The 111,738-nt window shown below is 44.3% G+C and overlaps 4 protein-coding genes across 6 annotated transcripts; 1 reads left to right on the top strand and 3 right to left on the bottom strand.

Annotated features, from left to right (window-relative positions):
* Positions 1–50,448: 50,448 nt before the first annotated feature.
* Positions 50,449–70,396, bottom strand: slc39a4 (solute carrier family 39 member 4). The gene is made up of 12 exons (XM_045222384.1): positions 70,090–70,396; positions 68,292–68,603; positions 67,678–67,882; positions 66,965–67,248; positions 61,053–61,224; positions 59,634–59,806; positions 58,231–58,398; positions 57,737–57,832; positions 57,123–57,177; positions 54,452–54,604; positions 51,309–51,496; positions 50,449–51,033 (listed from the first exon to the last, which is right to left on the bottom strand). Exons 1-12 carry the CDS (start codon positions 70,297–70,299, stop codon positions 50,905–50,907), a joined length of 2,145 nt encoding a protein of 714 aa, XP_045078319.1. The 5' UTR covers positions 70,300–70,396; the 3' UTR covers positions 50,449–50,904.
* Positions 70,397–76,909: 6,513 nt separating this feature from the next.
* Positions 76,910–95,589, bottom strand: recql4 (RecQ helicase-like 4). 2 transcript variants are annotated; one of them, XM_041883539.2, is made up of 25 exons: positions 95,509–95,589; positions 94,930–95,055; positions 94,795–94,828; positions 94,418–94,518; positions 94,070–94,228; positions 92,622–93,850; positions 92,313–92,412; positions 91,895–92,081; positions 91,173–91,295; positions 89,581–89,745; positions 89,295–89,387; positions 88,983–89,119; positions 88,783–88,866; positions 88,173–88,361; positions 87,414–87,596; positions 85,582–85,780; positions 85,186–85,463; positions 84,930–85,067; positions 82,277–82,640; positions 81,889–82,018; positions 81,320–81,486; positions 80,864–81,026; positions 80,368–80,536; positions 77,902–78,010; positions 76,910–77,088 (listed from the first exon to the last, which is right to left on the bottom strand). In XM_041883539.2, exons 2-25 carry the CDS (start codon positions 95,011–95,013, stop codon positions 76,967–76,969), a joined length of 4,707 nt encoding a protein of 1,568 aa, XP_041739473.2. In that variant the 5' UTR covers positions 95,014–95,055; positions 95,509–95,589; the 3' UTR covers positions 76,910–76,966. The 2 variants fall into 2 exon arrangements, with proteins under 2 accessions (XP_041739473.2, XP_041739474.2); XM_041883540.2 differs by having other exon boundaries at positions 95,427–95,512.
* Positions 95,590–95,682: 93 nt separating this feature from the next.
* Positions 95,683–100,673, top strand: hgh1 (HGH1 homolog (S. cerevisiae)). Of its 2 annotated transcripts, none has more exons than XM_041883537.1 (7): positions 95,683–95,740; positions 96,162–96,812; positions 97,136–97,236; positions 97,419–97,517; positions 98,360–98,451; positions 98,632–98,754; positions 100,267–100,673. In XM_041883537.1, the coding sequence occupies exons 2-7, from the start codon at positions 96,271–96,273 to the stop codon at positions 100,450–100,452; spliced, it is 1,143 nt and encodes a 380-aa protein (XP_041739471.1). In that variant the 5' UTR covers positions 95,683–95,740; positions 96,162–96,270; the 3' UTR covers positions 100,453–100,673. The 2 variants fall into 2 exon arrangements, with proteins under 2 accessions (XP_041739471.1, XP_041739472.1); XM_041883538.2 differs by lacking the exon at positions 95,683–95,740 and adding an exon at positions 95,774–95,798.
* A 44-nt stretch (positions 100,674–100,717) lies between these two features.
* LOC121571826 (testis-specific serine/threonine-protein kinase 5-like) lies at positions 100,718–109,868 on the bottom strand. Its single transcript, XM_041883536.2, has 7 exons — positions 109,509–109,868; positions 108,612–108,814; positions 104,946–105,001; positions 104,694–104,826; positions 104,129–104,244; positions 103,473–103,652; positions 100,718–101,202 (listed from the first exon to the last, which is right to left on the bottom strand). Exons 1-7 carry the CDS (start codon positions 109,713–109,715, stop codon positions 100,796–100,798), a joined length of 1,302 nt encoding a protein of 433 aa, XP_041739470.1. The 5' UTR covers positions 109,716–109,868; the 3' UTR covers positions 100,718–100,795.
* Between the last annotated feature and the right edge of the window lie 1,870 nt (positions 109,869–111,738).

The raw sequence follows: 111,738 nt of genomic DNA, 5'->3' as shown, positions 1-111,738 counted from the left end.
ACCACAGCACCCCAGCGCACTAGTCCGAGGAAGCCCATATGTTGTGGGTGAGTGTGTGTGAAAAGAGGTCCTCAGAAGGATAGTGGGGACATTTCGCCAGTCCCCACAAGGGAAAAAATGCTTTTAGGTTTAGGGATTAGGTTTAGGGTTAGGGTTAGAATTAGGGTTAGAATTAGGGTTAGAATTAGGTTTAAGGTTAGGGTTAGGTAAAATAGGATTTTGAATGGGAATCAATTGTTTGGTCCCCACAAGGATAGTAAAACGAACGTGTGTGTGTGTGTGTGTGTAGCTAGTCTATAATATATTCCGAGAGCCCAGTGGAAGAGCCCTTCTCTTAACACTCCACAGGTTCTCTTTGTTCCTCTCGACAGTGATGAATACCCCTCCAGCCTCCACCCTCCCCCTCCCCCACCGCCCTTCCCCAAATACAGGCCCGTGCTGGGGGAAAGTCTTTGTTCGCTCTGCCCCATTATGTCGTGCGGCACCATTCCACCGATCTCCATTAACATCCACCATGTGCATATTGATGACGGTGGCTCCATTGTTGAAGGAGAAAATGAAAACATTAACATTCAGATAGGCCAAATAAATGTGAAGAACCAGAATATTCTTTCATACTGTAATAATCATTTCTAATTCTTTGTTGGGGCTATGTAAAAGAAGAACAACATTATTTATTGGATGACTGTCAACAATGGAGCCTATTGAATATTTAAAAGAATATATAATTATCATCTCTATCGTAATAATTTACTGTGGGTATCTGGATACGGCATCTTTGTGTCCCAAATGACACTCTATTTCCTATGTAGTGCACTACTTCTGAACAGAGCCTGCACCCTATTCCCTATGTAGTGCCCTACTTTTGACCAGGGCTGGTAGGGAATAATGTGCTATATAGGTAAAAGGTTACCATTTGGGACTCAATCTATGACATGGAATCCAAATGCTCTAATGCTTTCTGATCACATGCTTGTAACCTATTATGTCAGTAGCAACTTCAGTGCTCCTCTCTTCTCAGCACTGCAGGGTAGGACACCAGGTAAACTATTGCTTCAGCTCGGACACCATAAGCTTGATTATTATATGCCCAAATTCTCTGAAATAATTACTCCTCCCAAAAAAAATATTCTTGAGTAATTGGAGAAATGCCACGACATGACAGCAATACAATAGGAAAGAGAGTGGGCATCAACAATTACTGCTGGCTAAATCACATCTGTAGTTTAAGTTTATATTATAGACCTGCTGTTCATTTTGGCAAGGTGATAAACATAACACTATATACTTCCAATATCCACACGTTTTCAAACTCACATTATTCCGTGTTGCCCATAGAGATGTACTTGAGAGTTCATCTCATGTCTTTGAAAGTCCTCTATTCAACTTCATGGTGTTGCCTCATTCAAACTGTGGGGTCTGTTGAGGTGAGAATCATTCCCCAGCACGAGCCAGCAGTACAGTCTCTCCCAGCAGTAGACCCTCTGTCCCATGGAGAGAGACCCCTAGGGAGATGGAGACCCAGGGAGACCCAGGCACCCCAGGCATCTGTGTCTCTCTATCCCCAGTGCAGTGGGAGTGGCCTAGGGGGCCCTGTTCCGGCTGAAGCAATGGATCTGGGACAGCAACACAGCAGGAGCATGGAGGCAGACAGAACAGAGTAAAGGAGTTACGGTGCCAGGGAGCCAGAAGCCTCCAGCTGGCACCCTGCAGCCCCCCAGCCTCCCCAGTCCCTAGGCCTTTCCTGGGGGGTCATGTGGCCTAGCAGCAGGGCACATGGGGAAAAGGGAGAAGGCCAGCAGGGGAATGTACAGAGACAGGGCCGATACCTCAGTCCCTGTAGTTCAGTCCCTTTTGGCCCCTCGTTGGGTTTGGTTTCGTGGAATTCTCCCATGTGTCCTGGGGGGCCCTTGCTGGGGGAACATCGCTGACATGGTCATGGCCACATGAGGACACAACCGGAGCTCCTGGGGGAGATAAGGGAGAGAGAGGGAGAGTGGGAGAGAAGGAGAGGGGGAGAGAAGGAGAGGGAGAGAAGGGGCGAGAAGGAGAGGGAGAGGGAGAGGGAGAAGGAGAGTGGGGGAGAGAAGGAGAGGGGGAGAGATAGGGAGAGAGAGAGAGAGAGAGAGAGAGAGAGAGAGAGAGAGAGAGAGAGAGAGAGAGAGAGAGAGCGAGAGAGAGTACACCTATAGCTCATCTCTTGGCAGTAGTACTGTAGACTACTTTATCACTGACCTCAACCCAGAGTCCCTCTGAGCATTCACAGTCAGCCCACTGACACCCCTATCAGACCACAGCAAAATCACAGTCTACTTGAACAGAGCAATACTCAATCGTGAGGCATCAAAGCCAAAGGAACTGAATAATATTAAGAAATGCTATAGATGGAAGGAAAGTAGTGTTGAAACCTACCAAAAAACAATTAGGCAACAACAAATTCAATCCATTCTAGACAACTTCCTGGACAAAACGTTCCACTGTAATAGTGAAGGTGTAAACTTGGCAGTAGAAAACCTAAAAATTTGACCTCTCAGCTTCCCTATCAAATCTAAAAATTTCTAACAGAAAACCAAAGAAAAGTAACAACAGTGATAAATGGTTTGATGAAGAATGCAAAAACCTAAGAAAGAAATTGAGAAACCTATCCAACCAAAAACATAGAGACCCAGAAAACCTGAGCCTACGCCTTCACTATGGTGAATCACTAAAACAATACAGAAAAAGAAGGAACAGCATGTCAGAAATCAGCTCAATGTAATTGAAGAATCCATAGACTCTAACCCCTTCTGGGAAAATTGGAAAACACAAAACAAACAACAACACGAAGAGCTATCTATCCAAAACGGAGATGTATGGGTAAACCACTTCTCCAATTTTTTTGGCCCTATAACAGAGAACAAACAGCAAAAAAATATACATGATCAAATGCAAATCTTAGAATCAACTATTAAAGACTACCAGAACCCACTGGATTTCCAATTACATTGAATGAACTACAGGACAAAATACAAACCCTCCAACCCAAAAAGGCCTGTGGTGTTGATGGTATCCTCAATGAAATGATAAAATATACAGACCACAAATTTAAATTAGCTATACTTAAACTCTTTAACATCATCCTTAGCTCTGGCATCTTCCCCAATATTTGGAACCAAGGACTGATCACCCCAATCCACAAGAGGGGAGACAAATTTGACCCCAATAACTACCGTGGGATATGCGTCAACAGCAACCTTGGGAAAATCCTCTGCATTATCATTAACAGCAGACTAGTTCATTTCCTCAGTGAAAACAATGTACTGAGCAAATGTCAAATTGGCTTTTTGCCAAATTACCGTACGACAGACCACGTATTCACCCTGCACACCCTAATTGACAAACAAACAAACCAAAACAAAGGCAAAGTCTTCTCATGCTTTGTTGATTTCAAAAAAGTTTTTGACTCAATTTGGCATGAGGGTCTGCTATACAAATTGATGGAAAGTGGGGTTGGGGGAAAAACATATAACATTATAAAATCCATGTACACAAACAACAAGTGTGCGGTTAAAATTGGCAAAAAACACACACATTTCTTTCCACAGGGCCGTGGGGTGAGACAGGGTTGCAGTTTAAGCCCCACCCTCTTCAACATATATATCAACGAATTGGCGAGGGCACTAGAACAGTCTGCAGCACCCGGCCTCACCCTACTAGAATCTGAAGTCAAATGTCTACTGTTTGCTGATGATCTGGTGCTTCTGTCACCAACCAAGGAGGGCCTACAGCAGCACCTAGATATTCTGCACAGATTCTGTCAGACCTGGGCCCTGACAGTAAATCTCAGTAAGACAAAAATAATGGTGTTCCAAAAAAGGTCCAGTTGCCAGGACCACAAATACAAATTCCATCTAGACACCGTTGCCCTAGAGCACACAAAAAACTATACATACCTCGGCCTAAACATCAGCGCCACAGGTAACTTCCACAAAGCTGTGAACGATCTGAGAGACAAGGCAAGAAGGGCCCTCTATGCCATCAAAAGGAACATAAAATTTGACATACCAATTAGGATCTGGTTAAAAATACTTGAATCAGTTATAGAACCCATTGCCCTTTATGGTTGTGAGGTCTGGGGTCCGCTCACCAACCAAGAATTCACAAAATGGGACAAACACCAAATTGAGACTCTGCATGCAGAATTCTGCAAAAACATCCTCAGTGTACAACGTAAAACACCAAATAATGCATGCAGAGCAGAATTAGGCCAATACCCGCTAATTATCAAAATCCAGAAAAGAGCCGTTAAATTCTATAACCACTTAAAAGGAAGCGATTCCCAAACCTTCCATAACAAAGCCATCACCTACAGAGAGATGAACTTGGAGAAGAGTCCCCTAAGTAAGCTGGTCCTGGGGCTCTGTTCACAAACACAAACAGACCCCACAGAGCCCCAGGACAACAACTGTTACGGTCCGGCACTGTTGGTCCTGTTCCTGCTGGTTTTCCTTTCCCTTTTTCCCTGTGTGTGTTGTTTGTGTCTGTCTCCCCCTGCTGTGCAGTCCAGTCAGAGGATCTAGGTCAGGGGGCGTGGCCATTCTCTCACAAGATCAGTTACATCCAGCTGCAGCTTATTGTCAACAATCAACCAGCAGTTATCTACCCGGGCTGGACACCTCTCCAGCGCCAGTTCGTTCCTACACTACCTGTGGTAACTTGGCCCCGTACAGAAATCTCAGTTTAGTTGTACTCTCTCAGTATTATAGTTGTTTCTGCCACGTTTGTAACCTGTCTCTCCTTCGATTAGATCTCGTCTGTTCCTGCTGCCTGCCTGCCTGCCATTCCCACGCCGCAACCTGCTCTGTTGTCTGATATCCTCGTCATCCAGCCCTCAGGACTACTGGCTCTCCACCCTACTCAGCTCCTACCCCGGCCTGAAGCTACTCCACCCTGTACTGCTTCTCTCTACCATAACACGCTGAATAAACTACATCATAATTCACCCTCTTTGTCCGCGTGTCCGTCTCTGCACCTGAGTCCCCCACCCAAGCCTAATAGAACGAACTGGCCAAACATGGACTCAGCAGAGATGCCACATGAAACAACGGGTGATGGCATACAACGCGCCCTCCATTCACAGGGAATGCTATTGGGACAACACGACCAACTCATCCGGACTCTATTGGATAACAACCAGCAGTTGTTGGATCAAGTATCTCATCTCTCCTCTCAGGTAGCTAACCTGGTAACACTCACTACCCTTCCTCCCTCTGTTTCTCCTCCGCCTGTTCCTCCTACAGTGGCTCCAGGTTCGGCTTCCGCTCCTGCCCTTCGGGAACCCCCTACAACCTCACCCGAACCTTTCACCGGGGACCTGAACAAATGCCGTGGTTTCCTGCTTCAGTGCCGCTTGGTGTTCCAACAGAAGCCCCTGTCTTTCTCCACGGAATCCTCAAAGGTACATTACGCACTGGGGTTAATGAGGGGCAAAGCCTTGATTTGGGCAGAAGCGGCTTGTTCTACTCAGCAGATTGCCAGCCTGTCGTTTGACGATTTTTCCTCTCAATTGAAAGTTGTGTTTGATCACCCGACCATGCCGGGACCGCCACAAAGAGACTATTGAAGCTACGACAGGGCACGGGTAGCGTGGCTGAATACGCCATTGACTTTTGGACCTTGGCAGCCGATTCCAAGTGGAATGACGAAGCTCTTCAGGGAGCGTTTGTTAACGGTCTAAGTGACCCGATTAAGAATGAACTAGCTGTTCGTGATGAGCCTGCTAACCTTCATGTTCTCGTTTCCCTTGCTACACGAATAGACAACAGGCTACGGGAGAGGAGACAGGAGAGGGGGCGGTCGGGTCCACACCACAGGCGGCCCCCTCGCTTTCGGTAGCCCGAGCTACACCACCACTCGGACACCGCCCACACACCTCAGCGGATCCCTCCACGGAACTAGACGAGCCCATGCAGCTGGGCCGTGCTCGTCTGTCCCCTGCCGAAAAGGGAACGGCGCATGCGGGCTGGTGAGTGCATGTACTGTGGGGACCGCACTCATTTCCTGGTTAACTGTCCGGTTCGCCCAAAAGACCAAGCTCGCAGGTAAAAGTGGGCGTACTTGCGAGTGCTACACCTGACTCAATGCCCACAGCACCCCGTCTAGTTATCCCAGCTACAGTCCAGTTCAGGAATCTATCTCTCCCACTAGCTGCTCTAATCGACTCTGGTGCTGAGGATAGTTTCCTTGACGTCAACCTGGTCACTCAGGCTGAGATCCCTGTTAAGCCCCTGCCTAAGCCTATAACAGTAACCGCTATTGACGGCCATCAGTTTGCCAACATCACCCACCAAACTGTCCCCGTTTCTCTCATGCTGTCCGGCAATCACAAAGAAACCATCCAGTTTAAAGTAGTCTCCTCCTCGGCCTCCCCCCTTATCCTCGGTTTCCCTTGGCTTAGCCTTCACAACCCCCATATTGACTGGCAAAACCACAAGATACACAGTTGGAGCACTCACTGCCATTCTGTTTGCCTTGGTCGGCTATTCCGCCCTCGGTCGGCTCCCCTGCTTCCCCTGTCAAAACCCCCAGACCTCTCTTCAGTCCCTGAGGAGTACCTGGACCTGGCCGAGGTATTCAGTAAGTCCAAGGCACTTTCATTACCACCTCATAGGCCATACGATTGCGCTATTGAGTTACTGCCTGGAGCCCCTTTGCCGTCCAGTCGGCTTTTCAATCTGTCCCGTCCTGAGAGAGAAGCTATGGAAACCTACATAGGCGACTCCCTAACCTCTGGCATCATTCGTCCCTCATCTTCCGCTGTTGGAGCTGGGTTCTTTTTTTGTAGAGAAGAAGGACAAAACATTACGCCCCCTGCATTGACTACAGAGGACTAAATAACATCACAGTCAGAAATACATACCCCCTGCCTCTCATCAACTCAGCATTTGAACCCCTTCATGGTGCCACTGTGTTTACCAAACTCGACCTACGTAACGCTTACCACCTCGTTAGGATCAGGCGGGAGATGAATGGAAGACTGGGTTCAATACCCCCTCTCGGACACTTTGAATACCTAGTCATGCCATTCGGTCTCACTAACGCCCCAGCAGTGTTTCAGGCCATGGTTAACGATGTGTTGAGGGATTTTCTACACCGTTTTGTGTTTGTCTATTTGGATGACATTCTAATATTCTCTAAGTCACAGGATGAACACGTCTCCCACGTCCGTCTGGTTCTCCAACGCCTCATGGAAAACAAACTGTATGAAAGCAGAAAAATGTGAGTTCCACCGGCAGTCCGTCCCCTTTTTGGGCTTTATTATCGAGCGGGGACAAGTGTCACCAGACCCTGACAAGATCAGAGCGGTTGTGGAGTGGCCCACACCCACGTCTCGGAAGCAGCTGGCAACGCTTCCTGGGCTTCGCCAACTTCTACCGCCGCTTCATCAGGGGTTTCAGCCGAGTGGTTGCCCCCTGACCAAGCTCACCTCCCCTAAGGTGCCATTCCTGTGGACGCCTGAGGCCGAGTCAGCCGTGAGTACATTGAAGGAACTGTTCACCACCTCACCTGTTCTTATTCATCCAGACACTAGTTTGCAGTTTATTGTGGAAGTGGACGCCTCTGATTCGGGGGTGGGGGCTGTCCTGTCACAACGTTCCCCCACGGACCAGAAGCTCCATCCTGTGGCCTTTTTCTCCAGGAGATTGACCCCTGCTGAGAAGAACTACGACGTGGGTAACCGGGAGTTGCTTGCTGTCAAGTTGGCGTTGGAGGAGTGGAGGCACTGGCTAGACGGAGCAGAGCAACCCTTCATAGTCTGGACAGACCACAAGAACCTGGCTTACATCCAGTCGTCCAAGAGGCTGAACTCCCGTCAGGCCAGATGGGCTCTGTTCTTCAGCAGGTTCAAGTTTATTTTAACATATCGTCCTGGCACACGTAATGTCAAGCCTGATGCTCTCTCTCGCCAGTTTACAGACAATGAAGACTCCAGCAATCCTGAATCTGTTCTGCCCGCTTCCTGTTTGGTGGCGGCGGTTCACTGGGAAATCGAGTCCCTCGTCCGATCGGCACAAGAGTTGGAACCTGGACCGGCCGATGGCCCCCCGACCTTCTCTATGTTCCCGCGAGCCGTGCGGCCGCAAGTGCTCAACTGGATCCACACCTCACGCTTCTCCTGCCACCCTGGTATGAACCGTACACTGTCGCTACTGAAGAGGCACTTTTGGTGGCCATCCGCCGAGGCTGACGTCCGGGAGTACGTGGCGGCCTGTTCCATCTGTGCCCAAAATAAGGCTTCCCACAGGGCTCCTTCGGGCCTGCTGCGGCCTCTCCCAGTCCCGAGTCGTCCTTGGTCTCACGTGGGCTTGGACTTCGTCACTGGACTTCCTATGTCTGAGGGTAATGACACCATACTCACCATCGTGGACAGATTCTCTAAATCTGCCCATTTTGTTGCATTACCAAAATTACCATCTGCCAGTGAGACAGCCGACCTCTTTGTCCTACATGTATTCCGTCCCCATGGAATACCTGTGGACATAGTGTCCGATAGAGGCCCACAGTTCATTTCTCGGGTATGGAAGGAGTTTTGTTCGGCTCTGGGTGCCACTGTCAGTCTCTCATCAGGTTTCCATCCCCAGTCCAATGGCCAGACTGAGAGGACCAATCAGGACCTGGAGGCTGCTCTACGCTGTGTGACATCCCAGAACCCGTCCACCTGGGCCAAACATCTCCCGTGGGTCGAATATGCCCACAATTCCCTCACCTCATCTGCCACCGGCCTCTCACCATTTGAGGCGGCTTTGGGGTACCAACCGCCATTGTTCCCGTCTCAGGAAAGGGAGTTAGCCGTCCCGTCAGTTCAGGATAACCTTCGTCGCTGCCGCAAGGTGTGGGTGGACACCCGTGAGGCTCTTCTACGGACAGCAGAGCGTAACAAGAGGGTGGCGGACAGGCACAGGGTAGTCGCTCCCCAGTTCCAGCCTGGTCAGCGAGTCTGGCTCTCCTCCAGCAACATCCCCCTGCGCACTGACTCCCGTAAGCTGTCGCCCCGGTATTTGGGTCCTTTCGAGATCGACTCCATCATCAACCCTTCGGCTGTTCGGTTGAAGCTTCCCCCAGGCCATGAGAGTCCATCCTACATTTCACGTGTCCCAGCTGAAGCTGGTCTCCTCCAGCTCTTTGTGTCCGCCTGTGGATCCCCCTCCGCCACCGCGTATTATTGACGACCATCCAGCCTACACGGTGCGGAGACTGCTGGACGTCCGGAGGCGTGGTAGAGGGTTTCAGTACCTGGTGGACTGGGAGGGATACGGTCCCGAGGAGAGGTCCTGGATTCCCCGACGATTTATACTGGATCCGCAGCTGGTGGCTGACTTCCATAGGGACCACCCTGACAAGCCGGGTGGGTAAGCGCCGGGTGGCGCCCGTTGAGGGGGGGGTACTGTTACGGTCCGGCACTGTTGGTCCTGTTCCTGCTGGTTTTCCTTTCCCTTTTTCCCTGTGTGTGTTGTTTGTGTCTGTCTCCCCCTGCTGTGCAGTCCAGTCAGAGGATCTAGGTCAGGGGGCGTGGCCATTCTCTCACAAGATCAGTTACATCCAGCTGCAGCTTATTGTCAACAATCAACCAGCAGTTATCTACCCGGGCTGGACACCTCTCCAGCGCCAGTTCGTTCCTACACTACCTGTGGTAACTTGGCCCCGTACAGAAATCTCAGTTTAGTTGTACTCTCTCAGTATTATAGTTGTTTCTGCCACGTTTGTAACCTGTCTCTCCTTCGATTAGATCTCGTCTGTTCCTGCTGCCTGCCTGCCTGCCATTCCCACGCCGCAACCTGCTCTGTTGTCTGATATCCTCGTCATCCAGCCCTCAGGACTACTGGCTCTCCACCCTACTCAGCTCCTACCCCGGCCTGAAGCTACTCCACCCTGTACTGCTTCTCTCTACCATAACACGCTGAATAAACTACATCATAATTCACCCTCTTTGTCCGCGTGTCCGTCTCTGCACCTGAGTCCCCCACCCAAGCCTAATAACAACAACAACAACAACACAATTAGACCCAACCAAATCATGAGAAAACAAAAATATAATTACTTGACACATTGGAATGAATTTACCAAACAACAGAGCAAACTGGAATGCTATTTGGCCCTAAACAGAGAGTACACAGTGGCAGAATACCTGACCACTGTGGTTGACCCAAAATTAAGGAAAGCTTTGACTATGTACAGACTCAGTGAGCATGGCCTTGCTATTGGGAAAGGCCGTCGTAGGCAGACCTGGCTCTCAAGAGAAGACAGGCTATGTGCACACTACCCACAAAATGAGGTGTAAACTGAGCTGCACTTCCTAACCTCCTGCCAAATGTATGATCATATTAGAAACACATATTTCCCTCAGATTACAGCGATCCACAAAGAATTTGAAAACAAACCCAATTTTGATAAACTCCCTTATCTACTGGGTGAAAAACCACAGTGTGCCATCACAGCTGCAAGATTTGTGACCTGTTGCCACAAGAAAAGGGCAACCAGTGAAGAACAAACACCATTGTAAATACAACCCATATTTATGTTTATTTATTTTCCCATATGTACTTTAATTATTTGCACATTGTTACAACACTGCATATATACATACAGTAGGGAAAAAAAGTATTTAGTCAGCCACCAATTGTGCAAGTTCTCCCACTTAAAAAGATGAGAGAGGCCTGTAATTTTCATCATAGGTACACGTCAACTATGACAGACAAATTGAGGAAAAAAAATCCAGAAAATCACATTGTAGGATTTTTTATGAATTTATTTGCAAATTATGGTGGAAAATAAGTATTTGGTCACCTACAAACAAGCAAGATTTCTGGCTCTCACAGACCTGTAACTTCTTCTTTAAGAGCCTCCTCTGTCCTCCGCTCATTACCTGTATTAATGGCACCTGTTTGAACTTGTTATCAGTATAAAAGACACCTGTCACAACCTCAAACAGTCACACTCCAAACAATTGTAGACCTGCACCAGGCTGGGAAGACTGAATCTGCAATAGGTAAGCAGCTTGGTTTGAAGAAATCAACTGTGGGAGCAATTATTAGGAAATGGAAGACATACAAGACCACTGATAATCTCCCTCGATCTGGGGCTCCACGCAAGATCTCACCCCTTGGGGTCAAAATGATCACAAGAACGGTGAGCAAAAATCCCAGAACCACACGGGGGGACCTAGTGAATGACCTGCAGAGAGCTGGGACCAAAGTAACAAAGCCTACTATCAGTAACACACTACGCCGCCAGGGACTCAAATCCTGCAGTGCCAGACGTGTCCCCCTGCTTAAGCCAGTACATGTCCAGGCCCGTCTGAAGTTTGCTAGAGTGCATTTGGATGATCCAGAAGAGGATTGGGAGAATGTCATATGGTCAGATGAAACCAAAATATAACTTTTTGGTAAAAACTCAACTCGGTCGTGTTTGGAGGACAAAGAATGCTGAGTTGCATCCAAAGAACACCATACCTACTGTGAAGCATGGGGGTGGAAACATCATGCTTTGGGGCTGTTTTTCTGCAAAGGGACCAGGACGACTGATCCGTGTAAAGGAAAGAATGAATGGGGCCATGTATCGTGAGATTTTGAGTGAAAACCTCCTTCCATCAGCAAGGGCATTGAAGATGAAACGTGGCTGGATCTTTCAGCATGACAATGATCCCAAACACACCGCCCGGGCAACGAAGGAGTGGCTTCGTAAGAAGCATTTCAAGGTCCTGGAGTGGCCTAGCCAGTCTCCAGATCTCAACCCCATAGAAAATCTTTGGAGGGAGTTGAAAGTCCGTGTTGCCCAGCGACAGCCCCAAAACATCACTGCTCTAGAGGAGATCTGCATGGAGGAATGGGCTAAAATACCAGCAACAGTGTGTGAAAACCTTGTGAAGACTTACAGAAAACGTTTGACCTGTGTCATTGCCAAGTGGTCTAAGGCACTGCATCGCAGTGCTAACTGTGCCACTAGAGATCCTGGTTCGAATCCAGGCTCTGTCGCAGCCGGCCGCGACCGGGAGACTCATGGGCGGCGAAACAATTGGCCCAGCGTCGTCCAGGGTAGGGGAGGGAATGGTCGGCAGGGATGTAGTTCAGTTGATAGAGCATGGCGTTTGCAACGCCAGGGTTGTGGGTTCGATTCCCACGGGGGGCCAGTATAAAAAAATATGTGTTCACTAACTGTAAGTCGCTCTGGATAAGAGCGTCTGCTAAATGACGTAAATGTAAATGTAAAGGGTATATAACAAAGTATTGAGAAACTTTTGTTATTGACCAAATACTTATTTTCCACCATAATTTGCAAATAAATTCATAAAAAATCCTGGATTTTTTTCCCTCATTTTGTCTGTCATAGTTGACGTGTACCTATGATGAAAATTACAGGCCTCTCTCATCTTTTTAAGTGGGAGAACTTGCACAATTGGTGGCTGACTAAATACTTTTTTCCCCACTGTAATATGACATGTGAAATGTCTTTATTCTTTTGGAACTTCTGAGTGTAATGTTTACTGTTAATATGTATTGTTTATTTCACTTTTATTTACTATCTACTTCACTTGCTTTGGCAATGTTGACATACATTTCCCATGCCAATAAAGCCCTTAAATTGAATTGAAATTGAAATTGAATTGAGAAAGAAAGAGGGGCAGGGGTCTATCTAGTGATAACCAGTATTTTAAGGTTTCATGCATAGGTGGAATGGGGTTGTTGGAATACTATCACTTGTATACGTATATGTTGAATAGCTTCACGAGTTTGGAAAACATTTCCACTAATTTAAATGAATTAACCAACAATACAGTGGGTGTGAAAATAATTAGAATATTTATGAGGGATTTGTTGTTTGTCTTTGACAGACAGAGGAACTACAAGACAAACACACCCCCCCAAGTACATCATCACCACAGACAGGACTCTGAGGCGTTGTTCTAACCACTCTCAGGTGTATACTGGAAACACAATTCAGCTCTCCTCACTGTTGATGACAGAAGTGTTGAAACTTGTAGCAGTGCTCCTCAGGGAGCTGACAGGTCCCAATGACAGCGTGAACACACACACACTTACACACACACAGTCACACATTCTTGCACACACACACACACACACACACACACACACACACACACACACACACACACACACACACACACACACAGTGTTCTCTCATGTCACAGGGGGGCCATTTCATACACCTCACATATACACATTTCCCTGTTATTCTAAAACGTGGCTATCCCCCAATGTGACAGAGTACATTTGCATTTTCATCTCTGTGGCTCAAAGGTTCAACAGGGCTCTCTTCATAGCACCAACTTTGCTAAGAAAACAAGGTTTTGTATTTACTCTGACTTTATTTAACAGGGACAATAGACATTGGCTGCATTTACACAGACAATCCAATTCTGGTCTTTTGCCCAATTACTGGCAAAAGAGCTGATCTGATTTGTCAAAAGACACATTTGTGGAAAAATATCAGAATTAGGCTGCCGGTTTCCGGGTGGGGAGAGAAGATGCAGGCGGTGGATGGGGACTGAAAGGGGGTATGGGTCGGGGTTATCTTTGTATGCATTTATTTGATTGTTTTTGTACCTGTAACCCCCCGCTGAAAAATAAATAGAAAAGTTGGTCACAAAAAAAAAGAATTAGGCTGCCTGTGTTAACGCAACCATTGATCCACATTTCTGTAATGTGCCAGATTTTGCCAGACGGCTCATTTTCTACATAGAGTATTTAACTTTCCCTGAAATTAAAGAGAATAGAAATAAAGCAGCCAGGTCGTTCAAGATTGACGTCAAAATTTGAATTATATTCATGTCCTGAGGACGTCGGGAAATGCCTTCCAAACCTGCCACTAGGGGCAACAGTGAGCGCTATTACCATCAAGTAGCCTTGGGTTTTGCTAGGCTATTGTGGATGGGGGTGGTCCATGATTATGGATCAGACGGTTGCGTATTTGATCCCAGTCGTGGATGTAATGTATCGACTTGACACAGACTCACGGGAATCATTGACCTGTACTTTATTCCTGGTCTCCAAACCCATCCAACTGCATCCCCAAGCATAGCCTCCCTTCGTTCCTCACGTGCCCCATAGTCCCTGCTGGTATTGCACCACTAGGTGTCACTAATACACTACATCCCTCCTCTTCTTAGATGTTTGACTAACCATTATGATACATCTCCAAACAGCAGACCTATGCATTATAACGTAACTAAATATGATCTAGTACTCAAAATAAAGTATCTCTCGTATACAGTATTTTTAATATTTTCCAACAACAACATACTGTAATGTTTACTTTTGCTTTCTTTAAACTACCAACCATCACACTGGTTACATTGCTGGAACTCTTTAAACTACCAACCATAACACAGGTTACATTGCTCGAACTCTTTTGTTGACAATGTTTATTTAACAAGAATTCTTGTCTGAACTTTTCTGTGATGGCTAGGGGTAGACTACCCGGCAAGATGTCTATCTAACATAGTCCTTCAGATGCACAGCCTGTTGTCTTAGTCTTCGGGGTCGAGGATGTAGTTGAATGGCCTCATCATGTGCAGGCCCTTGTCTAGGCAGTGTGTCAGGCTCTGCCCAGTCAGTGTCTCTGTCACTTGTAGTCCATTTTGTTTCACAAAATAAACATGTAGCATTGCCCTCTTGCTTTTCCTTTCCAGGACAACAGCGTTCCCCTTCCTGTCCATGACAGTGTATGGCTCTGGTTCGAAGGTAGTTGAAAACTTGTTCTGCTTTGGTTGCTATAGCAGAACCATGTCACCTTGCTGGATTGTGCTTTCAGTTGCTCCCCTAGATCTGTCGGCGTTCTGTTGGCCCTTCTCCTTGCTTTCAGCATCAGCAAGCCAAACAGCGTTGTCATGTGGTTCAGCTCCTGGCTGCATGTCAGCTGACAGCTCTGGCAGTTTGGTTGTAATTTGGCGGTTGAACAACAGTTCAGCTGGACTGCGGTCTGTGACTGAGTGTGGCGTACTCCTGTAGACCATGAGAAACGTCTGGAGTTCTGTGCGCCCCATCCTTCCCTTCTGATTGGGCAGTGGATTGCTTTGACGACATTCCTGTTCTGATTGGGCAGTGCATTGCTTTTGACGAGTGTCCTGTTCTGTCTTTCAACTTCGCCATTGGCCTGAGGCCAGTATGGAGTGATGCGGCGGTGTCGGATCCCGTTTTCCTCCACGTATGCTCGGAAATCACTTACGGTGAGAGAAGCGCCATTATCCGTCACAATAGACTCAGGATACCCATTGACTGCGAACGTCTCCCTCAGGCTTGTGATGATATTGGCGGTGGTAATGCGGTTTAGGATACTCACATCAACCCATCTGGAGCAGTAGTCTGTTGTTACGAGGAGGTGTTCTCCTGTTGGAAACGGCCCACACATGTCAATGGCTAGGATCTGCCATGGTTTAGCTGGTAGCTCTATTCTGACTGTGGGCACCTGCTTTGGTGGTGTGCCATTGACTTGACACGCTGGACAGGACTTCACTAGCAGTTACTAATGTTTGGCCACCACACTTTTGTATGTTGTGTTTTGTTTTTACTATCCCCTTATTCCGTTCGTGTGCTAACATCAAAGTCTGTTTCTGACCTGCTTGTGGCATGATAATGTGGTTGCCTCGTAGAACTATCTGTCCAACAATAGAGAGTTCTTCTTGAACACGTCGGTATGTCACATGTGCTCCAGTCACCCTGTCTGATGCTTGTTCATAGAGCAGCTAGAACTGGGTCCTTTGCTGACATTTCTTCCAGCTCTCGTGGGGTGAATGCACATGGCACTGCGTGTTTGGCTATGTAGAAGATGTGGTCGTCCCCGTAGTGTGGAGATGCCGGAGGGTTCAGAGTCAACCGTGACAGTGAGTCGGCTACCTTCTGAGGCCCAGGCTTGTACACAACCTTGAATCTGTAAGGCTGCATTCTCAGAATCCTCTCTCTCGATCCTCGTTGGTGGTTTCGATTTTGGAGAATAAATTGTCTCTAATGGCTTGTGGTCAGTTAACATTACCATTAAGTCTTTGCCATAGAGAAACACATGAAACTTCTTGCACGCCCAGACTTTGGCGAGTGCCTCTCTTTCAGTCTGAGAATAGCGTCGCTCTACATCTGTAAGAGCACAGCTAGCATAGTACACTGGCCTGTGGGAACCATCTTTCTGCTTCTGACTCAAGATAGCCCCTAGCCCCACTGGACTAGCATCCACAATCACATGTGTCTCTGAATCTTGATTGAAGTAGGCTGTGTTGTGTGAACTGGCCAGTGCGTTCTTCAGCGCGTTGAATGATGATCTCCCCATGTCCATTTGAATGATGCTTTTGTGAGTCTTCACAGCGATTCGGATGTGATTGCCAGATTAGGGATAAATCTGCCACAGTAGTTCACTAGTCCTATGAAATTCCTTACTTCAGCAGCATTTGTCGGTCTGCATGTGTTCTGCACCACTTCCATCTTTGACTGTGCTGCTCCGATGCCGTTCTTCGAGAGAACGTGGCCCATGAACTCCATCTCCGTCAGTCGGAATTCACATTTGTCACTGTTGAGGGTGAGCCCCCTCTCCAGCAGTCGTCTCAGGACTTGGTGTAGTCGTTTGTTGTGTTCTTGTGTGTTCTTCCCAAACACAATGATATCATCTGAGATGTTGTGGACCCCCTCGATGCCTTGTAGGACTTGACGGATGATGTGCTGAAACAAAGGAGATACAGATCCTGTGGGAGTCACATGTGGTCAGGGAACGAGACTCAGGTTTCAGTTCGATCTGATGATATCCCCACTTTAGGTCCAGTTTTGAGAAGACCACGGCTCCCGACATGTCCTCCAGGATCTCGTTGATGGTGATGGTGATGGTGGGGATGGGATGTTGCTCCCGCACAACAGCTTCATTTGCTATACGTATGTCAACACATACTCTGATGTCACCGGTTTTCTTGTGTACTACAACTAATGGTGACACCCATGGAGTAGGTCCATTCACTTTCTCAATAACATCCATGTCCTCTAGCTCGTTCGTCTTCTCTTCAACTATCTTCCTGACACTGAATGGTATTCTGCGTACTGGCTGTGCAACAGGTGTGACAGTCCCATCTACATGAATTCCAAACTGGAAGTCTTTCAGTTTCCCCAGCACTGTGAAACAGTCTTTGTATTCCTCCTGCACTGCAGCTTTGAATGTCTTTGTGTCATCATCTTGGACTGAGTTTATGTGTGCCATTGGTCCTATGTGCAAAATGCCAATAGCAACTACTGATTTATTTCCCAGTACAGATGTCTGTGCATTGTTCATGACTAGAATGTCTGCAGTGACTGACTCAGAACAAACAACTGCTGTAATGTCTGCAGTGACTGACTCAGAACTAACAACTGCTGTAATGTCTGCAGTGAACAGGCCCTCAACTGCTAATGGTTGTGTTGAACCGTATGGGTAAAGTCTCTTTGATGTTGGTTTCAATTGCACATTGCATTTGGTCTGCAAATGCCTGAATGTTGCTATGCCCACAATATTACAGCTAGCCCCAGAGTCAATGAACATGTTAACTGGCTGGCCATTGACTAATAACTGTATTTCAGCATCATCAGTACTGCTGGTTAAGTGTGAACACATGTTCATCATTGTCATTGTCTGTTCTATCATTTTGTATAGCAGGTGTGTTTGTGACTTGATTTACATTCAGTTTTGTCTTTGTCCTGCACATTTTGGAGAAATGTCCATCTTTGCCACATTTGTTGCATTGTTTACCTTGTGTGATGGAACATGCCCGTCCAGTATGGCCCTCCTGACCACATCTGAAGCATTTGACAGCTTGGTCATCATTAGATGGCTTGCCCTTGTTGGATGAAGAAAATCTTGTTTTATTTTTTCAATTTTGTTCCATTCCCATCTGGGTTGTTCTTGTTCACTTTTCCCCTGTTGAATTGCATTGACTTTCATTCTTTCCATTCTGTCCACCTGCTGGTCAACAGCCTCCATTGCGCTTGTTATATCCATTAGAGTGGTGAGACGGAGGTCCCTCTCGCGCAGAAGCCACTTGCGCAACACATTTGAGTGACACTTGTCAATCACTTAGTCCCTTATGAAATCGTCTTTGAAATCTCCATATTCACATGTAGCAGCCAACTGTTTCAGTCTGCTCACAAACGTGTCCACTGATTCCCCTTGCGCTTGTTCAGCTTGCCTAAACAAATGTCTCTCATAGGGAATATTTTTTTGTGGAGTGAAGTACTCGTTTAGCTTTGTTAGCTCGGTCTCTTAGTCCTTGTCTTCCCCCGTGTCATCTAATGGGATGAATATATCACACATCCGAACCTTCCAAATGCATTAAAAGAGCTTGTTTTCGTGCTGCTCTTTGACTCCTGAAGCAGTGATGAAGAGTTTGAAACTATTAATCAATTTTGCCATCGCAAACCAAAACTGTCTGGGTCAGAATGCATATCAAACGGCGGAAGAGAAGGTAAGGTCAGTGCCATTGTTCTAAGCTTATTTTGCTAGCTAGCACACTTGTTTGCTGGTTAGCTGTGTTAACTGCACGGCTAAGCTAGGTTTTCGTAAAAAGTCCCTTTACAAATTCACTTTTCCTGCACTCACCGAGCTTCTTGAGTGGATAAGGTTTATTTTTATTTCGGCAGTTGTAATGTATCGACTTGACTCAGACTCACGGGAATCATTGACCTGTACTTTGTTCCTGGTCTCCAAACCCATCCAACTGCATACCCAAGCATAGCCTCCCTCCGTTCCTCACATGCCTCATAGTCCCTGCTGGTATTGCACCACTAGGTGTCACTAATACACTACAGTGGACACTAGTTTTTTATTTGGGGTTTTAACCCTATCCCAAACCTTAACCCTTACTTTAACCATTCGGGCTGAGTGCCTAAACTTAACCCTTAACTTCTAAATGTGACGTTTGGAGAAATGGAATGATACAGAGCAGCAGCAGTAACAAAAACACTTCGAAATTTGACGTTTGGAGCAACCTTTAAATGTGATGTTTAGAGAACGTGGATGAACGTCTAATTCTGAAGTGAGACCGTGAGAGCATGTTGCTACCACTACATAGAGTAAAGAGCTCTCTGAGAGCACAAGAATAGTTCTGAGATAATTATGAAACAAATTAACACACACATTAAATAGGTTTCACATCTCCTTTGTTACATTTCACTTTGGAGTATCAGTTCAAGGCTGGTCCTCAATGTGGCGACAGAGGAGGCCCTGTTCCCATTACAGGAAGACAATTAACAATTTAGGACATCCAAAACTCTTGAAAATACACTCTACCCCACTCTACCCCTCCAACCCCTCTTAGCCTACTCTTCTCTTTCATTGCAGCAAACAAGAAATCATATCAGTCACAAAACACACTGTGTCTTTATATATCATAAACATTGCATTGCGGCGTGGCACGGATGCGAGGTGCCACTCATTACTGTAATTTGTTGTGGCAGTCACAAAGGGCTCCTTGTGATTCAGCTGGAATCTTCAAAGCCACAAAGAATTGTATAAAGAGCTCAGAGACACAGAGCGCTGCGCAACGAGAAAACCCCTCTTGAACCTGGTGACTCCCGCGAAGCCATGCACAGCTTCTGATGTACACATTTGTTTAATTGAACAAGCAGCATGAACAAAGACAAGATCAATTGTTGATTTTAATAAGACATTGTTCATGGGTCTCCTCGTATTTAATTTAATGGCGGAGGAGGGAGTGTAAAAGAGAAATGTGATAATTCCGTATTGCGCCATTACACCCGGCCCTCCTGGGCTCAAACTAATTGGCACAGGATTAGAGTTGGAGAATCAGAAGACCTTGAGCGCTTCTTCTCCCTCTCTCTCTCTCTCTCTCTCTCTCTCTCTCTCTCTCTCTCTCTCTCTCTCTCTCTCTCTCTCTCTCTCTCTCTCTCTCTCTCTCTACTTGTGTTGTAGCCCACCACCAATGACCAGCTAAGAGTGACAAACAGACCATTTGTCTAATTTGGCTATTTCCACCACATGCTCACTTATAATTCTTTATAATAAGTGGCTTCTGTTGTGACTCATAGGCCAATGCACTCTTTAAATAGTCCATCTATTCTACAAAAGTAATTGTTTTACAAAGTATTAATATGCTCTTGGAATGAAACGATATGATTACTCTTCTACAATGTAGGCTACCCAGTGTTTCAGGTATGGACATTTCACAGCATGACAGAGAGATGTTAATTTCCGTTGTGACAGAGAGATAATGTAGACTTTATGAAGGATCAGATGTTAACATTTTTCAAATATCACTGTCCTAATGTGGAAGGCTTACAGACCAGACACTGAAAGGTTTGTTCTGTTTCTGCTTGACACATTTGAATACATCCAATTAAATCTCTCAAGCCAGTGTTCAGAGATGTTTCATCCTTTTATATAAAGTGTGTGTGTGCATGTGCGTGTGTGCGTGTGTTCGTGTCCGGAAGCGAGCATGCGTTCGTGTGTTTCTGTGTGTGTCTGTGTGCCTGTGCGTGCCTGCATGTGTTGAAGATGAAGATGCATGCATGTGTGTCTGTGTTGAAGATAGTCATCTCATATTCACAGCTTTGGTGAACTCGATAGGCTTCGGAGACTTGAAGGGTTACACTCCACTCGATAGGCTTCGAAGACTTGGAGGGTAACACTCCAATTTATTTAGTAGCCCATCAAAAAGCATCTATAAAACTGAGCACAGATGGAGCACTTCAATCATAATTCAATAAATCATTGTGACCCTGGTCGAAAGCAGAGTCATATTTGTAATGATAGGTAGGCTATGCTACGCAAGTCATTGACACATAAACAACATGTATGCACTGTGTGGCTGGTTTTCACACATCACAGAGAAGACTAGCGACAACCATGTTAAACAGACAGGTGTCCAAATGGCTTTTTGACAGTTTTGGAACGTTTCTTCATAGAATGAAATCAATCTTCTTGGTGCAAATACTGTATTCAAGAGAACTGGGTAACGTTTTATTTGGATAGTCCCCTACGGATGGTTTATAGATCATCTAACTCTAACTAACCTTAAGGTTCAAACAACCCTAACCCTAGGCCTATCCCTAACCCCAGGCAAGCTCTTGCATGTTAACAGAGTTGCATTTGATAGTTTGTTGTTAGTCTGAGTACCTATAGTCCATCTATAGGGGACTAAGAACTGTACATAACTGCCCACATACATACCAAGATAGAGAAGTATTTCTGAATGACCCACTGTTAGTCAGCTATGCACTCAACACACACACGCACCATAAAGACACGTCCTATATTGCAATCACTGCAAATTCTCAAAACAGCTGTTCACAGAGGGTCGGACTTAAATTAAGTATGAAGAAATATGTTTTTAATTATGTGACCACCTGGGGCTCCATGGACCTTACAAGCTCTACTTGAAACAGATGCAGCCATTTTCCCTAATTACCTTGGACAAATTGAGATGGTGTGTTCTCACATCACTGCGTCAAGAACTTGTAATCCAGTGTTGTCAAAAAATATTGTTGTTTAACATTTATCATCTCTGGAGTCATAACTATTCATTATTACATTTGAGTCATTTAGCAGATGCTCTTATACTGAGCAACTAGGGTTAAGTGCCTTGCTCAAAGGCACATTGACAGATTTTCAGGGGATTCTAACCAGCAACCTTTCGGTTACTGGCCCAACGCTCTTAACCGCTAGGCTACCTGCCACCTTCATTATGTACAGTATGAAACAGATATTACACCTGTATATACAACGGTCCACAATTGCACCACGTACTGTACACTGATTGGTGAGTAGAGGTAGAGAGGTAGAGAATGAGAGAGAGAAAGAGAGAGAGAGAGACAGACAGACAGAGAGAGAAAGAAAGAAAGAGTGAAAGGGGAGAGAGAGAGAGAGAGTGAGAGAGAGAGAGAATGAGAGAGAGAACAAGAGGAAGAGAGAAAGGGGGAGAGAGAGAGAAAGAGAGAGAGAGAGAGAGAGAGATAAGTGAAGTAGAGAGAAGAGCTGCCTTGCTTTAAGAGTGGTCTGCTCCTCTCCCATTCATCATTCGCTGACAGACAGGAGTTCATCAGAAGTGCCCAAAGGATTGGGAAGGATCTGACATTCCTCTTTCCTTGATGCTGGGCGACGTTGTTTATCACCTTCTTTAAGGTTCTGGAAAGGGATGAGAGATACTGTACAAACACTGTAATCACTTAATTCACACCCACTATAGATCAGACAACATCTCAATGTGTCTGTCTGTGCATATGTTCCAAATCCCAATGGGCCCTGGTCAAACCTAGTACACTATGAAGGGAATAGGGTGCCATTTGGGACGCAGTAAATGTGCATGTCTATTTTCCACTTTCACCTATACTTTCCAATCAGTGGAGGATGCTGAGGGGAGGACGGTTCATAATAATGTCTGGAACCGAGCAAATGGAATGGCTATGTTGTTGATACCTTACCACTGATTCTGCTCCAGCCATTACCACAAGCCGTCCTCCCAAATTAAGGTGCCACCAACCTCCTGTGCTTCCAATAACCCAGAAGGCATGCATCAATGGCCCAGGTGTTCATCTGTGTAGCAGGGTGCAATAATGCCCACACCCACCACAGACAAACACGCGCGCACACACACACTGGCCAGTAACAGTACTGTATGCAAATCAGAGGCCTTCTTTCAATTCAGGAAAATAAATGTCCACAGCAACAGTCGACTTCTCCGTGACTCCGTCAAACGAGCTAATGATTATTAATTCAGGGTTTTAATCTCTTCCACATTGAAATTTCAAGACTGTTTGCTGTTGGTCCAAATACTGATGGGATTTTAAAACAGCATTAGCAAAATAATAACCCTGTGTCATGGGTCGATTCATTCTGTTTTTACATATTAGACCAACCAAGTGAGAAATTGGGTGAGAAACATTTTCAAAATGTGTTGCCACTGTTCTGCATTGATAATGAAGTCGAGCGTTAATCCATCGATTCGCTTGGCGGTCCAACTCCGAGGTTAAGATGCAGAAAAACACCATGTGACTGACAGAGGAAAGGTCATGTGCTTTTTCACACACACACACACACACACACACACACACACACACACACACACACACACACACACACACACACACACACACACACACACACACACACACACACACACACACACACACACACACACACACAAGTAATCTGAGTCAGGAGTCCCAATTACTCCATATACCTGTATAGTATATGTACAATACATTCCATTGTAATCAGCTACATGTATTCCCAACTCTATGCCATCTATGTAAATTATAGTGTTGAGAGTGCATTATGGCCATAAGTGCCAATGATAATGGCTGGTGGTTGGCTATACATAGTAAAACATAAGTTGCGGACCACATCGCCGTTTTTCCTATTTTGTTGCATACAACCCCCCGCCCCCCCCTCCTCTCTCTCTGTGGATGACTTCGTCAACCACTTTGAAAAGAAGGTTGACGACATTCGATCCTCGTTTGTTAAGTCTAATGACACTGCTGGTCCTACTCACACTGCCCTACCCTATGCTTTGACTTCTTTCTCCCCTCTCTCTCCAGATAAAATCCTGCGACTTGTGACTGCAGGCCGCCCAACAACCTGCCCGCTTGACCCCATCCCCTCCTCTCTTCTCCAGACCATCTCCGGTGACCTTCTCCCCTACCTCACCTCGCTGATCAACTCATCCTTGACCGCTGGCCATGTCCCTTCCGTCTTCAAGAGAGCGAGAGTTGCTCCCCTTCTCAAAAAACCAACACTTCGATCCCACTGATGTCAACAACTACAGACCAGTATCCCTTCTTTCTTTTCTTTCCAAAACTATTGAGCGTGCCGTCTTTAGCCAACTCTCTTGCTATCTCTCTCAGAATGACCTTCTTGATCCAAACCAGTCAGGTTTCAGGACTGGTCATTCAACTGAGACTGCTCTTCTCTGTGTCACGGAGGCTCTCCGCACTGCTAAAGCTAACTCTCTCTCCTCTGCTCTTGTCCTTCTAGACCTGTCTGCTGCCTTTGATACTGTGAACCATCAGATCCTCCTCTCCACCCTCTCCGAGCTGGGCATCTCCGGCGCGGCTCACTCCTGGATTGCGTCCTACCTGACCGGTCGCTCCTACCAAGTGGCGTGGCGAGAAGCTGTCTCCGCACCACGTGCTCTCACCACTGGTGTCCCCCAGGGCTCAGTTCTAGGCCCTCTCCTTTTCTCCCCTATACACCAAGTCACTTGGCTCTGTCATATCCTCACATGGCCTCTCCTATCATTGCTACGCTGACGATACACAACTAATCTTCTCCTTTCCCCCTTCTGATAACCAGGTGGCGAATCGCATCTCTGCATGTCTGGCAGACATATCAGTATGGATGACGGATCACCACCTCAAGCTGAACCCTGGCAAGACGGAGCTGCTCTTCCTCCCGGGGAAGGACTGCCCGTTCCATGATCTCGCCATCACGGTTGACAACTCCGCTGTGTCCTCCTCCCAGAGTGCGAAGAGCCTAGGCGTGACCCTGGACAACACCCTGTCGTTCTCCGCCAACATCAAGGCGGTGACCCGCTCCTGCAGGTTCATGCTCTACAACATTCGGAGAGTACGACCCTGCCTTACACAGGAAGCGGCACAGGTCCTAATCCAGGCACTTGTCATCTCCCGTCTGGACTACTGCAACTCGCTGTTGGCTGGCCTCCCTGCCTGTGCCATTAAACCCCTACAACTCATCCAGAATGCCGCAGCCCGTCTGGTGTTCAACCTTCCCAAGTTCTCTCACGTCACCCCCTCCTCCGCACACTCCACTGGCTTCCAGTTGAAGCTCGCATCCGCTACAAGACCATGGTGCTTGCCTATGGAGCAGTGAGGGGAACGGCACCTCTGTACCTTCGGGCTCTGATCAGTCCCTACACCCAAACGAGGGCATTGCGTTCATCCACCTCTGGCCTGCTGGCTCCCCTTCCTCTGCGGAAGCATAGTTCCCGCTCAGCCCAGTCAAAACTGTTCGCTGCTCTGGCACCCCAATGGTGGAACAAGCTCCCTCACGACGCCAGGACAGCGGAGTCACTCACCACCTTCCGGAGGCATTTGAAACCCCACCTCTTTAAGGAATACCTGGGATAGGATAAAGTAATCCTTCTACCCCCCCCCCCCCCCACACACACAAAATAGTACAAATTGGTGAAGTGAAATGAAAAAAGAAATCTAAAAAAGAAATTACGGAAAAGTGGTGCGTGCATATGTATTCACCCCCTTTGCTATGAAGCCCCTAAATAAGATCTGGTGCAACCAATTACCTTCAGAAGTCACATAATTAGTTAAATAAAGTCCACCTGTGTGCAATCTAAGTGCCACATGATCTTAGTATATATAGACCTGTTCTGAAAGGCCCCAGAGTCTGCAACACCGCTAAGCAGTGGTCCTCTGTAGCTCAGCTGGTAGAGCACGGCGCTTGTAACGCCAAGCTGGTGGGTTCGATCCCCGGGACCACCCATAACAAAACATTTATGCACGCATGACTGTAAGTCGCTTTGGATAAAAGCGTCTGCTAAATGGCTTTTTATTATAAGCAAGGGGCACCACCAAGCAAGTGGCACCATGAAGACCAAGGAGCTCTCCAAACAGGTCAGGGACAAAGTTGTGGAGAAGTACAGATCAGGGTTGGGTTATAAAAAAATATCCGAAACTTTGTACATCCCACGGAGCACCATTAAATCCATTATAAAAAATGGAAAGAATATGGCACCACAACAAACCTGCCAAGAGAGGACCGCCCACCAAAACTCACAGCCAAGGCAAGGAGGGCATTAATCAGAGAGGCAACAAAGAGACCAAAGATAACCCTGAAGGAGCTGCAAAGCTCCACAGCGGAGATTGGAGTATCTATCCATAGAACCACTTTAAGCCGTACACTCCACAGAGCTGGGCTTTACAGAAGAGTGGCCAGAAAAAAACCATTGCTTAAAGAAAAAAATAAGCAAACACGTTTCGTGTTCGCCAAAAGGCATGTGGGAGACTCCCCAAACATATGGAAGAAGGTACTCTGGTCAGATGAGACTAAAAGTTAGCTTTTTGGCCATCAAGGAAAACTCTATGTCTGGCGCAAACCCAACACCTCTCATCACCCCGAGAACACCATCCCCACATTGAAGCATGGTGGTGGCAGCATCATGCTGTGGGGATGTTTATCATCAGCAGGGACTGGGAAACTGGTCAGAATTGAAGGAATGATGGATGGTGCTAATACAGGGAAATTCTTGAGGGAAACCTGTTTCAGTCTTCCAGAGATTTGAGACTGGGACGGAGGTTCACCTTCCAGCAGGACAATGACCCTAAGCATACTGCTAAAGCAACACTTGAGTGGTTTAAGGGGAAACATTTAAATGTCTTAGAATGGCCTAGTCAAAGCCCAGACATTTTTACAATTGAGAATCTGTGGTATGACTTAAAGATTGCTGTACACCAGCGGAACCCATCCAACTTGAAGGAGCTGGAGCAGTTTTGCCTTGAAGAATGGGCAAAAATCCCAGTGGCTAGATGTGCCAAGCTTATAGAGACATACCCCAAGAGACTTGCAGCTGTAATTGCTAAAAAAAAGGTGGCTCTACAAAGTATTGACTTTGGGGGGGTGAATAGTTATGCATGCTCAAGTTTTCAGTTTTTTTTGTCTTATTTCTTGTTTGTTTCACAATAAAAAATATTTTGCATCTTCAAAGTGGTAGGCATGTTGTGTAAATCAAATGATACAACCCCCCCCAAAATCTATTTTAATTGCAGGTTGTAAGGCAACAAAATAGGCAAAATGCCAAGGGGGGTGAATACTTTCGCAAGCCACTGTATACCCTATTCCCTACATAGTGGGAATAGTGCACTATGGGCCCTGGTCAAAAGTAGTGCACTATGTAGGTATTAGGGTGTTATTTTGGACACAGCCAGTGTGGTTGTCCTCTCTGTGGAGGATAAAGCCCCAGTATGTCAGCCACAGTCACGGTACATCAACAGTGTGACGTAATAGTCGTGTGTGTGTGTGGTGTGTATCTGACAGCCGATGATGGATGAGCGTTGGTTTCCAGGGCTTCAGAATGTCCAGCTTTCTGAAGACCAACTGGGAAATAGGGTTGGAATGCCATGCTCAGGCTTAACAGCTGACTGTGAGTGTGTTTTACACTTTAAGATACTCTTTCTCTCTCTCTCTTTCTCTCTTTCTCTCTCGCCCTCTTTCTCTCTCGCTCTCTTTCTCTCTCTCTCTCTCTCTCTCTCTCTCTCTCTCTCTCTCTCTCTCTCTCTCTCTCTCTCTCTCTCACTCACTCACACACACACGCACTACACGTTACCACCGTCTGAAGGACCAGTACGATTCTGTCAGAATGCAGAGAGACAAAAATACATGAAAAGCTCAAGAGCAATAAAATAAATCACCACCAACCGTAACATGAACTTAAATTTCACGCCTCAACTGGGGAAACGGGGCTTTAAATCATAAAATCATTTCATCTGTGGAGGGGCCTCTGAAAACCATGCAGCACTGCTGAGACTGAGACAAACACTTCCTATTGTCTATCCTAGTCCTATCCTCCAGGCAGAACCACAGTCTCTCCAAGGATCCAGCCGATTAACTGTTATTTCTGCCCTGCAAACAAACACTGCTACAGTATACAGTATGTACATGTCTGTCTGTCTCTCTCTGTGTGTGTGTGTGTGTGTGTGTGTGTGTGTGTGTGTGTGTGTGTGTGTGTGTGTGTGTGTGTGTGTGTGTGTGTGTGTGTGTGTGTGTGTGTGTGTGTGTGTGTGTGTGTGTGTGTGAGTGCGTGCGTGCGTGCGTGCGTGCGTGCGTGCGTGCGTGTGAGTGCACGTGTGTCTTGGATACCATACCGCCACCGATCCCTTCCTTAATCTAAAGAACCCTGTTCGTTTCCCCATTATTCTTATAACAGTAACGACTCAATTAGGCTTATTGTTAACTCAAGTAATTATTTCCCTCCAGTCAGGGGAAACCCGCTGGTTCTAGAAAGTGTCTGATATAATAGATAGTTCTGTTTTAAGCAGAGAAGGAACATGGGAGTAAATACCATCTGTTTGGCTGGCTTCCTTCTCCTGATTTAAATCCCTGCTCTTCTATCTTTTCTATATCATATCGTAGGGTAAGATAGCATAGCCTAGCACATACAGGAGAAGAGAGCAAGCTGTGACCCAAATAGCAAACTCAATAATCTCCTGAAACAGATTCAGGAAGTGGAGGAAGAGAAACTTCACTCAATAAAATACTACAGGGATTGTTGTTGCCGAGGAGGCTGCGGCAACTACCAGCCAGCACAACAACAAAACACACAAGAAAGAAGAAGGAGAAGACAAAAGTGAAAGAAATCACCCAAGAATATGAACAGATACAAGTGTGGTATGGGAATTACTGTACAGATGTAGGATCTTAATTTGAACCAGTTTGCTTGCTACAGCAGGAAAATTATCCCGCAGCAACAGGAAATGTGAATTATTATTTGGATTATAATTAATGGACATTTTTGTAGGGGTTGATATAAATCTGAAATTTCAAAATTGAAATTACAAATTTCAGAAGACTTTTTAAACATCAAATATACTACAAGGTTTACATTTCTTGCATTTCAGGAACGTTCTCCTGCAACAAGGTGATCAAATTAAGATCCTACATCTGTAGTTAAACACTGGTGGTCTAAGCCACAGAGGATACTCTCTGTAAAACGGGTCCTTTCTCTGACCCCAGCATATCCAGTTTCACTCCTCAATAGAAACGCAGAAGTTTGATTTGAGACTGAACTGAGAAACGAAACTCTGGAGAATATTTTGGTGTTAAGATAAACCACACAGACACAGACACAGACACACACATACACACAGACGCCGGGAATACACACAGACGCCAGGAATGCACACACGCACAGATAAGGACTATGCATCTATGCATGGGATGACAACTGTATCTCATCAAACTTTTGTGCATCAACAACACCCCCTATAAATCACATGAATATGACAAGAGGTAGTGGAGGAGCCTCGGAAAGACCTTAAACTTCCCACACCACAACCCAAACAGAGTGTCAGACTCTACACTCTCAGAAAAAAATGAGCTATCTAGAACCTAATAGGGTTCTTCGGCTGTCCCCATAGGATAACCCTTTGAAGAACCCTTTTTGGTTCCAGGTAGAACCCTATTGGGTTCCATGTAGAACCATTTCCTCCGGGGGGGTTCTAAATGGAACCAGAAAGAGTTCTACCTGGAACCAAAAAGGGTTAACCTATGGGGACAGCCGAAGAACCCTTTTGGAACCCTTTTTTCTAAGAGTGTACCATGACACATAAACCTCCCACACACCACAACCCAGCCAGAGCGTCAGACTCTACCACTACACATAACACTTGAAGAGTTAGATAATGAAGTTAATGGGAATACTCCAATGAGGCCAAACACATCTGCTGGGCCTAAGGAGGTCCTGCTGGCTGATGTGTGTTGTGTGTATTGGTGCATGCTTTCCTACATGCTTGCCTGCGTGTGTGTGTGTGTGTGTGTGTGTGTGTGTGTGTGTGTGTGTGTGTGTGTGTGTGTGTGTGTGTGTGTGTGTGTGTGTGTGTGTGTGTGTGTGTGTGTGTGTGTGTGTGTGTGTGTGTGTGTGTGTGTGTGTGTGTGTGTGTGTGTGTGTGTGTGTGTAAGGGTGCATGCTTGCCTGCGTGTGTGTGTGTGTGTACTCCTCCATGCAGGTACCCGAGGCAGACACACACACACAGACGCTAATTGCAGTAATGACCGCAGCACAGACGCCAATTAAAAGATAGGAGCTGGATGGTGGTATGAAGAAGGAAGCCGAGTGCACTGTTAAGGCGTGACAGCACACGCTGGCATCCACTAACAAAGACATCATCTCAACAGGAAAAAAAGGAAAATAGGAGTACATATTTCCACAAGCTTACCATATGGCACTGGTGTAATTATACAGGGTTTCTTCTTCTCCTCTCCAACGAAGGAAAGAAGCCAGTGGATGTGTGAGCATGGCCCTGAAAACTAAAGTATTTTATAGAGCAGAATTATTACTGTTTACCACTTATGGTTTTGATTGCATATCTAATACCTTAACGGCACATGTAATATCTCCAACTATAAACACATTCAAAGACATAGACCACCTCTTCAGATACACATTAATGGTTATGTTATTACACCTTAAGGAATATGTTATTAAACATGAATGGTTATGTTATTACGCCTTAATTAATAGGTTATTAAACATTAATGGTAATTTTATTACACCTTAATAAATATGTTATTAAACATGAATGGTTATGTTATTACACCTTCATTAATATATTATTAAACATGAATGGTTATGTTACTACGCCTTAATAAAAATGTTATTAAACATGAATGTTTATCTTATTACGCCTTAATATGTTATTAAACATTAATGTTTATGTTATTACACCTTAATGAATATGTTAATAAACATTAATGGTTATGTTAATACACCTTAATTAATATGTTATTAAACATTAATGGTTATGTTATTACACCTTCATTAATATGTTATTAAACATGAATGTTTATGTTATTACGCCTTAATGAATATGTTATTAAACATTAATATTCTATTATTTTACTGCTTCTATCCCAGACAACACAGGTCGTATCTCTGGCCCTTCACCTCCATGTGATGAAGCTGCTTCACACTGTGTCTCTACAAAGAAAGCATGCACAGCATTCTTCACTCTGTCATTTAGCTCCAATAACCAAGGGCATTCCTCGTTGGAAGCCAAGTTCACCTTGGATGAAAACAAAAGCAGTTTTCCAAATTGACTTTTCCGGATGAACCAAGGGACAATTACTCTGGATGAACATGTACCCAGTCATCTGTGGAATCTGACGCAAGCTCAACCGCTCACCACACTGAACTGCCCTGTCCCTAAGGAGCACGGGTTTTAGACTTGCCCCACCGCCACCGGAAAACTATTTGAGGACACTCACGATTAAGTGGTTCAAGTAGCGTTTAATTACATATAGGAATGAGGGCTGATTTCTTGTTAATCAAAGCTCTATGAACGGCCAGTGAATCCCAATTAACGTCCAATACATATTTAAGAGATAAGGAGCTGGCTGCAAAACACCCTCACGTTTCCTTCCCCCTCTCTTTTTCCCCTCCTATGTAATATTTATGAAGCGGTGCATATTACCTATCATAACAGGTTTAATTAGCTCTCTGACCTAGCCCTGATGCTTGTAGGACAAAATGGCACCTACTGCTCCAGCACTCCACTCAACGCCTCTGAAGAGCTCTAGCAGTCACTTTGACCTCTCATTGTATTCAACACAGAGGCGGTGCTCACCTTCTTTGAACAACGGAAGTGAAATTTAGACCTTGATTAGTATTTTTTTGTTGTTGACACATTAGGAAATACTATTTCCTTTAAACAGGCAGTGAAGTAAATTTCAAACACAGATTCAACCACAAAGACCAGGGAGGTTTTCCAATGCCTCGCAAAGAAGGGCACCTATTGGTAGATGGGGGGAAAAAAGAAGCAAACATTGAATATCCTTTTGAGCATGGTGAAGTTATTAATTACACTTTGGATGGTGTATCAATACACCCAGTCACTACAAAGATACAGGCGTCCTTCGTAACTCAGTTGCCGGAGAGTGAGGAAACCGCTCAGGGATTTCACCATGAGACTAGTGGTGACTTTAAAACAGTTACAGAGTTTAATGGCTGTGATAGAAGAAAACTGAGGATTGATCAACAACATTGTAGTTACTCCACAATACTAACCTCTTCTGACAGAATGAAAAGATGGAAGCCTATACAGAATAAACATATTCCAAAACATGCATCCTGTTTACAACAAGGAACTAAAGTAATTCTGCCAAAAATGTGGCAAAGCAATTAACTTTTTGTCCTGAATACAAAGTGTTATGTTTGGGGCATATCCAATAAAACACATTACTGAGTATCACTCTCCATATTTCAAGCATAGTGGTGGCTGCATCATGTTATGGGTATGCCTGTAATTATTAAGGACAGGGGAGTTTTTCAGGATAAAAAAAAGGAATGGAGCTAAGCACAGGCAAAATCTTAGAGGAAAACCTGGTTGTCTGCTTTCCACCAGACACTGGAAGATGAATTCACCTTTCAGCAGAACAATAACCTAAAACACAAGGCCAAATCAAGACTGGACTTTCTTACCAAGAAGACAGTGAATGTTCCTGAGTGGCCGAGTTACAGTTTTGCTTTAATTCTACTTGAAGATCTATGGCAAGACTTGCAAATGGTTGTCTAGCAATGATCGACAACCAATTTGACAGAGCTTGAAGAATTTTGAAAATAATAATGGGCAAATATTGTACAATCCAGGGGTGCAAAGCTCTTAGAGACTTATCCAGAAAGACTCACAGCTGTAATCCCTCCCAAAGGTGATTCTAACATGTACTGACTAGGGTGTGAATACTTATGTAAAGTATACATTTGTTAACATTTCTAAAAACATGTTTTCACTTTGTCATTATGGGGTATTGTGTGTAGATTGGTGAGAAAACAACAACAATTTCATCCATTTTGAATTCAGGCTGTAACACAACAACATGTGGAATAAGTCAAGGGGTATGACTACTTTCTGAAGGCACTGTATATTACATTTTACTGCATTGTTAGGAGCTAGTAACATAAGCATTTCGCTGCACCCGCAAAATAACTGTGTATGCAACCAATAAACTTCGATTTGCTGGATTTGATATAGATACACAGAGATACATCACTGAAGAGCACATATATAATTAGTGGAAGATATCCAATGCAATTGTGGTGATCCTTCACATGACAACGGACCTCATGGGAGCTTCCTGTTTAGCATACAAGGCCAGGGGACAAACAGCTTGGCAGGGCGATGGTCTACCCACACACATCACATCAACCCTCCATCTCCACCCCTCCACTCATATACTGCTCCACCTTTCCAACCTTCCATCCCTCCTCCCACCAACCCTCCATCGCTCCATCCACCCCTCCATCTCTCATCTCATCAGCCCATGTCCATCATCTCCCATCTGCCTGATAAGGCTGGCCACATGTGATCATTAAGGGGAGGTAAGGGACAGCTGAGGTGGTTAGGTGTCAGAACAGTGTTGTTGGGTGAGTGACAGGCAGAGAGGGAACTAGGCGTGGCCCTCTAAACCGTTGGTCACTAAGCTGTGGCCGGGGGGCGAAGGTCTCACGGTGGTTATATCAGTAACATTATCTGTGTTAGGAAGAGAGAGAGAGGCAGAACGAGAAAGAGAGAGGGAGAGGGAGGTGAGAGAGTGAGGGAGAAAGATAGAGAGCGAGAAAGAGGGGAGAGAGAGACGTATTAGAGTGTCACGCCCTGGCTCTGGGGACTCTTATATGTTGAGCCAGGGTGTTAGTTTCTATGTTTAGTGTTCTATGTTCATGTTCTAGTTCATGTGTTTCTATGTTGGCCGGGGTGGTTCCCAATCAGAGGCAGCTGTGGCTTGTTGTCTCTGATTGGGAACCATACTTAGGCAGCCTGTTTTGCACTTGTCATTTGTGGGATCTTGTTCCGGAGAGGTTTGTGTTTTGTTAACCTTAGGACTTCACGTATCGTTTTGTTGTTTTGTTATTGTTGAAAAGTACTCATTAAAAGATGTACGCATAGAGGGAAAGAGAGAATGATTACAGAGGAGTGAAAAGGTGTTTGATAGAGGAAGATGAAGGGAGAGGGAGGTTGATGTTCCTCCCAGCTGGTGAGGACAGTCCATGCCCCCCCCATTCAGCCCCCTCCATCCTGCCATAACTCACTCACAACCACCTCTCCCCTCTGTTCTGACATGTGAGACAGAGCTGCTGTTAATTATCTTAATAACTCTTTACAGCTTTTCTAGGCTTATCGGCCCTCTCTCTCCTTCAAACAAACACACACAGCGGCCTTAGCAGCCAACAGCTGAGCCGGCTCCCAAATAACAAAGAGAAGTGGAGAACTTCGTTGGGGGGGGCTACAGGAGGATCTGATCTAAGAAATGTTTCCTCTCCTCCCCTCCTCTCTTCCCTCTCTTCTCCCTAGTACCCATCTTTAGGAAGTGTGTTGAGAGCGGTCTTCAGAGATTACCAGTGTTTTTTATTTATTTCCGGAGGTAGCAACTTCATGTGAAAGCACAGCGAGCGGCCCAGCTTCAATCAGCCCAACCAGCGCTTGGAGACAAGGACCCTGCTTTTCTACTTGGCCATGCTCTTGAAAAATAGAAAGAGGAAAAACACTTTTTAAACGGCTAAATGGATTAGCCGTCACACGTTATTTTCGTAATGGAAACATCAGCAGAGGAAATATAACGTAGTAAGAACTGAGTACATGAAGGGCCGTCCAGTGCAGATACATCCAGGGTGGCAGTATCATCTGAGCATTCTCCCAGTTGGATAAAGGATCTGCCACTAATACCACCAATGTGACGTTTTCCTTAACCATACCCACTTTGAAATCTGAGGACACCAAAACACACTTTTAATCTGGCCGGTCTTAAGCGTCCATGTATTTCAAATGGGAAATGGGCTTTGGTTGGTATGTTATTGTTATTGTGTGTGTGTGTGTGTGTGTGTGTGTGTGTGTGTGTCTGTGTCTGTGTCTGTGTGTGTGTGTGTGTGTGTGTGTGTGTGTGTGTGTGTGTGTGTGTGTGTGTGTGTGTGTGTGTGTGTGTGTGTGTGTGTGTGTGTGTGTGTGTGTGTGTGTGTGTGTGTGTGTGTGTGTGTGTGGACGTGTGTGGACGTGTGTGGACATGTTTAACTATACTTGTGGGACAAGAAGCCCCCACAAGAATAATAAACAAACAAAAATGTGACCACCTGGGGACATTTTGTTGGTCCCCACAAGGTCAAATGTTATTTCTAGGGTTAGGTTTACGGGTTAAGGTTAGGGTTAGGGTACAGGTGAGAGTACAGGTTAGTGTTAGGGTTAGATTTAGGGAAAATTGGATTTTGAAGGGACTGAATTGTGTGTACCCACAAGGTTAGTTGTACATGGCTGTGTGTGTGTGTGGTGAGGAACTTGATTAATCTCTGTTGAATGGGCTACAGGTTAATCTGAAAGCTGACGAAACACAGAGCGACTGGAGAAAGGGAGAGGGGGAGAGAGGGATGGAGGGAAAGATGGAGGGAGGGAGTGATTGAGGGAAAGCAGGTCAGTGGGCAGCCAGGACAGTGTGGGGGTAGGGGCAGCTTTGGGGGGGTCGCGGCAGAGTGTAGTGTGTATGTTTTTGTGCATGCATGTGTGTGTGGTTTAGTCTCAGCTCAGGGATTAGGAATGAGGAAGGGGGCAGATGTCCAGGGTCCCACGGCGCGCCCCAGGGGAAACCAAACGAAGGAACACTGCAGCTGCCCTCCACTGTATCACTCTAACATCTTATACTGAGCTAAAAACTTTGGAATGAGAGGAAAGGATATATTTCATAAAATGTCTTACCTCCACTTTGAAGATCATGTTCAACAATGGCTAATTTAACCACAGAGTGTCCAGAGTGTGCAACAGCTTAACCTGTAACCACTGGCACTGCAACAGTGCTCTTCCCATCCACTCTGTACACTCTGTGGAGGCTGTTGGCAGAATGATCCAGAGGGGACTATACTTTGCATACTGTAGACTACCACCATCCATATCACAACGAGGCTATGTGAATCACTGCATAATAAACACTGTAAACTTTTGAAGCAAGCCCACCAAATCAACTTCTCAGACCATCATTTACTACCAAACCTACAAGGTCCTTGACTGTTGACAAAGTCAATGGAGAATACTGTTGCGTGGCTGCCAGTGTTAGTGATCAGAGCGCGGTCGACACAGCCTTAAGGAGTAAACAGCTTTGGCGCTGTTCAGGCCCACTGTTCACCAGGCAGGGCATTAATCTTCTTGTGTTAGCATCATCAGCCTCAGCAACACACACACAGTCTCTACCCAGCATCACACTACACACACACACGCACACAGACAAGCACACACACACACCGTCTCTACCCAGAATCACAGCACTATCTCTCACCGCCACATATTCATCATCCACTCAACTGATGAGGACCACAATACCTGCTCCAACTATAAAACGTATCATCGTAACGCCACCGGGCATAAATCTTGTGCTAAGGAGACAGGCTACAGTGAGGAATGGGGAGCCAATGTGTTTTGGCTGTATGGGGATTAGATTGATGATTTAGATATGCTTATACTTCCCGGCAGCGTGGTTTATAATATAATACAATGTTGTGGAACAGGGAGCAGATACATGGGTTTTGAAGTTCGTTCAAGTGAGAAATAAATTGGATGGAGAGTGTTGGTTTTGCTTAGCTAGGCAAGCATGAAGCGTCACATCTAAGAGAAGTCCAACTCAGTCTACTTTACACATCCCCCACAACTGGGATACTGTCATTACTAGACTCTGGTTTTACTTGATCATCAAAGAACCAAACTTTGAGGTCATTTAGCATCAGACAGAGGTAAGCTAATTGGCCAATTCAGAGTGACAGGACAGGGGGCGAGCAAGGCCCTGAGACAAGTCTCCCAAACCTAACTGCCAATCACAGATTGACACATGGTAATCTCAGAATGTGAGACTGTGAGAGAGTAAATACCCCTCATCCAGACTCTTGCCCCGGGGCCGTCCTGCTTTCCCATAGCTGTCACTAGGCCTCAGAGCTGGGCACACGCACACACGCAGGCAAACACACACACACACAGGCACAAGCACGCACACAGACATACACAACACGCATGCACACACACAGAGCAAGATAGTTTCTCTCCCCCATCCCCCAGGCAGTACTGATAATCCTAGCTGGATTAGTGAAATTATTGGGGAGCTGCTGTGGAGGAAGTTTTCTGACCCAGGAGATTCATTTGAGTGTGTGACTAGTCGTTTAACAGCTAAAATGACTCAGACTGACTCCTAATGGCCAGCCACCACCTGCCTGCTTGTCCCAAATTCCCCACTACTTCCTTCTCCTATTTAACTCACTCCCGTTTCTTCTCTCTGTCTCTCCCTCTCTCTCAAATCAAAAATCTAATGTTATTGGTCGCGTACACATATTCAGCAGATGTTATCGCAGATGTAGCGATGGCACACATACACAATTCATGTTTCAATTGTCTCAAGACTTAAAAATCCTTCTTTAACCTGTCTCCTCTCCTTCATCTACACTGATTGAAGTGGATTTAACAAGTGTCATCAATAAGGGACCATAGCTTTCACCTGGATTCACCTGGTCAGTCTATGTCATGGAAAGAGCAGGTGTCCTTAATGTTTTGTAAACTCAGTGTAAATATATATGTATATGATGGTGTGTATAGACAATTTGGGCAGTATATGAATAGACAAGGTGTGTACAGCAGTAGTTATATAGGATGGGCTTTGACTAGAATACAGTATATACGTATGTTAAATGACTAAAATGTAAAATGTAAATGTAATACGTATGAAGTGGATAAAACAGTATGTAAACATTATTCAAGTGACCAGTGTTCAATGACTATAGGGCAACAGTCTCTAAGGTGCAGGGTTGAGTACCGGGAGGTAGCCGGTTAGCAACAGTGACTAAAGTTCAGGGTAGGGTACTGGGCATACGCCGGTTAGTGGTGAGTCTGGTGACTGTTTAACAGTCTGATGGCCAGGACATAGAAGCTGTTTTTCAGTCTCTCGGTCCCAGCTTTGATGGACCTGTACTGTCTCCGCCTTCTAGATGGTAGCGGGGTGAACAGGCCGTGGCTCGGGTAGCGGAGGTCCTTAATGATCTTCTTGGCCTTTCTGTGACACCGGGTGCTGTAGTTGTCCTGGAGGGCGGGCAGTGTGCCCCCAGTGATGCATTGGGCTGACCACACCACCCTCTGGAGAGCCCTGCGGTTGCGGACGTTGCAGTTGTCATACCAGGCGGTGATACAGCCCGACAGGATGCTCTCAATGGTGCATCTGTAGAAGTTTGTGAGGGTCTTAGGGGCCAAGCCGAATTTCATCAGCCTCCTGAGGTTGAAGAGGCGCTGTTGCACCTTCTTCACAACACTGTCTGTGTGGATGTACCATTTCAGGTTGTCAGTGATATGCACGCCAAGGAAGTTGAAGCTTTTCACGCTCTCCAATGCAGCCCTGTGGATGTGGATGGGGGCGTGCGCCCTCTACTGTCCATGATCAGCTCCTTCGTTTTGTTGACGTTGAGGGAGAGGTAATTTTCCTGGCACCACTCCGCCAGGGCCCTCACCTCCTCCCTGTAGGCTGTCTCGTCGCTGTTGGTAATCAGGCCTACAACTGTTGTGTCATATGCAAACTTAATGATTGAGTTGGAGACATGCGTGGCAGTCATGGGTAAACAGGGAGCACAGGAGGGGGCTGAGCACACACCCTTGTGGGGCCCCCATGTTGAAGGTCAGCGTAGCGGAGGAGTTGTTGCCTACCCTCACCACACGGGGACGGTCTGAAAGGAAGTCCTTGACCCAGTTGCACAGTGTGGGGTTCAGACCCAGGGCCCCGTGTTTAGTGATGAGCTTCGAGGGTACTATGGTATTGAAGGCTGAGCTGTAGTTAATGAACAGCACTCTTACATAGGTATTCCTCTTGTCAAGATGGGATAGGGCAGTGTGCAGTGCGATGGCGATTGCGTCATCCGTGGATCTGTTGGGGCGGTATACAAATTGTAGTGGGTCTAGGGTGTCGGGTAAGGTGGAGGTGATATGATCCTTAACTAGCCTCTCAAAGCACTTCATGATGACAGAAGTGAGTGCTACGGGGCGATAGTCATTTAGTTCAGTTACCTTCGCGTCCTTGGGTTCCTTTTGCGCGAATGCACGGTTTTTGGTTTGGATACATTCTAATCGTCACAGTGGGAACAACATCCCCTATGCACTTCCTGATAAACTCAGTCACCGAGTCAGTGTATACGTCAATGTTATTCTCAGAGGCAACCCGGTACATATCCCAGTCCACGTAATCAAAACAATCTTGAAGCATAGATTCCAATTAGTCAGACAATGTTGAACAGTCCTTACCACGGGAACTTCCTGTTTAAGTTTCTGTCTATAGGAAGGGAGGAGCAGAATGGAGGCGTGATCTGATTTGAAAAAGGGAGGGCAGGGGAGGGCCTTGAAGCCCTCCCGGAAGGGGGAGTAGCAATGGTCAAGAGTTCTCAATGAGCGAGTAGTGCAGGCGATGTGTTGATAAAACTTTGGTAGCGTTTTCTTCAGATTTGCTTTATTAAAGTCCCCAGCTACAATAAATGCGGCCTCAGCATATACGGTTTCCAGTTTGCACAAAGTCCAGAGCCTTCGCGGTGTCGGCTTGAGGGGGATTATACACGGCTGGGTGTCACGCCATGACCTTTAATGCCTGTTGTTTCTCGTTGGTTTGGTCAGGGTGTGAATATCGATGTGTATATCTATGTGAACGTTGACATTCTAGTTTATCTAGTTCTATGTTGGCCGGGTGTGGTTCCCAATCAGAGGCAGCTGTCGATCGTTGTCTCTGATTGGGGATCATACTTAGGCAGCCATGTTGCCTACCTATGTGGTGGGATCTTGTTTCTGTGTGTTTGGCTTGTTTGATGTTAGCCTTTAGAACTTCACGTTACGTTGCTTTTGTTGTTTTGTTCGGTGTTTATTCAATAAACGAACATGTACGCATACCATGCTGCACCTTGGTCCAATCCTGTACTCAACGAACGTGACAGAAGATCCCACCACCAACGGACCAAGCAGCGTGCCCAGGAGGAGCAAACACCCTGGACACAGTGTGGTCTTGGGAGGAGATATTTGCTGGTAAAGGACCCTGGGCGAAGGTAGAAGCCCAGGTAGGAGAGGATCAACGGCGACGCCAACAGTGCCGACCGCTAAGGAAGCCCGAGAGGCAACACCAATAATTTGTTTGGGGGGGGGGCACACAGGGTGGTTGGCTAAGCAGCAGGAGGCTCGGAGAGACCTGCAGATTAGCACTCTGATAGAAGAGGCAAGCACCTTACGGGGGCTGATAGCGAAGATAGAGCAGGAGAGCTCCCTTCAAGAGGAGGCGCTGCAGGAGGCCCGTAGGGAGAAGGAGTCAATGGTTGCATGGAGAGAGGAGCTGGCCAGGCAACAAGAGAAGCTGAGAGAGGAATTAACCCTCCAGCAGCAGAGAGCTCAGTCGTTAGAGCTGAGGTTAGTAGAGCCAGCTACCCGCACTCACTGTAAGGAGCGTGTGTTCATTGTGGAACCAGGTTATGCGGAGATACGCACTGTGTTGCCAGTGCACCTTCACAGCCCAGTGCATCCTGTGCCAGCGCCCCGCACGTGCCATGCGAAAGTGGGCATCCAGCCAGGACGGGTTGTGCCAGCTTTACGCTCCAGACCTCCAGTGCGCCTCCACGGTCCAGTAGATCCTGCGCCAGTCCTACGCACTGTGTCGCCAGTGCGCATTCACAGCCCAGTGCGCCCTGTGCCAGCGCCCCGCACGTGCCGTGCGAAAGTGGGCATCCAGCCAGGACGGGTTGTGCCAGCTTTACACTCCAGACCTCCAGTGCGCCTCCACGGTCCAGTATATCCTGCTCCGGTTCTACGCACTGTGTCACCAGTGCGCCTCCCTAGCCCGGTACGGCCCGTACCTGCTCCCCGCACCAAACTAGTGGTGCGTGTATCCAGTCCTGTACGGCCCGTGCCTGCTCCTCGCACCAAACCAGTGGTGCGTGTCGCCAGACCGGTACGCCCCGTACCTGCTCCCCGCACCAAACCAGTGGTGCGTGTATCCAGTCCAGTACAGCCCGTACCTGTTCCCCGCACCAAACCAGTGGTGCGTGTATCGAGTCCGGTACGGCCCGTACATGCTCCCCGCACCAAACCAGTGGTGCGTGTATCCAGTCCGGTACGGCCCGTACCTGCTCCCCGCACCAAACCAGTGGTGCGTGTATCCAGCCCGGTACGCCCCGTATCTGCTCCGCGCACCAAACCAGTGGTGCGTATATCCAGTCCAGTACGGCCCGTACCTGCTCCCCGCACTAAACCAGTGGTGCGTGTCGCCAGCCCAGTACGCCCTGTACCTGCTCCCTGCACCAAACCAGTGGTGCGTGTCGCCAGCCCGGTACGCCCCGTGTCTGCTCCTCGCACCAAACCAGTGGTGCGTGTCTCCAGTCCGGCGCGGCCCATGCCTGCTCCTCGCACCAGACCAGTGGTGCGTGTCCCCAGCCCGGTACGGCTGGTGCCAGAGAAGTCCGCTCCACCGGTGCCTAGTCCAGCTCTGGTCAGCTGCTCCACTCCAGTGCCAGAGCAGTCCGCTCCACCGGTGCCCAGTCCAGCTCTGGTCAGCTGCTCCAGTCCAGAGCCAGAGCAGTCCGCTCCACCGGGGTCAAGTTCAGCTCCGGTCAGCGGCTCCAGTCCAGAGCCTGAGCAGTCCGCTCCACAAGGATCCAGTTCAGCTCCAGTCAGCGGCTCCTCTCCAGTGCCAGAGCAGTCCGCTCTACCAGTGCCTAGTCCATCCCCGGTCAGCAGCTCCAGTCCAGAGTCAGAGCAGTCCGCTCCACCAGGGTCCAGTTCAGCTCCGGTCAGCGGCTCCACTCCAGAACCAGACGTCAACCCCTCTCCAGGGTCGGGGCCTCCCACACCAGGGTCCAGACAGGTCTTGGTGCATCGCGGGGAGATTGCCGGTCCAGGCCCAGACGTCAGCCTCTCTCTAGGGTCGGGGCCTCCCACACCAGGGTCCAGACAGGGCTTGGTGCATCGTGGGAGGACTGAGAGGGGAAGCATCGCGCCGAGGTCCAGACCAGACCAGGGGTGCAACGGGGAGGCAGTAAGGGAGAGGACGTCACGCCCGGAGCCGGAGCCACCACCGAGGCTAGATGCCCACCCGGATCCACCCCTGTTAAGTTAGGTTTTCCGTCCGGAGTCCGCACCTTTGGGGGGGGGTACTGTCACTCCCTGACCTTTAATGCCTGTTGTTTCTCGTTGGTTTGGTCAGGGTGTGAATATCGATGTGTATATCTATGTGAATGTTGAAATTCTAGTTTATCTAGTTCTATGTTGGCCAGGTGTGGTTCCCAATCAGAGGCAGCTGTCGATCGTTGTCTCTGATTGGGGATCATACTTAGGCAGCCATGTTGCCTTCCTATGTGGTGGGATCTTGTTTCTGTGTGTTTGGCTTGTTTGATGTTAGCCTTTAGAACTTCACGTTACGTTGCTTTTGTTGTTTTGTTCAGTGTTTATTCAATAAACGAACATGTACGCATACCACGCTGCACCTTGGTCCAATCCTGAACTCAACGAACGTGACACTGTGACGATGACCAAAGAGAATTCTCTCGGGAGGTAATGCGATCGGCCTTTGATAGTGAGGTTTTCCAAATCGGTAGAACAAAAGAACTTGAGTTCCTGTACGTTACCACAACCACACCATGAGTAGTTAATGATGAAGCACACACCTCCGCCTTTCTTTTCCCAGAGATTTCTTTCTTCCTGTCTGTGCAATGTACGGAGAACCCCACTGGCTGTATGGACAGGGACAGTATATCCGGAGAGAGCCATGATTCCGTGAAACAGAGTACAGTGCATTCGGAAAGTATTCAGTCACCTTCCCTTTTTCCATATTTTGTTACGTTTCAGCCTTATTCTAAAATGGATTAAATAAAATATTTTCCTCATCAATCTAATCAAATCAAATCAAATCAAATCAAATTTTATTGGTCACATGCGCCGAATACAACAGGTGCAGACATTACAGTGAAATGCTTACTTACAGCCCTTAACCAACAGTGCATTTATTTTAAACAAAAAAGTAAGAATAAAACAACAACAAAAAAGTGTTGAGAAAAAAAGAGCAGAAGTAAAAATAAAGTGACAGTAGGGAGGCTATATATACAATAGAATAAAGTGACAGTAGGGAGGCTATATATACAGGGGGGTACCGTTGCATAGTCAATGTGCGGGGGCACCGGCTAGTTGAGGTAGTTGAGGTAATATGTACATGTGGGTAGAGTTAAAGTGACTATGCATAAATACTTAACAGAGTAGCAGCAGCGTAAAAAGTATGGGGTGGGGGGGCAGTGCAAATAGTCCGGGTAGCCATGATTAGCTGTTCTACACACAATACCCGATAATGACAAAGCGAAAACAGGTTTTTAGAACGTTTTGCAAATGTATTAAAATAAAAAACCCATAATGACAAAAAAACAACAGAAATACCTTATTTACATAAGTATTCGGACCCTTCGCTATGAGACTCAATATTGAGCTCAGGTGCATCCTGTTTCCATTTATCATCCTTGAGATGTTTCTACAACTGATTGGACATGATTTGGAAAGGCAAACACCTGTCTATATAAGGTCCCACAGTTGACAGTGCATGTCAGAGCAAAAATCAAGCCATGAGGTCGAAGGAATTGTCCGTAGAGCTCTGAGACAGGAATTGTGTCGAGGCACAGATCTGGGGAAGGGTACCAAAAAATGTCTGCAGCATCGAAGGTCTCCAAGAACACAGTTGCTTCCATCATTCTTAAATGGAAGACGTTTGGAACCACCAAGACTTTCCTAGAGCTGGCCGTCCGGCCAAACTGAGCAATCGGGGGAGAAGGGCCTTGGTCAGGGAGGTGACCAAGAACCCAATGGTCACTATGACAGAGCTCCAGAGTCCCTCCCTCCCTCCCTCCCTCCCTCCCTCTCACAAGGTGCTCCGCTCAAGCCTTAAAAAGATAAAGAAACAAACAAGAGTGCAACGTTGACAAAGAGCCTCTGACACTCACACAGAAAACTACTGGGCAGGAGCAGTGTGAAAGCTGCAGTAGTACAGTTACTGCAGGGCTCTTCTCAATCTCAAATATCCTTGAGAGGCTGAAAAACTAAACGCTACACACAGGGAGCATTTAGCTGGAGAAACTAAACAAGCTGCAGGAGGCTGGACCAGGCAGGGGGCTGTGGAGTGAAGCCTCTTTCTCTGGGTTGATTTGGCCATCCAGAGAGGACAGATAGGCTTTGTCTCAAATGGCATTCTATTCCCTTTATAGTGTTCTACTTTTGACCAGAGCCCCGTAAGAACCTGATCAAAAATAGTGCACTATATAGGGAATAGGGTGCCATTTGGGATATAACCATAGATCAGTGGTGTCCTCCTATCAGGGTCAGTGTTACTGGGGCTGGGTCTCTTTCCCTTGATGGATGGTCTTTTGTGGAGAGCTAACCTTTAATTGGCTAGTGAAGTGGTGAGGCGAATAGGAGGGTCTGTCTGTCTGTCTGTTGGTCGGTCTGTCGGTCTGTCGGTCTGTCTGTCTGTCGGTCTTTGTGAAGCTAATGACTCTTTGGTCTCAGCCACACACTCCCCTTGAATAGGGAGTGGAGCCCCACTCCCCTGAGAACACGGCTATCTGTTTCTTCATTTAACGCTTCATTTGTGATTGCTGTCACAGTAATGGTGTGTGTGTGCGTGTGCGTGTGCGTGTGTGTGTGTGTGTGTGTGTGTGTGTGTGTGTGTGTGTGTGTGTGTGTGTGTGTGTGCATGCACGCACATGACAGCATATGTGCTTGTTTGTCAGTGAATGGGTAAGAAAGAATGAAAAAGGAGTGAAACTGAGACACTGAAGGATTTATGTGTGTGTGTGTATGTGCATGCTCCTGCCTGTGACTGTGCCTGTGTGCATTGGGGAGGGGTGTTAGGCAGGGGATGGTGTTAATATCCTCAGTGTGTGTTGTCTACCCAGACACAAAAGGTGTCCCCATGTGGCAGCAGCAGGAGCAGCCCTCACCAGCCCTCCTCAGCCCACTATAGGGTCCCACAGGGCACCTAATGGGAATATCATTAACCACACAGACAGCTAGAGCTGAATGGGAATGAGGGGAGAACAGGCCATGGATTAGATTAGAAAGTCATTTATGTCACTCTCTTATTTCAACAGTGAATGACACTAGTGTTACATGTCAACACATGTCAAACACATGAAATGTAACAATTTTATGATGATTACAAAACGATAGGGATCTTGCAAAGGCAATCACCATGTACCTCACCAAGGTACAGTGCAAATAAAAAATATAAAAAAGACAAGTACAAAAAAAAACAGTTTTCGAGCAACAGAATGTAGAGCAACATAAATTAGCTCTTTACCTGTTGACATGAAAGACATCAAAACATCACAACATTCAAGACCTTAAGTTCTGCTAAAAGTATGAATAACAAAACATTAGCATAATGTATAAATAGATTCTTCACATGATAGTTCAGCTCTTTCTCTCTGTATCTGAGGAACCACATGGCATGTCATACCTTTTGTCCCATGCCAACCATATTCCTCTGTATCTGGCACCTAAAACAAAGTTATTGGATCTTTAACGCTTTTCCTACAACAAACAATGACACATGCATTCTATCCTGCAGAGCTAAGCATGCCTCTGTGTCTATGAATAAATTAATCGGTGCTTTCTAAAGAAGACTGGCAGGCTTACCACAATGGTTCTTTAACATGTCTAAGATTACGCTGCCATCCTATTGGCTCACACAGAATCTTTACCCCCGCAGGAGGACGATAAGTAACCAATCAGATTCCTGATAGGTTCCATGGCTATGTCTCAAATGGCACCCTGTTCCCTATATAGTGCACTATTTTTGAGCAGAGTCATATGGGCCATTTGGGATACAGACTGTGTTGACAATCTAGCTCGGGGCTTCTGTGATTCTGAAGGTTCTCCATGCAGTTTAGCACCACAATAGCAGGCATGATGAGGTATCTCCAGTTTGATTCTGAATGGGTACATTGTCTAGTTCTAGCTATTTGTAGTTGTAAAGATGACAATTGCATCAACCTTGTTTTCTACAGTATTGTCACATCATTGTCATATTATGATGCTGGTTTCATAAGGTTGGACATTGAGAATATTTGACAGGGAGGAGTTTATGAATAGCCTGACAGGTTGAAATGCTCTGCAGTATTTCTTTGCCTGTGTCATCAGCAGTTGCAAAACAGGCAAATTATAAATGTTCTAACAAACTGTTCAATTAATGTTACTGTTAAGCTGTGACTGTAGTGAACTGACAAGGAAGGCATAATTATTTCAAAAAAAAATAAACTTCACTGAAAACAACTTTCACTCCGTGAAAATATTAGAAAATGTGAAGGACATCAATTTACCTCACTATTTACAAGACTATATTCTGAGAATCACAGTTGACATCTGTGAAAGCTTGGAATTATTAAGGTTCTATCTGCATTTTTGTCCAAATTCAGTTATTGACATAGGCTTGTTCTGTAAAATGTTCTCTACCAACATAAAAAATTGCTCACACCATTCAAGCCAATGAGGAGGTTTTGTACTTTAAAGACAATTATCTTAGAATCATCTTTTTGCAGATAGAACCTTATAATTCTAAGGCCATGCGACTTATCTATCATTGCTGTGGAAATAAGACATCCTAAGGTGATATACAGTATCTCTCCTCTAATGTGGCCATGTGTCTGGGGTGAATTTCAAGGCAACAGGAAATAAATAATACTATGAGGCTCAGAGCTCCCTCCAGTGGTCCATTTGAACACATAAGCTACTTATACACTACTTTATAATTTTTCCTCAATTTTGGCAAAAAATGCCTAAATTGACTATAAACTTAAAATTGAATGTGTATCATCAACTCACCACAAACCTGTTTCAAGTTTTCCCCTTCCTTTTTCAAACAAAACAGAACAGAAACTAAGAGAAAACTAAGAGAAAACAGGACAGAAACTAAGAGAAAACAGGACAGATACTAAGAGACAACAGGACAGAAACTAGGAGACAATAGGACAGAAACTAAGAGACAACAGGACATAAACTAAGAGACAACAGGACAGAAACTAAGAGACAATAGGACAGAAACTAAGAGACAACAGGACAGAAACTAAGAGACAACAGGACAGAAACTAAGAGACAACAGGACAGAAACTAAGAGAAAACAGGACAGATACTAAGAGACAACAGGACAGAAACTAAGAGACAATAGGACAGAAACTAAGAGACAATAGGACAGAAACTAAGAGACAACAGGACAGAAACTAAGAGACAACAGGACAGAAACTAAGAGACAATAGGACAGAAACTAAGAGACAACAGGACAGAAACTAAGAGACAATAGGACAGAAACTAAGAGACAACAGGACAGAAACTAAGAGACAATAGGACAGAAACTAAGAGACAACAGGACAGAAACTAAGAGACAACAGGACAGAAACTAAGAGACAATAGGACAGAAACTAAGAGACAACAGGACAGATACTAAGAGACAACAGGACAGAAACTAAGAGACAATAGGACAGAAACTAAGAGACAATAGGACAGAAACTAAGAGACAACAGGACAGAAACTAAGAGACAACAGGACAGAAACTAAGAGACAATAGGACCGAAACTAAGAGACAACAGGACAGAAACTAAGAGACAATAGGACAGAAACTAAGAGACAACAGGACAGAAACTAAGAGACAATAGGACAGAAACTAAGAGACAATAGGACAGAAACTAAGAGACAACAGGACAGAAACTAAGAGACAACAGGACAGAAACTAAGAGACAACAGGACAGAAACTAAGAGACAATAAGACAGAAACTAAGAGACAACAGGACAGAAACTAAGAGACAATAGGATAGAAACTAAGAGACAACAGGACAGAAACTAAGAGACAAGAGAAAAGAAACTAAGAGATAGTCTAACCATAATAAGGGTTGATTGTTGTAGTTTATGATGCAGGGATATATCTCTTTAGGCCGTTGGTATATATATGGTGGTGCTTTTTATTAACTCAACAATTGTTTTTTATTTGACACAACAATACAGATGTGCTTTTAAACCTATAATCTTATCTGTAGCTCTGGCGTGCATAGAGGTGATTCAAATATTTATCACAAGGCCAGTAATTATCTGTCTTATACCCTCAACTCCCTTGGACCTATGGTCACACATGCGTTTACTGTTATGTATGTGGGTCCACGCCCCTGCTCCAACTGCTTGTCATACTGTATGGATCCTCAACTCCATGTGTGCATCCCAAATAGCACTCTATTCCCTATATAGTGCACTACTTTTGACCCAGACTCTGGTTAAAAGTATTGCACGATGTAAGGAATAGGGTGCTATTTGGGATCCACACCAATGCTTTGATTTATGGCCACTCCACTCCTCTGCTCTGACTGTTTCTATGGCCATTTTATCAAATGCAATTCAAGTAGTCTCTGCTGATTTACTTTATTGTACTATAATGTGCCTGTATACCATAAATACAAGAATATGCTCAGTTTGATAAAAAAACATAATATTTCGTAAAGTGCATGATACTTGCTATGGTAACCAGAACCCCTCTTTATAACCCCCCTCTTGGAAAGGTCTGTGCTAGCCGGGTTCCTTGGGACGTCTCTACCCCATTGAAGTTGAAATGTAAAATGGTTAAGGTTAGGGTTAGGTAAGGGTTTTGGTTATGGCTAGGGTAAGGGTAGGGGTTAATCAGATAAACTACATCAACATGCCGACTGGAGATCCACTTGCATGACTTCCTCAGGCTATGGATCGATCCATGGTTTTAAGTTGTGGTCTTTGGAGTGTGGACTCTGAACAGTGACACTGTTGATGTCACTAATCATGACAGATAACCAAGTAGCTAGAGGAGGCTACTCCTGTATCCATTCACAGGGTGGTATACTAGACAGAATGAAGAAATACTGCAGCCGAAAAGAAATGCAAAGTATAAGGGAGTGATAAGAAGATACAGAAACAACATGTATCAAAATGTACAATTATTATTTTCTTACCCTGAAGTTCTTTGGTTTGTGGGATTGGTGGAACGTTGGTAAAAATACACATATCAACAAGGTTTAAGAAGACAAAATCTTAACATGTCACATTCTCACATTCATACACACTGTGTGCACTTGCATCGACTTCACACTTCATAAGATCACATATTCGAATAGCATCTACCTACTTTATTATACAGTGCACACTGCCAACTACAGTGCCGTCAGAAAGTATTCATACACTTTGACTTATTCCATGTGTTGTTGTGTTACAGCCTGAATTCGAAATGGATTGCATTTATTTGTCTCACCCATCTACACACAATACCCCATAACAACAAAGTGAAAACATGTTTTTAGAAATGTTTGTACATTTTTTGAAAATTAAATACAAAAATATCTCATTTATATAAGTGTTCACACCCCTGAGTCAATACATGTTAGAATCACCTTTAGCCGCGATTACAGCTGTGAGTCTTTCTGGGTAAGTCTCTAAGAGCTTTACACACCTGGATTGTACAATATTTGCACATTCTTCTTTTTTAAATTCTTCCAGCTCTGTCAAGTTGGTTGTTGATCATTGCTAGACAACCATTTTCAAGCCGATTTAAGTCAAAACTGTAACTAGGCCACTCAGGAACATTTAATGTGATCTTGGTAAGCAACTCCAGTGTATATTTGGCCTTGTGTGTTAGGTTATTGTCTGGCTGAAAGGTGAATTTGTCTCCCAGTGTCTGTTGGAAAGCAGACTGAACCAGGTTTTCTTCTGGGATTTTGCCTGTGCATAGCTCTATTCAGTTTATTTTTATCCTAAAAAAAAACTCCCTTGTCCTTGCCGATGACAAGCATACCTATAGCATGATGCAGCCACCACCATGCTTCAAAATATGAAGAGTGGTACTCAGTGATTTGTTTTGTTGGATTTGCCCCAAACATAACGCTTTGTATTCAGGACATAAAGTTCATTTCTTTGCCACATTTTTTGCAGTTTTACTTTAGTGCCTTATTGCAAACAGGATGCATGTTTTGGAATATTTGTATTCTGTACAGGCTTCCTTATTTTCAGTCTCTCGTTTAGGATAGTATTGTAGAGTAACTAGAATGTTGTTGATCCATCAGTCTCCTATCACAGCCATTAAACTGTAACTGTTTTAAAAGTCACCATTGGCCTCATGGTGAAATCCCTGAGCGGTTTCCTTCCTCTCCGGCAACTGAGTTAGGAAGGACACCTGTATCTTTGTAGTGACTAGGTGTATTGACACACCATCCAAAGTGTAATTAATAACTTCACCATGCTCAAAGGGATAGTCAACGTCTGCTTTTTTTTTACCCATCTACCAATAGGTGCCCTTCTTTGCGAGGCATTGGAAAACCTCCCTGGTCTTTGTGGTTGAATCTGTGTTTGAAATTCACTGCTCGACTGAGGGACCTTACAGATAATTGTATGTGTGGGGTACAGAGATGAGGTAGTCATTCAAAAATCATGTTAAACACTATTGTTGCACACAGAGTGAGTCCATGCAACTAATTATGTGACTTGTTAAGAACATTTTTACTCCTAAACTTATTTAGGCTTGCCATAACAAAGGGGTTCAATACTTATTGACTCAAGACATTTCAGCTTTTCATTTTTTATTAATTTGTAAACATTTAAAAAAACCTAATTTCACTTTGACATGATGGGGTATTGTGTGTAGGCCAGTGACACAAAATCTCAATTTAATACATTTTAAATGCAGGCTGTAACTCAACAAAATGTGGAAAAAGTCAGGGGGTGTGAATACCTTCTGAAGGCACTGTATATGTGGTTAATACAAAAGGTGTGGCAATTAGAGAGGAAGTAGCCTGAGGACCTGTGAGTCCCATTATAAATATAGGTCATATAAATTACAGTTTGAACTAATCACATACAGATGATATCCCTTCAAATAGTAACATTAGCACCAATGGCAGGATGTGTCCATACAAAACACCAACAGATTACACTTCTATGTGTTAAATGCATAAGACACACCAGAACTAGCCTATATACTCATATTTAACATATAGGAAAGTAATTTTAGGAAACGTTGTATCATATAGAAATACCAAGCGTGTTACAGATAAAGTAAATATCTCAAAACAGGTCAATTATAGCATAGGCTGCATAGTGTCGTTTTTAACTGTATTGTACTGTACAGTGTTAGGACTAGGAGGCTCTAGAAGACAATTTTATCCTCATACAGGGAGAGGAGCAGCAGGATGCCCCAGCCAGACAGCAGTCCTACGTTCTGCAGCAGGAACATGAGCCAGGGCCTACGGTTGTCTGCATGGACCATGGTGGGGAGCTGGGGGAGGAGGAACAAGACAATCAAATGCATTTAACTCATTGTCCAAATATATCATATTTATAGAGGAAGTTAGGCATTGATGAAAGGAATAGGAGCAACCGTGTTATAACTAGGGGTCAGAGTTATTCCTGGTCAGGTCACATGGCCAGGAGACGCTCAAGGCCCAAGTCAAAGCAATTTAAGTATTTGTGCGACATACTCTCATTTGAAATGAATCCCCAAGAAGCTATTCCTCACAGCCTGTTTGAGAATGGTAAAACTAGTATACTAACCATATCAGCCAGACCCACGTACAGGAAGAGACCGGAGGTGATGGCAGCGATCCACTGCTTGGTGGCCAGGTCAGTAGAGATGGTGAGGGCGATGTAGAGTCCGATGAAGGATGTGAGGGCACTGCCCACGTTCAGCATCAAGGCCTTCTTCACTGACACCCCGCTGTGCAGCAGGATAGCGAAGTCACCTGGGAGATGGAGAGAGGAGAGGTTTAAAGGGATGATGCCGGTGATCAAATGTGGGTCTTAGGTTGATGCCATTGGAAGGATTGTGTGAATAAGAAATCTGGAAACAGAGCGAAGTGGCTAAACTGTATATCTGCTATTAATCTACCTTTCATCTACCATTGCTATTAATCTATTCTAATACTTTATTGTTTGAAATGAAAAATATTATTCTGAAATCAAACAAATCTAACAGCATATATATATATATATATATACACATACACACACAGTGCCTTCTGAAAGTATTCAGACATCTTGACTTTTTCCACATTTAGTTACGTTACAGCCTTATTCTAAAATTGATTAAATTGTTTTTTCCCCCCTCATCAATCTACACACAATAACCCATAATGACAAAGCAAAAACAGGTTTTATAAATGTTTGCTAATTTATAAAAAATTTAAAACATAACATTTACATAACCCTTTACTCAGTACTTTGTTGAAGCACCTTTGGCAGCATCGAGTCTACTTGGGTGTGACGCTACAAGTTTGGCACACCTGTATTTGGGAAGTTTCTCCCATTCTTCTCTGCAGATCCTCTCAAGCTCTCTCAGGTTGGATGGGGAGCGTTGCTGCACATCTCTCCAGAGATTCAAGTCCGGGCTCTGGCTGGGCCACTCAAGGACATTCAGAGACTTGTCCCGAAGACACTCCAGCGTTGTCTTGGCTGTGTGCTTAGGGTCAGTGTCCTGTTGGAAGGTGAACCTTCACCCCAGTCTGAGGTCCTGAGCGCTCTGGAGCAGCTTTTGCAATCTTGGTTTAATCAGATCAAAGAATCCTGTTTCTCATGGTCTGAGAGTCTTTAGGTGCCTTTTGGCAAACTCCAAGCGGGCTGTCATGTGCCTTTTACTGAGTAGTGGCTTCTGTCTGGCCACTCTACCATAAAGGTCTGATTGGTGGAGTGCTGCAGAGATGGTTGTCCTTCTGGAAGTTTCTCTCATCTCCACAGAGGAACTCTAGAGCTCTCTCAGAGTGACCATTGGGTTCTTGGTCACCTCTCTGACCAAGAACCTTCTCCCCCGATTGCTCAATTTGGCCGGGCAGCAAGCTCTAGGAAGAGTCTTGGTGGTTCCAAAGTTCTTCCATTTAAGAATGATGGAGGCCACTGTGTTCATGGGGCCCTTCAATGCTGCAGACATTTTTTGGTACCCTTCCTCAGATCTGTGCCTCGACACAATCCTGCCCCGGAGCTCTACAGACAATTCCTTCGACCCTCATGGCTTGGTTTTTGCTCTGACATGCACTGTCAACTGTGGGACCTTATATAGACAGGTGTGTGCCTTTCCAAATCATGTCCAATCAATTGAATTTACCACAGGTGGACTCCAATCAAGTTGTAGAAACATCTCAAGGATGATCAATGGAAACAAGATGCACCTGAGCTCAATTTCGAGTCTCATAGCAAAGGGTCTGAATATGTAAATAAGGTATTTCTGTTTTTTATTTTTAATACATTTGCAAAACTTTCTAAAAACCTGTTTTCGCTTTGTCATTATGGGGTATTGTGTGTAGATTGCTGAAAAAAACAAACATTTAATCCATTTTAGAATAAGGCTGTAACGTAACAAAATGTGGAACAAGTCAAGGGGTCTGAATACTTTCCGAAGGCACTGTATATACACTACCGTTCAAAAGTTTGGGGTCACTTAGAAATGTCCTTGTTTTCGAAAGAAAAGCAATTTGTTTGTCCATTAAAATAACATCAAATTGATCAGAAATACAGTGTAGACATTTTTAAGGTTGTAAAGGGCTATTGTAGCTGGAAACAGCTGATTTTTAATGGAATATCTACAGCGTACAGAGGACCATTATCAGCAAGTTTGCTAATCCAAGTTTAGCATTTAAAAAGGCTAATTGATCATTAGAAAACCCTATTGCAATTATGTTAGCACAACTGAAAACTGTTGTGCTTATTAAAGAAGCAATAAAACTGGCCTTCTTGAGCCTAGTTGAGTATCTGGAGCATCAGCAATTGTGGGTTCGATTACAGGCTCAAAATGGCCAGAAACAAATAACTTTCTTCTGAAACTCGTCAGTCTATTCTTGTTCTGAGTAATGAAGGCTATTCTATGCGAGAAATTTCCAAGAAAATGAAGATCTCATACAACGCTGTGTACTACTCCCTTCACAGAACAGCGCAAACTGGCTCTAACCAGAATAGAAAGAGGAGTGGGAGGCCCCGGTGCATTTACATTTTAGTCATTTAGCAGACGCTCTTATCCAGAGCGACTTACAGTTAGTGCATACATTATTTTTTTTATTTTTTTTCATACCCCCTGTGGGAAGCGAACCCACAACCCTGGCGTTGCAAACGCCATGCTCTATCAACTGAGCTACATCCCTGCCGGACAACGCTGGGCCAATTGCGCGCCGCCCCATGGGTCTCCCGGTCGCGGCCGGCTACGACAGAGCCTGGATTCGAACCAGGATCTCTAGTGGCACAGCTAGCACTGCGATGCAGTGCCTTAGACCACTGTACCACTCGGTGCACAACTGAGCAAGAGGACAAATACATATAGAGTGTCTAGTTTGAGAAACAGGCACCTCACAGGTCCTCAACTGGCAGCTTCTGACCCACTGGAATTGTGATACAGTGAATTATAAGTGAAATAATCTGTCTGTAAACAATTGTTGGAAAAATTACTTGTGTCATGCACAAAGTAGATGTCATAACCGACTTGCCAAAACTATAGTTTGTTAAAAAGAAATGTGTGGAGTGGTTGAAAAACGAGTTTTAATGACTCCAACCTAAGTGTATGTAAACTTCCGACTTCAACTGTATATATATATATATATATATATATACATGAATTCATATGCAACAACATCTGAAGTGCCAATGTGGCTGGACCTCATTCTTAAGAGCCTCTTTTAACATGGCCAACTAGAGGCATCAGTCGGTGCTCCACTCACCCAGTTCGTGAGGCAGCTCGTGACAGAGCACAGCCAGAGACGTGGCAAGGCCTGACTTCCAGGACTCAGAAAAGGCTGCTCCAATAGCCAGGCCGTCGGCAAAGTTATGTATCCCGTCCCCTATGGTAACCATGTAAGGTAGCAGACGCTGTTCTAGTGGAGGGGAGAGACAGAAGGGAAACTCAGAGAGGGGCTCAGTCGTCTAAAGAAGTCAATTCAAATGCAGCTATTGTTAATAATTGTATATATATTTGTATATACAGTGTATATACATACACTACATGACCAAAAGTATGTGGACACCTGCTCGTCGAACATCTCATTCTAAAATCATGGGCATTACTATGGAGTTGGCCCCTCCTTTGCTGCTATAACAGCCTCCACTCTTCTGGGAAGGCTTTCCACTAGATGTTGGAACATCGCTGTGGGGACTTGCTTCCATTCAGCCACAAGAGCATTAGTGAGGTCGGGCACTGATGTCGGGTGATTAGGCCTGGCTTGCAGTCGGCGTTCCAATTCATCCCAAAGGTGTTCGATGGGGTTGAGGTCAGGGCTATGTGCAGGCCAGTCAAGTTCTTCCACACCGATTTCGACAAACCATTTCTGTATGGACCTCGCTTTGTGCATTGTCATGCTGAAACAGGAAAGGGCATTCCCCAAACTGTTACCACAAAGTTGAAAGCACAGAATCGTCTAGAATGTCATTGTATGCTGTAGCGTTAAGCTTTCCCTTCACTGGAACTAATTGGCCTAGCCTGAACCATGAAAAACTGCCCCAGACCATTATTCTTCCTCCACCAAACTTTACAGTTGGCACCATGCATTGGGGCAGATAGCGTTCTCCTGGCATCCTCCAAACCCAGATTCGTCTATCGGACTGCCAGATGGTGAAGCGAGATTCAACACTCCAGAGAATGCGTTTCCACTGCTCCAGAGTCCAATGGCGGCAAGCTTTACACCACTCCAGCCGACACTTGTCATTGCCCATGATGATCTTAGGCTTGTGTGCAGTTGCTCGGCCATGGAAACCCATTTCATGAAGCTCCCGACGAACAGTTATTGTGCTGACGTTGCTTCCAGAGGCAGTTTGGAACTCGGTAGTGAGTGTTTGAACCGAGGACTGACGATTTTTACGCGCTACGTACTTCAGCACTCGGCAGTCCGTTCTGTGAGCTTGTGCGGCCTACCACTTCGCGGCTGAGCCGTTGTTGCTCCTAGACGTTTCCACTTTGTTGGAAAGGTGGCATCCTTTGACAGTGCCATGTTGCAAGTCACTGAGCTCTTCAGTAAGGCCATTCTACTGCCAATGTTTGTCTATGGAGATTGCATGGCTGTGCGCTTGATTTTATACACTTGTCAGCAACGGGTGTGGCTGAAATAGCAGAATCCACTCATTTGAAGGGGTGTCCACATACTTTTGTATATATTGTGTGTATATCGAGTATATATATATATATATATATATAAATAATGGTGTGTATAGACAGTATGGACAGTATATGAATAGAAAAGATGTGTACAGCAGTAGTTAAATAGGATGAGCCTTGACTAGAATACAGTATATACATATGGAGTGGGTAAAACAGTACAGTATGTAAACATTATTAAAGTGACCAGTGTTCAATGACTACGTACTGTAGGGCAGCAGTCTCTAAGGTATCACTGTAAATTATATTATCATTTACAATGATGACAGGGAGATTTGGGTTGCACCTGCAGCTGAAATCTTTTATCCTTGTAGTAATTATAATTGTTTTACTGTTCCTCATGTAACTGTTCATCAGAAAAGAACACAGATATTTTGTGCATGTTAATCTTCGTCACGCTGAATGTGTGTAATCATTGATTCGACTTGAGACAACTCGCACAGTAAGTTTACAGTTTGACAGCTTGAGAGTGTAGCTACTTCCTGACAGTCAAACCCTGACCTATATTCATATTATTATTATCTTCGCTGCTCAGTCATGTCACTACTTACTTTAACACAGTTCTTAGTCTATACTGTATATCTTATTGTGTATATATTTCCAAATATTACAATTTGTCTTCTGTTTTTATTACTTATTGTCACGACTTCCGCCGAGGCTGCTGCCCCTCCTTGTTCGGGCAGGCTTCGGCGCTCGTCGTCACCAGCCTTCTAGCCACTGCCGCTCCTATATTCATCATTCCATTTGTCTTGTCTTGTCATTACACACACCTGGTTCTTATCCCCTCATTAGTCTGTGTTTAAGTGTTCCCTCTGCCCCCTTGTCCTTGTGGGTGATTGTTTGATTGTGAGAGTAGTGGAGCTACTCGTACCATTTTGTTGCCAGGGTAGATATTTCCCCTGTGCCTATGTATTGTATGGAGATACCGTTACAGTGTATTGCCAGGGAGGATAGTTTCCCCTGTGCCTGTTTCGTTTGTCGCTATTCCAGCGCATTTGTGTGTAAAGACGGAATAAACTCTGTATTCGGTGATTACCCTCCTGCACCTGACTCCTTCCATCACACTCATCACACTTATTGTGTATTTTTTTGATAAATGTGTAATGCACTGTTGAGCAGAGCTTGCGAGTAAGCATGACACTGTGCCATTTACACCCTGTATCCTGTGCACGTGACCAATCAACTTTGATTTGATTTTATGTCTTATGAAAAGGTTGTACGTAGACCCAGATTGTCTTTCTTACCTCTTGAGCGTTCGTTTCGTTCTGGAAATGCTTTCTCTGTGTTATCGCTATCAACCTAGCAGGATCAGAACATTGCAGAAGAATAACATCTGAATTACAGCAGTGAAAGGGTTAGTGGCGGACAACGTGTTCAGAAACACAGGTAGTAAAGACTACATGCTGTGTCAGGTAAACACACAGGCTTACTATGAAACTGGCTGTTCGGTCATGGACCTATGTCTGACTCAGTTCTCCAAGAGAGAGGTTAGAGGGTTTGTAACCTACCAGGTCTGTCTGTGATTAACTGGTACAGAACCTACCAGGTCTGTCTGTGAATAACTGGTACATAACCTACCAGGTCTGTCTGTGAATAACTGGTGCAGTACCTACCAGGTCTGTCTGTGAATAACTGGTGCAGAACCAACCAGGTCTGTCTGTGAATAACTGGTGCAGAACCTACCACGTTTGTCTGTGAATAACTCGTGCAGAACCAACCAGGTCTGTCTGTGAATAACTGGTACATAACCTACCAGGTCTGTCTGTGAATAACTGGTACATAACCTACCAGGTCTGTCTGTGAATAACAGGTGCAGAACCTACCAGGTCTGTCTGTGAATAACAGGTGCAGAACCTACCAGGTCTGTCTGCGATACAGACTGCTTGTTCTTTTTGTCCTGCACATACATCTCCAGGACTTTACCATGGTCACAGTGATGGGGCTCAGACTCCACCTGAAAACACAATGACACAATGTATCTGTCTGTGCCCAGAATATCAATTACTTTAGATTGTAGACAACATAGAACATTTATCTACTGTTAATACCTAACAATTCTCACATTTTGGAACCAGTAAGACTTGACGAATTTCTGTGTCTGAAGTGTTGCACTTTATTAAAGGTTTATTGCAAGTATACGTGTGTGGGAGTTTTTTCACAATGGATCCACCGAACCAGTAAGCGGACAGAACAGTGGGGTTCAGTAAAAAGATAACGTTTCAAAACAGAGTGAAATGGGGAGGTACTACCTGAACTTGTCCAATAAAGGTCACAGATTTTTGTTTCCTGTTGCAAAACATTTTGCTACGTTGGGCCCTACTGAACACAGCCCAGGTGATAGACACTACTAACCCCATGGTGATGGCTGTCCTTGTGAGTGGTGACGATGGAGAAGATAGTCTCCATGAGATAGAAGTAGTAGATGCCAGCCATCAGCACCAGTATCTTATAGATGTAGTCTGGAACCTCCTCTGAGTGGTTGTGATCTGTTCCTTCACTGTGAACGTGGAGGCCTAGGAACTGAACCAACAGAGGAAACACGGTCACAACACGGTCAGACACAGTCAGCCCAATGACATCTATTATGTCATTATAATGATAGTGTTATGACAAAGTTATGTAACCTTTATGACGGCGGGTTTCAAGTGAAGTGTAACCCCCAATACACAGGGTAGGATAAGACCAAATACTGGCGATGCAATCAACCTGCGGGTCCATTACTCTGAAATGGCCTCCTTCACATGCTACTGTACTGACAGATGAAAGTTTAGAGTGGAGACTGGTACCTATCCACCATATTGCTTTCACCAATCATGTCCTCTCAATAGGGGGTTGTGAAGGAGAGTAGAGGGGGATAAGAAACAATTTCGGACCATTGGGACACAGTGTTATGTTGCTCTCATCATTGGCTTTGTAATGACCGAAGATTCCCTGAAGCAACATTGGCCCATTTCTCTGTTTGTCCAATGAGAAGGTGTCGTTTCAGTTCCTTAATCACATTACTTTACACTGTAGGTGAGGATAGGGTGTGACAGCCTGCTAATACGTCGTCCTGTGATGTGGCATGGATCTAAAAGGATTGAGCTGCAGGAGCAGGAAGTACTGTATCTCCTTCATAAGAGTGTGTCTGCCCTGGGGGAAATTAGCCAACTAAGCTCAACGCCACGATTTACGATGGAGTTGAGAGGCGACAATGTCTTGTGTAAATGCAGGCTATTCTTTGGGTGCTGGAATCAGTCGTTTTTGATTAAAACGTTTATGTGATGTCGTAGCTCCAGTCCGTCCACACTAGTTGCAGCTCAACTCTTGCTTGAGAAATTGCTCTTTGTTAACAAGCTATTTCTGTATATATTTTTTACCATTTTAATTGAAAACAATCACAGTCAGGTACTTCATTGTTACCCAGAAATGATTTGATATAGAGATAAAAATTGCTGCATTGGACCTTTAATCATAACACTTCAAGGAAGTGTTGAGGAGGAAGAGGCCTGGCTGGCTAGATTGCGATGTTGCGTGTGATGCGCTGCTGGTACAATCTAAAAGGTAATGCTGTTGAAAAATAACCAGATGATACCTGACGATATACCTGTTATGCTATAAAGTGAGTATAAAGTCTAAATCAAAGTCTAAATTCACACTGTCCATTCCAGGCACGGTTCCAGTAACTATGATGGGTGCATAACCAGGCCAGCACAGCACAGCTCAGCTTGAATCAGCTGGGCTCAGTAATGTGAATAGGGTATTGTGATGCTCACCATAGGCATGAGGTGCAACAGGGCGTCCCCAGTGAGGGAGCCCACAGCCATGCTGGCACAGAACTGGATGACGAGCTGGAAGACACTACTGCAGGAGGTACACAGCAGCACCACAACGCCAACCACAGCGGCCAGACAGATCAGCAGATTGGCGATGGTGGCATACACATACTCTGTGGAGAGAGAGAATTAACATTACAGGGTTCAATGTATACAGTAATAACAGGACTAACGCAAATCAGTCAGTCAAGCCATGAAAGGTCTGTTAGATGATAATGTATTCCACATACATGCTTGAAATAGGCTCGTTACCTAATGATAACATCGATCTATACTGAACAAAAATATAAACGCAACATGCAACAATTTCAAAGATTTTACTGAGTTACAGTTCATATAAGGAAATCAGTCAATTGAAATGAATTCATTAGGCCCTAATCTATGGATGTCACATGACTGGGCAGGGGCGCAGCCATGGGTGGGCCTGGGACGGAATAGGCCCACCCACTTGGGAGCTAGGCCAACCCACAGGGGAGCCAGGCCCAGCCAATTAGAATGAGTTTTTCCCCACAAAAGGGCTTTATTACAGACAGAAATACTCCTCAGTTTCATCAGCTGACCGGGTGGCTCAGACGATCCCGCAGGTGAAGAAGCCGGATGTGGAGGTCCTGGGCTGACGTGGTTACACGTGGTCTGCGGTTGTGAGGCCGGTTAAACGTACTGCCAAATTCTCTAAAACGACGTTGTAGGCGGCTTATGGTAGAGAAATGAACATTAAATGATCTGGCAACAGCTCTGGTGGACATTCCTGCAGTCAGCATGCCAATTGCGCGCCCCCTCAAAACTTGAGACATCTGTGGCATTGTGTTGTGTGACAAAACTGCACATGCCTTTTATTGTCTCCAGCACAAGGTGCACCTGTGTAATGATCATGCTGTTTAATCAGCTTCTTGATATGCCACACCTGTCAAGTGGATGGATTATCTTGGCAAAAGAGAAATGCTCACTAACAGGGATGTAAACAAATTTGTGCACAAAACTTGAGAGAAATAAGCTATGGAAAATTTCTGGGATCTTTTATTTCAGCTCATGAAACATGGAACCCACATGTTACATGTTGGGTTTATATTTTTGTTCAGTATAGTTTGAATTTTGGAGCGTTTATATTTATGAACATAGTAAATGTATTGCTGCATAGTCTCACTATCATTCCTTTTTCATTAAAAGGTAAATAGTGAAGAATGGGCCTTTCTGTATCAAAAGGAGAGGAGTGAGTGTTGAATAAAGTGTGTACTGTAGCAGTCAATCAATCACATATATTTTATAAAGCCCTTTTTACATATACCCAGCCTAAAATGTCAAAGAGCAAGCAATGCAGAGGCAGAAGCACAGTGGCTAGGACTGTAGTACTCCACTCACTCTCTGTGGTGCTGAGCTGGTCTGATGGTCCAGTGTGGGGAGAGGTGCTGTTGCAGGCCCCACTGAGGATCTGCTGGACCAGGGCTGGGCTAAGCCGGGCCACGTCAGACCTGGACAGGCTAGATCCATTTAGCCCATGGATCTTTACCAATTCCTCTGGGCTGAAACATGTCTACATGGAGAAAACAGGGCTGAAACACTACTTAGGCAGGAAATGCCAACAACGAACAGTGAGACATCATACTTATGCATTAAAAAACAAATAATAAAAGAAAAGCATTGTAAGTTTTAATTTTGTAAAGTTAGTGTGGGAGAGGTGGAAAAATTATTGTTATCGATCAATAATAGTCTAATAAAAAGAAAAAGGCTGTCACGATCGTCTAATGAGGAGGACCAATGCGCAGCGTTGAAGGTGAACATGACTTTATTAAATTAAAGCCGAAACACGAAAACAACAAACAATGACGAAACGTGAAGTCCTCCGTTACAATGACTGACAAGGAACAAAAACCCACAACACCCACAGGAAACATACAGATTAAATATGGCTCCCAATCAGAGATAACGAGCCGACAGCTGACACTTGTTACCTCCGATTGGGAGTCATTGACCAAACATAGAAATAAACCCAACAGAAATACAAACATAGAAATACACCCAACGAATGAACACACCCTGGCTCAAATTACAGAGTCCCGGAGCCAGAGCGTGACAGTACCCCCCCCTAAAGGCGCGGACTGCGACCGCACCTCAATACGGGCTAAACAAGGGAGGGCTGGGTGGGCATACCTCCTCGGCGGTGGCTCTGGCTCTGGCCTTGATCCCCACCTCCTCTCCCACCCCCCAAAGTACCCCTGGTCCTGTCTAGCCCCGCTGGCCGGAGCCGGACTGACGACACGCGCCCCTGGCTTGGTGCGTGGAGGACGAACGGGCCTTACCAGGCTGACGACGCGCACCACTGGCTTGGCGCGGGGAGCAGGAATGGGCCGGACCGGGCTGACGAGCGCACCCCTGACTTGGTGCGGAGAGCGGAACCGGGCCGGACAGGGCTGACGACACGCACCACAGACTTGGTGCGGGAGCAGGAACGGGCCGGACAGGGCTGACGAAACGCACCACAGACTTGGTGCGGGGAGCAGGACTGGGCCGGACAGGGCTGACGGCGCACCACAGACCTGGTGCGGGGAGCAGGAACGGGCAGAGCCGGGCTGACGAGACGCACCACAGACTTGATGCGGGGAGCAGGGACAGGCCGGGCTGAACTGGCGACGCGCACCACAGACCTGGTGCGGAGAGCAGGAACGGGCAGAGCCGGGCTGACGAGACGCACCACAGACTTGATGCGGGGGAGCAGGAATGGGCCGGACTGGACTGACGACGCACACCACTGGCTTGGTGCGGGAAGCTTGGATGGACCGGACTGTACTGGGGACACACACCACTGGCCCTACACCGGGATCTGGAACGGGCCGGACCGGACTGGCAACACACGCCAGTACCTCTCGCCCGTGCCTCTACTTCCTCCATCCCCTCTTTGACCAGTGGCCCCCGTAACCCGGCGGCCTTCTCCGGCAACCCACTGGACCGCTCTATCGCGGCCTCCTGCTGGTCCGCCGTCGTGAGCCCCCCTAAAAAATTTCGGGCCGTCTCTCCTACCCGTGGCCCAGGTCTCCATGTCCTCGCCAGCTTCTCGCCCTTCTGCCATAATGTCAAGCCCCTCTCTTCCCTCACTCGGCTTGACCCAGTCCAGGAGGCGAAGGAGATCTGTGAGGATCTCCCCGGCGATGGCTCCTGGACACGCTGCTTGGTCCCATCTTGGTGGGTTTTTCTGTCACGATCGTCTAATGAGGAGGACCAATGCGCAGCGTTGAAGGTGAACATGACTTTATTAAATTAAAGCCGAAACACGAAAACAACAAACAATGACGAAACGTGAAGTCCTCCGTTACAATGACTGACAAGGAACAAAAACCCACAACACCCACAGGAAACATACAGATTAAATATGGCTCCCAATCAGAGATAACGAGCCGACAGCTGACACTCGTTACCTCCAATTGGGAGTCATTGACCAAACATAGAAATAAACCCAACAGAAAAATCAAACATAGAAATACACCCAACGAATGAACACACCCTGGCTCAAATTACAGAGTCCCGGAGCCAGAGCGTGACAAAGGCACAGTGATGCCGAAACGTTGGTGGCTTACCCAATAAATTACTGGGAGTTTATACATATGGAGTGTGTGACTCTCTTTGTTTTTAAATCAATCAATAATGACAAACCTTCTGGCATTGACAACTTAGATGGAAAGCTACTGAGGTTGGTAGCTGACTCTATGGCCACTCCTATCTGTCATATCTTTAATCTAAGCCTACAGGAAAGTGTGTGCCCTCAGGCCTGGAGGGAAGCCAAAGTCATTCAGCTACCCAATTAGAGCTATCAGCTTGTTGCCAGCTCCTTAACAAACTGTTGTAAAAAAACAAATACAATGCTATTTCTCTGTAAACAAATTGAGTTTCAGCATGCTTATAGAAAAGGGCATTCAACATGTACTGCACTGACACAAATGACGGATGATTGGTTGAAAGAAATTGATAATAAGAAGATTGTGAGAGCTGTACTGTTAGATTTCAGTGCAGCCTTTGATATTATTGCCAATAACCTGTTGTTGAGAAAACGTATGTTTTATGGCTTTTCAACCTCTGCCATATCTTGGATTCAGAGCTATCTATCTAATAGAACTCAGAGGTTTTTTTAATGGAAGCTTCTCTAATGTCAAACATGTAGGATGTGGAATACGGCAGGGCAGCTCTCTAGGCCCGCTACTCTTTTCTATTTTTACCAATGACCTGCCACTGGCATTAAACAAAGCATGTGGGTCCATGTATGCTAATTATTCAACCATATACGTGTCAGCAACCACCGCTAATGAAGTCACTGAAACCCTTAACAAGGAGTTGCAGTCAGTTTTGGAATGGGTGGCCAGCAATAAACTGGTCCTGAACATCTCTTAAACTAAGAGCATTTATGTATTTGATACAAATCAGTCCCTAAGCTCTAGACCTCAGCTGAATCTGGTAATGAACGGTTTGGCTGTTGAACAAGTTGAGGAGACTAAGTGACTTGATGTTACCTTAGATTGTAAACTGTCATGGTCAAAACATATAGATTCAATGGTTGTAAAGATGGGGAGAGGTCTGTCCATAATAAAGAGATGCTCTGCTTTTTTGACCACTCCAAAAAGCAAGTCCTGCAGGCTCTAGTTCTGTCTTATCTTGATTATTGTCCAGCCATATGGTCCAGTGCTGCAAAGAAATACCTAGTTAAGCTGCAGCTGGCCCAGAACAGAGCGGCACGTCTTGCTCTTCACTGTATTCAGAGGGCCAATATAAATACTATGCATGCCAGTCTCTCTTGGCAAAAAATTGAGGAGAGCAGTTTTCTGCATCACTTCTTATTATTATAAGAAACATTCATGTGTTGAAAATTCAAAATTGTTTGCATAATCAACTTACAACTCTGACACACATACTTACCCCACCAGACATGCCACCAGGGGTCTTTTCACAGTCCCCAAATCCAGAACAAATTCAAGAAAGCGTACAGTATTATATAGAGTCATTATTGCATGGAACTCCGTTCCATCTCATAGATGATGCAATCTCTATTGCACTCCACACTGCCCTTTCCCACCTGGACAAGAGGAACACCAACGTGAGAATGCTATTCATTGACTACAGCTCAGCGTTCAACACCATAGTGCCCTCAAAGCTCATCACTAAGCTAAGGATCCTGGGACTAAACACCTCCCTCTGCAACTGGATCCTGGACTTCCTGACGGGACGCCCCCAGGTGGTAAGGGTAGGTAACAACACATCTGCCATGCTGATCCTCAACACGGGGGCCCCTCAGGGGTGCGTGCTCAGTCCCCTCCTGTACTCCCTGTTCACCCATGACTGCATGGCCAGGCACGACTCCAACACCATCATTAAGTTTGCCGACGACACAACAGTGGTAGGCCTGATCACCGACAACGATGAGACAGCCTATAGGGAGGAGGTCAGAAACCTGGCCGTGTGGTGCCAGGACAACAACCTCTCCCTCAACGTAACCAAGACAAAGGAGATGATTGTGGACTACAGGAAAAAAAAGAGGACTGAGCACGCCCTCATTCTCATCGACGGGGCTGTAGTGGAACAGGTTGAGAGCTTCAAGTTCCTTGGTGTCCACATCACCAACGAACTATCATGGTCCAAACACACCAAGACAGTCGTGTTAGAGGGCACGACAAAGCCTATTCCCCCTCAGGTGACTGAAAAGATTTGGCATGGGTCCTCAGATCCTCAAAAAGTTATAGAGCTGCACCATCGAGAGCATCCTGACTGGTTGCATCACCGCCTGGTATGGCAACTGCTCGGCCTCCGACCGCAAGGCACTACAGAGGGTAGTGCGTACGGCCCAGTACATCACTGGGGCCAAGCTTCCTGCCATCCACGACCTCTATACCAGGCGGTGTCAGAGGAAGGCCCTCAAAATTGTCAAAGACTCCAGCCACCCTAGTCATAGACTGTTCTCTCTGCTACCGCACGGCAAGCGGTACCGGAGCGCCAAGTCTAGGTCCAAAAGGCTTCTCAACAGCTTCTACCCCCAAGCCATAAGACTCCTGAACAGCTAATCATGGCTACCCGGACTACTTGCACTGCCCCCCCACCACCACCCCATCTTTTTATGCTGCTGCTACTCTGTTAATTATTTATGCATAGTCACTTTAACTCTACCCACATGTACATATTACCTCAACTATCTCAACTAGCCGGTGCCACCGCATATTGACTCTGCACCGGTACCCCCCTGTATATAGCCTCCCTACTGTTATTTTATTTTACTTCTGCTCTTTTTTTCTCAACACTTTTTTGTTGTTGTTGTTTTATTTTACTTTTAATAAATGCATTGTTGGTTAAGGGCTGTAAGTAAGCATTTCACGGTAATGTCTACACTTGTTGTATTCGGCACATGTGGCAATTTTTTTTGGATTTGATTTGATTTATTGCTCAAGTGAGCAGCAAACCTGGTTTCAAAAAACAGATAAAGCAACACTTCACGGCACAACGCCTCTCCCCTATTTGACCTAGATATGGCCATTTGGTGTGCGTGTATTGATATGTAGGCTATGTGTACTGTTTTTAAATGTATGTAGTTCTGTCCTTGAGCTGTTCTTGTCTATTAATGTTCTGTATTATGTAATGTTTCATGTTTTGTGTGGATATAGTGGGGACAAATATTAAAAGAGACATGTCATTATGCCTCTGTAGTGTTTTCATTCAGATTTCTGATATTACCATGGAGGGAATCCTATAGCTGCCAATAGCTCAGGCAATCTAAGGCACATCTAAGGTTCATTACAATGCACTGTAGGAGCAGCGGACACCAGGGGTTTAGCAGTCTGATAATGAATCAGAGTGAAGGAGTGTGTGTGTGTGTGTGTGTGTGTGTGTGTGTGTGTGTGTGTGTGTGTGTGTGTGTGTGTGTGCTGTGCCTTTAAGCCCCTGAAGAGAGAGTGAAGCGAAGGCCTTGACCTAATTACCCACCAAGCACTGTGGTGGTTCAGTTTAATAATTACCCACCAAGCACTGTGGTGGTTCAGTTTAATAATTACCCACCAAGCACTGTGGTGGTTCAGTTTAATAATTACCCACCAAGCACTGTGATGGTTCAGTTTAATAATTACCCACCAAGCACTGTGGTGGTTCAGTTTAATAATTACCCACCAAGCACTGTGGTGGTTCAGTATAATAATTACCCACCAAGCACTGTGGTGGTTCAGTATAATAATTACCCACCAAGCACTGTGGTGGTTCAGTATAATAATTACCCACCAAGCACTGTGGTGGTTCAGTAAAATAATTACCAGGTCCCAGCTGCTGATGTTCCTCTGGTGGTACCCCTCCTCGTGACTCTGCCTGAAGGCTTCACTTCCACCTCGACCCCTCCGACCACTCTGACCACCCCGACCACCCCGACCACCCCGACCACCCCGACCCCCACTAACGGTACTGTGGTCACTATGGTCATGGTCAACGTGGTCATCGTGACCATGACCATTGCTGTGTCCATCTTGGTCTCCATGTTCATGACCGTGGTCCTCTTCGTGGATTCCACCCAGTTGCAGGCTCTTCATAAGACCTTCCAGCTCTACAGAGATTAATCAGAATGATATGGTTGGTGGTGACGTACATAGCAGGCCATTGGGGAACAGTAATATAAACTCTCATTATCAGTGGTTTTTATGGGATAACGTTAATAGCATAGCCCCTCAAGGGCATCATGCTAAATCAATGATGATCTATGTATGACACAACATGGATGAATGAGTAGGTTGAAGTACAGGCAGGAGGATGACATCACATGACTGTGTAATAAAACTAAAACAAAATGATTCATACTAATAGGAATAGTCATTTGTTAATGGTAATATTACAGTACAGACATTTCATACACATATTAATAACAGTTTGTAATAAGGTAATATTACAGTACGGACATTTCACACACATAGGAATAGTCGCTTGTTATGAGGTAATATGACAGTAATAATAACATTAAAGGGTTATCTTATGGTACCGTGAATAGTGATGTTGTCGGAGCCGAAGCGGTTGAATATGAAATCCAGAAAATAGTCTTCTTCAGGTAGTGCTCTGGCCGTCATGCAGTCACCTCGTAAAGCATGGTAAACTATGTATCCAAACACCACATCCGTGTTGTGTGGGTCACCATTACTCGTTGACGCGCTGCTCTCCTCTAAGATGTCTTGACCAGTGAGACAGTGCTAAATGACCATGATAACAAGACAGGACAGACTTACGCAGTTGAACATAATATAAATACTTTGTGGAGGTAAAATAACTGGTTAAAAACAGGTCTGTATATACAGTATTTTGCTATTCTTCATTATAAACCGGGTAGTTCGAGCCCTGGATGCTGATTGGCTAAAAGCCGTGGTATATGAGACAATATACCACAAGTATGACGCAAAACTACTGGTTTACTGTTGTAATTACATTGGTATCTTGTTTATAACAGCAATAAGGCACCTCGGGGGTTTGCGGTATATGGCCAATATACCTAAGGGCTGTAGCGTAATGTAATGCCTAAGAACAGCACTTAGCCGTGGTATATTGGCCATATACCACACCCCCTCTGGCCTTATTGCTTAATTATAGCACAGCAGCTCCAACCTGGTCGTACTGCTGATCAGGCTTGTAGTACTTCTCCATGTTTCGGAGCAGTGTCTCTATCCCACGGCTCTCCATGTCTCCGTGTCCATCCCTGTGCCTGTGTCCGTGGTGGTCATGGCCTGTGATCTCCTGGATGAGGTGGTCGGTCTCGTCCCCCCACCTCCCTGCCCTCACGGCAGAGCAGGCCTCGGTGGGAGAGCTGAGGTAGAGGCAGCATCCTGCTGCTACTCTGAAGAAGCCCTCCTTGTTAAGGAGACCACCAGCACTGGTGAAGTTACCAACCAGCTGGTCCACTGACTGCACAGAGAGGCACTACAAACAAGAAGGCTGGCTTCAGTGTTACATGTAGATGATTTATGTACTAAGGACAAATATAGGTATAATTCATGAGAGAAAACAAATGTAAGGTCTTATTGTATTGTCATTATGACCACAAAGCTAAAGGAAAGGAGTTTGGGTTGGTTTGACTTGGGTGATATCTTTAAGAGCAGACTACGCTCTGGGTTCTTGAGTCAGGACATACAGTGACTTTGCACAGTATCATAATGTAGATAATAGTCTGAATCTACCGCACATCCAAAACCGATTAGTGAATGTGCTGGAGAAACAGGAAAAAATCTCCACACATTTCCAGTCAGATGTAAATGTATTTTAAAAGAGGCTGAGCTTGATGCAGGTCGGACTGACCGAAAGTTCAGGCTCTATTAAAATATATTTGCATCTGACTGGAAGTGTGCAGAGACTTTATCCTGTTTCTACAGTATCATCTTACAAACACATACTTTAAGTAAGATCTCAAGCCATTGTTGCATTACCAGCACACGCTGTCTAAATACTGATCATTAGTTTAAGTATCGAACATGTCTGGCCAATCTATGGCATCTCTCACATAACTTGTGACGGAAAACTGCCTCTAGATGGTCATAAGTGCAGATTACACCAAGGTAAAGTCCAAGGCCTCCATGTCTGAACAACATGGATTCAAAATGGAGTATAGAGCCATGCCTACATTTTTTTCTACAGTAATCAAAGGAAACCAAAAATTAACATTTATTGGGCTATTTGTGGTGCATTGCATGGACAGAATTAAATAAATAATTGTAAGGAAAACAGAATGCCCAATCATTAAGACACAATTTAAACAACCTGCACAGTGAAGGGTGATGCAACCAAGACATTAAAATTAATTGGAGATGTAAAAGAAAATCATTAATATAAAATATTTATTGGGGTTATGATCATTGTAATAGACATACAGAAGGTTATGCTAATACTTTTAACCCAGCCATAAGCCATTTAAGTCTAAGACATTGTTCTATAATATCTACTACCCTAACAAATGGAATTGTTTTAATGTTGATCAGTTGGATTTATGTCATTGCAATAGTTAAGAACATAAAGGTTGGAATAAATGCAGTTACAAAAATCTGGTACAAAACATTCTGCAATGCTGACGTCGTGTAATATCTCTATAGTACCAATGCAATAATAACACGAATCATTATTGTTTTTAGTCTATAATACAATAATAATTATTATTATTATTATTATGGAGCGAGCTTTAATTTTAAAATTGCTCAGTGCTCAAAATATATGTATCAATAAATATAAAATAGACTCGGTCAGAGACAGATCAATAAATAAATACGGATGTATTTTAGGTATTGGTCTAAAAAAGAACTGCGACAAAGCGTAGTCTCCAGTAGTGTAGCGCACGGCACAGCATAGTAACAGGTGCAGAATGGACCTCGACCTTTCCTAAAACCCAAGTTGTAGCGAGTGTAAGAAAAAAAGTTACCTTTTCACACGACACACCAGGGCACTGCACACGCTTCTCTAACAGTTTGAAAAAGGAGCGAACTGACATTTCATTCAGGTATTCCTCTCCTGGCGACACTAGCTCGACCACTTTGTCATATACATCCACAGGTGAATACAACGCATAGGTGAATAGGTTAAAACTCAGACATAGGAGAATAAAGTGGAAATACTTATATGTAGTTTCCATTGTTCTATCTATAAAATATAAAAACCTCTATAAAAAAAGAATACAAAATAAAGTGCAAAAAACAGTGAGTTTAGTGGAAGAGTTGATTCCGAGTGGCGCAGATCAGTCCACACACGGTTTTAAGTTCACCATACAGGTGTCTATAATTACTAAGTTAGAGATTTCATCGACCTGTTAGCTCGCATTTGATTGGTCCAGAGGCGAGGTGCGCTTCTCTACCGGTCCATAAATAAGCCACCATTACAGTTCAGCTGAATGAGGGGTACATGTCCAATTTACCTGTCTTCATTGTAGACTCGGCTTAAGCTGACCTAAACTGAAATAATGGCAAGAGTTTTTTTTTTTATGTCAATATAATATGTTGCTAAGAATACAGGCAAAATATGTGTGCCAAGTGCCACACTTACACCCTCAATGGCCACAACTGCCCTGATGATGACCATCACTAGCCGTTTTTATCTAAATATCAAAAAATTGTACAATTAATTATCTTACTGTGATTGTTTTAAATTAAAATGGTCAAAAAGGGCAATTTCTCAAGCAAGAATGTAGCTAGAACTGTCTGAGTGGTCTGAGTGGGGAGGGGAAAACGTTGCTGTTATTTTCAGAGAGGTTTGGAACTCTCTTTCTTATTGGTCTATTAACTCATTTACAGCCTGGTGATGTCACCATGGAAGGCCAAAACTCCATCCCACCAAAACAGGCTGAAATTTCAGGCGGTGTTTTCAAACAGCTCTTACACTAAAAGGGCATAATCATCATTTTGACAATTTCACAGTATTATTCCAACCCCATATATATAAAACACAAGAAAATCTAGTTTTTTACTGCACTGGGCCTTTAACATTTCCCTTTACTGACAACAGATTGTGTATTAGGAAAATTGACAACATGATGTAACGAGACAATGTATTACTGACAGCGTGGAAGGTGGCTGGTGGAACTGTTGTCAAAACAAATAATACACACACTGTAAAAAAAATTAATAAGAGACTCCATTCTTCACGTATAACCGTTTTGTGGAGTAAAAGTACTTACCATGGACAACATTCAACATTTGCATTGACCGTGTGACTGGATGATTTGAGTCCCATATTTAGGGACAGTAGTTTTTCCTGGCCATGACTAAGAGAAACATTCTCACGGCGAACGAAGAAGATAAGATGTACCTTCAGTATACACAACCTTCAGTATAATCTAAAAGCCATATGTTGCCATGTGAATTAATTCACAAAGTGTTTATGTAAATGACCAATGAGAATGAGACTAATGTACATGTTGTGTAAGTTGTAAAACATATGTTTGGCAAGGTGTTGTCTGAGCACGATCCTTCCATTGCAATGTAAATTAAAGACTTGAATTAGATTCAAGCGTTTGTCATTTGTTCTCAATCTCTTCATCACCATTCACAACTCAAAACCCTATACCAATTTTGTGGAGTAAAAGTACTTTCCATGGACATCATCCAACATTGGCATTGACAGTGTGGCTGGGTGATTGGGTCCCATATCTAGGGACAATAGTTTTTCCTTACCATGACTAAGATAAACTCTTGGCCCCCACAATGGTTAGTGGACTGGCATTACTGTAACACTTGCTACACACCTGTTGTCACAAGTGCATCTCAAGCTATGGGGTGAACATTCCCCTAGGTACAGATCTATGATCAGCTTTCCCTCCCCCTATCCTGACCCAAGATCAGTGTCTAGGGGTGACCACCCTACACCACATCATCACAACAGATACTGGGCCAGATGAGACTGGTCTGGCAGGTGTTGGGGGAACTACCTAACACATCCCTTGTGTCATTGTCAGCAGGATATGAGGAGGAGATCCCCTATCTCCAAGTCAAAAATGAAGCTGTTTGAAGGGTCTTTGGATGTAAGTGTGAGTATGAACATCCAATGAGGTACCCAAAGTAGGCCTTCAGTAGTTTGCCACCTGTGTCACTTTGAACATATTTAAATGAAAGAAAGTCATGTGCAGAGTAGAAGAGCAGTGAGCGTGAAACTACTGCCTCGCGGGAGATTTTGTTCCGGAGGGCGTAGTGGGATTTCTGGATCTGTATAATGGGTCTTTGACATGTCGTAGCCTTGAACGAAAGTGTGACATCACGTTATCAAAGGAACAGTCATCATGTGGTAATGTTCTTATAAAAACAACATTATTATGATGGTCAATATTAACATTATTATGGTCAATATTAACATTATTATGGTCAATATTGACGTTATTACGGTTCATATTAAACACATTATATTTTATTCATATTTTGCCACAACAATTCCCCATAGGCCAACATTCAAAATAATAATTTAATATATTTGATGTTTGGTTTCATAGACCACCCTCTCCATACAACAAGGTTGCCAGGGATAGCAAATTAGTTTAGCTTCCCATTCAGTGAATGCATGCTACCTGACAAAGTTCACAGTCGACAGAGACAATAAACCTTATCTTGAGTTATAATAAATACAGCCTCACAACTTGAATCTCAAAAGGTCATCACTGATAGACTAGTGCCTTCAGAAAGTATTCATAGGACCCCTTGACTTATTGCACATTTTGTTGTGTTACAGCCTGAATTCGAAATGGAATTATTAGATTTTTTTCCTCATCCACCTACACACAATACCCCATAATGACAAAGTGAAAACATGTTTTTAGAAATGTTTTCAAATGTATTGAAATTAAATTGGGAAATATCTCATTTACATAAGTATTCCCACCTCTGAGTCAATACTTTGTAGAAGTATAATGTATAATGGGTCTGTGATGTGTCGTAGCCTTGAACGAAAGTGTGACATCACGTTATCAAAGGAACAGTCATCATGTGGTAATGATCTTATAAAAATAACATTATTATGGTCAATATGAACATTATTATGGTCAATATGAACATTATTATGGTCAATCTTGATGTTATTATGGTCAATATTAACGTTATTATGGTTCATATTAAATACATGATATTTGATTCATATTTTGCCACAACAATTCCCCATAGGCCTACATTCAAAATAATAATTTAATATATTTGATGTTTGGTTTCATAGACCACCCTCTCCATACAACAAGGTTGCCAGGGATAGCAAATTAGTTTAGCTTCCCATTCAGGGAATGCATGCTACCTGACAAAGTTCACAGTCGACAGAGACAATAAACCTTATCTTGAGTTATAATAAATACAGCCTCACAACTTGAATCTCAAAAGGTCATCACTGATAGACTAGTGCCTTCAGAAAGTATTCATAGGACCCCTTGACTTATTGCACATTTTGTTGTGTTACAGCCTGAATTCGAAATGGAATAATTATATATTTTTTTCTCATCCATCTACATACAATACCCCATAATGACAAAGTGAAAATATGTTTTTAGAAATGTTTGCAAATGTATTGAAAATTAAATTCTGAAATATCTCATTTACATAAGTCAATACTTTGTAGAAGCACCTTTGGCAGTGATTACAGCGGATTACAGACTCTGTAACTGTTTTAAAGTCACCATTGGCCTCATGGTGAAATCCCTGAGCGGTTTCCTTCCTCTCCGGCAACTGAGTTAGGAAGGATGCCTGTATCTTTGTAGTGACTAGGTGTATTGACACACCATCCAAAATGTAATTAATACCTTCACCATGCTCAAAGGGATATGCAATGTGTGCTTTTTTTTTTTACCCATTTACCAATAGGTGCCCTTCTTTGCGAGGCATTGGAAAAACTCTGTTTTTTTGTGGTTGAATCTGTGTTTGAAATTCACTGCTCGACTGAGGGACCTTACAGATAATTGTATGTGTGGGGTACAGAGATGAGGTAGTCATTCAAAAATCATGTTAAACACTATTATTGCACACAGAGTGAGTCCATGCAACTTATTATGTGACTTGTTAAGCACATTTCTACTCCTGAACTAATTTAGATTTGCCATAACAAAGGGGTTGAATACTTATTGACTCAAGACATTTCAGCTTTTCATTCGTAATTAATTTGTAAAACTGTAAAACATAATTTCACTTTTCACATTATGGGGTATTGTGTGTAGGCCAGTGACAATTAAAAAAATTAATATTTAATCCATTATAAATTCAGGCTGTAACACAACAAAATGTGGAAAACGTCAAGGGGTGTGAATACTTTCCGAAGGCACTGTATTTTCCCAAATAATCAGATAATAAAGACAGAAAGATAAAAACATTTTAATCTCTATATACAGCGTCTGATAAACAGCTGTAGTCTATTGATTGTGTTATGTTCTCATTATCTGTCCAGAAGTCTTACTTCAAGACTGTTACAGACACGTTGGCAGAAACCTAAGTCAGCAGTAGCTATATTACAGTAATGTAGAGCTGAGGTTGATCTGAACTGATAGTTAGACTGCAGTGCAGTCATTTCATCCAGCAGACGTTACTCAGAATGTCCTCACTTTGTGGTCACCACCACCACTTACCACTAACAGACACAGAAGTCATACTATCTGCTACTTAAAGTGACACTGCTCTTGTAGGGTCAGCATCGTAAAGTAAAGTGACACTGCTCTTGTAGAGTCAGCATCTTAAAGTAAAGTGACACTGCTCTTGTAGGGTCAGCATCTTAAAGTAAAGTGACACTGCTCTTGTAGAGTCAGCATCTTAAAGTAAAGTGACACTGCTCTCTCTGTGAAGTCAGTCAGAATTCTCTCTCTGACCCTGAGAAGACAGACATGACCAACACACAGCCTCCATAACACCAGCAACAGCAGGTAGCTTCAAGGTACTGTAAAGGCCAAAATACATTTTCACAACTCTCTAAGTTGAAGAGTTTACAGTGTGACAGGGTTTAGGTCCACCGTGACATTATTCCATCTCATAAAAGTCTTACACTTAAACTGTACCATTCTGGAGCAACAAAGGTGCAATATGGGAAATACTGTGCGACACAGGCCCTGAGTTAATCAACAGTTGAGTTTAGGTCTATATCTGAGAACTTTGTTTGACCTTCTTGTTCCTTACAAATGTGTTTATATTTCAGTTAAAATATAAATGAAACATGGGTCCAGAGTAGGTTATCAAAATTGACCGGCTTAGTCAAAGAAATTCCTGGCACAGACTTTTCAAAATCAAACAAAAGAGTAATCTTGAATACATATAAACTAAAGGGGTAATCTTGAATATATATAAACCAGCATTTATACAGCGGGAGAGTCACATTTGTATGTTTGTATTTTAACTTCCTCATTCCAGCCATCCATTTCCTTAGCCCTGTGAGACCCAAGCATAGATCCAAATGAGGAATTCATGTTATTACCCTTCAGAAATACTTGTAGTAGGCCTCTGATTATGACAATAATCTGTTTTTTTTCTATTTCAAATGTATAGACAATTTTCTGGAAACGTTGCAAAAATGCAACATTGGGCTTCAATGGTAGGAAACATTTGTGGTAGGAAAACTGTAAAATGTTATTGAAATCACATCAAAGTGGATCAAAAGCATTTATATGTGATGGAACACATGTTCTAATGGTATATACATTTGAAATGAAGTCATATTTTGTCTGAAATAGTCAAATTAATAAACTTCACCAATCTACATTTTATTATTTTGATATCAACATTTTTTTTCAACAGATAAACTATTTTGTGTGTTTTCTATGTATGGAGAACATCTAACTTACTTTAAGTAACATTTGGTTGTCCTTTCAGGCTTCATTTGGAGAGATAACCCCCCATCTTACTTATTTACCATAAAATGAATGGTCGTCAATGGCAGTATGCTGACCTCATAAACCACACTTATATATATATGTATATATATACACACATTTTTGTTATTTTGATGTGTTACTCTTGAAGTATTTGGTTGTCCATATTTGCAGAATTTGGAAGGAAAACAATCTCTTTAACTTGTCTATCAATATATGTGTAAGAATATGGCCTTGTCTGAGTTTGACAACACTTACAAACACTTACCTCTAGCTCAGAATGTTTGTTGCTCGATTTCTTTTTTTCCCCAACATAAATCACTACATCTTCGAGAAGACAGGAACAAATATGCTTGTGTAGGGAACCAGTGTGGTGTCAGACGAGTGTACAGGTTTCTAATGTTTCAGAGGCTACAGATGCCACAGTAATCTTACTGACACACAACACTAAGAGATACATGTGTGTCTAAGGAGATGCACAATGTAGTGTTTCACATATTTTAGTTTAGGAACTGTACAGGATGCTATTTAGGAAACGTTGGGTCTCACAGGGTTAAATGTGTTTTTCTCCCCAGGGCATGGGCCAATGAGTTTGCATCCATATCAGGAAACAAGAAAGGAACTACCCTGACACACCTGGAGTTCATGTATTACATACTACAATTATGCAACGCACAACCATTGAATGAAATCCTTTTGTACCTTGATCAAGGAGCATACGCAAGTTTCAATAACATCAAGCACTCACCCTTCCTTGAAATACAAAAATATTTGTATTCAATGGGTATAGAAACAACATTACATGAAATGTACAGTACACTAAGCACCCATACCATAAAATAACCATTCATATCATAAACACATAAAACATTATTTACAATTAATACATTATTGCATGTTAATGGATGCAGCTGAGGTAAGAAAGTTATCTAACAACTTTTTACATGTTTTATTTCATTTTTTACATAGAGTAAATATTTGTATTATTTGATCACTTGAATCGAACGATCTCCTGAATAGCAAAGCGGATTATTTCATTGAAATCAAACTGGATGTATTTTCTCCAGTATCGCCGGTCCCTGCCGAAGGTCTGAGCTGGGTAACATGGACTTCCTGGAAACAAAAATGTAGATGGGTGTTCCAGTTAAATTACTAAAACAGACGAGAGCAGACCAATGTCCACGATTGCAGTCGAGTGGAGGTGCATCTGCGACAACCAAACGTTGGACACTGTAGTGGTCTTCCAAAAGCAAGGCTTATTTTAACTTGGCAGTGTCAACATAGCTGCAATTGTTCATACATTTTTCTAAAACTTCTCTCTACCTCCGTATCACACAGTCAAACTGAAAACATATTTGTGTACTATTAATTGGTTAGAGAGAGATCTCACAGATCACATTATATACTCTTAAGCTTATACTATTGTAACTATGAATCTCCGCCAAAAAGTTGGTTTCTGTTTCAGTCATGTTTTGGTCAAGTTTGTGTGGGTCAAGCAAAAACATGAATGACTGGTTGACAATAGTGCCTCCCACAATGCATACAATGGTTGCAGTGTGCAATTGGTGCAGAGACTTGCAGTCAACTGCATCAAAAACCGCATGACCTTAGATCATGTAGCCGCAAGCCAGACAATTTTTTGCCCCATAATGTAACACATTGAAAGTCGATTATCAGCGGTGATCAACGATAATCACCGACTGCATAAAACTGATCAGCACTACTGCATCCATACAGTTCAAACACATGGCACTAAATAAGCCACACCCCTAGTGACAAGGAGCCAAAATCCTACAATACCCAGAAGTAGTTCTAGGAGTTTTCAAAGTGGGAAACCTTCCACGGGAATGAATGTATGGGAACTTAGCATTTTCCCTCCTTTGTGACCCTAGTCATATTGAGAATAATAAAATTGGGAAAACTCACCAATTCCATGGAATATTCTAGCGACAGCTCTGCCAGAGAACTTCTCGTCACTGTGGTTGCCCAGGAAACTCTGAATATCCGTTCTGATCTGACCCTCCCAGTCCTTCATCTGAAAATAAACAAAACCCATCACAACACTTTCCTGGTGAAATGAATTGGACAAAAATAAACAGAATATACAGACTGAATTTAGACCAAATAATTTATGCAATCTACATACAGTATAGATCACAGGAGGTTGGTGGCACCTTAATTGGGGAGGACATGCGCGTGGTAATGGCTGGAGCGGAATGAGTGGAATGGTATCAAATACAGTGCATTCGGAAAGTATTCAGACCCCTTTACCTTTTCCACATTTTGTAACGTTACAGCCTTATTCTAAAATTGATTTTTTTTTAAATTTCCCCCTCATCAATCTACACACAATACCCCATAATGACAAAGCAAAAACAGATTTTTAGAAATGTATTACAAATATAAAAACTTAAACAGTATTCAGACCCTTTACTCAGTAATTTGTTGAAACACCTTTGGCAGCGATTACAGCCTTGAGTTTTCTTGGGTATGACACTACAAGCTTGGCACACCTGTAGCTCAGTTGGTAGAGCATGGCGTTTGCAACTCCAGGGTTGTGGGTTCGATTCCCACGGGGGGCCAGTATGAAAATGTATGCACTCACTAACTGTAAGTCGCTCTGGATAAGAGCGTCTGCTAAATGACTAAAATGTAAATGTAAATGTATTTGGGGAGTTTATCCCATTCTTCTCTGCAGATCCCCTCCACCTCTGTCAGGTTGGATGGGGAGCGTCGCTGCACAGCTATTTTCAGGTCTCTCCAGAGATGTTAGATCGGGTTCAAGTCCGGGCTCTGGCTGGGCCACTCAAGGACATTCAGAGACTTGTCCCGAAGCCACTCCTGCGTTGTCTTGGCTGTGTGCTTAGGGTTGTTGTCCTGTTGGAAGGTGAACCATCGCCCCAGTGTGAGGTCTTGAGCGCTCTGGAGTAGCTTTTCATCAAGGATCTCTCTGTACTTTGCTCCATTAATCTTTCCCTCAATCCTGACTAGTCTAACAGTCCCTGCCGCTGAAAAACATCCCCACAGCATGATGCTGCCACCACCATGCTTCACCGCAGGGATGGTGCCAGGTTTCCTCCAGACGTGATGCTTGGCATTCAGGCCAAAGAGTTCAATCTTGGTTTCATCAGACCAGAGAATCTTGACCAAGGACCTTCTCCCCCGATTGCTCAGTTTGGCCGGCCGGCCAGCTCTAGGAAGAGTCTTGGTGGTTCCAAATTTCATCCATTTAAGAATGATGGAGGCCACTGTGTTCTTGGGGACCTTCACTGCTGCAGAAATGTTTTGGTACCCTTCCCCAGATCTGTGCCTCGACACAATTCTGCCTTGGAGCTCTACGGACAATTCCTTCGACCTCATGGCTTGGTTTTTGCTCTGACATGCACTGTCAACTGTGGGACCTTATGTAGACAGGTGTGTGCCTTTCCAAATCCTGTCAAATCAATTGAATTTACCACAGGTGGACTCCAATCAAGTTGTAGAAACATCTCAAGGATGATCAATGGAAACAGGATGCACCTGAGCTCAATTTTGAGTCTCAAAGCAAAAGGTCTGAATACTTATGTAAATAAGGTATTTATGTTTTCGTTTTTTATACATTTGCCCATATTTCGAAGAACCTGTTTTCACTTTGTCATTATGGGGTATTGTGTGTAGATTGAGGAGGATATTTCTTTTTTCATCCATTTTAGAATAAGTCTGTAATGTAACAAAATGTTGAAAAAGTCAAGGGGTCTGAATACTTTCCAAATGCACTGTAAATCAAAACACATGGTTTCCATGTGTTTGATGCCATTACATTCGCTCTGTTCCAGCCATTATTTTGAGCTGTCCTCCCCTCAGCAGCCTCCTGTGGTATAGATACAGTAAAAACAGAACAATTATACATAATAAAAAAGTAGATAATAAACACATTTAAAGTAGAGGATATACAATATAAATTGTTTAAATATTATAAACTCACTTCGTTACTCTAAAATGGGAAGGTCCTGTTCTTACCAGATTTAGCTCTATTAGGTCATTATAAGGGTTATTTTATGTATTTATTAACCCATCTTGCACCACCCCTCTTCGGAGGACACATATCTTTTTTGTTTTTTACAGCTTTTCTGCTACATATACATACATTTTACATACACATTTTGCATACATGGTACTTTTATATACAGCAATCACATAACAATAACACATTACTGAACATAAGCTCTTTAATCCCACCCCTCAGCCACTCTCAGCCCATCCCACCTATCTCCATAGACCACCCTCGTTTGGTTTTCATGTGCCATACATTTTTCAATTGTAAGGGTACTTTGTTAAGTTTAGTATTAGATCAAGGCATTAGTGTGACTTACACCCAGTAAAAACCATCACAGAATCTTAGGAGACACGAACCTTGCATTTCATCAACACCTCGTCCTCTCCATCCTTCTCCTCCTGGAACTTCCTGCTCAGGTCCAGGTCTCTCCTCTTGTCAAAGTAATCTCCCAGAAGCCCTTTCAGCTTCAGGCTTCGCCTCTCGTCCAGCTGGTCTGTGCAGGATCTGCAGCTCGTGTATGCGACGCTGCAGAGACATACAGTGTGGCTTTATCAAAACAGAACAACGCAGAAAGAGTAATAATAAAAACAGGTCACCTGAAAGATGCACAGTAGCATGAACTGATCTAGAAATGTCTTAGAAATATCAATAATGTCTTTAAACATACTCCAAGCACCATTGGGTTAACAGCTCCAATAACAGGCCTATCAGGCCATGAAACTCTGGTAACCAGGACCCACTTCAATACGTTTTCGATTTTCCTCTATGGTCCAATTTGGTGCTATATTTGTGTAGCCTAGTGCTGGTTAGAGTTCTGAATACTGGTGTAGTGTAATGTAGGTTAGCGCTGACCTGCGGAAGGCCTTGAAGCAGGCTTTGAGTTGGTACAGCTTGGTCCTCTCCTGGGCCACCACCCTGTCATGGAGGAACTCACACACCCGGTCCATCTCGTCCGGGGTCAAGTCACCGTAGGAACGGAAATAGAATGACAGGTTGGAGAACTCCACCAAGACTCCTGGAGAAGAGATGGAGATATATGAAGGACAGGTTGGACAACTCTACCAAGACAGGATATATATGGAGATAGTAGATGTATAATTACTTCTCTTGAATGGATTTTTATCTAAATGTAACACTCACTCAGACAGACACACACACTTCATCTGTTTTGTGACTCACTATGGTTTATTAACACACGTTTTAATAACCAGTGCACACACACAAGTGTGACACACATTCTTTACTATGCTCCACTGTAGTTAGCATTTTTTCAACTATAAAAACACTCATACACACACACACACACACCTCTGTTTGTGGCCCACTGTAGTTGTCTGAGGCCTCTCTTCACCAGACCCAGCTGCCAGCCCATAGTGTCTGCCACCTCCACCACGTCAAAGTCCAGCGAATCACAGGCCTCCACTCGCTCCCCCGCCATCCGTTTCCGGGCCAACACCACGGCAACAGGTGGGCAGCTGCCAATCAGACGGCACACACCCATCATCACCACACAGATACCACCGCTCACCATAAACATTACTTATATGCAGCAAAACGGTTTAAGCACCTTGTAAACATTAGTAATCTATTGCCTGAACATAAAAATACCAAACCGCTCACATGACAAATGTACCACTGACTTTACTTGACCACAAAAACATCACATGAGCAAATAATACACACCTACATACACAACCTATCGAACATGACTTCGTTTCTTACAGGTAAACAGTCTACTGTAACAGACTGGCCAGGTGTTCAGAGTGAATTTGCAGTACTTATTGAGGTTCTGCAAACTCAAAATGCACACAGTTTTAATTTTTTATTATACGGTGTGCCCTAATGAACATGAGCCGGGTGGTTTGATGTTGTCCTACCTCTTGGTGAGTTTGCGGAGCTGCTGAGGGCCGTTGTAACAGACCATCTTACAGACGGAGAGGGTGGGGTGGAGCAGCTCTACCCACTGCTGAGGGTGCAGCTCCAGATAGCACAGCAGAGTCTCCAAACCTGGCAGACACACAGAGGGGACACAGTCTTTGACTTAGAATGATTCAAGTTATATTGTTACTCTGGTGTCTGTGAAGGGCAGGCGGGGAGACTCACTGGTCTTGACAGAAAAAGCAGAATTAAAGTGGGACTTCTATTTCGTATTTACTATTTTCTGATCCTTGAATCAATTATCTGAATGACACAATTGGCCGTTTGATTGAATGAAACAGACAAGATATTTCACCTGTCCTGTGTTAGGTATAGTGAGGTACTCACCTTCCTCAGTGATGTCCAGGGCTTCCACAGTGTCCTGTATAGGGATGGTCCTCTCATGGGTGTGACACACCCTAGTCGTGGGCCAATCATCACCTCCCCCTGGCACCACCTCCTCTTCCACATCCTGTTCTCCATCCCCTCTCTGGGGAAGTGGGACACTCGACTCTGGTGGTTCTTTCTGCTCCCCCTCCGATGGTTGAAGAGTTGGTACATCCTTGTCCTCAGTATGGACTTTGGCCTGTTCCAACTGCTCGACAGGGGTGTTTTGACTAGTCTCCTTTGTGTGTTCCGGTGCTGCAGCAGAGGTCTCATCACAGGTGTCCATCAGTTCCATCATCTCGGAGTCGTCAACCTCCTCCTGAGCCTAAGACAGCATTAAAGAAATGAGAGAAAAACTCCTCAAAAAGATATGCTTGGTTTACAGTGAGGGAAAAAAGTATTTGATCCCCTGCTGATTTTGTACATTTGCCCACTGACAAAGAAATGATCAGTCTATAATTTTAATGGTAGGTTTATTTGATCAGTGAGAGACAGAATAACAACCAAAAAATCCAGAAAAACGCATGTCATAAATGTTATAAATTGATTTGCATTTTAAATGAGGGAAATAAGTATTTGACCCCCTCTCAATCAGAAAGATTTCTGGCTCCCAGGTGTCTTTTATACAGGTAACGAGCTGAGATTAGGAGCACACTCTTAAAGGGAGTGCTCCTAATCTCAGCTTGTTACCTGTATAAAAGACACTGTCCACAGAAGCAATCAATCAATCAGATTCCAAACTCTCCACCATGGCCAAGACCAAAGAGCTCTCCAAGGATGTCAGGGACAAGATTGTAGACCTACACAAGGCTGGAATGGGCTACAAGACCATCGCCAAGCAGCTTGGTGAGAAGGTGACAACAGTTGGTGCGATTATTCGCAAATGGAAGAAACACAAAATAACTGTCAATCTCCCTCGGCCTTGGGCTCCATGCAAGATCTCACCTCGTGGAGTTGCAATGATCATTAGAACGGTGAGGAATCAGCCCAGAACTACACGGGAGGATCTTGTCAATGATCTCAAGGCAGCTGGGACCATAGTCACCAAGAAAACAATTGGTAACACACTACGCCGTGAAGGACTGAAATCCTGCAGCGCCCGCAAGGTCCCCCTGCTCAAGAAAGCACATATACATGCCCGTCTGAAGTTTGCCAATGAACATCTGAATGATTCAGAGGAGAACTGGGTGAGTGTTGTGGTCAGATGAGACCAAAATGGAGCTCTTTGGCATCAACTCAACTTGCCGTGTTTGGAGGAGGAGGAATGCTGCCTATGACCCCAAGAACACCATCCCCACCGTCAAACATGGAGGTGGAAACATTATGCTTTGGGGGTGTTTTTCTGCTAAGGGGACAGGACAACTTCACCGCATCAAAGGGACGATGGACGGGGCCATGTACCGTCAAATCTTGGGTGAGAACCTCCTTCCCTCAGCCAGGGCATTGAAAATGGGTCGTGGATGGTATTCCAGCATGACAATGACCCAAAACACACGGCCAAGTCAACAAAGGAGTGGCTCAAGAAGAAGCACATTAAGGTCCTGGAGTGGCCTAGCCAGTCTCCAGACCTTAATCCCATAGAAAATCTGTGGAGGGAGCTGAAGGTTCGAGTTGCCAAACGTCAGGCTCGAAACCTTAATGACTTGGAGAAGATCTGCAAAGAGGAGAGAGACAAAATCCCTCCTGAGATGTGTGCAAACCTGGTGGCCAACTACAAGAAATGTCTGACCTCTGTGATTGCCAACAATGGTTTTGCCACCAAGTACTAAGTCATGTTTTGCAGAAGGGTCAAATACTTATTTCCCTCATTAAAATGCAAATCAATTTATAACATTTTTGACATGCGTTTTTCTGGATTTGTTTGTTGTTATTCTGTCTCTCACTGTTCAAATAAACCTACCATTAAAGTTATAGACTGATAATTTCTTTGTCAGTGGGCAAACGTACAAAATCAGCAGGGGATCAAATACTTTTTTCCCTCACTGTATGTCCTACACAGAAAGAAATACAATTACAATGAAGGTGTTGTATTTAATTCAATGGTGCAATAAAACTTGTTAAAATAAACATTTTTGACATGAATTCTAAATCAAGTTTTTTTGTAATTTCTTAAAAAAAGGTCCAATGCAGCCCTTTTTATTTTAATATCAAATCATTTCTGGGTAACAATTAAGTACCTTACTGCAATTTCAATTTCTCAACAAATACATTTGCTAGGACTATCTGGGAGTGGTCTAAATGGGGAGGGAAAAACTGAAAACTAGTTATTGGCAGAGAGGTTTGGAACTCTCTTTCTTATTGATCTATTAACTAATTTACCGCCTGGTGATGTCACCAAGCTGGCCAAAACTCCATCCCTCCAAAACAGGCTGAAATTTCAGGCATTTTTTTTCCAAACAGCTCTTATACTAAAAGGGCATTATCATCATTATCACAATTTCACAGTATTATTCCAACCTCATAGTGTGGAAATATATATAAAACACAGGGAAATCAGGTTTTTGACTGCAGTGGCCCTTTATTTGGGGTTCATATAATGGCCATAGGCTGTTCATGTCCAATGAGTGTAGATGGAGAGAAGGGGGAAAAGACTACATAAGTATGCCAACATTACCCTGGCTAGATCCTGCTGTTTCTGGTGGATCTGTCTGCACTTGCAGGGAGGAAACACCTTCTGGACCAGCTTCTTCACAGTGTAGTGGTCCACCGTGTCCGCATAGATGTGCCTCCGCAACTCATGCAGGTCCCCTCCCTACAACGACAGCAGACAAGAATGTAGGATTACAGTGATGTTGAATAAAATATAAAAAATCCAACAAATAGTGTACATCCAACAACATCAAAAAATAACAATCTTTTAGAAACCTCACCTCAGGATCCAGGAAGAGATGACAGTGGGCCGGTAACCAGTCTCTCCCTGCCCTCCCGATCTCCTGCACGTAGCTCTCGAAGCTCTTGGGCATGTTGTAGTGCACGATGCCGCGCACGTCCGACTTGTCCAGGCCCATGCCGAAGGCTACCGTGGCGACCACAACACGCAGCTCTCCACACATGAAGTTGTTCTGGACGCGACGGCGCTCAGAGGACGACATGCCGGCGTGGTAGGACTCAGCCATCCACTTCAGAGGCTTACGGATCTTCTTCCTGGCTGAGGGAACACAGCAGAGAGAGGTCAGGGCCCGTGTTCACAAAGCATCTCAGAGTACAAGTGCTTCAAAACTCCTAATCTTTTATTGACATCAAGCCAAACGCAAATAGATAGGTACCCAAAGCTTTCTTCTTCTTCTCTACAGGGTTGTCGTCTTCCTCCTGGCTGGCTGTACGGTTAGATTCCTTCAATAGCACCCCCTGGAGGCAGGTCCTGAGCAGGGCAGATATACGGGTCGTCTCGTCTCTCCTGGTGCAGTAGACGATGACGGACTCCAGAGACCCAAACCTCTCTCCCTTCAGCAGAGACACCAGGGCCTGGACAGGGGAAAGGACATGCAGCATCAGACCTGGGTTCAAATACTCAGGGCTCTACGCTGACATTATTTTTTACATTTTTTAAAGTTGAAAAATGTAAGAGCACACAAAGAAATTTAGGAGCACAATGAAAGTATTTGAGGAAGAGTGTTTTTATGATAAGAAAGGACAAAATGTGAATGAATAAAAGGTTTTTGGAGTGTTCCATGCTCAATCAAGACACAATGTATCCTCAAATATTTGAGTCACTCAGGTGAGACACATTTTCAGCTGCCCCTTTAAGGGCGGGAGGTTACCGTGGTAATGGGGAACTTGCATGTCTTGGTGCTTTCAAGACAATTGGGAGCTCGGGAAAATCATGGTCAAATCATGATGTCAATGATCTATAGGTAGGAACGTCAGCACTCAAGAAAGTTGCACGAGTTTCCAACTTAGAATTCCCAGTTGGATGACCATTCAAAAAGATTTTCCCAGTCGGTGCTCGAGTTACCAGTTGTCTTGAACGCACTGGAGTCATCAAGTCAGAGATTTCCGAGTTTCCAGTTGTTTTGAACGCGGCATCCATCTGTGAGGGTTTTGACTAGAAAATATATCCTTTCAAGACATGACCGTCTGTGAGAGATGAGATTCTCCTATGTCTCTTCACTAGCAGTTGAGCAAGCTCCAACTAACATTGAAAAGCAACCTAGCATGTGAACAAAACTATGTTAATAACCAAGAAACACAGGGGCAAAGTCACACTTTAGTAGACTTTTGGGTCAAATCAAATTTCTGTCTGTGCGCTTCTAAAAATGAATCTTTCAACTCAGTGCACGAAGCGCCCCAGGCAACATTGCTGCGTGCGAGGTGGGATATACAGGACTCTATGTAGTTCTTTGCGTGATTAAAATGGTCGAACTGTAGAGCCCTGATTCTATTTGTTTTATTTTAAATACTTTAGCTCTGCTTGCCTGGCCCATGGAACCGATGAGCGATGCCAAATTGCAAACTCCATCCATGAAAGAAAACACATACTACTTGCATCCTGGTCTGCACAGCATACACACTCTAATGTTGCAGATAAAAACGTATTGTAGAACAGATACTGTATGATGTAAAATAGTGAATGGTGTCAGATCTATCTATTACAGTTCTATGTTCTGAACATTCTGAATGTTTCACTACACTAAACACCTCAACTAAGGGTGTGCTGAGTAGTCGGACAAAATGAGTATCGTAACGGATATTGGACATTTTCTGGATACGATTATGATCCAAGTATTTTTTGTAATTATCCATGATTGGAAAAAAAGTTATTTTCGGGTGCCAGCAAGCATCTTTCTCATAGCTAACAATAGCTAACAAGTGGGGCAAGGTTAGGGAAAAAATATGAAACTTTTATGCGCATTCTGACTAAGTAACAGCTAACTTGGCTGCCCGCTGCAAGTTGAGGACACACACCCACCCACCCCTCTGCGCGCTGCTCCTAATCTGCAGCTTTTTTGCAGTGAGAACATGCAGGGAGGTATTTTGCCAACATCGATTTAGGCATCTGATCCGACTATCAACTGTCGATTACGAATACGAGTATGGCCATCTCGACACACCCCTAACCTCAACCATATGTATGTGTGTGTGTACGTTGCTAACCTACCTGGTCCTTGTCTCGGTCCATGGAGACAGACAGCTGCAGGTTGTGAGGCACGGCGGCCGAGCGGACAGCGATACCGTCCTGGTCAGTAATGTCCAGGTGTTGAGCGATGTCCAGGGCTGTGGACAGGGTGGCGGTGGCAGTCAGACCCAGCAGGCAACGCACGCCTAGGCGGTCCCTCAACACCTAGGAGATGGAACAGAGGTGAAGACTTGCAATAGCTCCCTGAGCTACAGTAATGCTTAGGCTTTAGCTCAGCAGGCTAAGATAGTCTTGCGGGGTGCAGATGACCTGGACGGTCCCTCAACACCTAGGAGACTGAACATACATTAAGAGGACACTTCAACACTGAGGGGAAGAATGGCATTTACTGTTTGTGTGTGAGCCATGTACAGCTAGAATGATAAGAGACAGGCTCCTAATTTAGGAAAGGACTTAAAAAACATTGAGTTATTATTTTTCATTTTAAATGAGTTATTCAAATGTTTTATAAACAAAGCGGCCATTGACGGTTTTATATATGAGAGAAGACATGGCATAACATTTCCTTCTAATAAAATATCTTTGGTTTTGCTTGTTTTGTGGGTTGAGAGACAATTCAAATGGATTTAGGAATTCCTGACATTGAGTTACAATGTTTTATTTGCAGTTGCAAACATGGAACCTAAGTGGAAAGAACAGAGCTTCTGCTCTTCTTTGATCTGACACTTACTTGACAGTTGCTGTTTATCATTTATTGGGTGTCCAATGGCCAGATCTCACCTTGCAGAGGCGGAGGTAGCAGGGCCTGAAGTTGTGTGACCACTCTGAGACACAGTGGGCCTCGTCAATACAGGCAAAGGCCACCGGGGGGAGCTGGTCAGCTGGGGGCAGACAGCCAGAGCCAGAGTGACCTCCACCTACCAACGCCTCAGGGGACAGGAGCAGGACATGGACCTCACCTGCCTTAACCTGGCGGTAACACACAGACAGAGATACACAAAGCATATACAATAAAATGAGAATCAGAAAATGGTAGTTTCATGCAAATCACCATCAATGCAAATATGACTGATACCATTGTAGTAGCAGTTTCACGGCATCACACAGACAGATGACACACACAGACAGGTTATGAATGAGCAAAAATATATATCACTGAGAGATATTGAACCCTAATGCCGGAACAACATGATCAACATTATCAATGGCTCAGTTGGTATGGTAGAGCAAGCATGACTAAGTCGGTTTGGGTAAAAAGCATCTGTATATATATATATAAATTCAGTTAAAGTCTGACAAATATAAACGTTATGCAAAAATAGAGGAAGCAGATGTTTAGGACTAGATAGAGCATAGTTTAACTAAGCAGATTGTAAGAGGATATCAGTACCTTCTCGACGGCTGCCTCCCTCTGTTTTTTAGACATATTGGAATGAATAGCAGCTGCTTTCAGTTTGGATGGGAGTCCAGATAGCTAAGGAGACAAAATAATTTACTGTCAGTATTTCATTCAATTACCTATTTTGAGACATTCACAAGACAGTGTCCGTATCAATAATTTATTGTATAACTACGGGACAGATATGTTACCTGATCGTCCATAAGAGACACCAGTGGTGACACCACCAAAGTGATACTGTTGGACCTCTGGGCATAGAGGTAGGCTGGTAGCTGGTAGCACAGAGACTTGCCCATGCCCGTAGAGAGCACCACTAGAGTGGACATCCCTGGTGAGTGACACATACATACACACACACACACAACGTGAGCATCGTGCTTGTAACAAACACAAATCTGTACGTGAGGAAGCGACTACTTGTTCTATCTCCACAATATCAACTGAGGTAGTAAATGAAGCGCTGTATAATTCTGTTCACCGTGTTTTACCCTCTTCATGCATACCTGATAGAATTCTCATGATGGCCTGTTCCTGCCCTGGTCTGAAAGACCTGTACCCAAAGTCTTTGAGTGCTTCATAAACTTCAGAACGTGCCGCTGCAGAAACAAAGTAAGAACATGGGTATATAATAGGTATATAAACCCTACTGTACTATTTATTTGACTAGCTGAATCAATCGACCAAATCAAATGTATTTTATAAAGCTCTTTTTACATCAGCAGTTGTGCTTTATAGATACTAGGCCTAGAAACAATTAATTGAATAATGTATTTTTTTTAAACAGGGTACCTTGTACTTTGCCGTCCTCCCCTAGGGGGTAGAGGGGCTGCATGGGGGGAGGAGGGGGAGGGCGCTCGTAGTCTGGCCTGATCACATTCAACAACACCTCATCACCATCCTCCTGCTGCTTCTCTCCCTGACTCTCATTCTCCTCTTTAACACTGGGGGGCGCCACTGTGTAACAGAGAGATAGACATAGGTTGTGTAACAGAGATAGACATTTGTGTAACAGAGATAGACATATGTGTATCCCAAATGGCACCCCATTCCCTTTATTTTGCAATTATAAAGAGAAAAGGGTGTACTATAAAGGGACTAGGGTGTCATTTGGGACGTAACCATCGACAGAGGGACCTCATGTACAGAGCTGTAATTACTTAATTCCACCACTGGTCTAGAGGTCAGCTTTAGAGTCGAGTTTGTTATGACTGAGTTTTGAATTGGAGTTGGGAGAAACTGAGCCTAAATCAGTTGTTGTTATGGGCAAGGAACTGGGAGGAAGTAACCGGAGTGAGAGAATTGCAGGGGGGTAAGCATGAGCTCTTTGACCTTTTGGCATGCAGGTTAGTTTAGTAGCATGACATCATTGCCTTGCCAGACAGTGGAGGAGCTGTTATGCTCATCTAGTTTTAAACCGCAGGTCTGTCTGTTCCATCTTGGCTTAGAGGGGCCTCTGTTTCTGCTTGCACAATCACTCCGACATCGTCTGTGTGTGGGGCTCTATGTGCTTCCCAAATGGGCCCTGGTCAAAAGTAGTGCACTATATAGGGAATAAGGTGCCATTTGGGATGCAGCCCGTGCTATGAAAATGAGTGTTGAGCGTTCCGTGGGGACCCTCCGTGATTGGTCTTACCAGTGACATTTCCCCCCCTTAAGTCCGTGCTAGACACATCTTGCGGGCTCCGGTCCCTTACAGTACAGACTGTATCCAGCTAAACTAAATAGCTGCTTGGGTTTGGAGTTGTGGTTTTACCTCCAGTTGGGATGTCTGGGGCCTGCGTTCAGACATGTGGCGAGTGGAGATGTATTGCAGTGAGTGGAAAGACGGGTCAGACACTGTGCCAGGGCCGGAGGGCTTCATCATAACAGACTGCTTTTAACATCAGGCACAAGTCTAGCCCATTGTAATCCAAAGCGTGTGAGTGTGTGTGTTGATTATCTATCAGTGGTTTGGAGTTGTGTTTCTACTACTGAAACAGATGTTCTGGGCTACTGAAGGGAGTTAGACTTGGGTGAAATACTCACTGTTGATAGATACACTGGAATAACCTCCCTTATCATTAACAAACTACATCATCGTGATCAACAAAGTTAGTGAGTGTATGGGGAGGATTCTAATTAGTCCCATTTCTACAAAGTTAGTGTCTATTTAACTTATTGTGATGCTTCAAAGTATGCGTGTCCCAAATAGCACCCTATTCCATTCATAGTGCCCTACTTCTGACCCATAGGGCTAAGGTCAAAAGGAGTGCACAATATAGCGAATAGGGTGCCATTTGATATGTACATTGGGAATATTTTGATTGAGATTGAAGGGATAATCTGCCTCAACATTTTCACTAAAGTAAATCTCGTCACCAGACAGGGTGACAATGACATACCCAGACGCTCGGAACGCAGAGTGCCCGTTGCCCGGGCAACGTCCTCCAAGGTTGGCAGCTCAAAGGGCTCCTCCTCAACCGCAGACGCCTCATCAGCAGCAGCACTGTCTACTGCAGCTGCAACTGGAAACAGGTTAAATAGGGGTTATATTACAGTCAATATATAACATTCACAGGGTACAGGGATTTATTCAGAAACGTAAAAAATGTTGCAGACAGAAATGTCATGTATAGAGCTTAAATTACTATTGTATAGGACAGAGAATCAGATCTGTTGAACAAAATACATTTCTATCTGAATGTTCTGTAATGTTGCACCTGACCTTCCTCAACAGACCTCAGGTGCATCAAAGAAAATGGTTTAGCACAGTATTTTTGATGTATCAACCTAGTAAAGATAAGTATGACGTGGTAAATGAAACTAGTTTCTGAAGAACCAATCATCTAAACAAGCTAATTTAGCTACCACAGCTCATAGTGAATTGTTACAGCATTCTTCAGTCGTCAGACGACCATGTACTGCAGGGTTCTTCAATTCTGGTCCTGTAGGGCCGAAACACCTCTGTTTTTCATCCTCTCCTTCTAATCAGGGGCTAATTCAGACCTGGGACACCAGGTGAGTGCAATTAACTACCAGGTAGAAATAAAAAACAGAAGTGTTTCGGCCCTCCAGGACCAGAATTGAAGAACCCTGATGTACTGTCTGTCCTGTGACCTCTCACCTCTGCCCTTGCAGTTCATAGCCCAGTGTCCTGTGCCTCCGCACTTGAAGCAGCTGTCGCCTGGACGATTGAACCCTCCGAAGCCGCCTCTAAACCCGCCTCTGCCTCTTCTGCTGAAGCCCCCTCTAAACCTTGAGTCTGGCCCTCCAAACCTCTCCCCCTTTAGCTGGAACTTCTCCATGGTCAACTGAAACAGAAAGAAAACAGGATAAATGCTGCTATATGTTGATATCATATATAAGTAATGTCTTCCTAGGCAGGGACAGTATGCTGTTCATCTACAGTATGTACTCAAACAGAGAATCATTCTGAACTAGCCTGATTTTAGCCAATACCTGCCACCCTACATATTGTTGTTGTAGAATAACTGTACTGTATGTATTTTGTAATGCTACTATTACTACTAGAGTTTTCTTACCTGCTTCCGTAGGCCAGCGCCCCTACATGCATATCCTTTAACGTGAGACTTCTTTTTCAGGTTGATCTTCACAAAGTTACCGTCCGAGTTCTTGGTGGCTCTGTGTAGATGAATGGAGCAACAGAAAATCACATTAATACAAAACAATTACATTAGTAAAAATAAGGTCCTGTTATATGACAATTACAGTCAATGAGGAATATGTATTTAAAGGGGCTATCGAGAGTGCATAGGTCAATTTGTAAATATAAATAATATTGTTTGATTAAATATATTAGTAGTCTAAGGGAAATAGAGAGTATAACCCACTTAGGTCTCATAGTGTTTCTCCCTCTGTTCCTGGCAGCGTTGATATCTTCCTCATCCACCTCTCCTAGGAGGTTCTCCTGTGGAACCCTTGGTTTCTGCTTCACCACTTCCTTCTCTGTGACATCACCATCCTCCTTGTCGCTGACGTCTCCATCATCTGTCTTAGCCGCCTTCTTCCTCGCTCGGGGGGCTTTTTTGGGACTCCCGCCATCAGCTATATCCTCTTTTTTTGTCCTCCTCCTCTTTTTCACCGCCCCCTCCACTTTCTCCGTGCCTTCAGGGTTCTCTCCATCTGTGTCAGGATCCCTTTTACTTTTTCCGCCCTTTTTCTTTGTACCCTTCTTCTCCAGTCCGAGCTCGTCACCTTCGGCCTGCGGTGGCTGCGTTGACACTCTTGCCTCCTCCACAACCCTTCCTCCCCGGCCCTTTCTGGCCCTCGCTTGAGATTTCTTGGCAGTGGTGGCGCCGATGGCGGTCTCTTCTGTCGTTCCACCCTCTGTCTGTCCTTTGAGACCTGATCTGGTTTCTCCATCCTCTCCTTCTCCTCCTCCGGAGCCAGACCCTAATGAGGAGCGTTGTCCAGCGGGCCACAGACTGGCTGGGTCTGCTGCAGACGTTACGCCACAACAAATATGGGGCTGGTGCTCGTCAGGAGAAGGCCGAGCCTGTGTTATGGTACTCTTGGAAGCCCTCTCCCCCAGGAGAGTTGTCCCTTCGTTCTGCCTGGAAGGTGTAACAAAGGAACTGGCGGCACGTCCTGCGTTCTCTCCCTTGCCAGTGCCTCCCCCTTTGGCGTACGGCGAACTCACTGCCGCCTCCATGGCGAGAGGCAAATTACCCACAACCGGCTTCTCCGCGTCAACCACCTCGTCAAACACCTGACATCTCTCCAGCCAGCTGCTGTCTACAGAGGTCAGCCTCTTGGTGAAGGTCTGTCTGAGCTGCTGGGCCCTGCTGCCTGCCTGTCTGTCTGATGAGGATGCCCCCGCTGCAGGAGACCACAGCTTGGATGGTGTGAAGGCTGTGAGGGGCTCAAACGGCTCCTCCGCCGGCTGCTGTGGGTGTTCTGTCCCTCTCTGCATTGGAGAGGCCAGGGGGTCTTGACGTGTGTTGGCTGGCTTTGGTAGAGGGGATAACAGTGTATGGCTGTCTGGGCTCTGGCCATCTTTAAACGACTTCAGAGGTGTTCGACGAGGAGTGAACGACTTCTTCAGAGAAACCGGTCTCTCCTAGAAACAGTTTATAGTGCAGGAAAAATGTATATATTTAAAATGGCAGAGCTACAAATTCTCCACATCTGATTCATGATTACTTGCAATTGCAGTTTGTAATTTACACTAACAGTCTTCATCTATGCAAATCACATTTATGCTACAGAGTTTGCAAAACACAAAGTGAGGAACTGGACACAGCCAAACTACACACACACACACACACACACACCGTACCTTTGTTAGAGCTCCCAGGTCCAGGTTTGACTTGAGCTTCATGCCAAAGTACTGGGCCGAGGCTTGGAGGGACTCCCTGTCCTTGGCTGTCAGAGTCAGTTTGGGGGCAGCCACCGGCATGCTCTTACGGTTCAGCTGAGTACCCCAGCAATCTGATTCCTTCAAAGAGAAAACATATTAAAAGGAGCAATCTGCAACAAAGCTGTCAATGGGTATACATCATTATTTGAAAAGTCCCAAAATGTATGTACAAATATCAAATTGCCCCTTTAAGTACAGTTAACTAGTTATAACTGGGGTTTAGGAGATTTATAATAATATAATTATACTGAACCGAATGTAACCTACCTTCTCAGATGACGGAGTCTGTGCGGTAGGTGTTGGGTCTGTGTGCCCATTGCTGCTGTTTTCTTTTGCTTGCTTGAGTTTTCGATATTCTTTGTAGAGCTCTGTGAAACACATGCAGAAACACAAAGCAACATATTTTAGTGACTGACATTAATTATAGAAGGATACCTGGGTCCTATTCAGTAGAAGCAAACGGACCAAAATGGAGGGACCTAGCTGAATTTGTCAAATAAGAAACACTTGTTTTTGTTTATCTGTTGCTAAACATTTTGCTACGGTGTTCACTAATGAATACAAGCCTGAGGACAGCAATATATTTATCCTGTGTTTCAGTTCTGTTCATGCAGGGAGTCAGTTGATTATTGACATGCACTTACTTTTAGTCTCTTCTGGGGCTCCGTCAATATCACCCTGAAAAATAGAACAATTCAGAGTGGGAAAGACTATACTGTAGTCTCCGAGTAATGCATGATACAGTAATTAAATAGATAACTAGCTACATAGCTAGCTACCTTGTTGGGCTTTCTTTGATGTTCTTGAACAAATGACTGCTCCCAGGTTTTCAGAAGAATCTTGATATCATTGTATCGATCCATCACTTCCACAGATTTATTATCGACCTTGTAGGAATCAGTTTGCTGATATGACGAATAATAAATATTATAGCCGGCAGCAATTTGTTGGAAATGTGACATGTTAGACAGTTCAGAGAGTTTGTGCAAGCTTGAAAGTTATCTATATAACTAGTCAGTGATTTTAGCAGTATCCAAACAGCTGGCTCTCATGACAGTAATACTGCAAGTCATTGTTATCATTCATTATAAATGTAGTAGCTACCTAACGTTTCAGACAAGAGAGCCACATATGAGAATGTAAACCATGTCAAATCAGAGAGCAGACACACAGCTAGCATTAGCCATCTGACTCCTCTGAGCTAAAGCTAAAACAGTGGGTTCACAAAGTCCCAAAAGTCTGTCATCTCAAGCGAAATAAGTCTGACGTTTCTTACCTGACTGCGGGCAATAAAAAATTATCCTAAACGCTGTCTTAAAGGGTTTAATTCAGGTTCTTACACCAGGAAAATGACATACCTAGTTATTGTGCAGAGCAGATGTTTTTTCCACAATTTTAGCGCGCTGTAGAAATGACGTCCACCTTTCTACCAATCGAAGGCTGCTGAGGAAGTAAAACCCAATCAGAATTAAGGATTACTTTTGATGGCGGGTATATGTCTGTTATCCGTAAACCTATTGGAGCTGTAAAATGCCATTTCAAAATACGGAAGTACGTATTTATCAGCATGGAAAGGCCCATGAGGATGAGGTGAGTGTGCTTCAACATTTGATCAACTTTACAGAACCGCACGATCGTTTTTTTTTTGGTACAGAAATATTTATCTAGCTAGCTAGGTTGTTTTATATATTTTTAACATTCAAGTAAGTCGGGTGGTTTTATATCGCCTGAGATAGAACCTAGCTAACTTTATCCTAATTTCGACCGACTAACTAGCTACCACGATCGAAATGACTCAAAGTGATGATCATGCCGTGACAGCATGAGTTTAAAGACACTTTCTTTACGGACTTTGTCATTTATATTCACCATAGCTATGTAGTGTCAGCTTGCTGGGGTCTTGTTTTGGATGCTCCTCGCAACTGTCTTGTATGTTTATGTTGTGTTGTAGCTAGCTACATTGTATCTAGTTAGCTATTATTGCTTCTCATTTTCCTCTCTCTCTTTGTAGATATCTTTACAGGTGATGAACTGTAACCCTGTGTCTGTCAACTTTTGGATTTGTTAAGATTTGGATTACAATATTTCTACTGACCAACGCACATTGACTGTCCACCAACATGCTGAGTGAGGTAGAGGCAAAAGAGCTGCTGTCCTTCCTCACGGTGGACACCAGGCCAGACGTCAAGGGCCATGCTACTGAGTACATCCTGGGCCTCTCTGGCAACAGGGACGGCTGTCGCTACCTACAGACAAAACCTGACTTCCTTAAGGCCTTGGTGACCCTCACCACTGACCCCTCCATCGCTATCGTCAAAGACTGTTACCACTCTCTCATCAACCTCTCGGCTGACGAGACCATGCACCAACCGCTGGTCAAAGACTCTGACTTCCTCCCTATGTTGTTTAAAAACCTCCTTGACCCAGAATTTATGTTTGCGGACCGTATCTGTACGATCCTCACTAACCTGTCGCGGCACGTGAAGACGTGTAAAGAGGTGTTTAAGGCTATGCAGGAGCAGGAGATGGGTTTGGCACAGATAGTGGAGATCTTCTGCACTGAGGGCTACAACAAGCAGGCGTCGCTCCATTACCTGGGCCCCCTCCTCTCCAACCTCACACAGCTGCCCGAGACCAGACACTTTATCCTGGATAAGGAGAGGTCAGTGGCTGGGTGGTTAGCTCATGAGATCCAGGTCGAGGCTAGGCTATGTCTTTGACTTCTCTCATAATCCAGTAACACCAATGCGATACAGGCCTGAAGAGCTGTAAAACCGGTCCTGTATTCACAAAGCGTCTATTATGATTTAGAAGACAAACTGATGGTAGATCAGCAACACTCCTATTCTGAGATGCTTTATGCATATGAGCCCTGGTGCTTTCTTTTTCTGCCCCATAAGAAGTGCTTCCTTTCTTTTGCTAATTATCCAGCATGTTATCTATGGAAGACCATTCACTGTGTGTGTGTTTTTTAATGTCCCACAGGTGTGTAGTGCAGAGACTCCTTCCCTACACCCAATACGAGGCCTCAACAATCAGACGAGGGGGAGTCATTGGCACTCTGAGAAATTGTTGCTTTGATCATGGTAAGGGAGGAAGACACACACGCATCTTAATAGCTGTACGACAGTCAGTTTTAACCTTCATAGTTCATGCCCGTTTTATGTTGAATTGAGTAGAGGAGTAAGCAATTAAGATCTTCCCATTGTTTCCAAGAAAGTTTATAGAAAATATTTCCTGATTTTTGATCTTTTATGATTTTCCCCAGCTCATCATGAGTGGTTGCTGAGTGATGCGGTGGACATTCTGCCTTTCCTGTTGCTGCCTCTCGCTGGGCCTGAGGAACTGTCTGACGAGGAGAATGAAGGTAAATCATTGTTCCTGTCTGAGTGACCTTGCGGTTTAACCACCCGCCCTCAGCACATATACGATCCCCCCAGCCTAAGTGGGTACAGCTGCCAGTTGAGGACCTGTGAGGCGTCTGTTTTTCAAACTAGACACTCTAATGTATTTGTCCTCTTGCTCAGTTGTGCTCCGGGGCCTCCCACTCCTCTTTCTATTCTGGTTAGAGACAGTTTGCGCTGTTCTGTGAAGGGAGTAGTACACAGCGTTATACGAGATCTTCAGTTTCTTGGCAATTTCTCACATGGAATAGCCTTAATTTCTCAGAACAAGAATAGACTGATGAGTTTCAGAAGAAAGTTCTTTGTTTCTGGCCATTTTGAGCCTGTAATTGAACCCACAATTCCTGATGCTCCAGATACTCAACTAGGCTCAAGAAGGCCAGTTTTATTGCTTCTTTAATCAGCACAACAGTTTTCAGCTGTGCTAACATAATTGCGAAATGGTTTTCTAATGATCAATTAGCCTTTTTAAAATGCTAAACTTGGATTAGCAAACACAACGTATCATTGGAACACAGGACTGATGGTTGCTGATAATGGGCCTATGTACGCCTATGTAGATATTCCATTAAAAATCAGCTGTTTCCAGCTAGAATAGCCATTTACAAAATTAACAATGTCTACACTGTATTTCTGATCAATTTGATGTTATTTTATTGGACAAGAAAATTGCTTTTCTTTCAAAAACAAGGACATTTCTAAGTGACCCCAAACTTTTGAGATATATTGCTACTGTACTTCATCAAGATATCTGCATTGAAAATATAGCCTAGTACTGATGGTACTTTGTTCTTATTCAATGAAGGGTTACCCGTCGATCTCCAGTACTTACCAGAGGACAAGAAAAGAGAGGAGGATCCCGACATTCGCAAGATGCTCATTGAGACTATGATACTGGTTGGTGTCACCTGGAGTCAATACCATGCCATGCTTCCACCAACACTTAACCGTCTGTATCACTAAACCAGTAATGCTCTGTTTCTCTATATAATCCAAACTGTTTATAACAACAACAACAAAAAAACTGTTTGCTTGCTGGAAATACGCCTACTTTATGTGTGTCTCTTTTGCACCCAGCTGACAGCTACCAAAGTGGGTCGGCAGATTCTGAAGGCCAAGAACGTCTACGCCATCATGAGGGAGTTCCACAACTGGGAAAAGGAACCTCACGTGGCTGCTGCTTGTGAGAAGCTTATACAGGTAAACTATGAATATATAACTTACAGTAATTGAATGTTTTTTTGTTTGTACTAAGATTAAAAAAACAGACCTATGGTTTAGGTTTAACCTAGTAAATCAATACAGAGCAACCTCATGGTGAGCTACTGGTGGTGTTATTCACAACCAAGTCCAGAGCTGGGGTTCCCCAGCTGTCAACATGGCACCTTGGCAGTGATGTAGTGGTAAAAAAAATGTGTGGGTATCTCTGATCGGTGGTCGCAGTGAAAAAAAGTAACGCTTCCATACTTTCAATGCATTTTTCAGCAAAATTAATTAAATTAATTAATTAATTAATTGGTCATTTAGCAGACGCTCTTATCCAGAGCGACTTACAGGAGCAATTAGGGTTAAGTACCTTGCTCAAGGGCACATCGACAGATTTTTCACCTAGTCGGCTTGGGGATTAGAACCAGCGACCTTTCGGTTACTGGTACAACGCTCTTAACCACTAAGCTACCTGCCGCCCCAAAAGGTGGGTGAACTGTTGGGCAACAAAAATAAATGGAGTAAACTGTGTTTACTTGCGTTTACCCTCCACTGCACCTTGGTAACAGTTACATTCAGGAATTGCACGAGAACAGCTATTTTCTTTTCATGACTTCTTGTTGTGCTTGGTAAGTCACCCCAGTCTACGACGCCAATGAATCTCATGACATTTCAATATTCTGAGTGCTGAAATTTACAGCATCGGCGGGTTTAAGAAAACAGAGTCTACGTTCCAAATGGCACCCTATTCCCTACATAGTATGGGGTCCTATGTGCCCTGGTCAAAAGTAGTGCACTACACAGGGAATAGGATGCCATTAGGGACGCAGACAGGATGTTCTGATTGGCTGGAAAAACCTTCCACTGTTCCGTTCCTGCCTAGTGCCTGCTCTGCACTGCGGTGGCAGTCTTGTAGTGGGGAACGACCGAGTGGAAAAGATGTCACTCGGTCTCGCATAAAACCCCCTGATACACTCCATAACGGCTCGGAGATCCCTTTTGAACTGTGGTCCAGAGGCACGAGTTCAGTCTTTAGCTACCCAGCCAGTTTAATCACTGTCATAAAACATCAAAATCTAGTGAGTTGAAATCCGAGCGTGATATTTATCCAAGACTAATGGGCTTTTTATGCTGAATCTTGTGGATAACAAGGCTTTAACGTTTTATCATATTGCTTAAAGCCTCTTTTTTTGGGGGGGGGCCCACTAAGTTTTTCTTAAATTGTTTGGAGCTCGTCCCGATGCCATTCTGACATTTCTTGGGCTAATTCGTTGTCAATTACAGTCTGCGGTAATGTTGAGGATGTCATTGGAATATTTTGGTCTCTACTGTTTTTCACTTAAAGTAGCCAAAATGCTGGATAGAAAGTTCTTAATGCCAATGTAGCATTCAACTGAGAGTTGGGGTCAAGCCTTTTTTAATGTGTGCGTGTGTGTCACCAGCATTGATATGTGTGTGTGTGTGTGTGTGTGTGTGTGTGTGTGTGTATGCACCTCTCTCTGCCAGGTGCTGATCGGGGACGAGCCAGAGCCAGGCATGGAGAACCTGTTGGAGGTGGAGATTCCTGAGGACGTGGAGGTGAAGCTCAAAGACATGGATGCCAAGGAGCAGGAGCAGTTGGAGAAGGACCAGGAAGATCTGTTAAATCCAGATAAGCCCCAGCAGTGTGCTGGCATAGTGAGGATGATGTAGCAAGGAGGTCTTTTCTACATTTAAACTGATCAACTGTCTGATGAACAATAGAACCAAACCAACTGCTAACTGGAATTAACAGAAAATTCTTGCCATCACAACAACAAACTGCATGAAATCAGGACTCTGAAGGACTGTGTACAATCTGAAACCAGTTGTATTTTCACACCATGTAATTTCACACCACAAAGTCTTAACTCGATTAAAATAATGTAATTTTATTTGTAACGAAAGGAGTATGTCCTTGATTTGTTTTCTGTATGAATCCCAAAATGTTTCAGTCCCTAATGGACAGAGTCCATGGTTAGCAGCCTCCTAGGCTAGTACCCAGGAGTAGAAATCCTCAGAAGGTGCTTGGGGGTGCTGCTGCTGTCAGCTTGCCTGAGGGGCTATGCAGCTGCCTGTTGGCCGAGCCAGGCTTCCGGAAGTTGGGGAGGTTATGGAAGGGCTTTGGGGCAAAGGGCAGCCGGGGCCGGGTCACGAAGAGACGGTTGGTGCTCTGGCTTTGGGTGGGTCTCATCAGGAGCCGACAGGGGGACACCAAGGGGGGCTTGGGGCAGGGCGGCTCCTCTCTCTTCTCCTGTGGCGGTTCACGGCGATGGCAGCCTGCGCTGCTGGCCCCGGGGCGGTAGTGGGTGGCCACTACAGTCCGATGGGGCCTCTCAGGCAGGCTGGTGTGGCTGAAGGATGAATGGGTGGGGTTACCAGGGCCCGAGTGGCAGGAGGGGCCTGTTACACATCCAGTTGGCTCTGTATTTCAACATGCCAGGTAGAATGAGTTTATAACGTTTAACATTTTAGTTATTTAGAACAGGGTTTCCCAAACTCTGTCATGGGCCCCCGTTCACATTTTTTGCGCTAGCACTACATAGCTGATTCAAATAATCAAAGCATGATGATGATGATGAGTTGGTTATTTGACCAAAACGTGCACCTAGGGGGGGCCCCAGGACCGAGTTTGGGAAGCCCTCATTTCAAAGACTCTTATCCAGAGCGACTTACATGAGCAATTAGGGTTAAGTGCCTTGCTCAAGGGCACAACGACAGATTTTTCTCCTAGTCGGCTCGGGCATTCATACCAGCGACCTTTCGGTTACTGGCCCATGCTCTTAACCGCTAGGCTACCTGCTGAAGCTGGTTTATATAGACAAAGGACAGCAGTAGTAGTATTTCACATACAGTGGGGGAAAAAAGTATTTAGTCAGCCACCAATTGTGCAAGTTCTCCCACTTAAAAAGATGAGAGGCCTGTAATTTTCATCATAGGTACACGTCAACTATGACAGACAAATTGAGATTTTTTTTTTCTCCAGAAAATCACATTGTAGGATTTTTAATGAATTTATTTGCAAATTATGGTAGAAAATAAGTATTTGGTCACCTACAAACAAGCAAGATTTCTGACTCTCACAGACCTGTAACTTCTTCTTTAAGAGGCTCCTCTGTCCTCCACTCGTTACCTGTATTAATGGCACCTGTTTGAACTTGTTATCAGTATAAAAGACACCTGTCCACAACCTCAAACAGTCACACTCCAAACTCCACTATGCCCAAGACCAAAGAGCTGTCAAAGGACACCAGAAACAAAATTGTAGACCTGCACCAGGCTGGGAAGACTGAATCTGCAATAGGTAAGCAGCTTGGTTTGAAGAAATCAACTGTGGGAGCAATTATTAGGAAATGGAAGACATACAAGACCACTGATAATCTCCCCTCGATCTGGGGCTCCACGCAAGATCTCACCCCGTGGGGTCAAAATGATCACAAGAACGGTGAACAAAAATCCCAGAACCACACGGGGGGGACCTAGTGAATGACCTGCAGAGAGCTGGGACCAAAGTAACAAAGCCTACCGTCAGTAACACACTACGCCGCCAGGGACTCAAATCCTGCAGTGCCAGACGTGTCCCCCCTGCTTAAGCCAGTACATGTCCAGGCCCGTCTGAAGTTTGCTAGAGTGCATTTGGATGATCCAGAAGAGGATTGGGAGAATGTCATATGGTCAGATGAAACCAAAATAGAACTTTTTGGTAAAAACTCAACTCGTCGTGTTTGGAGGACAAAGAATGCTGAATTGCATCCAAAGAACACCATACCTACTGTGAAGCATGGGGGTGGAAACATCATGCTTTGGGGCTGTTTTTCTGCAAAGGGACCAGGACGACTGATCCGTGTAAAGGAAAGAATGAATGGGGCCATGTATCGTGAGATTTTGAGTGAAAACCTCCTTCCATCAGCAAGGGCATTGAAGATGAAACGTGGCTGGGTCTTTCAGCATGACAATGATCCCAAACACACCGCCCGGGCAACGAAGGAGTGGCTTCGTAAGAAGCATTTCAAGGTCCTGGAGTGGCCTAGCCAGTCTCCAGATCTCAACCCGATAGAAAATCTTTGGAAGGAGTTGAAAGTCCGTGTTGCCCAGCGACAGCCCCAAAACATCACTGCTCTAGAGGAGATCTGCATGGAGGAATGGGCCAAAATACCAGCAACAGTGTGTGAAAACCTTGTGAAGACTTACAGAAAACGTTTGACCTGTGTCATTGCCAACAAAGGGTATATAACAAAGTATTGAGAAACTTTTGTTATTGACCAAATACTTATTTTCCACCATAATTTGCAAATAAATTCATTAAAAATCCTACAATGTGATTTTCTGGATTTTTTTCCCCTCATTTTGTCTGTCATAGTTGACGTGTACCTATGATGAAAATTACAGGCCTCTCTCATCTTTTTAAGTGGGAGAACTTGCACAATTGGTGGCTGACTAAATACTTTTTTTCCCCACTGTACTTCTAGATATCCACCTTACATGATGTATAACAGTTCTTTACAAAAATGTAATGCCATCTAAAAATTATGCTGTTAACTTGCTTGAAAGAACCAGACTAAGACCAAGAGTCTATTCCAAATGGCACCCTATTCCCTATATAGTGCACTACTTTTGACCAGAGGCAATAGGGAAGTAATGCACTATATAGAAAATAGGGTGCCATTTATGGAGTGACAGAGGGAACATATCACCGTCTTTAAGCTTCTTGTCCAAGGCTTTGTTCTTATGGGCGATGTCGCTCTTGGTGGCACGGAGCTTGTAGAGCAGGCCAGTCATGGAGGGCATCAACCACTGGTGTTTGTTAACCTGTTCCAGGGGCAGGCGGGCGGTGGGCTGCCACTCTAACAGCTTCTTAGTCAGGTCCTGGCAGCCTGGAGGGGCACAGACAGCCAGGGAACATTAGGACTGGAGCTTTTTATGTGAAAATTATTTTTATTGACTTTAAATTAATTTACATGTCAACAAGTAAAGACCGGGCCCACATCCAACAAAAATAAAATTCCACTTTGCATCACCACCGTTCTATAATAATCATACAGATGCTCATTTCAGTAATTGATGAAGGCATCTTTTTTTTTTTAAGCTGGGCTGAAATGCGTTTGGGTACGCTTTCTTTCCAAGGCAAACATAGTGTTGAGATGGAGAGAGAAGTGTATATACACATTTTACAGACCATGGCCCGTATCCACAAAGCATCTCAAAGTGGGAGTGCTGTTCTAGGATCAGTTTTGCTTTCTAAATCTTTAATGAATAAGATGACATAGACACTGGGGACCTGATCCTAGATCAACACTCCTACTCTGAGATGCTTTATGACTATGGCCCCTGTTGATTTCTGGCAGAATACCTGAAGAAACTGGGTGGTGGAACGGCAGCTCTTTCCTGATGAGTTGGACCAGTTTGCGGGGGTGCTTCTCATGGTAGGGCAGCTTCCCTGTGATCATGGCATACAGAATCACCCCTCTGGACATGGAGAGAAAAGACATGGCCAACTAACTTCCAGTAAGCAGAAGCCAGAAAACACAGTTGTGTAAATGTGATGCCCCCTTGACAGTGTTATTTATTGATAACCCCCCCGTGGGTTCGTTTCCACTCACTAACTGTAAGTCGCTCTGGATAAGAGCGTCTGCTAAATGACTAAAATGTAAATGTAATAACAGGACTGTCAATATATACAGTAAGCAACTAGTATGCAGGTGCACTGGGACTAATGAGAAAAGTTGTTCTGTAGAAGTTGCGGAATGATACTCTCATAGCTATTTAATGAAGTGTGAGACGTGTTGATGTTGTGTCCTAGATTACCCCCTATTCCATATAGTGCACTATTTTATACCAGGGCCCATGGTCAAAAGTAGAGCACTAAATAGGGAATAGGGTGCCATTTTGGATGGAATCGCTGTCTGATGACTCACAGGCTCCACAGGTCAGCTTGTTCTCCATTGTATTTGCGAGACAGTAGGATCTCTGGGGCAGTGTAGGCCACGGATCCACAGAAGGTGTTCATCAGAACACTCCTGTCTGTGTAGTGGTTGGCAAAGCCAAAGTCTGCCAGGCACAGCACACAAACACCATAGAGTACACACAGAGTCAGCGATGCACATGGTTTAGGCTGGATAAAAAAACCTGTCTGCTGAGGTGGTTATCGGAGTACATAGTTATTTTACCAGTCAATTTCACAAATCCTTGCTTGTCCAATAGTATGTTTTCACATTTCAGGTCTCTGAAAAGGAAAAGGACATTGTCATGGTGACTGCAAGAAATATTGACATTACCTGTGACTAATGTGGGTGTGGCAGGCAGCAGCAGTGCTTGTTTACCTGTGTTTGGTTGCTGTGGTATTACCTGTAAACTACAATATGTGATTGTTGTAGCAGTCATGCACTATGTGGTTGTTGTGGTTTTACTCAACATTACCTGTGATTGTTGCAGATATAGAATCAGATGGTTGCAGCAACAGCAGTGAGGTGTTACCTGTGTTCTATGTGGTTGTTATGGCAGACAGTGGGGAGTTACCTGTGTTCTATGTGGTTGTTATGGCAGACAGTGGGGAGTTACCTGTGTTCTATGTGGTTGTTATGGCAGTGAGGTGTTACCTGTTTACTATGTGGTTGTTATGGCAGTGAGGTGTTACCTGTGTACTATGTGGTTGTTATGGCAGCTGAAGTGTTACCTGTGTTCTATGTGGTTGTTATGGCAGCTGAGGTGTTACCTGTGTACTATGTGGTTGTTATGGCAGACAGTGAGGTGTTACCTGTGTTCTATGTGGTTGTTATGGCAGACAGTGAGGTGTTACCTGTTTACTATGTGGTTGTTATGGCAGACAGTGAGGTGTTACTTGTTTACTATGTGGTTGTTATGGCAGACAGTGAGGTGTTACTTGTTTACTATGTGGTTGTTATGGCAGACAGTGGGGAGTTACCTGTGTTCTATGTGGTTGTTATGGCAGACAGTGGGGAGTTACCTGTGTTCTATGTGGTTGTTATGGCAGACAGTGGGGAGTTACCTGTGTTCTATGTGGTTGTTATGGCAGACAGTGGGGAGTTACCTGTGTTCTATGTGGTTGTTATGGCAGTGAGGTGTTACCTGTTTACTATGTGGTTGTTATGGCAGTGAGGTGTTACCTGTTTACTATGTGGTTGTTATGGCAGTGAAGTGTTACCTGTGTACTATGTGGTTGTTATGGCAGTGAGGTGTTACCTGTTTACTATGTGGTTGTTATGGCAGTGAGGTGTTACCTGTTTACTATGTGGTTGTTATGGCAGTGAGGTGTTACCTGTGTACTATGTGGTTGTTATGGCAGTGAGGTGTTACCTGTGTACTATGTGGTTGTTATGGCAGTGAGGTGTTACCTGTTTACTATGTGGTTGTTATGGCAGTGAGGTGTTACCTGTTTACTATGTGGTTGTTATGGCAGTGAGGTGTTACCTGTTTACTATGTGGTTGTTATGGCAGTGAGGTGTTACCTGTGTACTATGTGGTTGTTATGGCAGTGAGGTGTTACCTGTGTACTATGTGGTTGTTATGGCAGTGAGGTGTTACCTGTTTACTATGTGGTTGTTATGGCAGTGAGGTGTTACCTGTGTACTATGTGGTTGTTATGGCAGTGAGGTGTTACCTGTGTACTATGTGGTTGTTATGGCAGTGAGGTGTTACCTGTTTACTATGTGGTTGTTATGGCAGTGAAGTGTTACCTGTGTACTATGTGGTTGTTATGGCAGACAGTGAGGTGTTACCTGTGTTCTATGTGGTTGTTATGGCAGACAGTGAGGTGTTACCTGTTTACTATGTGGTTGTTATGGCAGTGAAGTGTTACCTGTGTACTATGTGGTTGTTATGGCAGACAGTGAGGTGTTACCTGTGTTCTATGTGGTTGTTATGGCAGACAGTGAGGTGTTACTTGTTTACTATGTGGTTGTTATGGCAGACAGTGAGGTGTTACTTGTTTACTATGTGGTTGTTATGGCAGACAGTGAGGTGTTACTTGTTTACTATGTGGTTGTTATGGCAGACAGTGAGGTGTTACTTGTTTACTATGTGGTTGTTATGGCAGACAGTGAGGTGTTACTTGTTTACTATGTGGTTGTTATGGCAGACAGTGAGGTGTTACTTGTTTACTATGTGGTTGTTATGGCAGTGAAGTGTTACCTGTGTACTATGTGGTTGTTATGGCAGACAGTGAGGTGTTACCTGTTTACTATGTGGTTGTTATGGCAGACAGTGAGGTGTTACTTGTTTACTATGTGGTTGTTATGGCAGTGAGGTGTTACCTGTTTACTATGTGGTTGTTATGGCAGTGAGGTGTTACCTGTTTACTATGTGGTTGTTATGGCAGTGAGGTGTTACCTGTTTACTATGTGGTTGTTATGGCAGTGAGGTGTTACCTGTTTACTATGTGGTTGTTATGGCAGTGAGGTGTTACCTGTTTACTATGTGGTTGTTATGGCAGTGAGGTGTTACCTGTTTACTATGTGGTTGTTATGGCAGTGAGGTGTTACCTGTTTACTATGTGGTTATGGCAGTGAGGTGTTACCTGTTTACTATGTGGTTGTTATGGCAGTGAGGTGTTACCTGTTTACTATGTGGTTGTTATGGCAGTGAGGTGTTACCTGTGTACTATGTGGTTATGGCAGTGAGGTGTTACCTGTTTACTATGTGGTTGTTATGGCAGTGAGGTGTTACCTGTGTACTATGTGGTTGTTATGGCAGTGAGGTGTTACCTGTTTACTATGTGGTTGTTATGGCAGTGAGGTGTTACCTGTGTACTATGTGGTTATGGCAGTGAGGTGTTACCTGTTTACTATGTGGTTATGGCAGTGAGGTGTTACCTGTTTACTATGTGGTGGTTATGGCAGTGAGGTGTTACCTGTTTACTATGTGGTTATGGCAGTGAGGTGTTACCTGTTTACTATGTGGTTGTTATGGCAGTGAGGTGTTACCTGTGTACTATGTGGTTGTTATGGCAGTGAGGTGGTACCTGTTTACTATGTGGTTGTTATGGCAGTGAGGTGTTACCTGTGTACTATGTGGTTGTTATGGCAGTGAGGTGTTACCTGTTTACTATGTGGTTGTTATGGCAGTGAGGTGTTACCTGTTTACTATGTGGTTGTTATGGCAGTGAGGTGTTACCTGTGTACTATGTGGTTGTTATGGCAGACAGTGGGGAGTTACCTGTGTACTATGTGGTTGTTATGGCAGACAGTGGGGAGTTACCTGTTTACTATGTGGTTGTTATGGCAGTGAGGTGTTACCTGTTTACTATGTGGTTGTTATGGCAGTGAGGTGTTACCTGTGTACTATGTGGTTGTTATGGCAGTGAGGTGTTACCTGTGTACTATGTGGTTGTTATGGCAGTGAGGTGTTACCTGTGTACTATGTGGTTGTTATGGCAGTGAGGTGTTACCTGTGTACTATGTGGTTGTTATGGCAGTGAGGTGTTACCTGTTTACTATGTGGTTGTTATGGCAGTGAGGTGTTACCTGTTTACTATGTGGTTGTTATGGCAGTGAGGTGTTACCTGTTTACTATGTGGTTGTTATGGCAGTGAGGTGTTACCTGTTTACTATGTGGTTGTTATGGCAGTGAGGTGTTACCTGTTTACTATGTGGTTGTTATGGCAGTGAGGTGTTACCTGTGTACTATGTGGTTGTTATGGCAGTGAGGTGTTACCTGTTTACTATGTGGTTGTTATGGCAGTGAGGTGTTACCTGTGTACTATGTGGTTGTTATGGCAGACAGTGAGGTGTTACCTGTGTACTATGTGGTTGTTATGGCAGACAGTGAGGTGTTACCTGTGTTCTTTGTGGTTGTTATGGCAGACAGTGAGGTGTTACCTGTGTACTATGTGGTTGTTGTGACAGTGCATGACGGCGTTGACTATCTGTTTGAAGAGCCTGCGAGCCTCCTCTTCACTGAGGCCCGGGCTGCCCTTGCTATGGGACACGGCGTTGATGTGTTCTAGAAGGTCTCCGCTCAGAGCCAGCTCCAGAATCAGATAGAACCGCTTCAGTGAACGGAACATGTCATACAGCTGGACCTGTTCAAAAGTAGAGTGTACACCACATAAATATAATCTATTTACCTAATGATTCTATTTCTATGGTACACGCATCCAGTGACTCTGGATGCAGGTGCATGCTTGACATCACATCACATCAAACCTTTCCTGCAAAACCATTTAGGTGTCTAAGGGCCAGTTTCCCAGACCCAGATTAGGCCTATTCCTGGACTAAAGGGCATGTTCAACAGAGGTGCTTTTTATTCTAGGACTAGTCTTAGTCTGTGTCTGGGAAACTAGCCCTATATGTTTAGCCTATATCAATCTGAACTCAAGTGTTTGGTGTTTGTACCCTAACAACCCTCACCACCCCTGGGTGTCTGTACGTGGCGTTCAGAGCATATATCTCTCTGTGTAGGAATTTCTTGGAGTATTCTGGGGGAGCCTCATTGATAGAGATGATTTTGATGGCCACCTGAACAATTTATGGTTGTAGGGGTGAACGTCCTCATCCACACAATTCACAAAAAATACAACAAGGTTATTAAAGTGTCACTTCAGTGCTAGTCTTAGCTAGATACTATTGTTTTAAAATATGTCCAGCAAATATAAGGTCTGGCTATAAAAAAACTAATAAGTAAGTATCTACATGTTATGCTCATTAAATGAAGTTGAGAAATTCTTTTAAAATGATTTACCATGGTAAAGATGTGGCAGAAAAACTGTACTTTACCATGTTGTGGATCTTGCTCCTCAGGTCATTGGCCAGCTTGTAGTTCTTGCTGATCTTATTTGGGGTAGCGTACCCCAGGTAGACCTTGGAGAAAGCACCTGTCCCAATCTTCTTGCCAGAGAGAAGGTAGCCATTCTCTCGACACTCTATGGTCCACTCATGAAGCGACTTCCCAGAGTCCTCTACTCTCGTGCCAGTTGCACTCATACTAAAGTATATAACTTCAATCCACTTCCTCTCCTAGTGGCTGAATCTCTTTTCCTGTGCATCTCAGATTATGCTCCCTATCAAATGATTTTATGCATGACAGATATTTGATATTAATCTTTGTAATATTTAGCTATAATCATGCCCACACTAAAGGTGTGAACTGGCTGAAATGATGACAATGCATTTGGAACCTTCTCCATGGCGACATGAATGATACAGTACAAACAAATTCTAAAATATAATTTTGAGGGGGGTTCTCTTTGCTTTAACATGAATGGAATGGAACCCTTTGCTGATAATCCATTGTTCCACTGTTACATGCTGGAGTGTAATATTTTGTAGCTCATAATTCCTTGCTCTAGCTGCGGTACTGTAGTTATTTAGTCAGGCTATAACAGTGCATTCAGTGCTTCACAACTCCACATATTTTCCTTCCACGAATCATCTCATTCTCTAAGCCAAAGTTGAGCTAAATAGAGGGATGATTTAACATTGTATTAATCAAACTTAGACAAGTCTGGCCAAAGGGGCGAGGGATGACTTGTGAGACCAGCTCATTAGGAATGCATGACAATAGGAAAACATGGGCCATGTCCCAAATGGCACCCTATTCCCTTTTTAGTGCACTACTTTTATCCAGGGGCCATAGGGTTTTAGTCAAACAAAGTGCACTATATAGGGAATAAGGTGCCATTTGGGACATCACCCATGGCCCTGGCCCAGATTAATACAGGGCTGAAAACAATTAAGGAGTCTATTAAATTGACTTAGTTATTCCTGCTGGCGAGACCAGCTTGAGGAAGAGACACTTCATATGTGTAAGTGATATATCAATAGCTCATGGTTCACCATCCAGGCCAATTTAGTTTCAGCACCGCATACTTGGGCCAAGAAGAGATGGTTGTTCTGGCTTAAGTGATGCTGGGGCCATAATGCATTAGCCTTTTCTTTTGTATAACTGCTTAGATGAATACTGATGTGCATACGGCCTGGCAAGTAAAATGGAAAAGAAACTGAGGTGAGGATTCCACTCAACAAACTCTCTCGCTCTCAGATTGTATTTATTTAACCTGCCTTTGCAAAGGCACTATACTATTTTTGAACTTCTATGATATCTACAATACACATTTCATTCTCTTTTTTGACTGCTCGCAATAACATTCACTGACTTACAAGGAGACTGTGTTTGTAGCCATAGGTTGTGATATGTCACCCTCTTGTGGACATCTATGAAGGGATTTTATCTTACTGGTATGTATTTGCCTGCCCCCAGCTGCAAGCTTGAAGGAAAAAAAACATTCCACTTAAGATGTTAGTTTGAATAATTTCAGCACATTCTCCAGGTTCATGGAATCTATCTCAAAGGTCTATATTGCTGTCCTTCATCTCTGAAGTACTCTAAATATGGCCCCTATCATGGTAAAAACATTTGATATTTCCACTAGGGCTTTGCCTGACTACCAGAGGACTCTGCACACCTCAATCCTACTAGGGTCTCATCCGGAAGAACGTAGGAGGTAGGGTTCGTCCCAAATGGCACCCTATTCCCTATACAATGCATTCGGAAAGTATTCAGACCCCTCAACTCTTTCCACATTTTGTTTTGTTACAGCCTTATTCTAAAATGTATTTAAAAAAGAAAAAGTCCCTCATCAATCTACACACAATACCCCATAATGACAAAGTAAAAACAGGTTGTTATACATTTTTGCAAATTTACTGAAACATCACATTTACAAAAGTATTCAGACCCTTTACTTAGTACTTTGTTGAAGGACCTTTGGCAGCGGTTACAGCATCGAGTCTTCTTGGGTATGATGCTACAAGCTTGGCACACCTGTTTTGGGGAGTTTCTCCCATTCCTCTCTGCAGATCCTCTCAAGCTCTGTCAGGTTGGATGGGGAGCGTTGCTGCACAGCTATTTGCAGGTCTCCCCAGAGATGTTCGATCGGGTTCAAGTCCGGGCTCTGGCTGGGCCACTCAAGGACATTCAGAGACTTTCCCGAAGTCACTCCTGCGT

This window comes from Coregonus clupeaformis, chromosome 8 (assembly GCF_020615455.1).
Source record: "Coregonus clupeaformis isolate EN_2021a chromosome 8, ASM2061545v1, whole genome shotgun sequence".
NCBI lineage: Eukaryota > Metazoa > Chordata > Actinopteri > Salmoniformes > Salmonidae > Coregonus > Coregonus clupeaformis.
Note: the sequence above shows the minus strand (reverse complement) of the source record. Positions and strands in the feature narration are given on the sequence as shown.

Excerpts from the sequence above, each read along its gene's own strand:
- slc39a4 (XM_045222384.1), bottom strand. The coding sequence starts at position 70,299 with ATGGAAACTACATATAAGTATTTCCACTTTATTCTCCTATGTCTGAGT. Across the intron at positions 68,604-70,089 it reads CTGGTGTGTCGTGTGAAAAG|TGCCTCTCTGTGCAGTCAGT; the intron begins GTAACTTTTTTT and ends TCTTGTTTGTAG. Across the intron at positions 67,883-68,291 it reads CTGATCAGCAGTACGACCAG|CACTGTCTCACTGGTCAAGA; the intron begins GTTGGAGCTGCT and ends ATGGTCATTTAG.
- recql4 (XM_041883539.2), bottom strand. The coding sequence starts at position 95,013 with ATGGATCGATACAATGATATCAAGATTCTTCTGAAAACCTGGGAGCAG. Across the intron at positions 89,746-91,172 it reads TCTGCGTTCCGAGCGTCTGG|TGGCGCCCCCCAGTGTTAAA; the intron begins GTATGTCATTGT and ends TCTGTTACACAG. Across the intron at positions 85,464-85,581 it reads GAAGAAGAAGAAAGCTTTGG|CCAGGAAGAAGATCCGTAAG; the intron begins GTACCTATCTAT and ends GTGTTCCCTCAG.
- hgh1 (XM_041883537.1), top strand. The coding sequence starts at position 96,271 with ATGCTGAGTGAGGTAGAGGCAAAAGAGCTGCTGTCCTTCCTCACGGTG. Across the intron at positions 97,237-97,418 it reads AAATTGTTGCTTTGATCATG|CTCATCATGAGTGGTTGCTG; the intron begins GTAAGGGAGGAA and ends GATTTTCCCCAG. Across the intron at positions 98,755-100,266 it reads CTTGTGAGAAGCTTATACAG|GTGCTGATCGGGGACGAGCC; the intron begins GTAAACTATGAA and ends TCTCTCTGCCAG.
- LOC121571826 (XM_041883536.2), bottom strand. The coding sequence starts at position 109,715 with ATGAGTGCAACTGGCACGAGAGTAGAGGACTCTGGGAAGTCGCTTCAT. Across the intron at positions 108,815-109,508 it reads GGAGCAAGATCCACAACATG|GTCCAGCTGTATGACATGTT; the intron begins GTAAAGTACAGT and ends ACTTTTGAACAG. Across the intron at positions 104,245-104,693 it reads CAAGCTGACCTGTGGAGCCT|AGGGGTGATTCTGTATGCCA; the intron begins GTGAGTCATCAG and ends CTCCATGTCCAG.